The following is a 144,179-nucleotide window of genomic DNA, read 5'->3' as shown; positions in this document are numbered from 1 at the left end:
TTGGCTTCTGCTGCTCTAGAATTTGTTGAGAGTCATTTTTTGCAGGTCTTTTGTTGGCTGTTGGGGAAATGCTAGTGTATATGCATCTTTCTACACCACTATCTTGGCTCTACCCTCCTTGATAATTTCTTCAAAAATGATGTCTAGGATCTTTTTTTTGATCACGTCTTTCAAGTAGTCAAATACTTTTTAAATTATCTCTCCTAGATCTATTTTCTAGGTCAGTAGTTTTTCCAATGAGATATTTCACATTGTCTTCTATTTTTTCATTCTTTTGGTTCTGTTTTATAATTTCTTGAATTTTCCTGAAGTCATTAGCTTCCATTTGTTCCATTCTGGTTTTGAAGGAATTGTTTTCTCCAGTGAGCTTTTGGGCTTCCTCTGCCATTTGGCCAATTCTCCTTTTTAAGGCATTCTTTTTCTTATTAGCTTTTTATACTTCTTTTGCCATTTGGGTTAGTCTATTTTTTGAATTGTTATTTTCTTTAGTGTCTTTTTTTTTTTTTGATTCTCCTTTAGCAAGTTGTTGACTTGGTTTTCATGATTTTCTTGCATCACTCTCATTTTTCTTTCCAATTTTTCCTCTGCTTCTCTTATTTGATTTTCAAAATTCTTTTTGAGCTCTTCCACGGCCTTTTCATGTTACTCTTGGAGGCTTTTGATGTAGGAACTTTGACTCTGCTGTCCTCCTCTAGTTGTATGCCCTCATCTTCCTTGTCTCCAAAGTAAGATGCTGTAGTCTGAGCTCTTTTACAATATTTACTCATCTTTCCAGCCAAACACTTGACTTTCTAACTCTTTATCAAGGTAGGACTCTGCTTCCAGTTGGGGTGGGGGTGAGTATACTGTCCCAGTGTTCAGAGATTTTGTTTCAACCACTTTTTCCCCCATCATCTGTGAGCCCAGAACTCTGGAAGTAGCCTCTGACACTGCTGCCACCACCACTGGCTGATGCCACCACCACCACCTCCACCCTGGGGTTGTGGCTTGGGCTGGACCCTTGACAGACTCTATGCTCCTCTTTCACCCAGGTCCCATAGAGTTTCCCCACATTTTTGGTGTTTGTCAGTTGTGAAGTCCAGAAACTGCCACAGCTGCCAATGATTCAATCCCCTGGGGCCTGATCCAGCCAGTTTGTGCCAGTGTGGCCTGTGCTAGACTCTGCTCAGCTCCTTGCCTTGTGTGATAGACCTTTCCTGTTGATTTTTCAGGTTGTCTTAGGCTGGAAATTTCTTTCACTCTGTCATTTTGTGAGTTCTGTAGCTCTAGAATGTTTTTAGAGTAATTTTTTACAGGTATTTGGAGAACTTTAGAGGAGAGTTCAGTGAAGTCCCTGCTTTTATTCAGTCATCTTGGCTCCTGGGAGCCTCCCCTATCCATTGGATTCAATGTACAACAATGAGGAAAAGACAACCTAAGGTTTTCAGTTTCTTATGCAAGACTATATAATCTTAGACAATACTTTTTAGATTTTTTTCTGGAAGTATTATTTGGGTTTATGGGAATAGTCAGAAGGGGAGAATAATGACTCATTTGATGGATCTTGGGAAATTCTCTGTTATTTCTTGGATACATAACCTGGGAAGACAACAAACTGCTTTATCATTATTAGGTTGACACATGGCTGCCCCAGTAATCTTGAGTATGGAATCATCAACCACCACAACTCTTTCCTTTCTTCTCTGCCCCTTACTAACATGTAACAGCTTCTATTGCTGTATTAAACCATTTCGTAGAAAATAAAAAGCTTCATAATCCTCAAAGCATTCAATTCTCTTCTTTCTAGGATGACCCAGAAATCATTTCCTTAAATTTTCTTGGTATACAGTTATTATTTTCCTTCCTTTCCTTTCTGTAATAGTCTTCTGCTTTCCAACCTCCTAACAAGAGTCAATGCAGCTCATTAAAATTTTGTTCAATTCAATTATCTTATATGCCATTTAGATTTTATTTTGTCCAGTAGATGGCAGCAATATCATAGGAAAAAGTAATTCTGGCTCCCATTCAGTTTACTCAATGCTTTTTAAGCATCTCTGTGTTTTCACAGACCTTACATTCTAATAAGGAGATAAGACACAAACATAGATAAAAATAATACACTATAACATGTGGTTAGTTAACCAGAGAAACACAAAGTAAAATGTGGTGGAGGTGGTGAATAGAAAAGCAAGCAGTTAATTATAGAGCTGCAGGGAGGCTTCCAAGTGTTATTTCAAAATTTAGCATTTTATTGAAAACTTAATACTCAGTAGCAATGCAACTTCTTAAGCTTGTTTTGAGCCACTTAGACTTGAACTAATTAATTTCAATGAACAAAATATCATCACTTTTCCCCCATGTCTATTATTTATAATCATCCAAACTTCCCCCCTTCATCCCAAATGGAAAATGTCCTTTTTAACAAATATGTGTAGTCAGACAAAAATGAATAAATACACTGGCCATGTATAAGAAATCATCTCTTGTCAAGCATCCCTTGTTATCACTTCTCTTCAGGTAGAAGATATATTTCATTACCAGTTACTTGAAGCAATGATTGTTTGTACCTTTTATCAGGCCATTCATAGTTTTTTCCTTTCACATTATTGTTGTAATTGAGCAAACTATTCTCTTGATTCTGCTAACTTTACTCTGTATCAGTTCATACAAATCTCTCCATATTTTTATGAATCTATCATATTTTCATTATTTTTATTGCAACTCAGGTCCTCATATCCATTTGAACAGGATTCTTTTCATTGGTGGAGAATGATTACTCAATGTTTCAATAACAGTGTGAATGGAGGAGTTGGGGAGAGCTAGAGAGAAGAGAAACCCTGGTCTTCCAGCTTTGAGAGAGAAGACATGTGGTTCTAGATTCTTCTCAGGTCATTGAAAAGAGAAGAGGACTCTGGGAGGAAGTCTGCAGGTAGAAGAATCAGGACCTCAATCATGTTCCTAACCTAAGCTTGCTATACTAATCCTACGTAATAGTTAATATTTATGTAGTGCCTATGATGTTTAGACATTGTATTGATCACTATGCAATTATTATCTCCTTTTTACTTCACAATAACTTTGGAAAGGAGGCTTTATTACCATCCCCATATTAGAGTTGAGGAAATTGAGGGAGTCAGAAGTTAAATGGCTTGTCCATGGTCACACAGCTAATAACTATTGGAGGCTGAATTTGAGCTCCAGTCTTCCTTATTATAGACCCAGCATTCTATCCACTGTACCACCAGGTGAAGCCTGGCATTCTCTCTTGATTGGGCTGAGAAATCTTGTTCCCAATGGAAGACTAGACTAACAATATTTATGGGAGTAGATAGATGTAATCCTAGGCTGTAACCCCTCTCTTTGAGGAGAGCAGAATGGTCAGCCTCTGACTCCAACCTTCTGCTTTGGTTCTTGGCAGGAATCACACTTGGAGAAGTTGAGCAGAGGAAACTCTCCAGATATTTATTCATACCTCCCTGTGAGCCACATCTAGACAGACTTATATAGACATATATAATCTAAATGGACAACATGAATGAATGAATAAATGTGTACATACATGTATTTATGTATAAAAATACACGAAGTATATTAAGGGGGAAGTCACTAGAAATTTGTGAGAGAGAAGGAAACATGACAATGTCCATATAGGTTGTGGGGTACCTAAGCTGAGGCTTGAAAACACATAATGGAGACCCACCTGTGAAAACATGGAGACAGGACACAGAATATCATGTATGGTTAAAATCCAGTAGTCTAGTTTGGTCATATGTGAGGGAAGCTAAGGAGATCAACCAAATCAACCAAGGAGGATCACCAATTGTGGGGCAAGAGGAGGGTGGAGGAATTAAGATGTGAAAAGGCTATGAAAAAGTAGGAAGGGATTAAGTTATTTCTAGGAAATAAGATTAGAAATGACATGGAAGAGTAATAGTAGGAGTGCAATCCTTTATGAACTCTATATTTTAGGCAAAATGGCCTCCTAGGTCTTCTCCAAAGTTGATAGTTCACTTTCTCCTTCTATGCCTCTATATAAATTGTCCCTTAGCTTAGGTCTCCCCTTGCATCTGGGTCCATCTCTAGTTGTCCAGATCTATATGTTGCCACTGGACCCAGATGACTCCAGAGGAGAAAGTGAGACTGATGCCTTTACATAGCCCCCTCTCACTTAAATCCAATCCAAGTGCAATCACCCTCCTGATGTTATGGTCCTCTTTGAGAATGAAGGACAAATAATAGACTGTTCCTCCTCATCTTTAATTTTTATACTTCCTTGATTCCTTCAAGACGTGATTCATGCACTAGCTTCAGTGGAAAACCTTAAAATGGCCACAAGATACATTATCTTTAGACAGTTGTAGCTGAAAAGGGGGTACAATAGCTTCAGAAGAAGGCAACCTATATCAGAGACCAAATGGAGCTAAGACGGTTGCTATGGAAGCACATATAAATTTTGTTGTTTACAACATCCTGCTAAGTTGTTGATCAGAAGAGAAGTGGGAAACCTCAAAAAGATTTTAAAAAAGCACAAACAGCTGAAGACTTAGTTGGCAAGGAAACTGACAATGAGTGGAAATGCATTCTTTGTTCTTTTTCAGGTGATACTTCTTTTAAAACATTTGCAATATAGACCACAAAGGAATTGTTTTTTTAACATTAAGCTACTGAGACATAAATAATAACTATGTATGCTAACTTCATAAACCCTTGACCTAATTGTTTCCACACACTATGAATTAAAGGACCCTAACTTATTGTTGTTACACTAAAGTCCTATGCCTAATAGCTTAATTTTAGACAACCTCGGATGTTCCCCTACCAACAATCTATAATTTAATAGATCTGGTATTAAGCTTACAAACCTTTTGACTATAGGAAATTGCCACTAAGAGCAGGGACATTGGAGGGAAACAATATCTCCCCAACTTCATATCAGTTCCAGGCATGAGTGGATTGTCAACTTGCATTCAGTAAGGCTTAAAGTCTGTCAGGTGTCAGTGGGGAAATTGAGTCAGGAGAATCCTACCTCAGCTCAGGCTAAACAGCCAGTCTCCCACCCTTCCCATGAGATCACTTTTTTTGGTTCATACCAGCATCTCACAGGCTTACTGGCATCATGGATTGGAGGCTCAGACCACCTTTCTTGCTATTTATACCTGGAGTTAGTCTCAGAAGAACATTCAGTTAATAGTCATGTAGAATCTTAAAACAGCAAGTTCCAATAACCAGGTTTCAGATGTGACTATAATTTCATATTGGCTAAGGAACACTTTTGAGGCAAGTCAATTGGCTTACGTGCCTTTCTTTACATGTTCTAATTCCTGATTAAATAACAATCATAAAATCAAATTTACCATTAAAACCTTAACTTCTCCATCAATGCCAAATTTTACTTGAGGTTACTTGTCTCTAGGAAACTTAGACTAAAATTCTTTTCCCCAAACTAAAGATATCTGATTAAATCTCAGTAATTAATTCAGTCAATTGTTTTAATACTAATTGCTTTTACATCACTTTGTAACATGTCCAATTTTTCCCCATCTCTTCCTTCCCCTCAACCCCTAATACTTTGCATTCTGATTACCCCTTCCCTCAATGATCCCTCCCTTCTATCACACTCCACCCTTCTCTTATCCACATCTTCTCTCTTTTCTTGTAGGGCAAGATAAATTTCTATACTCTGTTACCTGTGTTTCTTATTTCCCATTCATATACAATAATAATTCTCAACACTCGTTTCTAATACTTTGAATTCCAACTTCTCTCCCTCTCTCCCTCCCTACCCATCCCCACTGAGATTGTAAGCAATTCGATACAGACTAAATAAGTGTTGCTTTGCAAAAGACTTCCATAATAATCATGTTGTGTAATACTAACCATATTGCCCTCTATCCTACTCTATCCCTCCTTACTTTTTATTCCCTCATTTGTCCTTGTCTCTTCCCAAAAGTGTTTATTTCTAGTTACTCCTTTCTCCCATTTGCCCTCCCTTCTATCATTCCCCTCACCATACTTGTCACCTCCTCCTCTACTTTCCTGCAGTGTAAGATAGATTTTCATACCAAATTTAGTGAGCATGTTATTCCCTCCTTCAGCCATATGTGGCCATAGTAGCTTCACTTTTCCCCTTTCCCCTTCTCCCTTTTCTCCTCCATTGAACAAGATTTTTATTTATCTCTTTTATGAGTTATAGCCTGCCCCATTCCATTTCTCCCTTTCTCCTCCCAATATTTTCCTCCCTCACCCCTTAATCTTTATTTTTATTTTTTTGTGGATGTCATCTCTTCTGATTCAACACAGCCTGTATTCTCCGTCAATGTGTGTGTGTGTGTGTGTGTGTGTGTGTGTGTGTGTGTGTATGTATAATCCCTCCACCTACCCAAATACTGAGAAAAGTCTCAAGAGTTATATATGTTTTCTTTCCATGTAGGAATGCAAACAGTTCAGCTTTAGAAAGTCTTTTATGATTTCTCTTTTCTGTTTACCTTTTCTTGCTTCTCTTGATTCTTGTGTGTGAAAGCCAAATTTTCTATTCAATTCTGGTGTTTTCATCATGAATGCTTGAAAGTCCTCTATATCATTGAATGACCATTTATTCCCTTGAAGTATTATGCTCAATTTTGCTGGGTAGGTGATTCTTGATTTTAGTTCCAATTGCTTTGACTTCTGGAATATCCTATTCCCAACCCTTCAATCCCTTAATGTAGAAGCTGCCAGATCCTGTGCTATCCTGATTGCATTTCCACAGTATTTGAATTGTTTCTTTCTAGCTGCTTGAAGTATTTTCTCCTTGACTTGGAAACTCTGAAATTTGGCCACTATATTCCTAGGAGTTTCTCTTTTCAGATCTCTTTCAGGAGGTGATTGGTGTATTCTTTCAAATTTATTTTGCCCTCTGGTTCTAGAATATCAGGGCAGTTTTTCTTGATAATTTCATGGAAGATAAGGTCTAGACTCTTTTTTTAATCATGGTTTTCAGGTAGTTCCATAATTTTTAAATTGTTTCTCCTGGATCTATTTTCCAGGTCAGTTGATTTTCCTATGAGATGTTTCACATTATCTTCTATTTTTTCAAACTTTTCGTTGTTTTTTTTTTAAGTGCTTCGTTTATCTCATAGTCATTCATTTCCTTGAACTCAGTTCTCTCTTTCAAGGAACTATTTTGTTCAGTGAGCTTTTGAACCTTCTCCTCCATTTGGCTAATTCTGCTTTTTAAAGCTTCCTTCTCCTCATTGACTTTTTGGACCCCTTTTTCCAATTGAGTTAGCCTATTTTTGAAGGTGTTATTTTCCTCAGCATTTTTTTGGTTCTTCTTTTGCCAGCTGCTAACATGCTTTTCAAGCTCTTCTATTGCCTGAGCTTGGTTTAAGTTCCCTTTGGAGGCCCTGGAGGCAGTGGCCTTCACTTCCTGTGACAATATGCCTTGTTCTTATTCATCTGAAAGGATTAGAGGAGTCTTCTGTTCACCTAGAAAGTAACCTTTTATGGTCTTATTTTTTTTTTTTGCCTTTTTTGAGCATTTTTCCAGTCAGTTACTTGATTTCTGAATCCTTTGTCAAGAGATTCAACTGGGCTGCCTGGTTTCCTTGTGCTTTGGGTGGGGTCAGGGCCACCACTCAGGGCTGAAGTTTAGATCAGCTGCTCCCCATAGCTAGAGACTTTCATCTGAGCTGCCTGGACAATGGACCCAGGTCGCTTCCTGGCCTTCATAGCTGCCTGCAGTCCACTGCCATGCCTTTGCAGTTGCCTGGGGCTATTGCTGGAGGAACCCCTTCCCATCTTGCCCAGCTGGGAAAGCCCTCCTACACTGATCTTTGGAGCTTTCTTTGTTGCTTGTGGGTTGAGAGATGTGGGACTCTCACTGCTGGAGATTCTGCCCTGGAGGCCTGTTCTGGTCCTGTTCCTCCCTGTGCCAAGTGGCCAGGGCTGGGCTCTGCTCCACTCAGCATCCTGTAGGGTAGACCTTTCCTGTCAGCCTTCCAGATTACCTGTGGCTTAAAACTTCTTTCACTCTGTTTTTCTATGGCTTCTGCTGCTCTAGAATTTGTTAAGAATCATTTTTTTGCAGGTATTTTGTTGGTTGTGAGGGAAGCACTAGAGTATATTCCTCTTTCTACTCTGCCATCTTCACTCCACCCCCTGGAAATTCATTCTTGAAAATAAGTGTGATTATGTGAGAGAGTGATCTTGCCACCACATAACTCTTTGTTCTTTCTTCATCTTCATTAGACAAGATACTTGCATCTTTCTAACTTCCCTGTTTATATGGAGAGCATCAATGTTCTTCAAGTCAACCCGGATGATAACCTTTAGAGTCCTAATTGATTCTTCCTTCTCCCTTACTACCCACATCCAGTCATTACCCAAGTTCTAGCTTTTGTCTCTATTCGCTACATATCATAGTCTCTCCCTTTTTTCCATTCATATCTTTATCACCCCCATTCAAAACAACAGCACTGCTAGCCTAGAATATTGCAGAAGACTTTAAAATGACTTCCCTACTTCTAGTTTTTCTCCTCACCCATGTGTCCCCACATAACTGCTATATTGATAATTCTAAAGCCCAGATGTGGCCCTGTCGTTCATATGCTCAAAATTCAACTAAATAGTTGTGCAGGTCCTCCAATAAGAGCTGACTTAGCTTTTTCAACTGGCATACCAACCTGTGGGAGAAAGCAGGCAGTGCAATATCTCCTCTCTCTAGTTTTTACAGTTCTCAAATACCACCAAATAAACCCTCTTTGGTGTTTCAAATTACTTTCCTCATGTAACAGGACAGCAAGTGTATTTTGGATTGTAACCACAAGTGCCTATTATCAACATCTATTCCACAGGCTGCTTCTAACCCATATCAGCACAACTAGGCCATATGTAGGGGCCAAAATTAGAATAAGCTAAACTTTTTCAGGCTGCAGATAGATTTTTAATGACTCACTTTTCAAGTGAAGGTATAATTAATGATTAAACTATTTTGTAAATAAGTCATATTTTTAAAAGGGGAAATTCTAATTGCAATAGATTAATTATACTTATTACTTTTTTATTTATCATACAACTGCTCCTCTCAGAGTAGAGACAGAAAATGATTGGTTGCTGTGGGTCATGTGATAAGCAGGAGAGAGATAAATAACCCACCTACCAGATGACATGATGGGTACGATAATGACTAGTGGAAGACTGGTAAAGTGGGGAATGGACAATGCACTCTTTACATTTTTACTTTCTTTTGTATCCTCTACATTTTTCATGGGCTGTCTGAAATTCTTTGGTGGGCCACAAGAAGCCAGTGGGCCATATGTCATGTAGGTCTGCTCTCACCTCTTTTCCACTGTTGCCAGGAGAGTTTGTGATCATTCATGGACTCACCGATCACTGAGAAATTTTCTCTGTATACTCTCTTCAAACTAGGATGAGAAACAAATAAAATCTAAGAGCTAGGAAGTGCTTCCCTGAGTCCTTGGTATTATTAAAATCTGAAGGCTGATCAGACTGGTTTGGGGTCACATAATACCCTCACTACTTTGTGCTTCTTTTGTTGGAAATATAAAAGAAGGAATGAAAATGGAGTTAGATGGAGGTTAAGTAATAACTTTTTAGATCTTTTTCAACTTCATTAAAAATTTTTATATCTGTTATGTAATTTAGTCTTCATTACAACTACATGAAGTAGGTGAGGCCAGTTACTGTTCTAATATTATGATGAGGCACTGACTGTTGTAAGATCACATAAACAAAGTGACAAAGCAACGACATGACTCTTGTGAAAGGCCATCTTAGAGCCTTTGACTAGTCCTTATATGTCATGGTTACTGTGCTCCTCTCCTACCTGGTTAGCTCCCTCTGGACATGCTCCAACTAATCACTATCCCACCTAAGATATAGCACTCAACACTGAAAGCAGTTCAATATAAATGATTTGACTGGGGCATAATACAGAGGAACTATTACCACCTCCTGCGTTCTAGGTTGTCACGGAGCACTCTAGACTTGTATTGGGTTTGCCCTCCATGAAAAACACATGCAGATATTTTCCACAAGAATTGTCTAATAATGATCACCCTATCTTGTAATTAAGATGGTGGTGAGGTTTTAATTTTATGCAAATTTATTTTCATTTCCATGGACAAACTCAGATATTTAGGTAAATGATAAATAACATTAGAAAAAGAAATAAGAAAAATGAACATGCAAAATTTAAAAAGTGTAGAAAATGTGGTATAAATGATTATTCTGGTTTCGGGAAAAGTTCTGTGAACCTCTACTGATTATTTTAATCTTGCTCCAGAAGATGAGGATATTGATTTGAATGTAGTAAGCAAACAATCAATAAATATTTGTCAAGTACCTTCTCTGTTCCAGAAAATATGTTAGGTGCTGGGGATATAAAGTTCCCACACTATCCTTTTTATCATGTTTTAATAAACAACAACCCCCCCAACTGTGTATATACATATACATGTACACATACATGTACATATACACACATACATACATATATACATATATATGCACACATACATATATGTCAAAGAGGAGGAGAACCATGACATCAAGATGATCAAATACACACACACACACGTACACACAAACACACACACACACACACACATACACTATGGATATAAATTTAGCAAGCAACCGCAGACTCATGATATTCCTTCCTCTCAAAGTTCTAGGTTCACCTCCAAAGGAGTATAATTTCTGTTCTGTTAGCAGCTTTAGTTGTTTACACCAATCCCCCATTGTTAGTCAGCAATAATTCACTAATACTCCAGTTCCATTTAAACACTTAACATCATTTAGCTTTTAGAAGTGGTGAGTAAATATATTTCATTTTTTCAAATATTTTATTTTTACCCTATTATATGTATTAAAAAAAATTTAAAAGTTTTTTGTTAAAATTTTGCATTCCAAATTTTCTCCCTCCCTTCTTCCCCTCATTCCCTCAATGAGAAGGCAAGCAATTTGATATAGCTTATCCATCATTCACACAAAACATTTTTCCAAATTACTCATGTTGTTAAAGAATATACAGACCAAAAAAAAACAAAACACAAATCCAAGAAAAATAAAGTAGAAATAAAGGGTATGCTTTGATCTGTGTTCTTTCTCCAATAGTTCTTTTTGTGGAGGTGGATTGCATTTTGCATCATAAATACTTCAGAAATGTATTAAATAACTGTATTGCTGAGAATAGCTAAGTCATTCACAGTTGAAAATAAAAGTTCAAAACAAAGTCAAGTGCAAGTCATGTCATCATTTCTCTGATGTCATTTCTCTGATGTGTCCTCTTTGAAAACGAGGGACAAACACAAACTGTGAGTAGACTGAGCTGCCTAAATGGGGACTCAGCTAGCTGGGTAACTCCTTCCCTTCCCCTCCCTTCCCTTCCCCTTCCCTTCCCTTCCCTTCCCTTCCCTTCCCTTCCCTTCCCTTCCCTTCCCTTCCCTTCCCTTCCCTTCCCTTCCCTTCCCTTCCCCTTCCCTTCCCTTCCCTCCCCTTACCTTCCCTTCCCTCCCCTCCCCTCCCCTCCCCTCCCTTCTCTTGCTGCTGGGCTTTGTTGGTAATAAGTAGAAATGCTGATGGTGTATGTGAATTTATTTTATAGCCTACAACTTTACCAAAAAATTAATTATTTCAAGTAGTTTTTTGGTTGATTCTCTAGAATTCTCTGAATACACTATCATGTCATCAACACAGAGTGATAATTTTGGTTGTGCATTACCTATTCTAATTCCTTCCATTTCCTTTTCTTCTTATTGCTAAAGCTAACATTTCTAGTACAATAATGAATAATGGTAATGATAATCAGCATCTTTGCTTGACCTCTAATTTTACTGGGAAGGCTTCTGTGCTCCCTATAATAGAGTTTGAATGCTTGGCAGTTTAGTTCAAGTAAGGTCCTCTTGCCAGGTCATCTTCAGGATCTTCCTAAGACAATTTGAATGCACTAAAAGTAATGATATGGTGAAAAGAAGCAAAAAGTACAATTCCATTATTTTTGCTTTTATATTCATTAGATATAATTGTCTATAGATAACTTTTTCTACTTCTAGTTTTCATGGATTAGGCAACCAGATCATATGATTCTCAAAGAAAACGTTTGGTGGGACAATATCTTTCCTTGTTCAGTAAATAATTTATTCAGAAATTTAATTATTTTTTTTGAAAGTTAAAATAATTCACTTTCATATTTATCTGACTATTTTTTCTTTGAGAGTTCATTTATGATGTATTCTGTTTCCCTTTCTAGGACTGGATTATTTAACTTCTCGATGTCTTTTTCTTTTAACTTGTATATCTTATATTTTTGTAAATATTCATCCATTTCATGTAAGTTGTCAATTTTATTGCCAAATAGTTGAGTAAGATAGTTTATAATGAAATTCTCTTTCTTCTTCATTAATTATGAATTTATTTGTTTCACTTTTTATACTGGCAATCAGGCTTTTCACTTAAAAAATCAACTTTGCTAATCATTTCTATATTTTATTCTTAAATGGCTCAAAGTTTTTTTTATTAATTAAAAGTTTTAAATGTCCATTCTTAACTAATTTCTCTGTTGAATTCCAACATTTTTATTTAGGTCTTTAATTTTAAATAGTTATCACTTTTTTAGTTTTTTTTTGGTCGTATCCCCAATTTGCCTATATGTTTTTTCTCTCTTTTCTTAGCCAAGGTGTTCTGAGTTATAAATTCTCTCCTAAGGTCTACTTTGCTTGCCTAATTTTATTTTTTTATTTTTTTATTTTTTATTTTTATTTTTTATTTTATTTTATTTTTTACAACAGTTTTCTTGTATTTTATTACCCTCTAAGTACTCTGTGATCCAGTGATACTGGCCTCTTTGCTGCTCCTCACACATAAGAGGCCATCTCCAGACTGCATTTTCACTAGACGTCCAACATGCCTCCTGGCTTCCTTCAGGTCCCAGCTCAGATCCCATCTTTTGGAAGAAACTATTCCCTGCCACTCCCCACTTCCCACCCCTTAATGCTAGTGCCTTTCCTCTTTTTATTATCTCCAACTTATTCTGTTTGTAGCTTGTTATAATGCAAACAATCTAGTTGCTTACATGTCATCTCCTCCATTAGAGTCCTTGAGAACAGGAACTATTTCTCTGTATCCTCAACACTTTGCATAGTACCTGGCATGTAATAGATGCTTAGTAAATTCCTGTTGACTTGATTTGAAATGCCTTGTCTGCAGTCAGATAGTAAGGAGATAGTAGATTTGGGATTCAGACCTAAGGTTTTTGTTTTGTTGTGTTTTTTTTTCCTTCTTTATTTATTTAACTTTTAACATTCATTTTCACAAAATTTTGGGTTCCAAATTTTCTCCCCTTTTGTCCCCTCCCCCCACCCCAAAACACTGAGCATTCTAATTGCCCCTATCTGCCAATCTGCCCTCTCTTCTATCATCCCTCTCTGCCCTTGTCTCCATCCTATATCCCTTTACCTGTATTTCTTATTTCCTAGTGGCAAGAACAGTACTCGACAGTTGTTCCTAAAACTTTGAGTTCCAACTTCTCTTCCTCTCTCCATCCCCACCCCTTCCCTTTGGAAGGCAAGCAATTCAATATAGGCCAAATCTGTGTAGTTTTGCAAATGACTTCCATAATAGTCGTGTTGTGTAAGAACTAATTATATTTCCCTCCATCCTATCCTATCCCCCATTACTTCTGTTCTCTCTTTTGATCCTGTCCCTCCTCATGAGTGTTGACCTCAAATTGCTGCCTCCTCCCCATGGCCTCCCTTCCATCATACCCCCCACCCTGCTTATCCCCTTATCCCCCACTTTCCTGTATTGTAAGATAGGTTTTCATACCAAAATGAATGTTCATTTTATTCCTTCCTTTAGTGGAATGTGATGAGAGTAAACTTCATGTTTTTCTCTCACCTCCCCTCTTTATCCCTCCACTAATAAGTCTTTTGCTTGCCTCTTTTATGAGAGATAATTTGCCCCATTCCATTTCTCCCTTTCTCCTCCCAATATATTTCTCTCTCACTGCTTGATTTCATTTTTTTAAGGTATGATCCCATCCTCTTCAATTCAGTCTATGCACTCTGTCTCTATGTGTGTGTGCATGTGCATGTGCATGTGTGTGTGTGTGTAATCCCACCCAGTACCCAGATACTGTATAGTTTCAAGAGTTACAAATATTGTCTTTCCATGTAGGAATGTAAACAGTTCAACTTTAGTAAAATCCCTTATGACTTCTCTTTGCTATTTACCTTTTCATGCTTCTCTTTCATTCTTGTGTTTGAAAGTCAGATTTTCTTTTCAGCTCTGGTCTTTTCATCAAGAATGCTTGAAAGTCCTCTATTTCATTGAAAGACCAATTTTTCCCCTGAAGTATTATACTCAGTTTTGCTGGGTAGGTGATTCTTGGTTTTAGTCCTTGTTCCTTTGACTTCTGGAATATCCTATTCCACGCCCTTTGATCCCTTAATGTAGAAGCTGCTAGATCTTGTGTTATCCCGATTGTATTTCCACAATACTTGAATTGTTTCTTTCTAGCTGCTTGCAATATTTTCTCCTTGACCTGGGAACTCTGGAATTTGGCCACAATGTTCCTAGAAGTTTCTCTTTTTGGATCTCTTTCAGGAGGGGATCGATGGATTCTTTCAATATTTATCTTGCCCTCTGGTTCTAGAATCTCAGGGCAGTTTTCCTTGATAATTTCATGAAAGATGATGTCTAGGCTCTTTTTTTGATCATGGCTTTCAGGTAGGCCCATAATTTTTAAATTGTCTCTCCTGGATCTATTCTCCAGGTCAGTTGTTTTTCCAATGAGATATTTCACATTATCTTCCATTTTTTCATTCTTTTGGTTTTGTTTTGTGATTTCTTGGTTTCTCATAATGTCATTAGCGTCCGTCTGTTTCATTCTAATTTTGAAAGAACTCTTTTCTTCAGTGAGCTTTTGAATCTCCTTTTCCATTTGGCTAATTCTGCTTTTGAAAGCATTCTTCTCATTGGCTTTTTGAACCTCTTTTGCCAATTAAGGTAGCCTATTTTTCAAGGTGTTATTTTCTTCAGTATTTTTTGGGGTCTCCTTTAGCAGGGTGTTTACTTGTTTTTCATGCATTGCTTGCATGTCACTCATTTCTCTTCCCAGTTTTTCCTTCACCTCTCTAACTTGATTTTCAAAATCCTTTTTGAGCTCTTCCATGGCCTGAGCCCATTGAGTGGGCTGGGATAGAGAAGCCTTGACTTCTGTGTGTTTCCCTGATTGTAAGCATTGTTCTTCCTCCTCTGAATGGAAGGGAGGAAATGCCTGTTCACCAAGAAAGTAACCTTCTATAGTCTTATTTCTTTTCCCTTTTCTGGGCATTTTCCCAGCCAGTGACTTGACTTCTGAATATTCTCTTCACACCCACTTCACCTCCAGATCCTCCCAGCCAGTGCTTGGGGTCTGAGATTCATATGCTGCTTCCCAGCCTCAGGGTTTTGGGCGGGGGCAGGGCTGCTATTCAGTGTGAGATTAAGTTCAGGTGCTCAGGTCGGGGCAGGGCCACCTCAAGGGCTCAGTTCCCTCAGGGAGTTTATGCAGAGACCTTCAACAATGGATCCAGGCTCCTGCCTGGTTGGGGAGCCCCTGTCTACTCCCGCCTCCACTGCTGCCTCCTGAAGGGGCCTGAGTTATGGGGGCACCCCAGACCCCTCTTGACCCACCAAAGGTACCCTCTCACCGACCCTTGTCACCTGTGGGTGGAGGGACCCGCGTGGCCACTGGAGATTCCGTCCCTGAAGCCTGCTCGGATCTGATCCTTTCGGCGCCATGCCACCAAGGCAGGGCTGGGCTCTGCTCCAGGTCCGGGGCATGAGGGATCTTTTGCAAGAGGTTTTCAGGCTCTCTGGAACAGAAATCTTGTCCACTCCATTGTTCTGTGGCTTCTGCTGCTCCAGAATTCGCTGGTGGTTCTTTTTTTACAGATATTTTATGGTCAGTGGGTTCAGAGGTAGCGTATGTGTGTCTTTCTACTCCGCCATCTTGGCTCTGCCCCCTATTTAATTTTGAAATTAAGTGATTGATCATTTCTATGATTTATTTGACCTGTCATTTCTTTAGAATTAGCTTATTTAATCTGTTTAACTTTTCTTTAATTACCCATTATTAAATATAAATTCCATTGTATTGTCTTCAGTGAATGAACTCTAATACTTTTTTTCTCCATTTGTTCATGAACTTTCTATGTTTTCATATATGTTCAGATTTTGTAAATCCATCCATACCTTCCATAGTTGATATACACCTATATTATATATGACATGCAATATATGGACAAATATGCCTACATGTTTATATAAATATATGTATATGCATATGTTTATATAAATATATGTATATGCATATATGTATGTGTGTATATTTATATACATACACACACACACATATATATACATATTATATGTATACACACAAAACTATATCTATCTATTTTTATCCTTTCTATTTCTCAATCAATAATCACCAGAGATTTACTATATTTAACTTTCCAAAAATTCTATTTATGTCTTTATCTTCTTTTGTATTCATTTTGGGGTTAGATTTTCTAGCTCTCAATACTATTACAGCTTTACTCTCTATTTTGCTCTGTAATTCATTTGACTTTTTCTTTACTATTAAGACACTATACCATTTAACGAATATATGTTAAATATTGAAATTAAATCATTGTGCTGTCTTTCAGCAAAATGTAGTTTTCTCTTTATCTCTTTTAATCAAGTCTAATTTTTCTCTTCCCTTTCCTGAGAGTTTCTGCTTTACATCAATTGAATTATAATAGATTTTTGCTCCAGTCTCTTAGCTGAACCCTTTGTGAATCTTCATGTTTAAAGTATATTTCTTATAAAAATAAACAAACATATGGTCAGATTCTGTTTTCTAATATGCTTTTATATCCTTTTCCATTTTATGGCTGAGTTTATCCTGTCCATGTCCATAGTTATGATGGTGAATTTTGTACTTTCTCTACCCCATTTTCTTAGACTTTTCCCTCTCTTTACTCCTCAACACTTTTTACAAAGAAGAGGGCTGTGGAACATGAGTGTGCTTATCATTAGTACTCTGTCCTTCTCTTCTCTTTTTTTCCATTTATTCAGATCTTAATCACAGGATCTTAGTCTTAGTCTTTCTTTCTTTCTTTAATGTTTATGGATAATGTTCTCCCTCTGACCTTAGGTTTAATTTTGATTATATCTAATTCCTCTCTTAATCTACCTTCAGCCTCATTTCTTCCTTCTCTTTCTTCCCATTCTCTCCTGTTTTTCTTTTGATTTCAGTGTATTTATGTGCCAAATATTTTGCCTCTTTATATATTCTGTGTGTGTGTGTGTGTGTGTGTGTGTGTGCTTTACTATCCTTTGACCAGTTCAGATTAAAATGTGGTTCAACTGATGCCTTCTCACCCACTCCTACCTTTTTTGTATTTACTTTAACTTGTACCCTCAGTTATGTGAGATAATAAATTTTTCATTCCAAATCCTATCCTTTTCTTCTCTAGTATATCCTTAATTTGCTTCCTTTCTTTTCTTCTCTTAAGATTAAAACATAACACAATCGCTCTCAGGCATTTGTTCTTATTTGACTCCCTCTATGATCAGGGGATGCTAGTGTCATTTATCCCCCATCAGAATGTAAACATTTGATCCTTAAATATTCCTTTTTGTTTATATTTACCTTTACATATTTCTCTTTCCTCCCCTATCTGTATCTCAAAATTTCTGTTGATCTCTGGTTTTCCATTGCAAATATTTGAAAGTCCTTTATTTCTTTAAATATCTATTCCTCTCCTTTAATATTTTACTCAGTTTTTCTAGGTAAATTACTAATAGTTGTATACCTATATAATTTTCATTTTGAAATATCATATCCCATGCTATCTGCTCCTTTATGGTAGTAACTGCTAAATATTCAATTGTCAATAAACATTTGGTAAATGCCAGCTGTGTGCTAGGCTAAGCAATGGAAATACTAAAAGAAAAAATAATTCCTCCCCTTAAGGAACTTACAGTGTAATGAGGAAAGACAACACACAAAAAAAGAAGCTGAAAAATAGGGAGGGCATGAAGTTGTCAGAAGACACTGGGTGTAATAGCAGGATATTTGTGGATTCAAAATCAATCAGAGCAGCTGATTGAAAATGGAATTAATTAGAAAGTTCTGGGTTCTCTATAAAGGAAGGCTCTGAGAGTTTATTGCTTTGCAATATATGACACCTAAGCTCCCTTTTGGTCATGGCTTTCAGGGAGCCCCCAAATTCTTAAATTATCTCTTCATGATCTATTTTCCAAGTCAGTTGTTTCTAATATGAAAGAACTTACATTTTATTCTGTTTTTCAATCTTTTGACTTTATTTTAATATTTCTTATTGTGTTGTGGAGTCAGTAACATCTGCTTGGTCCAATCCAATTTTAAGAGTCTGTTAACTTGGGTAAGGATCTTGTACCTCTTACGCTAAAGTGTTATTTTTCTTCTGTAGATTTTCTTGTAAAGCTACCAGGGTAATGCATTCTTATCATCCTTAGGAGAAATGGCACTTCAATGTCATAGGCACCACAAAAAACGGTTACATACAACCAGAAACTTGCCCCTTGCAATCTAGCTTCCATGCCCATTCCTCTGCTGAAACTGCTCTCAAAGATTACTGCTGATCTCTTAAGTGCTAAACCCAGTGGCCTGTTACCAGTTTTCATTCTCTCTGACTCCTCTGGAATTTTTGACTCTCTTGCACAGTTTCCTTGACTTCCTTTCTTTTTTGACTTCCATTATGTAGCTCTTTCTTAATTCATTTTAGCATATTTAGAATACTTTAAAAAATTCCTTGGTTCATCATCATTCTTTCATATCCATGTGTTGCAGACTCTGAAGGTTTTGTTCTGATATCACTTCTCTTCTCTGTCCTCTGCTGTTCTCATACACTCCTGTGGACTTAAACATAATATTCATGCAATTGTAAGTAAGGCAGCTTGGTTTCATGGGTATAAAGTGGATTTCTGTGTCAGGTCACCTAAATTGAAGTCCTTCCTCTGGATTCATACTATCTGTATCATCATGGACAAGTCACTTAACTTCTGAAGTAACTATTTTTTTTTATTTTTAGATTTAGACATTCATTTCCACAAAATTTTGAGTTCCAGTTTTTCTCTCCATCTCTCCCCTTCAACCTCCCCATAATACCTTACATTCTGATTACCCCTTCCCTCAATGTACCCTCCCTTCTATCACACCCCACCCTTCCCTTATCCCCATCTTCTCTCTTTTCTTGTGGGGCAAGATAAATTTGTATACCCCATTACCTGTGTTTCTTTTTTCCCTGTTATATGCAATAATAATTATCAACATTCATTTCTAAAACTTTGAATTCCAACTTCTCTCTCTCTCTCACTCTCTCTCTACCCATCCCCACTGAGAAGGCAAGTGATTTAATACTAGCTATATATGTGTTGTTTTGCAAAAGACTTCCATAATAATCATGTTGTGTAAGACTAACTATATTGCCCTCCATCCTACCCTGTCACCTCCCCCCTTTTATTTTATTCTCTCATTCGATCTTGTCCCTTTCCAAAAGTGATTACTTCTAGTTACTCCCTTCTTCCATTTGCCCTCCCTTCTATCATCCCCCTCACCACACTTGTCCCCTCCCCTACTTTCCTGTAATGTAAGATAGATTTTCATACCAAATTTAGTGAGCATGTTATTTCCTCCTTAAGCCATCTGTGAAGAGAGCAAGCTTCACTTTCCCCCCTCTCATCTTCTCCCTTTTCTCCCCATTGAACAGGATTTTTCTTACCTCTTTTATGAGTTATAGCCTGCCCCATTCCATTTCTCCCTTTTTCCTCCCAGTATTTTCCTCCCTCACCCCTTAATTTTTATTTTATTATTTTTTTATGGATATCATCTCTTCTGATTCAACTCAACTTGTACTTTCTGTCTACGTGTGTGTGTGTGTGTGTGTGTGTGTGTGTGTGTGTGTATAATCCCTCCACCTACCCAAATACTGAGAAAAGTCTCAAGAGTTACAAATATTATCTTTCCATGTAGGAATGTAAACAGTTCAGCTTTAGAAAATCTTTTATGATTTCGCTTTCCTGTTTACCTTTTCATGCTTCTCTTGACTTGTGTTTGAAAGTAAAATTTTCTCTTCAGTTCTGGTCTTTTCATCATGAATGCTTGAAAGTCCTCTATATCATCGAATTATCATTTTTTTCTCTTGTAATATACTCAGTTTTGCTGGGTAGGTGATTCTTGGTTTTAATCCCAGTTCCTTTGACTTCTGGAATATCCTATTCCAAGCCCTTCAGTCTCTTAATGTAGAAGCTGCCAGATCCTGTGCTATCCTGATTGTATTTCTACAATATTTGAACTATTTCTTTCTAGTTGCTTGCAGTACTTTCTCCTTTCAAATCTCTTTCAGGAGGTGACTGGTGTATTCTTTCAATATTTATTTTGCCCTCTGGTTCTAGAACATCAGGGCAGTTTTTCTTGATAATTTCATGGAAGACAAATTTCTAGGTTCTTTTTTTGATCATGGCTTTCAGGTAGTTCCATAATGTTTAAATTGTCTCTCCTGGATCTATTTTCTAGGTCGGTTGTTTTTCCTATGAGATGTTTCACATTATTTTCTATTTTTTTAGTCTTTTGGTTTTGTTTTGTAACTTCTTGGTTTCTCATATAGTCATTAGCTTCCCTGAACTCCACTCTCATTTCTAAAGAACTATTTTGTTTAATGAATTTGTGAACCTCCTTTTCCATTTGGCTAATTCTGCTTTTTAAAGCCTTCTTCTCCTCATTGATTTTTGGACCTCTTTTCCCAATTGAGTTAGCCTCTTTTTAAAGGTGTTACTTTCCTCAGCATTTTTTTGGTTCTCCTTTAGCAAGCTGCTGACTCGCTTTTCCAGCTCTTCTATGGCCTGAGCCCATTTCATATTCATTTTGGGGGTACTGAGGGCAGAGACCTTGACTCCCTCTGACAGTATGCCTTGTTCTTCCTCATCTGAAAGGATAAAAGGAGACACCTGTTCACCAAGAAAGTAACCCTCTATGGTTTTATATTTTTTCCCTTTTTTGAGCATTTTCCCAACCAATTACTGGATTTCTGAATCCTTTTTCAAGAGGAGGGTCCTAATGCTTCTCCTCTCCCCAGTACAAGGCTGAGGTTCAGATCAGCTGCTCAATTCTTCCAGAGGCTTTAAGCTGAGCTGCCTGGACAATGGACCCAGGTTGCTGCTGCTACCACCATAGCTGCCCACCTCGTACTGCTGCTGCCACTCCCTCTGCAGCTGCCTGGGTCCAGTGCTGTGGGAACCCCATTCCCCTCTCACCCAGCTGGGAAAGTCCTCTCACACTGACCTTTGGAGCTTTCTTTGTTGCTTGTGGGTTGAGGGATCTAGGACCCTCCCTGCTGGGAATTCTGCCCTGGAAGTCTTTTCTGGTCCTGTTCCTCCAAGTGCCATGTGGCCAGGGTTGGGCTCCACTCTGCTCAGCATCCTATGAGATAGATCTTTCCTGTCACCCTTCCAGGTTATCCTTGACTGGAAACCTCTTTCACTCTGTTGTTCTGTGGCTTCCTCTACTCTAGAATTTGTTGAGTCATTTTTTAACAGGTATTTTGTGGGCCATGGGAGAAGCACTAGAGTATGTGTCTTTCTACTCTGCCATCTTGGCCTGAAGTAACTTTCTAAGCCATAAAGACATGCTTCTGATCTGCATTGGTAAAAGGAATCCCATCTATTGGGAAATATCCCTACGTGAATGAAATTATATACATACATACTACATATTTTATAAACTTCTGTGATATTTTGAATTATGACTAAATGGATTGCCGTTCTATTCTATTAGACTTTTAATTTCATAAAAATAAGGTGCTAAACTTTTTATTCCCCATATCCCCAGGACAGTGCTGTGCACATAGTAAATGCTTTGCTTGTTGATTGATTTACATTAAGGGAGCCTAGGTGTAAGAGAAAAGAGGCTGCTTTTTGAATCCAGAAGACCTGGTTATAAATCCTGACTGTACTTATGTGACTTTGAGTACAACAGTTGCCAATCTTTTCCCAGTCCCAGTCCTGCGATTCTAAAGTTATTCTGTTTGTACTGAAGGGAGCTCATCTGACAAATCGAAATAGTCCTTGCCTCACTTCTCTCACAGAGCAACTGTAAGAATCAAATATGATCCTATATTTGAAAGTGCTAGAAAAAGTGTAAAGCTCTTCACAAATACAAGGAATTATTAATCTTCAGTTGTGAATCTTATATAACTAAGTTAGTAGTTAGAAATGTTTTGAAAAGAACCAGGATTTGTAATATTAGATCTTCCTCCAACAAGAGGTTTTCTTTGTTTTATGGGGTAAAAGGATCTTTTCTTTTTTCCACTTGGTCACCTGGTGCTGCCCTAAGATATATTAGGTTCCTTGAATAGGCCATATGGACATGCAGGACACTCTAAAGATCCACACATAGTCTAATGTCTCCATGTGTGTCCTTCCCTGAGCCTCTGGGACTAGCCCTGGTGGGGTCCAGGGAGGGTGAGGTTGGGGTGAAAAAATCTATGTCCCCCTTCTCTCTCTGTGGCTATGATTTTTTTATCTTTTAGTTCTTTTAGATTTTTTCAAAAATTTTTTCAATAAACAAAAATTGATATTCTGTCCCTCCAACTGTTCAACATTGGGAAAAAAAAGAAAAGAGAAACCTTTGTAACAAATTATGTACGGTCAATTAAAACACATGTTCACATTGGACATGACCAAAGATCCTATGTCTCATTCTGTAAGTACAAATTCATCAGGTCTTTCTCAGCAGGTGGGTAGCATGCTTCACTGTCCAGCTTCTAGCATTATGGTCAGTTATTAGAATGATCAGAGCTCTTAAATCTTTCAAGTTATTTGTTTTTCACAACATTGTTGTAAGTGTACAAATTGACCCTGGTTCTATTGACCTCATTCAGAATGATTTCATGTGTTCCTAGGTTTCTCTGTGAAACCATTCCTTTCATTGTTCCTTATAGCATAATAGTATTCCATTATATTCTCATACCATTTCTCAATTTATGGGCATCTCCCTAAGCTCTAACTTTTTGCTGCTATAAAAAGGTTGCTATAAATAATTTTGTAAATATGGGTTCTTTTCTTTTTCTTTGATCTCTTTAGGTTGAGTATTGCCTTAATAGTGGCATTGCAGAGCCAAAAGTTATATACAATATATGACTTTTTGGACATAGTTCCAAATTACTTTATAGAATGGCTGAAGCAATTCTCCTTTGGTTCCTTTTTAAAAGCCAAATCCAAGGACAACCTCAAGTGTGTAAACCCTATGATTAATGTGCTTATTGCTGCTGCTTCAAGTCAGTGGGTCAAAGGGAGTTTGTACCTTGGACTGAGAACTCATATTCTGTTCAGGAGACAGTAGATGAGTATATTTTGTTTTGGAGCTGGGCAACAATAGGGAAGTGAGTGTGGAGATGATATTCTATTCCTTTGTATCTCTAGACTCTAAATGGGGGTGCAAGATTGGAGAAGTATCTGGTGAACAGCACAAAAAGCATTATTAAACACTTAAGGGATAAACAGATGTCATTAGGAGGAAGAAAGGGACAAAAAAGGAGTTTGAAGTGCTCCAAAAATCAGCTTCACAATTTTTCCTGTTGCTGGCTATATTCTGAGACAGTGGAAAGAACAGTAGAGATCTAGATTCAAGCTTTATCTCTCTTCCTTCCTGGGTAGGTATGTGAAAATCATTAAATCCCTCAGTCCATTAATTTATCTGCAATAAATGAATAAAAATATGTTCCCTGCCTATCTCAGAGTTGTACTGAGATTGATGATTTGAAATCTTTTGTTCTGAAGTAAGGGTTTCAAAACCATTTCTGTCCCCATATCCTTTGACTTTCAGTAAACCTTGTGCAGTATGACAGGAGATAAATTCTAGGTTTGCTATGCATACATGCATAAGAAAAAGTAAAGAGATTAATTGTTTCTTTATAAAGAACACTTTATATGGTAATTTTTCAGTATCATAAAATTATTTAATGTTTATTGGAACACAAATAAATTAGTGAGATCCTTGATTCTGTCTTTTCAAACAACAGCTTTGTTCTTGGTTTTGTTTCTGAGTCATCCACTTACCATGTTCATTGTCCTTTTTTTTAAATCCTCGATTTGGATTTGTTTGAAAATATGACTGAGACTCTTTGTTCACAGAATTGAATAGCTATAAGTGACATTAAAACCTCTGGAAATATTCCAATTACTTAATACAATTATTTATCTATATTCCCAATATTTCCTTAACAAGCTGCTCCTGTCTCCGTGGGGATACGAGCATACAATATTGTGAATCCCCATGCTAGAGGAATATGAATTATTTCTATTCTGTTGCGACTATTTCAGTTTATTTTCCAGATATTATTATCTCAGTGAACTTTTGATCAGAGGAGTTCCTTGATTAGTTTAATATGCTTCCTGTAGTTATATGACTATTCATTAAAGTCAGAAGGAATTTGAAAGACTTTTTTAGTTAACTCCTTTTACTTTAGATATAAAGAAAATGAGTCCCAAAAAAGTTAAAGCACTTGATTAAGGTCATATCAGTAATAACTGTCAGAGCCAAAATGTAAGCCTTTACTTGGGACCATTGATTGTACATATTTCTTTGTATAGATGGTATTGATTTACCTACTGTTATTTTTTATGAGGAAAAAAAATTGAAGTGCTTGATTAAGCATCATTGATTGAGACTTTCCCGAAATGAATTAGTTTGGAGCCACCCCCTGGCCTCCTAAAGGATGGGTTTCAGTGACCAGGACTACCTTCAGGATGAATAGAATGGCTTAAACTCTTGGGAAGATGAGCTCTGTTGGAATTTATTTATTACCTCTGTGTAATCCTACAGAGGTAAGCTAACAGAAGCAGTCCCTTCTGAGGTCCTTTTTGCCTTTCCCCACTATCTTCTGAAGAAGAATAACCTATCTTCTGAAGAAGAAGGAGAAAGTAGGGAGGTATATTTTTGCTTTGTACTCCTCCCTCTCTACCCCAAGCAACCTTTAGGCTGACTTAGGGCAGAAGCAAATGGGAGCTGGATATGTTCATTCCCACAACCAGAGTAGAGAGTGCCTGTCTTTATTTTGCCTTTCTTTTTTCCTTTTGAAACAGCAGGCAGACCTGAGTGAACTTTCCTGGCCCAAGAGATTGATCACAACTTGAGCAGTGGTGTAGTATTGAAGCTCCATACACTCAGGCTGAGAGGGGATTTCATCGATCCTACCTCTTGAACTCTTGCTCCTAGTTATAATTGGGGGATTTTCTTTTAGGTAGCATGCTCCCAGATTTATCGTACTAGTTGGAGATTTCCTGGGCAGCCTCTTGAGCAACCCCACATTTGAGAGTTCAAACATCTGGCTTTCTCTCTAGGGAAAGGGAATTTTCTGAGCAGATGTGTTTCCTAAAGGGAGAAGATCATATACATTCCTACCTCCAACCTACTCTGTTGTTGGAGGAATAATAAGGACCAAAAATGATATGGAGACACAAAAGGCTTTGATTTTTTTCTCATTATTATAAAATGTTATCCTGACAGGACAAATCTGATGAGAAAGAAGTGACTACTACAAAGTATATTCCTTATGCTGGGGGAGTCCCTTTTACAGGGGGCACTAGAGTCCTATATGGTGTACTATATAGGGTCTTGAGCAAGAGAAAAAGTTTCCAGAATGACAGCATGTCCCCTCATTGGTAACCTAAAGTTCAGTGACTCTCTGAAATGAGTCCAAACCGCAAGGTGATGCTGGGTCTGGAAGACTCTGTGAGCTTGTGGGAAAATGAGATCCATTGGAGAGAGAGAATTGAGTTACTTGTTTGTAAGTTCTTTTATGTGCTTTGTACCTTTGTTATACACTCCAGAGACCTTTGTGTTTTGTGCATTTTCTGTGATTTGAGATCGAGGCTTTATTGTACTTAATGTCATTTGTCACCTTGAATTCAGCAGGCATGTACATGAACTTTGAATTCTGTTATCCATATGTCAAAGCCTAGACCAGGGGTTTTTAACCGGTTTGTGTCACAGACCTGGGTAGGTCAGGCAATATTTGTAGAACACTTTTTAGAGTGATTTAAAAAATAATTGAAAGTAATGTAATATTTTAATTAAAGCTTAGTGTAACCCAGATTATCCTCGGCCCCCACTGCATGAAGCGCAGATGTGTTACATGTCAACCCTCCTCCAGAGTTTTCTAGTACCCTTTAGGAAGCTTGGAGGCTTATAGGCCCATGGTGGGCTCCAGCCCTCACTATTGGGGTTCCCCCTAATTGGAGGAGTGGTCCTTTTATCCCTATTTCATTTAACTATTTAACAGTCAGGTTAGATTTGACAAAGGAATATTTGCTTTAAATGTGTAACGACAAATATACAAGCATACTCACCAATCCTTGGAGAATAATTCTCTCTTGCATTGCCTCATTAAGGGGGATTAGACTCACAACTTAGTTCCCATGTAGTACACAGTCCAAAGCTACCCTTGGACTCAAGTCTTAGGCACCCTGGATTTTCAGGGCTTTCCTACTGGACTGGCTAGCTGTAGCATTAGTCAGGAATCTTGACTCCAAGGTCACCATGGATTGATTGTGAGTCTAGTGGGGATTACTGTTTGTACCTAGACATGAGAAGGACAAATGGAAGAGGCCAAACAGAAACCTGAGACCAATTTCTCAGAGTCATGGAATCTAAAAGGAAGTCTTTCCCCCTCTCACCAATTCAAGTCATAGTGACCTTGCTGTGGGTGAATCTTTACTGTCTCTGAATGTGACACAGGAAAAGAACACACAGAGAAATGCAAAATGGATAGTTTTGATTACATTAAATTGAAGTCTTTGCACAAATAAAGCCAATGCAACAAAGAATAGGAGGGAAGCACAAAACTGGGAAATAATTTTTGCAACTGTTGTCTGTGATAAAGACCTCATTTATAAAATATATAAAGAACTGAGTCAAATTTACAAGAATGCAAGTTATCCCCCAATTGATAAATGATCAAAGGACATGAACAGGAAGTTTTCAGAAGAAGCAATTAAAGACATCTATAGTCATATGGAAAAAATGCTCTAAATCACTACTGATTAGAGAGATGCAAATCAAAACAACTCTGAGGTACCACATCATATCTATCAGACTGGCTAATATGACAAAACAGGAAAGTGACACATGTTGGAGAAGATATGGGAAAGTTGGAACACTAAGTCATTGTTGGTGGAGCTGGGAGCTGATCCAACCATTTTGGAGAGCAATTTGGAACTATGCCCAAAGGGCTATAAAAATGTGCATACCTTTTGACTTATCAATACCATTTCTAGGGCTGTATCTCAAAGAGATCAAGTTCAAAAAATATTTATAGAAGCTCTTTTTGTGGTGGCCAAGAACTGGAAATCAAGGGGAGGCCCATCAACTGGGGAATGGCTGAACCAGTTGTAGTATATGAATGTAGAGGAATACTATTGTGCTATAAGAAATGATGAGTTGGCGGACTTCAGAAAAACCTGCAAAGACTTATATGAACTGATGCTGAGTGAAATGAGCAGAACTAGGAGAACATTATACACAGAAACAGCCACAGCGTGCTAGGACTGTTTTTGATAGACTTAGCCCTTCACAGCAATGCAAGGAACTAAAACATTTCCTCAGGACTCTTCATGCAAAATGCCATCCACATCCAGAAAATGAACTATAGAGTCAGAATGCGGAATGAAGCAGACTATTTTCTCTTTTGTTGTTTTGGTTTAGTTTTTCTCATGGTTTCTCCCATTTGTTTTGATTCTTCTATGCAACCTGACTAACGCGAAAATGTGCTTAATTAGAATGTATATGTAGAACCCATATAAGACTGTATGCCATCTTGGGGAGTGGAGGGGGAGGGAGGGGAGAAAATTTAAAACTTATGGAAGTGATTGTTGAAAACTGAAAACAAATTAATTAAAAAATAAAAAAATAAAAATATAATAAAAAAGAAAAGAGCACGCAGAAAGGAAGGGACACTGTTCAGTCTGGCAGTTTAAAGATATAGCCTGTCCTGGCTAAACAAATAAACAAAGGTGGGTACTCCAACTCATGTGTTAAGGAAATGCAGGATTTCTTTTTCCAGAAGCAAGAAGCCTCCATGTTGGCTATCTGTGTATGCATAAAGCAAGCCCTTGTTACACTAGTGAAAAATAAAAATGGCATTTTTTAACCATCCAAGTTAATGAATCCACAGAAGAATCCTGGGCTTAGACATGAGTTATAACCAGAGATTTACCAGAGTAACAACAAAACAAAACAAAGATCAAATGAGTGGGAGAACCCTCAAGGTTGGACATATATATGAGCTTAGAATTTGGGGAGGCACTAGCCATGGGTTACATGGGTTCCTTGGGGAAAGTTTCCTTCACAATCTTCCCCAAACTATATTCAAGTTTACACTTATTTTTTTTTGACAGATCACATTTTTTTTTCTTTAAAAAGCTTAGATTCTCTGACAGAGATTCATGTCCATTCTACTGATGAGAAAATAATAGTGACAAGAAGTTAGGAGGTTTCTTCTAGGTCATCAAAACATATACTGTAGTTGAGCTTAAGGGTAGACCTCTCAAATAATTCTTTATTTATTTAAACATTGAGTCTGTCCCTCTAGACCTCATCACCTCTTATACTAAACTATGTGACTGACTGTGCTTGCCCTTGAGATAAAGAGAGAAGTCAAATTGCATTTAGGGTTAAAACGTACTTAACTTATTTTCACCATAATGGGTTTGTAATCTGAGTATTTTGGGGATGGAGCCAAGCAGATGGAGAGGTTGGGTTAATTACTGGGTTATTTTCCAAACACCAATGCTTCCTAATAGAAAGAATACTATTTGGAAGAGGATAAATTCACCTCTTGTTTTTGTTTGATTTTACTTTGACCTTTTTAGTCAGTCAGACAGTGCTTGTGAAGCTCTTCAAAGCAGGGAACCACTCTGAGGACAACTTTAATGCTTTCACCAAGCATCTGGGACAACATTTCTCCTGATATAATGTGGTTACTTTCCTTGGTCCTGTGTTTCTGCCTTGATTTACTATTTCAGGGTAAGTTTTTTCCCTCCTACATACCTTCAAAAATAACTCTGAGAGCTTTGTATATTATTCTGGCAGAAAACTATGCAAAGCCTGGAATTTCTGGTAGAGTTTAGAGCCAGAATCTGCCTTCTTTTGGCTTTCCATGGAAAAAGATTTAGGATTTTATAAAAGCAGCAGCATTTGGTACTGACACTGTACTTCCCCTTTCTTATTGATAGATGTCCCACTTTGAGCAGCCCCAAGTGCTTCTGGTTTAGCCTAGTGGCTGGTCCTTGGGAGAATGGATCACTGACAGAAGCAACAAAAAATTGGGAATAGTCTACTTAAAATAAAGACAATTGGATATTGATATCTGCAAATGTAAAATTGAAGACCATTACGACAAAATTTTAAAAAAAGGTGACATAGTGTTTTATCAACTAGGATACTCTAAATCATTGAATGTTAATGTTGGAAGGGACCACCATCAACATCATGTTTTCCCTATTGGCCTCTAATTCAGCAGAATCATCTACCACAAATTTATCCTTTCTCTGAGAAGGAAGTACGAATGACTAAGGGGCTGAGAAAGGAAAAGGTACACTGAATAATTGATATGATACCTTTTAGACAGTCCAACTATCTAAGAGTGAAATTATTAGATAGTTCTAGTAGTCTATTTTCTATCAGGTCTCATGGAGCAAATGAAAGAGATAGACACTGAGGAAAAGAAGTCAATAATGGCTCCTGGACTAGGCAGGAAATTTCAACTTCTGTAATTAGATGAATTGGACTGATGTGTCCTTATTAATTCCATGCTATTCCTAAGCCTTTACTTCTGTAAAAGGAACTAGATTAGACGATCACAAAGGTATCTTTCTTCTTGAAATCATGTGATCTGTAATTTTGATGGTATTATAACTCTATCAGAGCTAAGGGGAATAGGAGAAATATAGAGATATTCAAAGATAAGGAAAAGAATCCCTACATAGTATTTAAATATTTTATCTTCCCTCCCTCTCTCTTTCACTCTTTCCTCCCTCCCTCCCTTCTTTCATTTATTTTTCCCTCCCTTCCTTCTTTCATTTATTTTTCCCTCCCTTCCTTCTTTCCTTCCTTCCTTTCCTCTTCTCTCTCTCCCTCCATCACTTCCTTCCTTCCTAAGTCAGTGTATATATAACTTTGGATCTATGATTTTTTTCCTGCAAAATATTTACCATCATATTTCTCACCTAATTGACCAAAGAGCACAATTCCTGAAAATGTACTTTCCCAGAACAAGAGATGACAGTGGCTGGAACAATGATAGAATTCCTGTAGAAGTAATGACAATTACTCACACCACTTGAAAGGAGTTCATGTGCATTGTTCCTGAATCCCCCACCTGCTGAGGGGGAGTGATCTTTATCTAGCTAGCTATCATTCTGGGTTGAAGTTCTGGCTCTGACATGAACTTCTTGTGTCATTCATGACAAGTCTCTTAACATTTCAGTGTTTTACAAAACTCTCTAAAATTATGAGGTATTTCCCTGAATTGATAGAGGGAGTTTCCTCATCTGGGAATTCTCTATATCAATGAAAGTGCATATGTTTATGCGTGTGCGTGTATATATATATATATATACATGTATATATACACACACACACATACATATAAGTATATATATACATATGTGTGTGTATAGTGGGTGTATAATACATATATATATATATATATACATACATACATACACACGTAGAATACTTTGCCACCCTTAAAGCTTTACACAAATGCTATTTCTATTACTATTATTCCTCTTTCTCTTCCTCCTCTTACTTATTATCTCTGACATGTACCTAGAAGGAGTGCTTTAGAGGATATGGAATAGTCAATGAAGTGCTGAGTTTGGAGTTAAGGAGTTCTGGGTCCAAATACTGCTTCTAATATTTCCTAGATGTGTGACCTTGGCAAATCACTTAAGCTATATGTATTTCAGGCAACTCCTTAAGACTAAGGTGTCATCAGAGATAGGTTGTAGACTATACTAAAGAAATGATTATGGTTAGAGTTTAAGCTTCCTCCAGCAGTGACTGAGTCTTATTCTTCTCTCCTTCCCTTAGCTCCCAACCCAGCATACTTTGTATAACAATAAAATGTGTTGAATAAAGAACTCAGTGATTCTCAAGAAGGGAAATTTTATCAATATGTATTCCTATTAAACCTCATTCTTAAAGGCAGCTATGGCCTAATGGAAATGCTCAGAATTTGGAGTTAAAAAGTGCCTGCTAGCTACATGACCTTGGGCAGTATCTTAACCTCTAGGAATCTCAGTATTTCATCAGTAAGATGAGGAGCACATACATATTATATATATAGTATATTCTATGTATATACTAAATATATATATAGGTATGTATTATTTACCTTATAGTGTTATGAGAAAAACAATTTGTTGAATGTTAAAGTACTAAAACATTGTGAGCTTCTATTATGGCTCTGGTTTCTTTATAGAATTTTCACATCCATTCTCTCATCTGGTACTTATAACAGGTAGATAATATTGTCCCTAATTTACAGATGAGAAAACTGAGCCCCAGAGAAATTATTACTTCTCCAAAGTTGGCACATAGTGAAGTACAGAGAAGGAGAAAGATGCCCAGCTCACCCAACTAGTCCAATGCGGATTCTGCACCACCATATTGTTTCTTCAAGTGAAATCATTTTTCCCTCTCTCAATGTTGCATAGGGCAGCATGCCTCAACATCTGTAGTACACACTCAGTATGGAAAAGTCCAAGGCAAACCTGCAAGCCTAAAAGGATTTAATAAACCTGTTCAGGTTTTCCTGGGTATCCCTTTTGCCAAGCCTCCTCTTGGATCCCTGAGATTCACTCCACCCCAGCCTCCTGAGCCTTGGGACTACGTAAAAATCACCACTACATACCCACCCATGTAAGCCATCAGTCTTCAGCTTCCTCTTGGGATGGGAGGGATTAAGGTGGAGGAAATCATGGGGTATTATGTTATTATTCTTTGGTTTTTCACATCATTTCAAAATCCCTTGCATTGTCTCCAGTGAAACATTTCTGTTGCTTCCCCTTCCCAGCTAGCTGGAGATAGATAGATAGATAGATAGATAGATAGATAGATAGATAGATAGACAGACAGACAGACAGACAGACAGACAGACAGACAGACAGATAGATAGATAGATAGATAGATAGATAGATAGATAGATAGATAGATAGATAGATAGACAGATAGAACATTCATGGAGCAAGGTAAAGATAAAGCTCCCATATCATTACCAGTGATGGTTTGAAGGGTAGAGTCCAATGATACTGTAGGAAGGAGGCAGAGATGATGGGCCAGCAAAGTGGTTTGGAGCTGTTGGTTGCAAAGGGAGGTAGAGGCCTGATTCTAGGCAAGACAGGGGAGAAACTCACCCATCTAGGACAGAAATGGCTCTTTTAGATTAAGTACTGTCAGAGGTTGGAGGGTTTGCAGGAGGGGAACCTATCAAGGACTCCTAGTGGATTGTTTCCTGAGCTTCAAAGTGATTCACCTACCCTGGAAACCCTCAAGTTGAACTGGTATAGCCCTAATGCAGCATACATGATGCAGGTATTCCTGGTAACCACCTGGCTTTTTTACTTTATTACAGTCAAATCCCTGAGAACACAGTGCCCGCAAAGGCAGAAAATACACTTATCCTCCATTCTTCATTAATGTCAAGACCCCCTTGAATCATGAGCTTATGATTCCCTTGCCACTGATGAGTCTAGTGGTTTTTAAAATCATGGCATTGGTGAAAGAATGTTTGGATGAAAATCAGCTTCAGTTTAGACTCTGCCATTTAATGATTGTGTGACCATGGACCAGTCACTTAACCTCTGTTTCCTCATTTACACAATGGGGACAATGATGGTTCCTCTAGTTGCCTCATAGGCTTGTGTGAAATGAGACACTGATGTCTTGTCAAAATTCTACCGTCTGGTAGACACTAGAGGCACTACAATGTTTCAGTCTGATTTCTCCAGACCCACATTCTTTCTATAACTACCTTCCTCCTTCCCACTATGTTGTCCCTAGATTCACTAACTATTTATCCATAAAAATCACTTATTGGGAAGCCAGAGATGAAAGAGATCTTGGAAATCATTTAGTCCAAACTCCTCATTTTTCAGAGGAGAAGGTTAGGTCCTAGTACAAGGAAATGACACACATTGGGACACAAAGAAATTTAGTGTCTCAGTTCATAAACATAAAGAAAAAATAATTTCAAGTCTTTCATTAAGCCTTCACTGGGGAAGGTGAGAAAGAAGGAATAGCAGAGGGAAAAGTCTGAGGACTGGAGATAGTCTGCTGGCCCTATTATCCTCTATGTGGTATTAAGCAACCACATTTCCTTTCTATGCCTTGGTTTCCTCATATCTAAAATGAGGGTGTTTAACTAGATATTTAAGGACCCTTCACATTTGAAAGCCTAAGATCTAAGATCTATGGTCCTGTGGTCCCAAGTTATATTTCCCTAACAGCTATTGAAAAGAAATGATCTTATGTTTCATTGCATAGGTGCACCCAGGACCCAGCTGGGGGACAGTTATTCTCTGACCTTTTTACCAACCGGAATGAAAAAATTTTCTTGAGGATGTCTGAAGACTGTTTATACCTAAACATTTATAGTCCAGCTGATCTGACAAAGAAGATGAAGTTACCTGTAAGAATACTCAGGCTAGGGTTGATGAAAGTTCTGGATTCTGTGGGTTATGGTTATTTCTTGCATCTATGGCGGGGAAGAAACAGAGGGATCAGTATATTGGGATTGTTAGTTCTCCTTTGGTCAGTCTGTGTGACCTGATATTTTCCTCCACTATCTATTGGGGCTGGATAAGCAAACTGTGGTACATGATGGAAAACAATGATAATGCCTTAAATTTACAAAGAATTATTATACATATTCTTCCATTCAATCCTTGACACATTTGACAGAGAGATAAATGTTATTATTCTTATTTGAGAGAGGAGGATCAAGAAAGTCTAACTTTTAATAGACTTGCCTAAGGTCATGTAGCTGTTTAGTGGCAGAATTGCAATTATCACAGCATCATAGAATCTCAGAAGTAGAAGAGCCATCAGAGGCTGTGTAATCTAACCTGGACCTGAACAAGAATCCTCTTTCAACACCTTCAGTGATGGGGCACTCCCTCCCTCCTAAGGCAGCCCATTCCACTTTTTGAGAGTTCTTACCATTAGGGGACTTTTTCTGACATTGAACGTAAATACTGCTCTACAAGTTCTATCCAGATCATGCCATGTTCTACCTTTTAGGACAAAATTTTAAAAAAATCTAACTATTCTTCCATATGACAGACCTTCAAAGACTAGAAGATACCATTCATCCCCCCTTCGCAGTTTTTCTTTTCTTCGTGCTGAAGATCTCCATTTCCTTCATCTAGCCCTCAAACCCTGGTGTCTTGACTCTCAATTCAAGACTCTTCTACTAGACTAGGAAAAACAATGATATACACACATACATACATATATTTGTATTTGTTTATGTGTGTATATGTATATATACATATATGTATATTTCATGTAGTGAAAAGATCAAATCAGAATTGACACTCAATTATCTGCAGCAAATCAAAGGTGAATAGAAACATGAACGATCTGATTTGGTTTTTCAGATTGTCTTTGGCCTATTTTTTCTCTGTTTTTATTGAAGTCAGTTTACCTTTCTAATTTTGTTGTCCTCTGGAAGTACTGAAAATGACAGCATTCCCGGAGTACACTGGGAGAGGATTAGTTATAGAGTCACATGGGAAGCTCTTGACTACGACTAATTTCAACTGGGTTTCTCTGACCAATTCCTTTCTTCTTTAGGTGATGGTATGGATCCATGGAGGAGGTTTGTTGACAGGTGCTGCATCAAGTTATGATGGACTGGCTCTCTCAACTCTTGAAAATGTTGTGGTTGTGACTATTCAGTATCGCCTGGGAATTTTTGGATTCTATAGGTAAGATCTAGAGTCCAGGACAGTTGGGCACATCCAGTAGTGTGGACCTGCCTTTAGGCTTATAACATTGACTCATCCTCAAAGAATAAATGAATATGGTCAACTTTGATTAGCAGAATATATTTCTATTTTTTTCCCTTTCGTTCTCTTGGAAATTGGTCTATGCATGTATAGACCTTTTGGGTTTCTTCTATGATATCATCTTGAGATTAGGGACTGTGGCATATGGTAACATGTGTATCTTACTGTATTGTCAATGTCATTGCTACCCTATGATTAGTTACTTATATAAAGTTAGGGGTGTCATTTGATGTCAGCCCAGTTCAACAAATATGAATTGAAACACTGTTAATTCATTTGATTTTTTTATTGAATACCTTCTATATTCAAGCTACATGATTCTTAATTGAATAATTGAAATAGACATTTATTAAGTGTCTCCTGGGCTCTAGATGCTGGAAATTGAAAAATAGATGTGACAAAGATTTTTAAAAGGGTTTTTGGTCAAAGAGGATGGGGAGAATAACAAGTGCACCAATAACTATGCCACATGACAGTAAGGGAAATAGAAAAGAGAAATCCAGGTAAAGTGCTTTGTAAAATCTAAAGTAAGAGAAATCCCTCTAAGCTGGGTGAATAGAATGTCAGAGAAGTCACAATGGAGGATATGGCACCTGAACTGGACCTTGAAGGAAGGGCAGGATGTTAACAGATGTGTATGGGGGTGAGGAGATCATTCTAGGAATGGGAGATATCATGAGCAAAGGCATGGAGACATAAGAAGCCAGAATGATACATGGAGAAGAATAATATGAGATAAGGCCAAACGGGTAGGTTGAGGTCCTCTTGTAGACACCTTTGAATGCCAAGTTCAGGAGTTTTTGGTTAGAGGAACTGTATAATCTCAGTGAATCATTACACTTGTGTGTAACTGTATAGAGAGGTGATTGACTAGAAGGTAAGAGGACTTGGTATTTCCAGTATTTCTACAGCTAGATGACACAGTGAGTAGAATGCTAGACTTGGAGTCAGGAATACCTGAGTTCAAATCCAGGTTCAGGTACTTACTATTTATGTGACCCTGGGCACGTCATTTCCTATCCTGGCTGTTAGTGACCTAGACCAAAGCCCTTTTCACCTGATACTGATTATGGTTCTGGTCATGAGCAGGGCATACATAGGGCCAAAAAGAAGAAGGCATCAAAGATATTGAAATTTTTATTTGGTCTCTCTGAGGGGATCCAGTCATGAATATTGATAAAACACCTCAGGGGTCAGTTGAGGCATGGAATTGTCAAACAAAATTAGAAATATTATCCTTGCCCTCAGGAAGATTGCATCTAATAAGAAAACAAGACCCAGAAATAAGCACAAATATGACAAAGTGTGTGTGTGTGTGTGTGTGTGTGTGTGTGTGTGTGTGTGTGTGTGTGTGGAGGGGGTGTTCACTGGAAGTAGGAAGCCCAGCCTGATTCATTGTTTCCTAAATGACCTCTTATTTCCACCCTGACCTCACTGAACCTTTTTCTTGCTTTGAGGATGTTTGCCTGACCTCCCTTCCCTCTCCTTTCCAGCCCTCCTCTTATATCTGTCTTCTCTCTCGCAGCACTGGTGATGAGCATGCTAGGGGAAATTGGGGTTACTTAGACCAAGTGGCTGCACTCCACTGGATCCAGAAAAACATTGCTAGCTTTGGAGGAGATCCAGGGTTAGTGACCATCTTTGGCGAGTCAGCAGGAGGCAATTGCGTTTCAGCACTGGTGAGTTTTTAGGAGGGTTCAGCCGTACTTTGATTCAGGTGGGTTGAATCAATGACTGTTGATAAAGAGTGGTAGCCCCACCTAGAAGCAGATGTAGTTGGTATTGCCAGTTACTTTGGCTCTTCCAGCACTCCCTAAAAATCTGTTCATATTTCTTGGCATTGAATTTCTTTCATAGGAAGCAAACCTAGAAGCAGTGAGCAAAGTATCTAAGACTTGAAAGTGGACCTGGTCATGTCCCACTGAGAAAGCTAATGGTAACAATTTGTGTCAGGGTGGAATGCAGATATTTTGCAAAACACTGTTCCTCTTATAATGATGATCCTTTTTTTGTAATACTTCAAAAAGAACTTTTCTCATAGCAATTTCATGAGATAGGTAATGCAACTATTATTGTTCTCATTTCACAGATGGGGAAACAGGTTCATTAATAGGCTATGTCCTGCCTAAGTTCACACAGTTAAGGTATGACAGAGATAGGAATCAAACTCAGGTCTTGACTCCAAATCCAGTACTTTCCCATTAACTCCTGTTGTACACCTAAATTGGCTCAGACAGGTCAGATCATGAAAAATAACCCAACGTGTTTATGGTAGTCTAAATGGACTGTACAAAGTTAAAATGAGAACAGTTTAAGTTTTATTGAGAATATTAGGAGGTTTAGAGAGCGATATGATGGTAGTACAGCTTTTTAAGAGCTTTTCAAAGAACTCACTTACTTAGAGAAAGAAAACTAAGTACCTGACTACAGTAATCTAGTGTTTGATAAACACAAAGATCCAAGCTTTTGGAGAAAGAACTCACTATTTAAGAAAAACTGCTGGGAAATCTGGAAAGCAGTTTGGCAAAAATGAGGCATAGATTAACCATCTACCAAGAAAAAATCAAAATGGGTACATGATTTAGACATAAAAGGTGATATCATAAGCAAATTATGAGAGCATAGAAAAAATTGCTAGTCAGATCTATGGATAAGGGAAGAGTTTGTGATCAAATAAGAGATAAGGAAGATCATGGGAGTTAAAATGAATTCTTTTGATTTACGTGAAATTAAAAAGCATTTACACAAAACCAACATAATCAAAATTAAAAGGAAAGGGAAACTTAGAAAGCATTTTTATTGCAAGTTTTTTTGATGATTGCGTTATTTCTCAAATATATAGGGAACTAAGGCAAATTTATGAAAAAAGCGTTTTAAATCACTAATTAGAGAATTTCAAATTAAAACACCTGTGAGGTGCCATCTCATACCTATCAGATTGGCTACTATGACAGAAAAAGAAAATGGCAAATGTTGGGTGGGATGTAGAAAAACAGGTACACTAATGTACTGTTTATGGAACAATTTGGAACTATGCCTGAAGGGCTATAAAACTGTATATATCCTTTGATCCAGCAATACCATTACAATTTCTGCATCTCAAAGTGATCAAAGAAAAAGGAAAAGGATGCAGGCATACAAAATTTATAGCAGCTCTCTTCATGGCAGAATAAAATTGGAAATTGAGGGAATGCCCATCAATTGGGGAATGGTTGAACAAATTTTGGTATATGGTGATATACCATATCACTATAAAAATATGACAAAGAAGATTGTTTCCAAAAAGAAACACTGTGGAGACTTATATGAACTGATGCAAAGTGAAGTGAGCAGAAATAGGGGAATATTGTGCACAGTAATAGCAGTTGGTTGATTGTTGTGCTTCGTCTTCAAAGAGGACCAAAATGACATCACCATTGTAAAGTGAAATTTCATTGTGTCTGACTATGACTGATCAGACCAATACAAGCTCGGAATGCTTTACCACAGGTTGGACACAGATAGTCCATGTGAATATTTGGGGTGAATATTCCAAATTTGAGCATGCTACGTTTACTTTGTGCTGTCTCAATTTTGCTTTGCTCAAAGAGCACAGCACCTTTTCTTATGTGGGCAGGCCACGCTGAGTGGTCCTGTGCCAGTATCTCCCATGTTGTACAGTCAAATCCAAAGTTCTTGAGAAAGACTTTAAGAGTGTCCTTGTATCATTTCTTTTGGCCACCATGTGATCTCCTGCCCCATGTGAGTTCTCCATAAAATAGTCTTTTTGGCAAGTGTACATTTGACATTCAAACAACATGGCCAGCCCATCGGATTTGTGCTCTCTGAAGCATAGTTTGAACACTTGGCAGTTCAGCTTGAGCAAGGATTTCAGTGTCTGGTACCTTATCCTGCCAGGTGATCCTCAGAATCTTGCTAAGACAAATGGAAGCAATTCAGTTTCCTATTATGGTGCTGGTAGACTGTCCATGTTTCACAGGCATACAACAATGAGGTCAGCACAATGGCTCTGTAGACCTTCAGTTTCGTAGTCAGTCTAATACCTTTTCTCTCCCAAACTTTGGAATCTCTCAAACGCTGAGCTAGCTCTGGCAATGCAAGCATCAACCTCATTGTCAATGTGTACCTCCCTGGAAAGTACACTACCAAGGTAAGTGAACTTATCCACAGCATTCAAAACCTCTCAATTTGTCGTAATTGATGGTTTCATGTACGGATGGTGTGGTGGTGGCTGATAGAGCACCTGTGTTTTTTTGGTGTTATTAGGTCAAAGTTAGCACAGGCAGCAGAGAACTGATCCATACTTTGTTGCATCTCAGCTTCAGAGGCTGCATTGACTGCACAATCATTTGCAAACAGAAAGTCGTGGACCAGCACTCCCTCCACTTTGGTCTTGGCTTGTAGCCTTTTCAAATTGAAAAACTAACCATCAGTATGGTAGTTGACCTTGATGCTGTGTTCATCCTCATTGAAAGTATTTGTCAATATGGCTGAAAACATCATGCTAAAAAGCATGGGAGCAAGCATACAGCCCTGTTTCACTCCTTTGGTGACTGGGAAGGCATGAGAGCTTTGTCCATTATCCAGAACCTGGGCAAACATGCCATAATGAAATTGATGTACAACATTGATGAACTTCTCCAGGCAACCAAATTTTGACATAATTTTCCATAAACCCTCACGACTAACAGTGTCAAAGGCTTTGGTCAGATCTACAAGTGTTGTGTACAGACCTCTGTTCCACTCCTGTCATTTCCCCTGGAGTTGTCTGGCAGCAAACACCATATTGACTGTTCCTTGGCCCTTTCTGAAGTCACACTGACTCTCAGGTATATGACCATCTTCCAGGTGAAGGATCAGCCTATTAAGGAGGACTCTAGAAAGAATTTTCCCAGAAATGACTAAATGAGAGATCCCCCCATGGTTATCGCAGGACAACCTATTCCCTTTACTCTTGTAGAGATGGACAGTGAAGGCATCCTTGAACTCCTGGGGGATAATCTCCTCTTGCCATATAACCTGGAAAAATTTGGTCAACTTTTGTATGAGCAATAGTCCCCCTACCTTGTAAATCTCACCTAGAATAGAATCAGCACCAGGTGCTTTGCCACATGAAAGGAGCTTAATGGCCCTCAAAACCTCTTCTTCAGTTGGAAGTTCAGCTAAGGAGGTTTTGACTTCAACCTGAGGTAAATGGTCAATGGCCTCAGCATTGATTGATGATGGTCTGTTGAGAACTCTATGGAAGTGTTCAGCCTGTCTCTCTAGGATCATGTCCTTATCGCTAATCAATGTGACTCCATTAGCACTGAGTAGCTGTGATACACCATAGGTTTTGGGTCCATAAATAGCTTTCAGGAAATCATACAGTGCTTTGGATTGCTACTATCAGCATAAAACTGAATTTCATACTGAGCCAGGAAATCCTGCATCTCTCTGATTTTTGTTTGTACTTTGCTTTTGATGGAATTAAATGCTGTCTTCCCAGAAGTGGATGAACTATCCTGCTGGTAAATGTGGTGGAGTTCTTGTTTTTCATTTAGCAACTTCTGAATTTCCCTATCATTTTCATCAAACCATTCTTGGTGTTTGGGAGTGTTCTGACTCAGATGAGCAAATGCAGTGCTGTACACTAAATGTCTGAACGCTGCCCACTCCTTTTCTGCTCCACTATTGCCAACTGTGTATTGGCTCAACTTTCCCTCCAAGTCAGCAGGAAGCTGTTCATGCTCAGAGAAGCACTCTAATTTGTTGACATTAATTCTTCTGGTAGTCATTTTGTCTTGGGGTCAGCGCTTTTGATGAATGTGAATATTTAGCTTGGAAAGGATAAGTCTATGATCTGTCCAGCACTCTGCACCACACATTGCCTTTGTCACTCTGACATCTTGTCTGTCTCTTCTCCTTACAATCACATAATCTATTAGATGCCAGTGTTTGCTGTGAGGATGCATCCATGAATTTTTATTGTGTTTAGGTAAGCAGAAGACAGAACACCATTGCTGTTGCTGTTTCCAACTCCATTCTTCCCTAAGACTCCCTGCCAAGTCTGGTAGTCTGAGCCTACTCTAGCATTAAAGACACCCAGAATTATAAAGTTGTCCTCTTTTGGCACATTGATGATAAGTGTCTCTAGGTCTTCATAAAATTTTTCTTTGACTTCATCAGGGTTTGTCATGGTGGGAGCATAGTCACTTATGATGGTGGTATGATGTTTTCCTGCAAGTGGCAATCACATTGTCATGAGCCTATCATTCATTCCTTTTGGCAGGCATGCCAGCTTGCTGATTAGATTGGTTTTGATTGCAAAACCCATGCCAACTTCATGGCACTCCCCTTCACTGCGCCCACTCCAGAAAATGGTGTATACAGCTCCAACCTCATTAAGTTGGCCTTCATCTGCCAACCTTTTTTTCATTCATGCCTGCTATTTGGATGTGATACCTGTTGAGTTCTCTCGCAAAAAGAGCAGTTCTTCTTTCAGGTCTACTGGATTTTGTGTTGTCTATTAGTGTGTGCACGTTGCATGTGCCGATGGTGAGTGGAATCATCTTTGCAGATGTTTTCATACTTTTTTTGTGTTTTGACCACATAAATGGGATTCCCCACCTGTCACAGTAATCAGGCCAGGGTTGGGTAAACAGGCAATGTTTAGGGCACCTTTTCTAGCTCCCTTCCTCACACCAGGAGCTGAGCAGTGTGATCCTTAAAAGGCTGCTCAGACACCCAGGGTGCTGCTGAGTCCCACAGCTGCTTCCAGTAAGAAACAATCCTATGGCTTAGGCTGCCTGCGTGCAGGGTTGTGACTACAGCTCCCAGGTTATCCACACTTGTTGCTTCATCACGTGCCTATTGCCACAGGATTTTGAGGCATAATAGTGAAATGGTATGGGTGATGTCTTTTGATTCGTGAGTAAATTGGATTTAAGTGAGGCAGAGTTGCATGAAGTCATCAGCCTCATTCTCTCCTCCTGAATCATCATAGTCCAGTGGCAGGACAGAGTCCAGATGGCTGGCAATGGCTCAGGGTGCAATGAATGTCCTTGGTGTCTTTGGTGTCTAACCAAGCTCTAAGCACTCTACATAGCTTGCTTCATCTTCCTTCATGGCCATTGGAAGAAATTGTTCTCACCTGCCCATTCCACCAGATGAAGTCTTCACTTGCTTGGGGTAGACACCCCCCTAACTCACCAATGGGTTTGAGAACCCTTGGTCACTCTCAACCCGGTTTGGCCTGTCTGCCAAAATGATTTACCTGGGTGTGGCCGCTGCGCATGCTGCAGCTTCTTGGAGCCACAGGTGAGAGTTAGGTGGAATAGGTGGACACCAAAGATGTAAGAGCCCTGAAAAGGGCTCGGCAGCTTTCATACCAAACATACTGTTACTAGTACTGGTCCTCCCTGAACACACCCTACAACAGCAATAGTGTAACAGCAATATTGTAATGATAATCAAGTGTGAAAGACTTAGCTATTCAGATAAATACAATGATGTGTGACATTTTCAAAGTTCTCATGATGAAAAGTGCTATTCACTTCGAGAAAGAGAACTGATGGTCTCCAAGTGAAGAGTGAAGCACATTTTTTCACTTTCTTTATTTTCTTGCTCATATTACTATTTTTGCAACATGCCAGATATTGAGATAATTTTTTATAGCTTTAAAATGTATAATTAGTGTCATGTTGCTTGCCTTCTCAATGACTGGAGAAAGAGTTGGAGGGAATGAGAGAATTTGGAACAAAAAATTAAAAACTAAATGTTGGGAAATTAAAAATAAAATAAAAATAAATTAAATTTATTAAAAATCAGCATAAAGAAATTCTCTGAAGTACTGAGACTACCATGCATGAGGAACACAAAGAAATCTAGAGATACCTTTATGAACTAACCCAAAGTTAAAAAAAAACACAAGCGGAAGACTAGAGTGCATATCTACTATGCTCATTGGAGCATAATTTTTATAGAGGGTATGGATCCCATATGCAAATGTGCTCCTTCTCCTGTTAGTTTGGCTCCCTTACCTTAACTTGCAATCATTACGGAAGATTGGGGTAGGGAGGGGGAATTCCATAGGGGAAGCCAACCATGGCTGCCACACTGCTATAAATCACTTTCAGGATCCTAGGAGTACCTCCAATTTGGGAGAGAAATATACGTTACAATAAGGACCTTATTTGTGATTATCCACCAGCATATTTTCCACTTATAAAAATTAGTTAAAATAGCACCATTCACTCTTAAATAAAGCAATTTCTAACTAAGAAGCAAATGCTATAATAGTTAAACATATTCATTCATAATCTGAATCACTCACTCTCACCATTACCCACATTGTTTGTAGGGAGGAGAACATGGTTACAGAAACCTAGTGATGGGTAACATACAAAAGGCAACCAGGGGCACCTCAAAGCTCTAGATTGCAAGAATAGAAGTCTTTGCACTTTTTAGGGAAAGATCTGCATCACCCATCCGTTGTTCCTCTTCCGCACCTTTCTGTTCTGTTGGACAAAGCCTTTTCTCTGATATTCTCAGGTCTCTGAAGAAGTACAAAGTTCTTTTCAGAATGATAGCCTTATGCTTGAGATCTACATAACTGCTGGAGTGTGATCTCTTGATTAAGTGGTCAAGCAGTACGACAATCTTTTATGGATGGAATTTTCCAGAAAGGGAAAAGCAGTTCCCTTTATTCCAGGGAACTACAAAGCTATTCAGGTTTTGGTTTGGACTTTGAGGAGTTTTTTCCTCTAAAAACATAGGAGACAGTAAAGGGCAATATAGGCAAGACTGAGGAATTTCCCTCTTTCGAGCTCTATATAGCACTAGATATCTATATCTTTGCCCCAAGCAACTCTTCACACAATATAGAATCTTACTTTTTGCCACTCAACATTCAAAATGAGAACTTTTCTCCAAGCCCTTACATGAGGAAAAGTGAACGAGAATAAACAGACAAAGAATATTGATTGGGACTCAGACTGAGAAAAGTGTTATGAACCATTAGGTAATGAAATTAATTAAAATGTTATATTAAATCAAAAGGGTTTTGTACAAATAAAACCAATGTAGCCAAGAACAGAAGGAAAGCAGAAAATTTGGAAAATTTTTTTATAATCTGTCAATTAAAGATTTCATTTCTCAAATTTGTGCAGAACTTTTTAAAATTTACAAGAAAACAAATCATTCCCCAATTGATAGTCAGAGGATATAAATAGACAATTTTTCAGCGAAGAAATTAAAACTATGTACAGTCATGTGAAAAAATGCTCTAAATCATTATTGACTACAGAAATGAAATTAAAACAATTTTGAGATCATCTTACACCTATCAGACTGGTCAAAATGACAGATGCCCTTTAACTGGAGAATGGCTAAACAAGTTATGGTATATGGTGGTAATATGATACTACTGTGCTACAAGAAATTGCAAGCTGGTTGATTTTAGAAAAAACATGGAAAGACATACATGAAATAATGAAAAGTGAAATGAGCAGTACCAAGAGAATGTTGTACATAGTAACATAAATATTATCCTAAGAACAACTTCGAATAACTAATTCATATTGGGAATTATAAATACTCAAACCACCTATAAAGGACTTATGAAAAGGTGCTGTAGATTTTCAGAGAAAGAAATAATAAATTGAAGGATGTATAGGATGGTTTTACACACATATGCATATGTGTATGCATTTATGCATATATCTATATCTAGATATCTATTTGTATTTAATTGTACTCTTCTCTAGGGCAGAGTAGGGACAGAAACAAAAAGTACACAACAGAGAACAAAAGAAAATTTAGAAGGAACCACTGAAAAGTACGGTAGTTTTGAAAACAATGTGTAGCATTTGTTACATAGTTTTTCAAAAAAAATAAACAGTCTGAAATGGAAAATCATGTTGTTATATTGAATTTTGCCTTTATTTTTTGTTGTGTGCATGGAAATATTCTTTTTTGCTCATTTTGTAATTCAAAATCAATAAATAATTTTAAAAAAGACATCAATTAACATGTTAATTAAACAAATTCAGCTTTTTCTATTTGTCAACAAGGTTTTAAGAAAACATTCAGTATGAATAAAATGTCTTCGAGATACAGAACAAAGAATTCCTTGAGATCTGAAAGATAAGGTTGTTACTTATTAAGAGTATGAAGGGAGAGTTTATGGCATTTGGAAAATTAGAAAAAAATTAAAGCAGAAAATTACTTTTGCTTCTCTCCTTTTCTTTTCTCCCTCCTTTCGGCCTCCTATTTTTCTCTTTACTTCATCTTGTTTTTTCCTTGACTGTCTCCTCCTTTTCTAGTCTCTTGTCTTTTTCTTTCCCTTTCTGGCTTGGATCTACAATGTTTATAGGGAGAGATTGTTTAAGACTTTTATAATGGGACATGAATAAAGCCAAACTTTCCAGCTCCTTTTCACCAGCAGGTGGCCTACCGAGAATTATCTAAGTACTGCAGCAAAAGGGCGATAGCAACTTCTAAAGAAATGTCTTTGTTGATCTACTGAGTCCTGATCCTTGACTGACATGGCAAATTAGTCAGACTTTTCTTGACCTACTACAATTTTCAATTCCTTTTATCCTTTTGTAGCAATGAACACTGCCAGTTTGATAGTAGATGAGTATAGAAGCAAGCTTAGAGGCAGCCACAATTTCAGGGCCTCTTGGAAGGTTCCCTTGTCCAAAAGGCATGGATTGGCTTCTGATAGTCTAATTATGCAACGTCATTGCATTTAAGCTTTGTTCATAGTTAAGATCTAAGTCACTCTAGGAAGATCAGTCTATTTAATTTTAGTAGTCATCTACACTTCTGTGTGAGCAGCTTTCCTTAAGAGTGGATTTTTATAGAGATAAGAACAGGAAAAAAGGGAGAGAGTAATGAATGAGGATTGCAAAGGGACAATGAAAAGGAATTCTGATATTACCAGAAGAAAAATTCTACTCACTTCAGTTTTTCCTTGGATTAAAAAAAAAAAGCTAGCCCTGTCAGATATTCCTGGCTCATATTGCTCACACTTATGTTACTTGCTTAATTTTTCTGAAGTTATTTCTGAAAAACTAAATTCTTGGTTAGATGGTCAATCTTGGCAAGATCAGACCACAAAAGAGAAATGAATAAACAAACAAAAAGCCTTTTAAATTCCTTTATTCTTGTTCCAAAATAGTGGACTGGTGATCCATTAGCATTTATTAAGGCTAAATTGTCCTACCCTGATCCTCCCAAATAGTTGGCTAGGATGGTTTTAACTAACCATTTGGGCACCTGGAGCAAAAGTCATAAAGTGTGCCAGAGGCAGCTAATGTGAATTATTGCATGGATTATCTTTTGAAGACAAATTGAAGCGGAGGAAAAAGACTTTGGGAATGAAAGGCCCAGGCAGGGTTTGGAGAGATTCCAGGACTTCTATTTGTTTTATCAAATACACACTAGGTAAAAGGCAATATACAGAGAGATTAAATTTTAAAGGCAAAAAGAAAAAAAAATCATTGTTCTCTAGGAGCTTACATTCTCATGGGGGCAACAACATATACATGGATAAATGAGAGGTTTTTCTGGGCATGTTGCAGGTTGGGGAGGAGCTCACCTGGGGGAATCAGTGTAACAGTAATTAGCTTCCTATTTTAATTAATTGTTCTTGATAATTAGGTACCAGGCTCAGTTATTTTATGCTGTGAATAAAATAGCCATTGTCATGTTCTCTAAATTTTGATGCATTAGAGAAACATCAGAGTTACTTCAGCTTAGTCATGGCTCTCCTTTGAAATCATCATTTTAATTTCTCTCTGTTCTTCATTCAGATTGTATCTCCTTTGACCAAGAATCTTTTCCACCGGGCTATTTCCCAGAGTGGAGTTGTCCTTATGGAATCTCTGTTCACTTCTAACATCAAACCAATAACTGAGGTAGGCTTGTTAGATTTTTGTGATACCATGTACTGGGATCTATTAATAGAATCACGAGATTTAGAACTAAAAGAGACATTAGAAGTTTTCTAGGGCAGTTTTTTCATTTTACAGAAGATATAACTAAGTCTAAGAGACTGAACTTGTTCAAAGTCAGTCAGGTAATAAGGAGGCAGATCTGGAACTTGAACCAAGTTGTTGGACTTCATATTTGGTACTGCTGATGCTGCCCTGTGATTGTTGAAGTTTAGCAGTGCTGGGATCCTGAACAGTGACACATGGGTCCTACCCAAATGAATCTGACCCAAGTCTTCTTTCAGTCAAAGAGAAATAAGGTTTATTAAAGATTTGCCATATTGGGTAGACTCTTAAGGAATCTGAACATTTGTGATTCTAATTACAGACCAGATTGAATCTGAGCACTTTCATGGAAACAATATGAATCCTATACACAGAAAGACCATGGGAGGGTTCTAGGATTGGCCAAGTACTCTGGGGTGATTGGAGGAGGGGTCTAAGGAGGATCTTGATGGGAATGGCCAATAGTCTGGGGTGACTAGAGGTGGGAGCCAGGAACCAAGAGAATGGGGTTTTGATGGGATCAAGAGTGGGAAGTAGCCAGAGGCAATCTGGAGGTAACAGACAATGAAGGTCTAGGATAGGTTAAGGGTAATAGAGAGTTGGATATAGTGATAATGAAAGGTCAGTTGAGGGAATTATAATCTCATCTGAATATCAAATTAAGTAGGAAGATTCAAGGAGAGTTCAAGAGGGTTTCCAGAGCCTGAACCCCATCAAGATCATACTTTTAAGAAGATACTAGTTTCTTTTACTATCTCTTCTTTGATCACTTTGATCATTGATTTTTCTTCCTACATAGATGGAAGTTGCTCTTGGAATATAGAAATGATAACCAGAGGCACATAAATATCAATTGATAGGTAGAGATAATAGCAACAGATGGAGCTAAATGTTTTTGTTTGTTTGTTTTTGGCAGAAAATTACAACCCTGACTGGGTGTAAAATAACTACTTCAGCCAGCATGGTTCACTGTATTCGGCAGAAGACAGAGGAGGAGATCATGAACACAACTCTGAAGATGGTAGGTGACCTTAGAGTACTTATCCAATACCCGTTTAGCATGTTTCATTGTATATTATGACTTCAGATTCTCCAGTACATCCAGCCAGCATAGATGCCTTCCCACGTCTGAGAAGCTCTGACTTTCAGAATTACAGGTAACCAAGCTTTTAAGAATGAACCTAAACACCCCTACAATTTACTTTGATTGATGTAAAAATCACCCAAGTCATGATCCGGGAAATGACTGTAAGGTTTTCACATCTGCTGTCCTTATATCCATCTGTCTGAGGCCAAGGAGGATAGATCAGAAAAATATGAGAGATATCTTGACATTTAATTAATCAGTAGTCAAATATTTCTAGTATCTGTCATCCCAGGGAAAGCTAAGGTAAATGGCAGTAGGGTGTGTCTCTGGGAGATGGTGGAAAGTGAAAATATCAATCCCTTCCTTGTGATCAAGATTTATGTTCCACATAGAGGGGGGTGAATGGAAAGGAACAGATACTTTTATAGTGCCTGCTATGTTCCTGGAACTGTGCTAATGCATTACAAATATTATTTCATTTGTACTCACAAGTACCCTAGTAAATAGATACAATTATTATAGCATTTTTATCCCTATTTTACAGCTGAAGAAACTGAAGTAGACAATTTGCAGGGCCTTGAGTGACTTGGATAATTGTCAAAACTCTCTGCTTTTTGCAGAGAGTAGTGAGGAATCTTTGAAGGATCCAAAGATGTTGAAACATTCAAGATGTCTTAGATAATACACCTGTCCCTGGGTGGTTTATAAAGTAGACAATGAAGAATGAGGTGATTATTCCTGGATTAGGTCTAATGCCACTGACAAAGTTTTTGCCAAATGCAACCTTACTTTCAGGATTATATAAATGAAAAATGCATATGTATATCCCCATAGCTTTTTCCCTACAGTAGTGAATTGAGCAGGGGAAAAACAGAGAGGAGTACTGAAAAATTTGCCTTATACAAAAGGGTAAAAAAAATGAACTTCCTTCTAATTTATAGACCTGTATGTCTCAGATCTGTCTTCTCAAGAAACCTAGAATTAAGGATATCTAGGAGGAGTTGTCCAGGACCTAGCATGATGACTCCAAAGTTGAGTTCCAACAGGACTTGTTCTTAATGGAATTCACCACTCTGTTGTGAGGGGTAGGGACAAGAATCCTCTCTACTTCATCTCTGTACATAACCTTGAAAGCTCTAAGAGAAGAAACCTAATCTTCAAGTGAAATAGCAAGATCAGCTCTTTGTGAGAAATTTTTCACCTTTTTTTCCCCCACAGAAATTATTTACTGCAGATTTTCTTGGAGATCCCACAAAGGTAAATTATCCTTATTTTCTTAAGTAGACATTTTAAATCTTGACTCCTTTAAGTTCCAGTTAATCAAAAATAATGAAATTATTCACAATCAAAAAGGAAAGGACTTTACTCTCCCAATGGAATCATTCCAATCCCATGCCCTTCAGTATTGAGCTGCTCAGTCCAAGATACACAATTACCTAATGGCAGCTACAAAGCTGTATCACCCTTCTAGAGGTTGACCCTGTATATTTCAGATAAACACCTGGGGAAGCCCCTGAGCTGGGCTGCTGACTCCCCTTCAGTAACTTTCTGAGATGAGGTCAAGGCCTAAAATAACCTGACTTTTTAAAAAAAAATTCTCTTTGAGGTTAATATTTGCTACGGGATTACCTAGTTTGAGCTAATTATTAAATCAACACTAGAGTGACTTGGTATTTTGAAGATTTCAAACCTTCTCTTAGTTCAGCAATAAGGAACATTCTTCTTGGCTCTTCTTCTACTATCATCATCACTACAAAGTTAGTCATCCCATTAGCTGGTCTTGTAGTCATAGAAGACTTTAGAATTCCTTCTTTTATTCAAGTTGTTCCTGAAATCCCACTTGCTGAAAAAGTCCTCTTAGGCTATGTAGTTTAGTATTTAGCCCTCCAACCCCACTGTCTCTAAATATAAGCCTCTCCTGAATTTGTCCAGCTCATCACCTCTGGCTTTTTCAAGTCCCAGTTTGCATCTAATGAAAATATTTCCTCTCTTCTTCATTTAGTAGCCATAGTAAACTGAAGGGCTATCTCTGTGTTCTGGCTTGCATAAATGGCAATGTAGTAAAATACAAAGAAGCTTGGATTAAGAGTCAGGAGATCTAGAATTATTCCAGAAGTCATGGCTTTGCCGCTTTTCAATAAGGAGACCATGACAACTCACACCCCTCCTGAGCTTCAGTTTCCTCATCTGCAAAAGTAGAAAGCATAGAATTCCTTCTTTTACAGTTGAAAACAATGGGACTAGTTGGGTTTTAAATTTTGTATTCCCAGTGACTAGTGCATAATAAATATTTTTAAAAGACTCTAGATTTAAGAGCTAAAATTAACCTTAGATGACATCTAAATGCAACCCCCTCATTTTTATACTTGAGGAAACTGAGGCACAGAGAAGTTAAAACTATTTGCTTAGTGTCACATAAGTAGTATTTACTGAGATATGATATGAAACCAGTTCGTCCTGATTCCAAGTCCAGTGCCCCTAAACACTACATAACTCTGACTCTTAATAAATACTTGCTGAATTGAATGTTTTAAATAAGGAGGCCTGACTTACTGGTGCAGTGGGTAGAATACTGGCCTGGAGTTAGGAAGACCTGATCCAAATCTGGACTCAGGTACTTTCCAGTTGTGTAACCCTGGGCAAGACACTTAATTTCAGTTTGCCCCAGTTTCCTCACCTGAAAATGGGGATAATAATAACTACCTCAAAGGGTTGCTGTGAGAATCAAACAATGTTTGTAAAAAGCTTTTAATATAGTATCTGATACAAAGGAGGTGCTATATTAATGCTTATTCCCTTCCCTTTCCCATCTCTTCTTTGACTATGCACTAAGATCTCTTGCTACTCTACATCGTATGAGCCTCTAACTTCTTTGTGATTGCTTCCTCATCTATAAAATGGGGATCATTCTGATGCTGCCTAATTCATAGGGCTGTGAAGATCAAAGAGATACTGGATATGAAAGGGGTTTGCAACTGGAAAGAATGATTGGTATACATACATACACAGAATGATATGTGTGATATCACTTCTGATTCTGATAGAGTAGTCAAAAAAAAGATACTGTGATCTTGGGCTACTTTTAAGAAAGGAATAACTTTGTCTCAATGAAACTTAAAAAAACATACAGAAAAGAGCAGAAGAAAATTCAGGAGACATAGACAAGCAGGGTGTTATTGGTATCATAATGGTAAATTTAATTTGTACTTTAAAATGACTTGTAAATAATGGGAATTTGTAGTTTTATTTTAAACCCTCTTTTTCCTTTACGTTGGGAAGAGTACAAGCATTTATTAAGCACCTATTATGTGCAGGCACTGTGCTAAAGTCTTTACAAATATTATGTCATTTGATTCTTATTACAGTCTTGTGAAGTAGGTTCTGTTATTATCCCCATTTTACAGTCAAGGAAAGTGAGGTAAACAGGTTTAGTGACTTGCCCGAGGCCACTTAGCTTGGAAGTATCTGAGGCTGCTTTTGAACTCAGTTCTTGCTGACTCCAGACCCAATATTCTGAGCCCCCTTTCTTACCTTTCTATATGAACATGTTCATGTTTGTTTATATTTAAGTTCATAATTCTTAAAAGCAAAGAAAAATGGAAAGAATAATAGCCATGCATGAGAAGCAGGCAGTTCCTTAGTTCTCCACTTCTGCCCTGTTAAGAGAAAATCTGGAGTACTGCTTTCATTTCTGGGGGCCACCTTAAGAAGACAAGGATGAGGTTTTACATGTTACATGCCTCTGTTTTACATGCTTCAAGGATGAGGGAAGGGACTAGGGACATTTTGCTGTCAGAAGACTAGAAGGGCATCATGGCTATTCTTAGTTGCTCGAAGGTCTGTTATTCCAAAGAGAGATTAGACACATTCTGGACCCAGATGGGGGAAGTAGGAACCCACGGTATAAGTTTCAAAATGGTCAATTGAGGCTGGATATCTTAGGTAGAGTGAGTTCCATATCCCCTAAAAAAGCACCTGTTGATTATGATGAAGAGGGGATTTTTTTTCTCTTCTGGCATAGGTTAGATTAGATCTTCCTTGAGATGCCTTTCAACTCTGAAATTCTGTGATTCTTTTTCAAAAGACACAAAACAGAGACTTAAAATAGATTATCGACTAATGTAGACTTAAAAACAGAGTACAGACTTAAAAGAGATTATAAGTTAATGTGTGTATAAGCATCAATATACGTAAATATAAAGAGTGTAAGCGTAAATATGTGAACAAGAAGAATAATGGAATACCCATTTCTATAGGATTTTTCCTTCCTTCTGAGCCTAAGAGACAGTCAGTACAAGTATGACTGTTCACATCTTAGAGATGCGGAGGGTAAATAACTGGCTCACAACACATAACCAGGAAGTATTAGAGTCAGGACTCCAGCTTGGATCTTTTGAAATTCTAATTTCAGTGTAGAATGTCCCAAAGAATACTGGACGACTTTGGATGAGGGAGAGAGCCGTATATTCTAGACTGATCAAGGAAGGATTTCTGTGTGTGTGTGTGTGTGTGTGTGTGTGTGTGTGTGTGTGTGTGTGTGTGTGTGAAGGAATGATGCTTCAGTTTGGTTTTTGACCTTAGAAAAAATGGGGTGGCAATTTATAGTAAGGCTACAAGTTACTTAGTATTTTTTATGACCCACCAACTGAGCCTGGCTAACCTTTTCTAAGGGATCAGAATTTATATTCTGATTCTTTTCTTTATTTTGACCAGAAGGTAATGGTTGTAAGATGGACAAAAGTAATTGATTCATAATCCATTTATTAGAGAGATAAAGACACTGCCCTTAGATTGTCCTTTGGTTCAGAGACTCAATGCAAAGTTTCAGGTTCTTCTCCCTGCTGACCCTACCGTTGGATACTGGGAATATGATACCCCATGAGTCATAGCCATAAAAACAAACAAACAAACAAACCAACAAAACAACATGCAATTCAGTTCTTTGGGGAAGGGAGAGGAAGGTAGAGTGGATGTGTAATAATTTTTTTCTTACAGAAAATTGCTTTCATACCTGCAGTCCTGGATGGAGTATTTTTCCATAAAAACCCCAAAGACCTCCTAGCTGAAAAGCAGTTCAATCACATCCCCTACATTGTGGGCATCAACAACAATGAATTCAGCTGGCTTCTCCCAACTGTAAGATTCTTCTGGTTTTTTCTGGCACCTCATCCTCCCTTTTTTTTTTTTACTAATAAACTTTATTTTTGCCATTTGTTTTGGTGGAGGACACATTAGGATTATTATATCAGTCATTCATGTTAGTTGTAAGTTTATGTCTGAAGTAGAATGTTATAGCTTAAAATTAATCTTAAAAAATTTTAATAAAGAAAAAATGCTAGTAAATAAGTATCTGGTTCAATTTGCTGTAGAAGAAAATGATGTGGACTCAGAATATCTGGATTGAGTTCTACATCTGCCACTTAGTTGTATAATTTTGGGCAAGTTACCTGAGCTCTCTGGGTATCAAACTCCTAAACTATAAAAGAGGAATAATAGTTGCATCATATGTTTCACATTGTTCTTAAGCATCAAATCATTTTTAAGCATAAAAACCCACCTTGTTTTATATATTTTGTTTATTTACAATATTATTTTATTAATTTATTATATTATTTACCCAATGTATAATACCTTGGAAGAAAATAACAAGTGTTTCTGCATCTACCATCTTTTATACTCAACCATGTAAAATCAACTCACTGTCAATATGGAGTTGCTACATTCTGAGAATATATGGTGATTTCATCATTGTAGCCCATTTCTTGCATTTGGAACTCTTAATTCTATGTGACAAACTTCACCAGGCTATATAATTAATTAGCAGGAAACTTTTTTCAATTTTTTATTTAGGATTTTTCCTCAGTTACATGTAAAAATAATTTTAACATTCATTTTTAAAACTTTGAATTCCAAATTCTCTCCTTCTTCCCTCCCTGCCCCACACCATCATTGAACAGGTAAGTGATTTGATATAGGTTATACATGTATAGGCATGCATAACACTTGACTTCCATAATAGTCATGTTCTGAAAGATCAACTATATTTCCCTCCATCCTATACCACCCCCCATTTATTCTATTCTCTCTTGCCTTTTACCCTATCCCTCCTCAAAAGTGTTTTGCTTCTGACTACGCCCTTCCCCAATATGCCTTCCTTTCTATCACCACAATGTCTCTGATCCCCTTCCTCCCTTATATAATATAGGATAAGATAGATTTCTATATCCAATTCAATGTGTACATTATTCCCTCCTTGAGCCAATTCTGATGAGACTAAGGTTCATTCAATCCCCCTCACACCCTCCCTTTCCCCCGCCACTGTAAAAGCCTTTTCTTGCCTCTTTTAGGTGTGATAATTTACTCTATTTTACTTCTCCCTCTTTCTTTCTTCCAATGCATTACTCTCTCATCCCTTAATTTTATTTTTTGGATACCATCCCTTTGTATGCAACTCACACCTGTGCTGTCTGTCTATATATACCCCTTCTAGCTTCCCTAAAAATGAGAAAGGTCTAATGAATTACAAATATCATCTTTTCACATAGGAATGTAAACAGTTTAACTTTAATAATTCCCTTATGATTTCTCTTTCCTATTTACCTTTTCATGCTTCACTTGAGTCTATTTGAAAGTCAAATTTTCTATTTAGCTCTGATCTTTTCATCAAGAATGCATAAACTTCCTCTATCTCACTGAATATCCATTTTTCCCCTCATGTATTATACTCAGTTTTTCTGGGTAGGTGACTGCAGGTTGTAATCTTAGCCCCTTTGCCCTCCAGAATATCATATTCCAAGCCTTCTAACCCTTTAATGTAGAAGATGCTAAATCTTGTTTTATCATAACTGTGGTTCCATGATATTTGAATTGTTTATTTCTGACTACGTGTAATATTTTCTCTTTGACCTGGGAACTCTGGAATTTGGCTATAACATTCCTGGGAGTTTTCATTTTGGGATCTTTTTCATTAAGTGATTGGTGGATTCTTTCAATTTCTACTGTACCCTCTGTTTCTAGAATATCAGGTGATGTTCCCTTGATAATTACTTGAAGGATGATGTCCAGGATCTTTTTTTAAAATCATGGCTTTTTGGTAGTCCAATAATTTTTATATTTTCTCTCCTGCATCTATTTTCCAGGTCAGTTGTTTTTCCAATGACATACTTCACATTGTCTTCTATTTATTTCACTTTTTTGTTTTTGTTTTGTGATTTCTCCTAAAGTCTTTAGCTTCTATTTGCTCCATTCTCATTTTTTAATGAATTATTTTCTTCAGTGAGTTTTTGAACCTCCTTTTCCATTTGTCCATATCTGCTTTTTTAAGGCATTTTTCTCCTCATTAATGTTTTAGACCATTTTTTTTGCCATTTGAGTTAGTCTGTTTTTTAAGCATTTTTTGAATCTCCTTTACCAAGCTGTTGACTCATTTTTCATGCTTTTCTTGCATGACTCATTTCTCTTCCTAATTTTTCCTCTCTTACTTGATTTTCAAAATTCTTTTTGATCTTTTTCATGGCCTTAGACCAATTCATATTTTTCCTGGAAGCTTTGGGTGTAGGAGCTTTAACTTTGTTGTCTTCTGAGTGTGTTTTGATCTCCGTTGTCACCAAAGTAAGCTTATATAATCATTGGGTTTTTTTTTTGTTATTTGCTCATTTTCCCAGCCTATTTCTTGACTTTTAAATCTTTATTGAAGTATGGCTCTGCTTCCAGTGTAGAGGGTTTTCCCCAAGTTTCAGGAGATTTGTGCAACTATTTTGACAAATAATTCTAAGGACCTGTAAGTTTTAGTTACTTCAAGAAGCTATGATGTAAGGAGAGGCATTTACTCCTCTTAGGCCTCTGCTCTTGCATTCCATTTGTTTATCTGTTCTTGTTGCTTTATGTGAAATTTGGTTCTTTTGTGTAGCTCATGAAATATCCTCCATTTGAAGACAGAATGGATCAAGAGAAGGCAATGCTGTTGGTTTGGAGATCATATCCACTTCTTGTAAGAGATCTTTATCCAAAGACTATAACGGCTAGGAAGGAACTTAAATCATAGATTGTTAGAGACAGAAAGGATCCTAGAACATAGAATGATAGGGCTCAAAGCACCTTAAAGTCCATCTAGCTCAACATCTTTATTTTACAAACTGGGGAAACCAAGGCCCGGACCAGAGAAATTATTTCCCAAGGTCACAAACTATTCTGTGACTGAAATAAGACTTGAAACCAAGTTTTCTGACCCCCAGGCCAGTGTACTTTCCATTGCATCATTGTTTCTTTCTTTCAGATAAAAAAATACTCAAAAAATACTTTAACTTGTTTTCCCTTGTATTGGTAGAGGAATAAAACCATGGGCTCTCCCTATGTTAAAGTAAAAGCCCTGTGAGAAATTCATGTAATTCTTTAATTCACTCCTTCACTAGGTTGAAGTACTTTCTCCTACCCTTGAAGCAGTCCCATGTCATACTGTTCACATCTATGTTATTACACCTACTATGTTAAACTTTGGTTATACTTGTGTTTGTTACTATGTCATTCTCCCACTAAACTGTAAGCCTTGAGGAGTGGAGCCCTGTCTTATCTTTGTATCTTTGGAAATTCTTAATACAAGGGTCCAGCACATACTAAATGCTTGATAGGCATGCTTCCCTTAATGTCAATAGTTGGGTTCACAAAAACAGGATATTAAGAAGAATAGCATTGTGTGTGGGGGTATTTTAATAGGAATATGATATATGAGTGATTAGCTGAATGGGGTTATCATAGGGCTTTATTGTTTTATGGTAGGGTTAGTTATATGCATTAGCAATTTCATTGTAAAAAAGGTTAGTTGTGGCAATGTTGTGCAGAGTATATAGTTGATGAATAGAAAAAAAGATGAATGAATACATATCTAAATACTTTTCACTCCTTCCTCCATTGATCTTTTCAGAAAATCCCTCAAAATATTGTTCCTTTGATAACTGAGGAGTATCTAGGATTTACAAATGACACTGTGAAAAAGAAATATCTATTTATGGAAATGATGGGAGACTTGTTCATCGGAATCTCAGCTGTGATAGTGGCTCGATTTCATATGGGTGAGTTATGAGAAAAAGCAAAGAAGAGGGTAATGATAAAACCAACCTTAACTCTCCCAAGTTTTACCCAGGGATGCTCTTGAGATAGAACTACTTAGGATAGGCACTGCCTAGAGGCTGAGTAGATTTTTTTCTATGTAAGGAAAGGAGTGCTGGACTTGGATATGGAAGCTCTATGTTCAAATTCTGGCTGGGACATAGTACAATGAGGTAATTCTCCTCTCACATTTTAGTGCTTTTTCTCCCCTTTACTGGATAATAATTTCATGCCACACATACTAAATATGGGTCTACATCAAGTCCCTGTCTTGTGCCATCAGTTCTAATCTTGCTACAGTGTCAACAGGTGATCACATCAGATTCCATGAATTTAATTATCATCCTATGAAGATGACTTCCAGATTTCTGTTCAGCCTTATCTCTTGCATGAGTTCCAATAACTAATTGCCTATTGAACATTTCAGAATGTTTCAGAGATTACTCAAATTATACGTTTGAAACAAAACTCATTCTCCTCTTTTCCTCACCTTACCCTCATCCCTCCTAATTCCTTCCCAAACTTGTCTGTTTCTGTCAAGGGATCATTACTATTGCAGACACCCAGATTTATAACCTCAGTATCACCCTTGAATTTTACTTTTATTCACTCCCTACAGGTAATCATTCAACAAATCTTGTCTATTCTATCTCCATAACATCTCTGATACCCATCCTCTTCTCTCTATTCACACAGCTAATTAAGATCTTCATCAGTTCTTGTCTGACTATTGCAATGATCTTCTCATCAATCTCCCTACCCTAAGTCCTTCTCTCAGTTAATTTATACACCACAAGCTACCAAAATAATTTTCCTTAAATACACATTTGACCATATCATTTCCATATTCAGTGTGCTCAAGTGTTTCCCTGCTGCTTCCAGGAAGGAATATAAATTCCTCTCTTTGCTATTTGAAATATTCAAAACCCAGCCCCAATCTACCTTTCCAGGTTTATTATATCCATCATTACCCTCTTGCACTTTGCAGTCCAGCTAAACAGTCCTTGATCTTTCTCACACCCAGAGCTTCTTTCCCATATGTTTTCCTTTCCCCTAATGCTTGGAATTCCAAGCACTCCATGCTTGGAATGAACTCCTTTGTTTCCACCTTTCAGCACCCCTTTTTTCCTTCAAGGCTCAGCTTAAGCTCTACTGTCTATGTAGAGTCTTTTTTGGTCTTCCAGATTGTAGTGCCCTCCCTCCCAAAACTGCCTCATTGTTTTGTATATATTTTGCATATAGTTTTGAATAATATGTAAATGTTATATCCATCAATAGAATGTAAACTCCTTTAAGACAAATATTATTTATTTTTTTCTTTGTATCCCTGGTGTATGGCATAGAACTTTCCACAACCCAGTATAGCTTGATTAAAATGATTGCTGGAGGTGAGAGGGATGCATTGTTAGCATGAGGCATTGTTCTGCCTAGACTGGGAACAGCACTCAGCTGCATATATCATGATGACCTCTGGAGCCTGGAATCTAGGATAAGCCATTTTGTTCAAATAATCTTAATGGCTATCAGTTGGGGATGCCACAAAGAAGAGTACTACATTAGACTATGACCACTAAGTTTTATAGCTGTAAGATTCTTTGATCAGGGGTACAGAGAACATATTTCTTACTGAATTATTATGGGATTGGCATCAATACTAGATAAGATTGTCTTTATTCAGTGTGAGCCATCATCCTGCATGCCTCCATTGATATCTACAGGTCTATTGTGTTGCTAGGACCTACATTTACAGGGTCATAGCATTATAGATCAAGAGATAGAAGGAACCTCAGAGACAATTAAGCTCAACTCTTTCATTTCATTTGAGGTAACTAAGGTCCAAGAGGGTTAAGTGATTTGCTCATACAGGTACTAAGTATCAAAGGTGGGAGTTAATTTCACATAAAGTATCAGATCATAAGCTTTTCACAGATTTTCCTCTGACCCCTCTGAACTCTCCCCAGCCTTGTAAATACATCCAGGTTAGGGGTCATGAAATGTTGAATTTTCCATTATTTGCTTTCCTTTCAGCTTCAGGTGCACCCACCTACTTGTATGAATTTCAACATCGGTCAAGCTTTTGGGGAAATATGAAACCAGCAACTGTGAAGGCAGACCATGGGGATGACATTTTCCCTGTCTTGGGGGCTCCATTTTTAAAAGGTGATGGACTTATGTTGGCTAGAGAAGTCTCATGAAAAAATTGTCTAGGTAATAAGTAGATGCTGTTGTCTAACTTGATTCTTGCAATAGCCTAGTTATCTCACTATTTGAGAGAATCAAATGAGATGAAAGATATAAAGATCTTTTGGTAGCATAAAAGAGCTGAATAAATATGAGGACTACTTATTATTTAGCCTTTATTATTCATAGACTTATAGAAAGAAACCAGATCAGGGGAGTGGATACAGTTTGGCAGATATGGGGCCAGGGCAAAGGTCTTTTGTCTTGCATCCCCAGGTTAACTTGACTGGGCAGTCTGTCCTAAACCTTAAGTGTCACTACTAAACAAACATCTCTTCTCACGCAATTCAACCTTGAGGATACATTGACCAAAGATAAGTTTTAAGAAGGGAGATAGAAGATATTTAATTTCTTCTCTTCCCTACTCAACCACACCTGAAATATGTTCTTCAGTTTTAGGCACAACATTTTAGTAATGACATTAATGAGACAGAGAATTTGTAGAGTAAAGTGAACAGGATGATACAGGACTGTTAGAAGCAGGCTTAACATCAGCATCCTGTTATTTCAAGTTCAATTTTAGAGCAAAATATGGCCTTTGAACCATTACAAAAGGTGTTTCACTTGAAAAATACGCAGTGGCATTTAGCTTCTATATATATATGTAACCCTCTTGTCTCAATAGGAAAGATCATGGTGATTTTTAGGCTTTCAGATATCAATGGAGTCAGAAGGTCTGGATTCCATATGGGTGGACCTGTTTAATGTCTTCAGGTGATCAGGAAGCTGCATTATAGGAGCCAAGGGCCAATTAGATCTTAGCAAAATATTTGTTACATTTGAAGGAAAACTAATCCCTGTTGTAGGAAAATGGGGAGAACCCTAGTCCTGTCAGGGGGTCTCTTATGACCATACCACATGAAGAGTGGTTGAAAGAACTGGGGGTATTTAGCCTCTAGCAAAGGTATTGTTTGGACTTAATGACTATCTTCAAATATTTGAAAGACTATCATGTGGAAGATGTATTACACTTATTCTCTTTGGATAGAACTAGTAACAATGGATAGAAGTTGCAGTGAGATAGATTTCAACTCCAATGTGAGGAAATATTTCCTAACAATAAAGATTGTCCAAAAGTGTTTGTGTTTTGCCTCTGGAGGTAGCGTACTTCCCATCGCTCTTGGTCCTGTATCAGAGGTTGTATGATCATTTTATTTTTTTGTGTGTGTGGATGTTCTTGAGAGGATTCCTTTTTAGGATGAGTTGGATTAGCTGTCCTCAGAGATGTTCCGATTCTAAGTATGTATCCTATGGCCTATTTCCATGAGTGTTCAAATAAGCTTCGCTCCAAGGGCTTAATTTGTGCTGATCATCTGCTCTGTTTTGGAAGATATTTGGGAGAGAAGAGGACAAATGTTGACACCATACTTGGAAAAATCTCCACAATTCTAGGTGAAAATGCCCAATAACACTTGGGAGGTTTACAATGTTGCCATGTGACTGGACATCCTTTCATCTTAGAGCTTTAGCCTCTATAAGTTCCTCCAGTTTTTGATTCACATTTTCTCTAGGTGGCATCATTGAACTTCTGGCAATTAGGTATTGGCTGCCAAAAGAGAAAAGTCTGAGTCTAGGTTTCCTTTACCTTTGCTTTTGAAGGGCCAGTACTAGCAATGGTTTTGATGTTAACAGTGCAGATTCTCAGGTTTTAGATGCAAAACTGAAAATACTATTATTATAACAGTGGATTTGGAGTCATAGGCTGAGGGTTCAAATCCTAACTCCACTCCTTATTTGTAAGGCCTTGTACAAGTCATTTAACCTCTCTGGTACTTAGTTCCCTTATTTTACAAAATGAGGGAGCTGAACTAGATGAACTTCCTTCCAGTTTTAAAAACAAATGTTCCTAAGTAATATCTATCAGCTTTACTTTCATCAGCATTCTCCAAATCTCTCTCCTACCATTCTTGATGCTGGCTGAGAGTCTACATTTTAAATTAATTCCTTTATGTTATTGTCTTCTACAATGTATAAATGTCTTTAAGAAGGGTAGAATATTCAAAACATATTAACTCTTATTATCAGTTCTGAAATTTAATTCTTGGGAAGACTTAAAACACAATCCAGTTAGGTTTATAGACAACTTCAGAGCATTGCCTTGGTGTGGTACATCAGGATGGGTCACCATATAAAGTAGAAGAACAATGATAACCAGGATGGTAAGACAAAATATAAGTGCTTGAAAAAAGAGTGGGGTGTGAATTGAAGACAAATTTTCTTCCTTATTATACTGATCCCATACTAATATCTGTGGTATTCATCTTTAGAGGGTACTTCAGAAGAGGAGAAACAACTTAGCAGGACAATGATGAAATACTGGGCCAACTTTGCTCGGAATGGGTGAGATTTTTAACAATGAAAGGGGAGAACTTGTACACAAATCATATGCCTCAGCATTTTGGGTGGGTGTCCTCCTTTTTTCTTCTTCTTAAGATGATGGATTTAGAGCTGACAGGCATGATATAATCCACCTAGTTCAACCTCTTTGTTGTTCTTTTCCCTTTTTAATTTATTTGAATGAGCAAATATTCTTCTCCCTCCCACTGAAAATAAAACCCTTGTAAGAAATATGTATATATATATACATATATACACATGTACACACATATGTATATGTGCATAAATACATGTGTATATATACACATATGCATACATGTGCGTGTATACAGAGAGAGAGAGAGGTCATCTACATTTATACAGTTATGTATGTATTTGCATTCATATGTATATATACATTATTATTATTACATGTATGTACATCTACAGATATATCTTAAGACCTATCAGGTTTTCATCATAAATCCTCTGGAATAATATTTGGTCATTATGTTGATCAAAGTTCTTCAATCTTGCAAAGTTGTTTGTCTTTACATTATTGTTGTTATTATATAAATTGTTATTCTGGTTCTGCTCACTTCTTCTAATGGTTCATACAAATAATCCCAGCTTTCTTTAAAAATATTCCTTTTGTTTCTTGGAGCATGATATTATTCAATCACATTCCAATATCACAATTTGTCTACCAACCTTTCAGTTTCCAGTCCTTTGCCTCAGAAAAAGAACTACTACAAATACTTTTGTGCACATGTATTTTTTTCCCTCTTTCTTTGACCTTGTAGAATAAAAGGTTTGCACAGTTTAATAATTTCTTTGGTATAATTTGAAATTGCTCTTCAAAATGGCTAAACCAGTCTGTATTTCCACCAATCGTATATTAGTGTATTTTCTTTTCTTTCCAACATTCATCATTTTTTCTTTAGGCAATTTTGACATTTTTATGTGGCAAAACCTCAGATTTGTTTTAATTTGATTTCTCTAATTATTCATGATTTAGAACATTTTTCATCTGACAGTTGATAGTTAGGATTTCTACCTTTGAAAATTTCCTGTTCACATGCTTTCACCATTTATCAATTGGGAAATGGCTTTATTTCTTATGAGACCTGACCTAATCAATTCCCTGTATGTTTTTTAAATAACACCTTTACCAGAGAAAATTTCTTCAAAGATCCTTCTGTCCCAATTACTTACTGCTTTTCTATTTTAGCTGCATTGTGTGTTTGTGCATGTATGTATGCATGTATGCATGTATGTATGTATGTATGTATGTATATGCAAAAACCTTTAAAGTTTTTTGTAATCAAAATTGTCCACTTTGCCTCTTATGAACTTTTCTACTCTTTGTTTAGTCATGAGTTTTTCCTCTATCCATAGATTTTTCTTGTAATTTGTTTACAAATGTCACACTTGCTTTTAAGAAAAATACCAATTTGGAGCTTTCCTTGGTCTATAAAGAGATAATATTTTATATTTAGTTCCTCTCAGACTGTTTTCCAATTTCCTCCCCCCAATTTTTATTGAATAGTAAGTTCTTTCCATGTGGTACCGTGGGTAGAATGCCAGGTCTGGAGTCAGGAAGACTCAGCTTCCTGAGTTCAAATCTGGTCTTAGACACCTTCTAGCTGTGTGAGCCTGGGCAAGTCACTTAACTGTGTTTGAGTTAGTTCATCTTGTAAAATAAGTTAGAGAAAGAAATGGCAAACCACTCCAGTAACTTTGCCAAGAAAATCTCAAATGATACCACAAGGAATTAGATATGATTGAAAAAGACTGAACAACAACAGCAGCAAAATATTGTGTAATTAATCTGTTCCCCTGATCAGGCTCTCTTTCTTAATTAGTACTCAATTATTTTAATGATTATGGCTTTTAGTAGTGTTTAAGATCTCCTCGCTTCCCATATTTTCACTATTTTCCTTGAGATTCTATACTGTGTCTTCTTCAAGGTGCATTTTTATTTTTTCTAGTTCAAAAAAAAATCATTTAGTATCGTTAGTAATAATCATTGGTAGGACAATTTAGGTAGTATTTTCATTTTGTTGCCTTTACCTATCCCCCCAAATTATGATTTCTACAATTATTTCCATATGACTTTATTTGTATAAGGAGTGTTTTGTAGTTGTTTTTATTTAATTCCTGGATGTCTCTTGGCAGGTAGATTCCCAAGCATTTTATAAATTCCTGTAGTTATTTTAAAAGCAATTTCTCTTTCTATTCCCATTAAATTTTATTGCCAATATATAGAAAACTGCTAATGATTTCTTTGGATTTTTTTATTCTGTAAATTTGCTGCAATTATAAATTATTTTAATTTTAATTTTTTAAAATTTATATGTCAAATTTCTTGATCTTCTCTTTCCTTTACTGATTAAAATGTGTAGTGATACTGATTTCTCTCTAAGAATTACTTTGCATAACAAAATTTTTGTTTTCTTGTTATTTCCCTTATTGATTATTCAGATATTTTTGTTTTCCAACTCATTTTTTAAAATTAACTTTCTCTCCAATTATTTTTATTATGAATTGAATGTGAATTTTAATGAATTGTGGTTTGCAAAAGATATGTTTGATGTTTCTGCTTTTCATCACTTATTTGTGATATTTTATATCCAATACATGTTCCATTTGTGTAAATGTATCCCACATAGCTGGCAAATATTTATACCTTTCTATTCTCATTAAATCATCTCTACAGGTCTTTCATATTTAACTCTTTCTAAAATTCTGTTCTAGCCTTTAACTTATTTTTTGGGGTGAGGGATTAGTTTTATATAGATACAAAAAGGATACATTTTCTTTATTATTATTATTATTATTATTATTATTATTATTATTATTATACTCTATTTTTATCTGTAACTCATTTAACTTTTCCTGTAATCACATGTGCTGTGGCTTTTGGCCCAAGTTTACTACTGAGATAAATTCATTGTCTTTGGTAGCTTTCATCAAAATATAACTTACCTGTCTATCTCTTTTGATTTTTTTGTTACCTTTTCTATGATCACACTTCCTACTCCTGCCTTTTAAAAAAAATTTCAGCTAAAGCATAATAGATTTTCTTACATCCCATTATTTTGATTCCGAATGTTTATTCTTTCTTTTTCTGAAACTTCAAGTAATTAATTTATTTTTAGTTTTCAACATTCATTTCCACAAGATTTTGATTTCCAAATTTTCTCCCCATCTCTCCCCTCCCCACCCCAAGACACCATGCATTCTGTTTACCCCTTTCTCAAACCTGGCCTCCCTTCTATCACATTTCTCCCTTCCCTTATTCCCATCTTCTCTCTTTTCTTGTAAGGCAAGATAGATTTCTATACCCCATTATCTGTATTTCTTATTTACCAGGTGCATGCAAAAATAATTCTCAACATTCATTCCTAAAACTTTGAGCTCCAATTTCTCTCCCTTCCTCCCTCTTATTTCCATGGAGAAGACAAGCAATTGAATATAGGACATATATATATGTAGTCATGCAAAATACTTCCATAATAGTCATGTTGTGAAAGACTAGCTATATTTCCCTCCATCTCATCCTGTCCCTCATTTATTTTATTCTCTCTTTTAATTTTGTCCCTCCCCAAAAGTGTTTAGTTCTAATTATTCTTGCCTCCTATTTGCCCTCCCTTCTGTCATCCCCCCACACCTCACTTATCCACTTCTCCCCTACTTTCCTATCGTGTGAGATAGATTTTCATACCAAACTGAGTGTGCATGTTATTCCCTCCTTAAGCCAAATGTGATGAGAGTAAGTTTTACTTTTTCCCTCTCATCTTCTCCCTTTTCCCCGCCACTGAGAAAGCTTTTCCTTGCCTCTTCTATGAGAGATAATTTGCCCAATTCCATTTCTCTTTTCTCTTCCCAATATATTTCTCTCTCACCCCATAATTTTATTTTTTCAGATATCATCACTTCCTATTCAATTTACCCTGTGCCCTCTGTCTATATATATATGTATCTAATCCCTCCAACTACCCAAATACTGAGAAAAGTCTGAATAGTTACAAATATTATCTTTCCATGTAGGAATGTAAATAGTTCAACTTTAGTAAGTCCTTTATGATTTCTCTTTCCTATTTACCTTTTCATGCTTCTCTTGATTCTCATGTTTGAAAGTCAAATTTTCTATTCAGCTCTGATCTTTTCATCAAAAATGCTTGAAAGTCCTTTATTTCATTGAATAACCATTTTTTCCCTGACATATTACAATCAGCTTTGTTGGCTAGGTGATTCTTGGTTTTAATCCTATCTCCTTTGACTTCTGAAATATCATATTCCAAGCCCTTTGATTCCTTAATGTAGAAGCTGCTAGATCTTGTGTTATCCTGATTGTATTTCCACAATACTCAAATTGTTTCTTTATGGCTGTTTGCAATATTTTTTTTTGACCTGGGAACTCTGGAATTTGGCTACAATATTACTAGGAGATTTTCTTTTGGGATCTCTTTCAGCAAATGATTGGTGGATTCTTTCAATACTTATTTTACCCTCTGGTTCTAGAATATATGGGGAGTTTTCCTTGATAATTTCATGAAAGATGATGTCTAGGCTCTTTTGTTCCATCATGACTTTCAGGTAGTCCCATAATTTTTAAATTGTCTCTCATGGAACTATTTTCCAAGTCAGTTGTTTTTCCAATGAGATATTTCACATTGTCTTTTATTTTTTCATTCTTTTGGTTTTGCTTTGTAATTTCTTGGTTTTTCATAAAGTGTTTAGCTTCTATCTGCTCCATTCTAATTTTTAAAGTGAGCCTTTGAACCTCCTTTTCCATTTGGCTAATTCTGCTTTTTAAAGCATTCTTTTTTTAAAACTTTAAACAATTTTATTACACAAAGGTTAACACATAATTGGATATTTCTCTATTTTGTACACAATTTTAATTAATTTTTGTCTGCACAGAAAGGCTGCTTCTCAACTTTCCTTCTAGGGATGACAAATTCTAAAATTCTGATTTAACTGAATAGTAGTAAAAATGCCTCAGCTGGTTTAAGTTGAAAGCAGAACATTAGTACATGGATGTGCACCCAGTTTTAGGAATGTACAAATGTCTTTATTCAAAAAATACAAAATAAATTATCTTTATCATGGATAATGACAGCAGTAAATCATTACATATTTGTCAACTAAAACCAGTAACTGATGTTTATAGTGATTTTGTTGAACATCAGCTTTTACTTCAGTCCTCTCTCCAACTGACTTCTCCAAAGTTAGCAAAGAACACTGCCTTGAGTCTGACTTGCATCACAGATCATAATGATAGAGAATTATTCTAGGAAATCAGTACATGCCACCTCCCATGCCTCCCATAGCAGGTTCTTTCTCTTCTTTAGGCATTTCATTAACAACAACTTCTGCTGTAGTTAGCAGAGAGGCTACACTGGCAGAATCCAACAAAGCAGTTATTATAACCTTAGTTGGGTTAATTATCCCTTTTTCATCCATATTCACAATATCCCCAAGCATGGCATCACAACCTATCTCTGAGGAGCTTTGTAAAATTTTCTTAAATATCAATTAACCTTCGACACCTGCACTTTTAGCAATGGTGATTGCATTGATTTTCAATGACTTCTTAATTATTTCTATTCCAATTTTTTGATCTTCATTAGCCAGAGTCAATGTTTCTAAGGCAGGAATGCATCAAAGCAATGCACAGCCACCTCCAAGAACTATGCCTTCTTCAATAGCAGTGCATGTTAAGTGCATCAATAACCCATTCTTTCTTTTCATTCTCTTCTACATCACTTGTTCCACCAACCTTTATTACAGCAACTTCATCAGAAAGTTTGGCCAAACATTCATTTAATTTTTCTTTTTCATAGTCACTAGTTGTAATCTCCAATTGTTCAATGATTTCTTTTTTTTTTTTAAATTAATTTATTTATTTAACTTTTAACATTCATTTTCACAAAATTTTGGGTTCCAAATTTTCTCCCCTTTTGTCCCCCTCTTCCCAAACACCAAGCAATCTAATTGCCCTTATGACTAATCTGATCTCTCTTCTATCATCCCTCTCTACCCTTGTCTCCATCTTCTCTTTTGTCCTGTGGGGCCAGATAACTTTCTATACCCCTTTACCTGTATTTCTTATTTCCTAGTGGCAAGAACATTACTCGACAGTTGTTCCTAACACTTTGAGTTCCAACTTCTTTACCTCCCTCCCTCTGCACCCCTTCCCTTTGGAGGGCAAGCAATTCAATATAGGCCAAATCTGTGTAGTTTTGCAAATGACTTCCATAATAGTTGTGTTGTATAAGTCTAATTATATTTCCCTCCATCCTATCCTGTCCCCCATTACTTCTATTCTCTTTTGATCCTGTCCCTCCCCATGAGTGTCGACCTCAGATTGCTCCATCCTCCCCATGCCCTCCCTTCCATCATCCCCCCCACTCTGCTTATCCCCTTATCCCCCACTTTCCTGTATTGTAAGATAGGTTCTCATACCAAAATGAGTGTTCATTTTATTCCTTCCTTTAGTGGAATGTGATGAGAGTAAGCTTCATGTTTTTCTCTCACCTCCTCTCTTTATCCCTCCACTAATAAGTCTTTTGCTTGCCTCTTTTGTGAGAGATAATTTGCCCCATTCCATTTCTCCCTTTCTCCTCCCAATATATTTCTCTCTCACTGCTTGATTTCATTTTTTTAAGATATGATCCCATTCTCTTCAATTCACTCTGTGCACTCTGTCTCTATGTGTGTGTGTGTGTGTGTGTGCGCATCCATGTGTGTGTGTGTAATCCCACCCAGATACTAAAAAGTTTCAAGAGTTAAAAATATTGTCTTTCCATGTAGGAATGTAAACAGTTCAACTTTAGTAAGTCCCTTATGATTTCTATTTGCTGTTCACCTTTTCATGCTTCTCTTCATTCTTGTGTTTGAAAGTCAAATTTTCTTTTCAGCTCTGGTCTTTTCATCAAGAATGCTTGAAAGTCCTTGATTTCATTGAAAGACCAATTTTTCCCTTGAAGTATTATACTCAGCTCTGCTGGGTAGATGATTCTTGGTTTTAGTCCTAGTTCCTTTGACTTCTGGAATATCCTATTCCACACCCTTCGATCCCTTAATGTAGTAGCTGCTAGATCTTGTGTTATCCTGATTGTATTTCCACAATACTTGAATTGTTTCTTTGTAGCTGCTTGCAATATTTTCTTCTTGACCAGGGAACTCTGGAATTTGGCCACAATGTTCCTAGGAGTTTCTCTTTTTGGATCTCTTTCAGGAGGGGATCGATGGATTCTTTCAATATTTATCTTGCCCTCTGGTTCTAGAATCTCAGGGCAGTTTTCCTTGATAATTTCATGAAAGATGATGTCTTGGCTCTTTTTTTGATCATGGCTTTCAGGTAGTTCCATAATTTTTAAATTGTCTCTCCTGGATCTATTTTCCAGGTCAGTTGTTTTTCCAATGAGATATTTCACATTATCTTCCATTTTTTCATTCTTTTGGTTTTGTTTTGTGATTTCTTGGTTTCTCATAAAGTCATTAGCCTCCATCTGTTCCATTCTAATTTTGAAAGAACTCTTTTCTTCAGTAAGCTTTTGAATCTCCTTTTCCATTTGGCTAATTCTGCTTTTGAAAGCATTCTTCTCCTCATTGGCTTTTGGAACCTCTTTTGCCAGTTGAGTTAGGCTATTTTGCAACGTGTTATTTTCTTCAGCATTTTTTTGGGTCTCCTTTAGCAGGGTGCTGACCTGCTGTTCATGCTTTGACTGCATATCTCTCATTTCTCTTCCCAGCTTTTCCTCCACCTCTCTAACTTGATTTTCAAAATCCTTTTTGACCTCTTCCATGGTCTGAGCCCATTGAGTGGGCTGGAATATAGAAGCCTTGACTTCTGTGTCTTTGCCTGATGGTAAACATTGTTCTTCCTCATCAGAATGGAAGGGAGGAAATGCCTGTTCACCAAGAAAGTAACCTTCTAAAGTCTTATTTCTTTTCCCTTTTCTGGGCATTTTCCCAGCCAGTGACTTGACTTCTGAATATTCTCTTCACACCCACTTGGCCTCCAGATCCTCCCAGCCAGTGCTTGGGGTCTGAGATTCAAATGCTGCTTCCCAGCCTCAGGGTTTTGGGCGGGGGCAGGGCTGCTATTCAGTGTGAGATTAAGTTTAGGTGCTAAAGTGGGGGCAGGGCCGCCTCTGGGGCTCAGTTCCCTTAGTGGGTTTATGCAGAGACCTTCAATAATGGATCCAGGCTCCTGCCTGCTTGGGGAGCCCTGGTCCGCTCCCACCTCTGCTGCTGCCTCCCGAGGGGGCCTGAGTTATGGGGGCACCCCACTCCCCTCTCGACCCGCCAAAGAGACCCTCTCACCAACCCTCATCACCTGTGGGTGGAGGGACCCGCCCAGCAGCTGGAGATCCCATCCCTGAAGCCCGCTCGGATCTGCTCCTCTCAGTGGTGCGGATGCAGCAGGACTGTGCTTGGCTGCCAGTCCACGGCGCAAAGGACCTTTTGTGAGAGGTTTGCAGGTCCCTCTGGAACAGAAATCTCCTTCTCTCCAATGTTCTATGGCCTCTGGTGCTGAAGAATTCGCAGTGAGTTGCTATTTACAGATGTTCTATGGGTTGTGGGTTCGAAGCTATGTGTATGTGTGTCTTTCTACTCCGCCATCTTTCAATGATTTCTTGAACACATTTTTTCACCTTGGGATTTTTCACCTTTTTCTTTTCCAAAAGTATGGCATCATCTTTTGTCACAATAACTTCTCCAACTTTTCCAAAATCATGAACTACAATATCCTCAAGATTCAGAGCCTATCCCTCTTCTCCAAACCCTGTACCATCAGTAGCTACAGCCATATCCTTAAGCTGATTTTTCCTGTTGTCACCAAATCCTGGAGCATTTACTGCAACACCCTGCAGCCCAACTTTTAGCCTATTTAAAACCAGTGTACTTAGTGCTTCTCCATTGACATCTTCAGAAATTATGACTAAAGGCTTACAGTGGGCATTTGCAATTTTGAGTGCAGGTACAATAGAATGGACACTAGAAATCTTTTTTTCACTTAAGAGAATATAGGCATCCTGAAATTCACATTTCTGACCTTTAGCTGTATTAATAAAGTATGGAGAGATATAACCTTTGTCAAACTTCATGCCTTCAATAATTTTCAATTCACCATCCAGTGATTTTCCATCACACATCCAACCTTTTTCATTGCATCAGAGATTATGTTGCCAATTTCTCAGTCTCCATTTGCAGAAATTGTAGCGACCTGAGCAATTTCTTCTGGGATTGTGACTGGTTTAGACTGCTTCTTAACTTCAGTAATGACAGCATCAACAGTCAACATCACAGCTCTCCTGATCTCTACTGGATTTGTTCCTTTACTAATCTTCTCAAAGCCTTCCTTAGCAATGGATCATGCAAGGATAGTATCTGTGGTAGTGCCATCCCCAGTCTCTTCATTCATGTTATTGACAACATCCTGAACTAACCTGTTTTTATATCTGTCCTTCAAGTCAATTGCTTTTGCAACAGTCACACCATCTTTTGTTACCTTGGGACTTCCCCAACTTTGTTCAATGATCACAGCTCTTCCCTTTGGCCTCACAGTAACAGCGATTGCATCAGCTAAAAGATCTACATCTCGAAGCATTAAGCCTCAGGTATCTGCTCCAAATTTGACGTCTTTAGCATAAGCATGTGTCAGGTGGGGGGGTCAGTGCCATAGACACTGGACTTATCTGGCAAAGGACTGTAGGCAACTGGAGTATTTCTGCGAGGGCAGGCAAATAAACACATGGTGAAGACTGGCAGCAAGAGTGTTTTTAAAGCATTCTTCTCCTCATTGGCTTTTTGAATCTCTTTCGCAATTTGGGTTATTCTGTTTTTAAAGGTGTTATTTTCTTCAGCATTTTTTGGGCCTCCTTTGGCAAACTGTTTACTTGCTTTTCATGATTTTGTTGCATCACTCTCATTTCTCTTCCCAGTTTTCCCTCCACCTCTCTTATTTGATTTTCAAAATCCTTTTTGAGCTCTTCCATGGCCTGAGAGCATATTTGTTTTGGAGGTTTTAGATGCAGAAGCCTTTATTTTTATGTCTTCCTCTGATGGTATGCATTGGTCTTCCTCATCTGAAAGGATGGAAGAAAATACCTGTTTACCAAGAAAGTAACCTTTTATAATCTTATTTTCCCCACTTTTTGGGTGTTTTCCCAGCCATTTACTTGACTTTTGAGTCCTTTGTCCAGTGGAGAGTGTACTCTGGGGACCTGTAAGTTCTCAGTTTCTCCAAGTTCCTCCAAGGTGACACAATCAAGGGAGAGGAGCTTACTCCTTTCCTGGCCTATGCTCTGGTTTGGAAGCAACCATGAGCACTCTTCTGCCCAGTATCTGCAAGTAGGATTCCCTGTCCACAACCACCCCTAGCTCCAACAGTCAGTGTTCCTCCTTTCAACAGGATGACCACTCAGGGCTCAATTCTCCCAGGGTCTTTAGGCTGAGGGCTCCAAAATTAGAAGCTGCCACCGCTTGGGACCAGGACTAGGGCAGGACCCTGCTCCCTTCTCACCCAGGTGAAATATATTTCTCACTGACCTTTGAAGCTGTCTTTGACATTTGTGAGTTGAGAAATCTGGGAACAGCAGCTGCTGCCTGTGATTCCACATCCTGAAGCCTGCTCTTATCCTGTCTGAGCTGCACTGTGCCTGGTGTGATAGACCTTTCCTGTCAACCTTCCAGTCTGCCTTGGGCTGGAAATCTCTGTTACTCTGTTGTTTTGTGGCTTCTGCTGCTCTAGAATTTGTTTAAAGTCATTTTTTACAGGTATTTTATAGACCATGGGAGGAGAGGTAAAGCAGGTCCATCTTTCTACTCCAACATCGTGGCTCTGCCTCTGTATTCTTTCAAATATATTTTTGTAAGCAACATGTTGTTTGAATTTGCTTACTAGTCATTTTCCATTTTTATTAGAAAGAAAAGATTCTATCCATTCCTCTTTACTATCTTCTTCCATTTTATTTGTGGTTTTATTCAATTCAGATTTGTGGTTATCATCATTAATTTTGAATTTCTTGTTTATATATGCTTTTATTCTATTTCTTCTCTTTGTTTCCTACCCTATCTTTAAGAAGAGAGTGGCAAAGAGAAGTGTGGGCAGCATCAGTGCTCTAGGTGAGATGTAATCTCCTTCTGTTCACCTGCTCACTTCTCTTTCATTCTCCCAGAGGCTAATCACAGTTTCTTATCATTTCTTTCTTTTTAAATTGACTTAAAGATCTCCTTCTGATGATGGAGTTTATTTTGTTCAGGACTAATTCCTCCCTTAATCTACCTTCCCTTTTATTCCTTCCATTCTTTCCCCACCTTTCCCTCTTTCATGTTGAATATAATATATTTCTGGAACCAGCTGTGTGTCTTCTTCTCTCCTTTCACTTGTCTTGGTGAAAGCGAACTTTAAGTGTCATCCACTTTCACTGCCATTTCCTCTTTATTTATATAGTTTTCTACTTGGGCACCATAATTATTTTTTTTATTTTAATAGTTTTATTTTATTTGTTTTTAGTTTTTGACATTCATTTCCACAAAATTTTGAGTTTCAATTTCTCCCCATCTCTCCCCTCTGCCCATCCATAATACCTTGCATTCTGATTACCCCTTCCCTCAATGTACCCTCCCTTCTATCACACCCCACCCTTCCCTTATTCCCATCTTCTCTTTTTTCTTGTAGAGCAAGATAAATTGCTATACCCCATTACCTGTATTTCTTATTTCTCAGTTACATGCAATAATAATTCTCAACATTTGTTTATAACAATTTGAATTCCAACTTCTCTCCCTCCCTTCCTCCCCTCCCATCCCCACTGAGAAGGCAAGCAATTCAGTACAGGCTATATATGTGTCGTTTTACAAAAGACTTCCATAACAGCCATGTTGTGTAAGACTAACTATATTGCCCTTCATCCTACCCTGTCCCACCTTTCTTTTTATTTCATTTGACCTTATCCCCTTCCCAAAGTGTTTACTTTTAGTTACTCCCTTCTCCCATTTGCCCTCCCTTCTATCATCCCCCTCACCACACTTGTCCCTTCCCCTACTTTCCTGTAATGTAAGATAGATTTTCATACCAAATTTAGTGAGCATGTTATTCCCTCCTTAAGCCATATGTGAAGAGAGTAAGCTTCACTTTTGCCCTCTCGCCTGCTCCCTTTTCTCCTCCATTGAACAAGATTTTTCTTTTCTCTTTTATGAGTGATAGTCTGCCCCATTCTATTTCTCCCTTTCTCCTCCCAATATTTTCCTTTTTCACCCATTAATTTTATTTTTTTTAATGGATATCATCTCTTCTGATTCAACTCAACCTGTACCCTCTGTCTATGTGTGTGTGTGTGTGTGTGTGTGTGTGTGTGTGTGTGTGTGTGTGTGTGTGCGCGTAATCCCTCCATCTACCCAAATACTGAGAAAAGTCTCAAGACTTACAAATATTATCTTTCCATGTAGGAATGTAAACAGTTCAGCTTTAGAAACTCTTGTATGATTTGTCTTTCCTGTTTACCTTTTCATGTTTCTCTTGATTCTTGTTTTTGAAAGTCAAATTTTCTCTTCAGTTCTGGTCTTTTCATCATGAATGCTTGAAAGTCCTCTATATCATTGAATGACCATTTATTCCCTTGAAGTATAATACTCAGTTTTTCTGGGTAGATGATTCTTGGTTTTAATCCCAGTTCCTTTGAATTTTGGAATATCCTACTCCAAGCCCTTTGATCCCTTAATGTAGAAACTGCCAGATCCTGTATTATCCTGATTGTATTTCCACAATACTTGAATTATTTCTTTCTAGCTGCTTGCAGTACTTTCTCCTTGACCCGGGAACTCTGAAATTTGGCCACAATATTCCTGGGAGTTTCTCTTTTCAGGTCTCTTTAAGGAGGTGATCGGTGTATTCTTTCAATATTTATTTTGCCCTCTGGTTCTAGAATATCAGCGCTATTTTTCTTGATAACTTCATGGAAGATAAATTTCTAGGTTCTTTTTTTGATCATGGCTTTCAGATTGTTCCATTATTTTTAAATTGCCTCTCCTGGATCTATTTTCCAGGTCAGTTGTTTTTCCAATGATATATTTCACATTTTCTTCTATTTTTTTCAATCTTTTGGTTTTGTTTTGTAACTTCTTGGTGTGCCTCATAGTCATTAGCTTCCCTGAACTCCACTCTCTTTTTTAAAAAACGTTTTTGTTCAGTGAGCTTTTGAACCTCCTTTTCCATTTGGCTAATTCTGCTTTTTAAAGCCTCCTTCTCCTCATTGGCTTTTTGGATCTCTTTTTCCAGTTGAGTTAGCTTATTTGTAAAGGTGTTATTTTCCTCAGCATTTTTTGGTTCTACTTTAGCAAGCTGTTGACTCACTTTTCAAGCTTTTCTATGGCCTGAGCCCATTTAGTATTTATTTTGGAGGTACTGGAGGCTAAAGCCTTGACTTTCTCTGACAGTATGCCTTGTTCTTCCTCATCTGACAGGATGGAAGGAGACACCTGTTCACTAAGAAAGTAACCTTCTATGGCCTTATTTTTTTCTTTTGCCTTCTTTGGGCATTTTCTCAGTCAGTTACTTGACTTCTGAATCCTTTGTCAAGAGGAGGGTCCTAGTGCTCCTCCCCCTCCCCACCCCCAGTACCGTGGTCAGTGTTGAGATTCACATCAGTGGCTCAATTCTTCCAGGGGCTTTAGGCAGGGACAGAGCTGCCACTGAGGGCTGAGGTTCAGATCAGCTGCTCAATTCCCCTAGAGGCTTTAAGCTGAGCAGCTGGGACAATGGACCCAGCCTACTTCTGTGGTCACAGTAGATGTCTACCACCCATTGCTGGTGCTGCTGTTGCCTCTGCTGCCTCCTGGGGCCAGTGCTGGGGAGACCCCGCTTCTCTCCTGCCCAGCTGGGAAAGCCTTGCCACATTGACCTTTGAAGCTTTCTTTGTCACTTGTGGTTTGAGGGATCTGGAACCCTCCCTGTGGGGAATTCTTTCCCAGAAGTCTCTTCAGGTCATGTTCCTCCCTGTGCCATGTGGCTGGGACTGGACTCTGCTTTGCTCAGTGTCCTGTTGGATAGACCTTTCCTGTTGGCCTTCCAGGGCACCTTTGGCTGGAAATCTCTTTCACTCTGTCGTTCTGTGGCTTCTGCTGCTCTGGAATTTTTTAAGAGTCATTTTTTACAGGTATTTTGTGGGCTATCGGGGAAGCCCTAGAGTATATTCATCTTTCCACCCTTCCATTTTGGCTCTGCCCCCCTTGTGCACTATAATTATGTGCAATAATTTTCTCTCCCTTTCTTCCCCCTTCCCTTCCCAGTCTACACTTTTCCTTCTGCCTTTCCTTTTTTCTTGTAAGATAGTCAGCATTTTACAAAACACCCTAAGGACCTCTATCATCCCCATATGATGATAGGATTCTGAGGGGAATGCATCATCTTCCCATATTAGAATATAAACATTTATCCTTCTTTTATTCCTTGGGATTGCTCACTCCTTTTCATGTTTCTCCTGAGTCTTATATTTGCATTTCAGTTCTGATCTTTTCATCAAGAATATTTGGAAGGTCTCCACTTAATTAAAGCTTCTCTTTTTTATCCTATAAGTTTATATTCAGCTTTTCTAGTTAAGTTTTTCTTGATTGTAAGGCTATATATTTTGCAGCCTGGAATATTGTGTTTCAAGTTCTTTGCCTCTTGATAGTAGTGACTGTTATATCTTGTGTGGCCCTGCCTAGGTCTCCCTGGTCCTTCAATTCTTTCTCTTTGACTGTAATATTTCTCCTTTGATCTAGATTTTGGCCATAATGTTCCTGGGAGTTTTGGGGTTCCTAGGAGTTTGGAGTTTTCTTTGAAAATTTCTTGAAATGTGATGTTTAAGCTCTTTTTAATTTTTGTCATATCTTTTGGGTAGTTCAGATATTGTTAAGTTATCTATCCTGGTTCAATCTTTTTTCCAAGTCAGCTGTTTTTGCTATGAGAGGCTTTGTATTTTCTTATATTTTTGTAGACTTTTGACATTAAAAAGATTCTTGGTTCAGTTTCTAATTGATTTATTCTAGTTCAGATAATCTGTAATAAAGTTTTATACCTGTTGTGCAAGTTATAAATTTTCTTTCTAATTCTTTCATAGCTCGGATTTCTTTGCCCTTTTTCTCTACAACTCTCCTTTTATCTATAAAATTATTTTTAAAATATATGCTTTATTTTAACATTCAAAAATTTTGAGTTGCAAATTTTTTCCTCCTTTGTCCTCTCCCACACCTATTGAGATATATCAGTTATATGAGATATCAGTGAAGTCAGGCAAAATATATATCCTTATTAGTCTTGTTGCAAAAGAAAAGTATGCTTTAATTCACCATAAAAAAAACTCCTATAAATATTTTTGTTTCTTTAGTTCCTTTTCCTTCGACTTTTCTGGGATACAGACCTAGTAGTGGTATTGCTTGTTTAAAGGGAATGCACAGTTTTATAACCCTTGGGACACAGTTCCAAATTGTTTTCTTGAACATTTTAGCTTAAAAAAAACCCAACATATTTATTTTTGCTACGTTTTGAAGTCATTATCTCCTTCTGGCTTGTGTCTTGAAGGATTTTGTCACCGTATTAACTTTTTTTTGTATTTAAATTTATTTATTTAAGTTTTCAACACTCATTTCCACAAAATTTTGGGTTCTAAATTTTCTTCTCATTTCTCCCCTCCCCCCACCCCGAAATGTCAAGCATTATAATTGCCCCTATCATCAATCTGCCCTCCCTTCTAACATCCCTTCCTTCCCTTATCCCCATCTTCTCTTTTGTCCTGTAGGGCAAGATAACTTTCTATACCCCATTACCTGTATTTCTCATTTCCTAGTTGTATGCAAGAACAATACTCAACAGTTGTTCCTAAAACTTTGAGTTCCAACTTCTCCTCATCCCTCCCTCCCTACCCATCCCCTTTGGGAAGGCAAGCAATTCAATATAGTCCATATCTGTGTAGTTTTGCAAATGACTTCCATAATAGTAGTGTTGTGTAAGACTAACTATATTTCTCTCCATCCTATCCTGCCCCCCCATTTCTTCTGCTCTCTGTTTTGACTCTGTCCCTCCACAATTAGAAGTGCTGACTTCTAATTGCTGCCTCCTCCCATTGCCCTCCCTTCCATCATCCTCCCCATCCTGCTTATCCCCTTCTTCCCTACTTTCTTGTATTGTAAGATAGGTTTTCATACCAAAATGAGTGTGCATTTTATTCCTTCCTTTAGTCTAATGTGATGAGAGTAAACTTCATGTTTTTTCTCTCACCTCAGCTCTTTTTCCCTCCACTGAAAAGTCTTTTACTTGCCTCTTTTATGAGAGATAATTTGCCCCATTAAATTCCTCCCTTTCTTCTCCCAATATATGTTCTCCACTTCTGCTGCTCCAGAATTTTTTGAGAGTCCCTCTCTACAGATATTTTATGGGCTGTGTGGGGAGAGCCTGCATATGTGTGTTTCTGCTCTGCCATCTTGGCTCCGCCTACCCTATTAATTTTTTATAGTGGGATTCTTTGCTCATTCTTCTATCCTACTTCTTGACTTTGGATTTTGTGTTACGTCCAGGATTTGCACACTTCTAGAAGGAATGCTTAGGCAATGCTTGTGTCCTTTTTCTGCTTTCTCAGATTTTTGAGTGTTGTGACATTCCAGGATCTAAAGAACAACTCAGGTTGAGAAAAAATTTTGTAAAACATTTTAGTGCTCCCAAAATGATGTAAACCAAGGAAAAATCTGACCATCCTTCCTTTCCTGGTCTAACCTCTGTAAGTTCCTGACCTGGCTTTGAATTTTAGTCGCATACCTATGGATTTACCTCTGGTTGTAGTTTCAGTAGACTTCTTCTGTATTCATTCAATTTAAGTTAGCTGGAAAGCTCTACTCGTTCAGAGTGACAAAACTGCAGGCTGACATTTGACCTAGGGTTCTTTCCCCAGTTTTTCACCAGTAGATTTCAGACTAGGCTAGAGCCTGTTACTGATGCCTCATTTTGTCTTGGTGTGTGAGAATCACACAATTACTGTTTTCTTCCACACTTCATCTTTGCTCCACAGACAGACTAGGGCCAATGACCATTTCAAGATGTAGATACTTTTCTCAGCCTTTCCTAGATCATTGTAGAACTGACTAATAAGCAACAGAACATTTGTTCCTTCTTACTGCATCAAGTCAAGCCCCTCCAAGTTGGTAAGGGACTTCTTTTTGTCTTACTGCAGGCAGACCTTCATTCAGTCCTAACCTGACAGATTCCATGCAATGCATCCTGGTTACACACAGTTCTCAGAGGCCTTAGACCTCTCTGTTTGTCTCTGGAGGACTTGGGCTAAGGAAGTGACTCATAGTTTTTCTTGAATTTCCAAGGAAATATTTCATTTTGTGTCTTTTCTGGATCTTTGTGGAGGAGTTGTAAGGAAGAAATATTGTCATATTTCTACTACTCTATCATCTTGGTTGGTCTTCTTCCATCCAATTTTTAAATAAGATCCCTGAAGCTTAAAGTGATTAAGGAACTGTCCAAGATCAAATAGAAATTAAGTGGCCATGGCTTTGGACTACAAAGCCATTCCTGTTTCTATTGTGCCTTGTTGTATTCATCATCTCCCCCTACTGATCATTTTTCTCTCCTACTTCTTCTCTTGTGTATTTTTTTTTTACTTCTTTTCCTTCAGTTTGCTCTCCTTTTGATGTTGCTATTCCTTCTTCTGATCTTCTTTATTCTCTTTTGATATCTATTGCTGATATTTCTTATACTGCTGTTTCTTTTTCTATTGTTACTATTTCATTGGATTTTCTTCTTTTTTTTGTTTTCTTTGGATTTTATTCTTCATGTTCTACTTCTTCTTGTGCTTTAACACTGGCTTCTTCTACTTCTGTTCCTTTGTTCTCTCCTTGTTGCTTTTCCTTCTCTGTCTCTTCTTCCATTTTTATTCTTCCTCCTTTTTCTCTAACTTCTCTTTTTATTTCTTTCCCTTTTTGCTCTTATTCCTCCTCTATTTCTTCCTGTTTTCATGCATCCTCTCCCTCTTCTTCATTTTTATGTTCTTCTTCTCTTGAGTTGCTGCTGAGGAAAGAAAATAGCTTAGAAAAAATAAGTATATACTAATCTAATTTTTTGGCCAAGAGAAATGATAAAGGGAAAGATTTAAGCTTTGAATTTGGCTCTAATTTAATTCTTTTTAGAAGTAAATTTGATTTTTTTTACATTGCTTGTGTTTTTCTTATATACTTCCACATCTTCATCCCAGAGACATTTTCATACCACTATAATTATATAACTATGTGTGTATGTATTTGTATAATACATATGTGTATATATATATATATATATATATGAAATTAATAAAAGGAAGAGTAAAGAAGAATTGGCAGATCTTATCAACTTATCAATGAAAAAATCTAACAGCACATAATATTCTATATTCAGATACACTCCTCTGTGTAAAGGATCAAAGACTGGTATCTCTTCATAACTCTTCTTGGGGGTTAACTTTTTCTCTGTAATTTCACAACATTCATTTTTAAAAATTGTTTTTGCAGATGTTCTTTCCCTTTGTATTTTTGGAGTAGTTGTATGTTTTTCTTCCCTGGCTCTGATTACTTCACTTTGCAACAATTCATGTAAATGTTTCCATGCTTCTCTGTTTCTATCATGCTCATTCCTTATAGCATAGCAATATGTCATTATAATTAGGTAGTACAATTTGCTCAGCCATTTCCCAGTTGATAGGCATCTAATTAATTTCCAGTTTTTTGCTACCATTGCTAAAAATATGAAATTTAACTCTAATAATTTCATTTCCAGTGATCCTAATGGGGAAGATTTGTTGAAGTGGCCAGCTTATAATCAGAATAAACAACATTTAGAATTTGATATAAATCTTACTATTGGAGAGAAACTGAAAGACAAAGAGCTGGAGTTTTGGTCAAAGATCCAAAGTCAAAAGATAGTGTCTTCTGCTGTCCTTCGCGGCTCTTTCCAGTCCCTGGCTTCCATTTCTCTGTTGCTGATTTTGTTATTCTTCATAATTTCTTAGGAAAAATGCCTTTCTCTGAATTTTAAAATTCCCTTCCTTTCCCCATAATTGGTAAAATTCCTTTCAGTTGAAATATCCCCTTACATTCCCCCAACCCTAATATTGGTCCTGAACTTTATCCTCTAATTTGTTTCTTATTTTAAATGATTTTCTACAGGAGACTTTATTGCTCAGAGAAATGAAAATTATGTTTTATTGATGTTTTCCTCTTACCTCAAAATACATCTTTCCTGCCTTACCTATCTAGCAAGCAATTCCTGTAAGGAACATTTTTCAAGGGGAACTTCTTTTAACAATTCTTTATGGATTGACTAACATGACAAAGCCAGAAGATGATAAATGTTGGAGAAGGTGTGGGAGAGTTGGAACACTAATTCGTTGTTGGTGGAGCTGTGAGCTGATCCAAACAAGACTACAAAACTGTGTAGTTTTTTTTGACCCAGGAATATCACTTCTAGGGTTGTATTCCAAAGAGATCATCAAAATGGGAAAAGATCCCACATGTACAAAAAATATTTATAGAAGCTCTTTTTGTGGTAGCCCACAACGGGAAATCAAGAGAAAGCCTATCAACTGGGGAATGGCTGAACATGTTGTGGTATATGAATGTAATAGAATACTATTGTGCTATAAGAAATGATGAACAATTGGACTTCAGAAAAATCTGGAAAGATTTATATGAACTGATGCTGAGTGAAAAGAGCAGAACCAGGGGGACATTATACACAGTAACAGCCATAGTGTTTGACGACTATTTCTGATGGACTAAGGCTTTCACAGCAATGCAAAGACCTAATGCATTCCCAAAGGACTCTTCAGTCAAAATGTCATCCACATTCAGAGATATAACTATGGAATCTGAATGCAGCAGACTATTTTCTCTTCTGTTATGTCTCGTTTTGTTTTTGTTTTTATCATGGTTTCTCCCATTTGCTTTAATTCTTCTATGCAACATGACTAATGTGAAAATGTGTTTAATAAGAATGTATGTGTAGAACCCATACAAGATTGCAAGCCATCTCAGGGAGGGAAAGAAGAGGGAGAGGGAGAAAATTTAAAACTTATGGAAGTGTTTGTTGAAAAGTGAAAACAAATAAATTGATTAAATAAAAAAATAATTCTTTATGGATATAGCCATTTTTTTATTGTCTTTGAACATTTACTTCCCAAGCCAAACAATTAGGGTTTGTTTATATTTTTGGTGTGTGCGTGTGTGTGTGTGTGTGTGTGTATGTGTGTGTGTGTGTAATTTCTCAATTAAACTGGGGTGAAATTATTTATTATCTCATGCATGACTGCCTATATCTTGCAATATAATAATATGAAGCAAAACTGTGTTATATCTATTTGTCTCTCTATCTGTCTGTCTACCTTTCTATCTATCTGTCTGTCTATCTAAATTTAGTTCAAGTTTCATGTTATAGGCAATTTGTCCTATTCCATCAAGGACCTTTTGAGGATAGAACCTGACAAACAGGGGGCTCAATTTCCATTCCTGATGGACCTTCTACCTGAGTCTTCAATGGAAGAGGAGAAGGAGCTACTCCTAGGGTCAGCACTTTCTTAGCACCTAGAACCTTTATCAAAACAGCCAAAGTTTAATCCCCGTTTAGAGCAGGTTCTCATTTAGAACAATTTGACTACAATAAACAAAGAGCACATGTGACTTTAGCCAAACAGCTGGCCTGAATCCATGTTGACTGTTTTCTCTTCAAATTTAGGGAGCTTAAAATGTGTTATTAATAAAAATTAAAAATTATAACATAACTCAGGACTTTCAAAAAGTAATGAAATCTGATCAGTAGGACAAAGTTAAATCACCCTGACATTATTTTTAGTTTGGTCATTTTTAGTTCTATGCATTTGTAGCTATCAACTGACTTCCATAATTGCCTATTTCCTGATCAAACCCAGGTTTTATGTGAAGCAAAATTAAGATAAAAGAAATCGAACACTAAAAAAAAATCACTGAAAAGAAACTGTAAACAAATAATCAAGGGGAGGGTGAAATTGAAGAAAACAAAAACTTACCACATGTTTTCTGTTCCTTAAGAGATTATCAATTGATGAACTCATTCTGAATTTTTTGTCTTATATAGAAGAGACTTGGCCTTCCATATGTAATCCTTAGTTCTAAAATATATATCAGAAGTATTTTACAGGGTTCTCATGGCTGTCCCTGCTAATGTTCCCACTGTAGATGCTCCCCTCATATGCTTCTGGATGGGTTGCCATCACCACTGTTGCCTGTTAGTCTGTACTTCAATTCTCAGAGGCAACTCAACATTCATAATACTCGTCTTTCTAGGATGGAGATAAAGCAACACCATACCTGTTAGACACATCTTTCCTCTTAGGTCCTCAAACCATAAGCCTCAAGAGTCTGACTTAGCCTCTGGGCTTCCCCCTTGGCAGAAATCAATACCTGCCCATATCTGGGGCTCCATACGCATATAGAGAGGTGATGGCAAGGGATTGTCTTTGGAGGAACTATCAACTCACTTGACTGTGAAAGTTGTCACTCAGTGGTTGGCTATCCTCAATCCAAACAAACCTTCAGTTCCACCACACATCAAGAATGTGTCCAACTCCAGACACTATTTGGTCTTGAGCTACAATCTATTTATTCTCTGGAACAATGACATATCTCAGGATTTTTCTCCTAAGAATTTGAATCAGGTTAATCAGTTTAGGCATCTTACCAGGGTCAAGAAGTCAACATGATAAGCAGAGTCTGTGTTGTAGGAATCAAAGTTAGATTATGAAGCTTGGTTTAAGAACTCAGAGGTTATGATTCCAGGAGAAGAGAGGCAAAGGGTCAGGGTGAGCAGTCAGGGACCCAATCTGACTTGTAGACCATCAAGACATAGAAAAGTCTCCCTATTTGTTGTCTTCAAATTATCTTCAGTTTTACTCAAATCTCATGGCTCATGTTAGTGGATTTAATTTTTTTCTGGCCAACTGATAACTGCTTTCCTCCATGCCTTCACACAACCCTCTTACCATCTTGTTTCCTTGCCTCAAGAAAGACTCATGTTATCCAAAAGAACAGGGTGGATGAACACGGATCAGCCTAGTAATAAAGATAAGCTCCAGAAGCTGAACTTATGTCTAGGGTCAGAGAAAAGAAAATATATAAGTAAAATCCAGACTACAATCAGTGTAAAACAGATAGATGATGTGGGGTGGAAGTGTCAAACACTCATCCAGCAGACAGTAGTGTTCTCTGCATAGTAAGACCTAAGACAGATTAAAATTTAATTGTAAAATATGTAACAAAAATAAATGAAAATACAATAGAACACAGGCAATATTATATGCGGTTATCTAACTCAATATGTGGTCAACAGGAATCCTTATGTATTGTTTAGTGACCTGTGTCTATCCTAGTCTGACACTACTGGTTAGGAGAACCAATGTTGAATATATAGTCAGGAAGGCCTGAATTTGAGTCTTACCTTAATCATTTCAAAACAGTGTTACCCTAGACACCCACTTAACTTGTGTCCCTTGGTTTCCTTATCTGTAAAATGGGGATAATATTAGCACCTACTTCACAGGATTGTTGTGAGGATTAATGACATAACATATGTAGAGTGCTTTAACAACCTAAAAGTACTCTACAATTTTTAAGCGTTATTTATCATTTGTGGATACTCATCTTTTGTAAGGTTTGCATTGAAGTGTTTAGGAAAGTATGAAAGTAAACACCCATGATGGCTCTAGGTAGATTCTAAAGACTCTGGTCTGATGATGTCACACTCTTTCCCACTTTCTTTTCTGTTTGTTCTGTTTGACCATGAAAGTCATGGCCCTGTATAATATATTTCTCTTCCTAGGTATTTGATATGGGTTTGTGAGCAGGTCTTATGATGTTCTGAAGATTAAATTGAGAACAGAGATATACTGATAAATGTTTAACAAATTACTTCCTGGGGGGAAAATGGTACCCATAGCATACTGTTTAGTTTAATTGTCACTGTTAATATATTCTCCATCATGTTCTTAAGTCTAGGAAATCCACAAAACAACAAATCAAGCCATGTTTTTTAATGCTGATTTCCAAGAAGTAAATGTTTACGCTGAAAATCTAACAATGACTCTGTTGCCAGTTCAAAGCTATATTTAGGATACATCTGGACAGAGAACAATGACCTTCCTCTCAATATTCTTGTAGGGCAAAATAGATTTCTATACACCATTGCCTGTCCATCTTATTTCCCAGCTGCATGTAAAAATGATTTTTAACTTTCACTTTTACAACTTTGAGTTCCAAATTCTCTCCTCCCCACACATCCCCATTGAGAAGGCAAGCAGCCTGATATAGGTTATACATGTATAGTCATGCAAAACACTTCCATAAAAATCATGTTGTGAAAGAGTAGCTATTTCCCTCCATCCTATCCTGTCTCCCAATTATTCTATCCTCTCCTTTGACCCTGCCCTTCCTCAAAAGTGTTTACTTCTGATTACCCCTCCTTTCATTTCCCCTCCCTTCTATCATCCTCAACTCTTATCCCCTTCCCCCCACTTTCCTGTAGGGTAAGATATATTGTCATACCCAATTGAATGTGTATGCTATTCCCTCCTTAAGCCAAATCCAATGAGAATAAGGGTCACTCATTCCCTCTCACCCCCCTTCCCTTCCATTGTTAAAGCTTTTTCTTACCTCTTTTATGTGGGATAATTTCCCCCATTTTATTTTTCCCTTTCTCCTCCCAATATATTCATCACTTATCCCTTAGTTTTAATTTTTAGATATCATCCCTTCATATTCAACTCACCCTGTGCCTATCTCTCTCTGTCTCTGTCTCACTCTCTATGTATATGTATTATATGGATATAAATTATATGGATTATATATATATATATATATTCCCTCCAAATGCCCAAATACTGAGAAAACTCTCAGGAGTTATGAGTATTATCTTTCCATATAGGAATGTAAATCGTTCAACTTTAGGTTATTTCTCTTTCTTATTTACCTTTTCATACTTCTTTTGATTCCTATATTTGAAAGTCAAATTATCTATTCAGCTCTGATCTTTTCATCAAAAATTCTTAGAAGACCTCTATTTCATTGAATGTCCATAATATTCCCTGAAGTACTCAGTTTTGATGGGTAGGTGATTTTTGGTTTTAATACTAGCTCCTTTGACCTCTGGAATGTCATATTCCAAGCCCTCTGATCCCTTAATGTAGAAGCTGCTAGATCTTGTGTTATCCTGATTGTATTTCTATAATACTCAATTTGTTTCTTTCTGGGTGCTTGTAATATTTTCTCCTTGACCTGGGAACTCTGGATTTTGGCTATAATATTCCTAGGAGTTTTCCTTTTGCCATCTCTTTCACAAGGTGATCAGTGAAATTTTTCCCTTTCTATTTTGCCTTCTGGTTCTAGAGTATCAGGGCAGTTTTCCTTGATAATTTCTTGAAAGATGATGTCTAGGCCCTTTTTTTGATCATGGCTTTCAGGTAGTCCAATAATTTTAAAATTATCTCTCCCAGATCTATTTTCCATGTCAGTTGTTCTTCCAATGAGATATTTCATATTATCTTTTATTTTTGCATTCTTTTGTTATGTTTTATAAATTCTTGATTTCTCATAAAATCATTAGCTGCCATTTGTTCCATTCTAATTTTTAAGGAATTGCTTTCTTCAATGAGCATTTGGACTTCCTTTTCCATTCAGTCAATTCTGCTTTGTAAGGCCTTCTTCTCCTCATTGAGTTTTTGAACCTTTTTTTGCCATTTGGTGTAGTCTATTTTTTAAAGTGTTACTTTCTTCACTATTTTTTTGAGTCTCCTTTATCAAGAATTTGACTCATTTTTCATGATTTTCTTGCATCACTTTCATTTCTCTTCCCAATTTTTCCTCTACTTCTCTTATCTGATTTTCAAAATCCTTTTTGAGCTCTTCCATGGCCTAAGATCAATTCATACTTTTCTTGGAGTCTTTAGATGTAGGAGCTTTGTCTTTGTTGTCTTCTTCAGGTTGTATGTTTTGATCTTTTTTGTCACCAAAGTAAGATTCTATAGTCTGATTTTTTCCACTTTGTTTGCTCATTTACTCAATTAATTACTTGACTTTTGTGTCCTTTTTCAAGGTAGTTCTCTGCTTCCAGTGGGGGAATGTACTGTCCAAAGTTTCAGAGGTTTGTGAAGCTCTTTTCAAAAGTAATTCGAGGAACCTGTAATTTTTCAGCTTTTCCAAGGTTGTATGATCAAAGGAGAGGTGTTTGCTTCTCTCCTTGTCTGTGCTCTGGTCTGTGAGTGGCCTCAAGCACTCTTTTCTGCCTTGGAACTGTGAGGATTTCCTTTCCACTGCTGCCACAACCTCTACCATGTCAGCAATCCTCCTTGTCCCAGGAGTGTGACCCAGATCCAAGCAGGGAAAAGCAAGAGAATTCTGCCTCAACATGAGCAAAGAGATCGCTGCAATATCCCTCTTATCAGCAGCTTGCTTCCCCCCTCAATCCATGGGCCTAGCAGTCCAGAAACAGCTGAATCTGTTGCTGTTACTGTGGTCAGTGTGGGCTCCACCCTGCTCCCTCTGCCACTCTAGGACTGGGGCTGGACCATGCTCCTTTCTCATACAGGTCCAACAGGCTTTTTATACTGACCTTCCAAATTGTCCTTGACTTTTTGAGCTTGAAAAGTCTGGAAACCATCCCAGGTGCCAGTGATTCAGTCCCCTGAGGCCTGCTCAGACCCTGTCAGCGAAGGTGTGGGAAATGCTGGAGTATGCTTAGCTCCCAGCTAAGTATGATAGACCCTTCCAGTCAACCTTCCAGGCTGTCTCAGGCTGGAGATTTGTTTCACTCCATCAGTTCATGGATTCTGAAGCTCTAGAGGTATTTTTTTACAGCTATTTGGAGGGATTTGGTGAAGAGAGCAAGCAAGTTCCTGCTTTTACTTAGCTATCTTTTTACGCCTCACATAGTGGTATTTTTAAATATGACAGTCAGAACCATCTCTGCTACTCTATATGACCTGTGATCCCAATAACTGCGTCACTGTGGGCAAGTCACTTAATCTCTATGATCCTCAGCCTCCTCATCTATAAAATGGGCATAATAATATTGTAATACTTATTTCACACAGCTATCATTAGGCTCAAATAAAATATGCGTAAAATTCTTTGCAAACCCTAAGCCACTACATGAATATAAATTAGTAGTGTTGATGTTGTAATATGGGGAAAGGAAGTAAAATTAGAGAAGTCACTTAGTGATAGGTGAAGACAAATGTGAGTGAATTTCTGCAAATGTGTTTTGAAATGAGTTTTAAAGAAAGAAGGATGATAGAAGGGGGCAGGTAGCAAAATTTTTCTGTGCTTAAGTGCCTCAAAGCTCAAGGAAAAGATGATAGGCAAAATCAGGAATGTTAGACATTTTAGAAATTATCTTTTTTCCCTTGCTTTCCAGGAACAGCAAGAAAAAAACAATGTGTTAGTGGAAAGCACATTAGCCTGAAAGTTTGGAGGTTAGGACAGGATTCTAATTCTAACTTTATTCACTAAAATTGTTTGACTTTATAAGCCACCTCTCACTTTCCAAAAGCTCAGTTTCTCTATCTATAAAATGTTGGGGTTAGACTAGATGATATTTGGGGTCCCCTAAAATTGCTATTTTAGAAAGATTGTCCATAGCAGTGATATAGAGACTGCATCAGAAGCATTGGCTGTATGCCAGAGCTTTTATGGGCTCTTACAAATTGAAGCCTCATCCATCCACCTCCTTATATCCATAGAAATGAATGGGGTATAGATTTGGACATGTCTGACTAGTGTAGTTGATTTTTTCCTTGTAGCTTGTAGGCTATGGCCCAATTCACACCTAACCTGTCCTCAATTCAATATGGTATGGTGACTTACCTATTTCTGGTGGGTTCTGATAGTTAATGACTGTAAAACTCATTCAAAGACATGGTAGACAAGCGAGGGTCAGGGGTCTTTAAGTAGTTGTGCAGTCTATGATTCTTTTTCTTTATTTTTTAACTTATTGAGACTCTTCAGCATCTCCCATGAGACATGGTTTAAGACTCACAAACACATATGCCTTCAGAATAAGTTGATGACCTCTTTTTTCCCTGTTTTTTTCTAATTTTCCATTGGAGATTGATAGGGAGAAAGTCAGTCCTACAAAGTTCAAGTTTCTCTCTCACTTGAATTTACTTATCTAGCTATTGACTAATTCTTTCAAACTGCTGTGGGTGGAGATTGAGTTGAGAACATGGTCAATGTGGCCACCCACTAAGCATAGAGATTAATGGCAAGTAGAGATTATAGTGTAACATCCTGCAGGTAGGGCCAGGATTAGTGACATCCCTGGAGTAAGTGACAATGCAGTATATTAAGGTAGGGGAGACTATAAGTCCCATGATGCCCAGCTGTTATTCAATGATAAAGTACCTTCGCAGGTATTCAAAGCCTAGAATATTAGAATCACAGGGTGACTTAGGGACAACTTCCTGCCTCCACTTTTAAAAATACAGGTTATATTAGAGGCCTCCAAATGCCAAAGTCAAAACAAAACAAAACAGAAAGAAGTAAAGTAAAAGAATCCATCACAAAGCAATTCTTGTGGGAAAAAAATAAATGAAGACTAATAACCCAGTTGGTCACTTTGATTGCTTTTGCTGCCTTTTCCTTCCAGACTTCCTTATCTCTCTGAAAATCCAGTCTGCTCAGGGTGGCTTTGTGATATGCATGACTGATGCAAAGTTAGGCATGGACTTTCAGAGGTAACTCTTTAATGGTGTCCCAAGTGTGTGTCCAAGTGTGCATTAAAGCCTATGAATCTGATCAGCAGCAAGGCTAAAGAAGAAAGACAGGGAGAGCTGTAGAAGAGTGTAAAGTTCAGGGTGCAAAAATGTGGAGAAAGGGAGGAACAGAGGTATGAAACTTTTAAAATAAACCTCAAGAGGAAACAGACAACCAATAGGAAGACTGAGAAAAGGATAAAATATAAAGGTCTCTCAGAGAGCCTCTTTTCTGCAGTGTCCAAGGGGAAACCTCTCCTGAATATTTGAGAGGATATAGCAGTAAGGATGAAAATTGAGGGTCAAAGAACATTAGTTGGGAGAAAGAGAAAATAGATTTCTGTTAATATTTTTTTTAGAGAGGTCTATGTGTAGGAGTGTGTACTACAGATGTGAAAAGTTGCTTGTATTTTCAGATGGCATTACATAGTATTATTGGTTTTATTTACCTGTTTTACTTTGTTAATGGATTTCTGGGAGAGATGATGGTAAAAGAAGAAAGAAATCACCTGAACTCTCCCAAATTCACCAAAAACTATAAAACAGTGTCTCAAGATAAGTTCTAGAAAGGCAAGACCAACAAATAAATGAAATAAAACAATTTTCCAGCCCAAGATGATTTTGAAGGTTGGCAGGAAAGGATTGTCTCATGCTAGTAAAAGGGGAGTTAAGTACAGGGCAAGCCAGCATCAGGACTACCCTCCTCATCCCACCCCTAGAGAACCCTGGAACAGCCCCAAGCCCCTCCATGGGCTCCCCTAAAGGAGGGTCTCCTCTGGGACCACAAGGTCTCAGAATAGCAATAGATAAATGGCCAAGTGCCACTGTGGGCCTCAGTGCAGTACCAGGCCCACCAAGGACCCTGACACAGTAGAAACCCCCCTGCAGACCACAGTATACCACCATGATAGCAGGTCGGACCTGCAGTCCCCAGCACAAGAAGCTTGAGCCTGTACCATCTCTACCCCAGGAGCAGAGCTCAACTTCAAAAGTAACAAAACAGGCTGGAAAAATGAGCAAAAAACAAACAAATAGAAGAACCTGACCATAGAAAGTAGTTATGGTGACTAGGAAGATCAAAGCACAAAATCAGAAGAGAAGAACGTTGTTGAAACAGTTGCATTCAAAACCTCAAAGAAAAGTGAGAATTGGCCTCAGGTTTCAAAATAATTCCTTGAAAATGTCAAAAAGGGTTTTAAAAATGAAATAAGAGAAGTAAAAGAAAAATTGGGAAAATATATAAGAATGATGCAAGATAGTCATAAAAAAAGAGCCAAGAGCTTGATAATGGAAGCATATAAAATGGAAAAAGGAGCTACAAAAATAAAATGAAGAAAATAATTCCTTAAAATATTGAATTGGCCAAATAGAATTGGAGGAAGAAAATAATTCATTAAAAATTAGAATTGGATAAGTGAAAGATAATGAATCCATGAGATGTTGAGAAACAATAAAACAAATCCTAAAGAATGAAAAAAACATATAGAAGACAATGAGAAATATCTTATATTAAAAAATAACTGACCTGGAAAACATATCCAGAAGAGATAATTTAAAAATTTTTGTACTTCCTGAAAGCCATGGTCAGAAGAAGAGCCTAAACATAATTTTTCAAGAAATTATCAAGGAAAACCCCTCTGATATTTTTAAAGCAGATAGTAAAATAGAAATGGAAATAATGCACCAATCCCTCCTGAAAGAGATCCCAAAATAAAAACTCCCAGAAGTGTTACAGCCAAATTCCAGAGCTCCCAGATGAATGTGAAAATATTGCAAGTAGCCAAAAAAAAATAATTCAATTATCATGGAGCCACAGTTAGGATAACAAAAGATTTAGCAGCTTCTACATTAAAGCACTAGAGGGCTTGGAATATGATATCCTGCAGGGCAAAGAAGCTAGGATTACAATCAAGATTCACCTATTCATGGGGGCAGAGCCAAGAGGGCAGAGTAGAAGTATGGAACTGCTTGAGCTTTCCCCCTAAAGCCCTTAAAATATCTGTAAAAATGAGTCTAAACAAATTCTAGAGCAGCAGAAGTCACAAAAAGAGTGAAACAGATTTCCAGACCAAGACAACATGGAGGGCCTACAGGAAGAGTCTATTGCACCAGGTGCAGGGCAGAGCACAGACAAATGTGGTCCATGCTGGCACAGGTTGGACTGGAGTGGTCCTCAAGGCACTGCAGCTGCTATGGTTTCCAGATTTCTCAACCCACAAATGCCAAAGACAGCTTCAAAGGTCAGTGGCAAAGCTCTGTCTCCTGGGTGAGAAAGGAACGTGGTCCAGCCCCAGGCCAAGTACGAGGGCTAGGGCAGTCACTGGTGCAGCAGTGGGCTTCTGGAATTCTCAGTCTACAGACAGTGGGGGAATCAAGTGGCTGATCTGGTTATCAGTCCTGAATGGCAGTCCTGAGTTGAGGAGATGTTCTCATGTGCCAGCGCTGATGGTGGCTGTGGAGAGGGAATCTTACTTGCATGTTCAGGGCAGAAAAGAGTGCTTTTGGTTGCTCACAGATGACAACACAAACCAGGAGAGGAGCAAATACCTCTCCCTTGATTATACCACTTAGAAAGGACTAAGAATTTATAGTACCCTAGAGATATCTCAGAAAACATTCAAATAGAACCTTTGGAACCTGGTGTGATATACTCTTCACTTCAAAAAGGGCTCAAAAATAAAGAATTTGGCTGGGGAAGTGGCCCAAAAGGGTAAAAATAAGACTGTAGAAGGTGCTTTATTTGTGACAAGGTATTTTCTTCCATCCTTTTGGATGAGGAAGATCAAAGCATATAACCCAGAGGAAGATAAAACATATAATTGGAGGAAGATAACAATGCCAAGGTTCCCACACCCAAAGACTTCAAAAAAATGAATCTCAGGCCATGAGAGAGCTTAGAAGGGATTTTGAAAATGAAGTAAGAGAAGTAGAAGAAAAATTGGGAAGAGAAATGAGAGTGATGCAAGAAAATCATGAAAAATAAGTCAACAATGTGCTAAAGGAGACTGAAAAAATGCATTAAAAAATAGACTAACCCAAATGACAAAAGAGGTCCAAGAAACCAATGGGGAGAAGAATGCCTTAACAAGCAGAATTGTCCAAGGAGAAAAGGAGTCCAAAAGGTGATTGAAGAGAATAGTTCTTTGAAAATTAGAGGGGAGCTGATGGAAGCTAATGATTTTATGAGAAATCAAGAAATCATAAACAAAACAAAAAGAATAAAAAAATGAGGACAATGTGAAATATCCCACTGCCAAATAACTAACCTGGAAAATAGATCTAGGAGACATTATTTAAAAATTATTGGTCTACTTGAAAACCATGATAAAAAAAGAGCCTAGCCATCATTTTCTAAGTAATTATCAAGACAACTTTCCTGATATTCTAGAACCAGAGAGTAAAATAGAAATGAAAAGATTTCATTGATCACCTGATGAAAGAGACCCCAAAAGGAAAACTCCTAGGAATATTGCACCAAATTCCAGAGTTCCCAGGTCAAGGAGAAAATATTATAAGCAGGCAGAAAGAAACAATTCAAGTATTATGGAAATACAGTCAAGATAACGCAGGATCTAGCAGCTTCTACTCTAAGGGATCAAAGGGATTGAATATGATATTCCAGAGGTCAATAGGATTAAAACCAAGAATCACCTATCTAGCAAAACTGAGTACAATACTTCAGGAGAAAAAATGAAATTCCAATGAAGTTACCTTTCCTGGATCTATTTTCCAGATCAGTTGTCATTAAATGTCATTAAAAGTAAACAGGAAAGAGAAGCCATAAGGCACTCATTAAAGTTGAACTCTTTACATTCCTACATGGAAATATGATATTTGTAATTCATGAGGCCTTTCTCAGTATTAGGGTAGTTAGAGGGAATACATACAAATACACATACATACACACATATACATATACACACACACATATATATACACAAATGTAACTTTGTATGTGTTTGCATGTATATATTATGTATGTGTGTATATGTGCAGGTTTGTATATGTATATATGTATGTGTGCATGTGTGTCTGTCTATCTATGTATCTATCTATAGGCAAAGGGCACAGGGTGAGCTGAATATGAAGGGGGAATACTTAAAAAATTACTGTTGAGAGGAATGTACTAGGAGAAAGCTAAAGGGAGAGGGAGTACATAGAAAATCATCTCAAAAGAGACAAGAAAGAGCTTTTTACAATGGAAGGGAAGAGGGGGGAGATGAAAGGGAATAAGTCAGCCTTACTCTCATGGACTTTGGCTTAATGAGGGAATTACACACACTCAATTTGGTATGGAAATCTATTTTACCTTGGAGGAAGGCAGGGGGAAAGAGAATTGAAGAGAGAAGATAACATAAAGGGCAGCCAGTTGGGGAAAGGGATAATCAGAAGTAAACACTCTTGCAGAGGGACAGGTCAAGAGAGAGAATGGAATAAATGGAGGGTAGGACAGGACAGAGGGAAATATGGTTAATTTTTCACCACAAGACTGTTATGGAAATGTTTTGCATGGTTACATATGTATGACCTATATTGAATTGCTTGCTTTCTCAGTGAGGGTGAGTTGGGAGGGAGGAAGGGAGAGAATATGGAACTCAAAACTTTAAAAATGAATGTTTAAAAGTGTTTTTGTATGCAATGTACAGGCAATGGGGTATAGAAATCTACTTTGCCCTACAAGAAAATAGAGGGGAGGGTGATGGAAGACTGGGGCAAGGGGTGGATAGGGTGCATGATGTCTTGGGGTGGGAGGTGGGGAGAAATAGGGGAAACATTTGGAATTCAAATTCTTGTGGAAGTGAATGTTGAAAACTGAAAAATAAATAAATTACATATTAAAGAAAAGGTTCCTCTACCCTGCAAAAGTGAGTATAATCCTTCAGGGGAAAAATTGGATATCCAAGGCAACAAAGAAATTTCAAGCATTACTAATGGAAAGACAAGAACTGAGTAGCAAATTTACTTCCAAATACAAGACAAAAAAAGCATTAAAAAAGGTAAACAGGAAAGAGAAATCATAAGGGACTTAATAAGGTTAAGCTGTTTACATTCCTACATGGGAAGATGATACCTAAAACTTGTAAGAAATTTCTCTTTATTAGGACAGTTTGAAGGAGTATATTGTAACAGGAAGCACCTCAACATAAACAGAGGGGCCTGTTATCACAGGTTCTTAGATCTGCATTCATAAAAGGAAAGCAACTTTCAAGGGGTTAACAATCACTTTAATCAAGCACATGTGTCATTCCTTTAACAAAACGCATCTATCATTCACCTAGTACAAGGGAATCAGCACCCTGAACTTCAAAGCAAATACAGAGAAATCAAAGATCAGCAGAAATGGCTTCATCTGCCTGAATTCAACAGAAAGATCCAACTGTCTGAACACAGTTACCAGAGATGGAAGCACAGACATATGGTTTTTCAAAGCCAAGGGGCTCCTTTAGGGGCTTCCCAGAATCCTCATATGGCCAAACAAACACTTCCAGTCAGTAAGCCCTGAAGTAAAACCTCAACTCTGAGTATTTAAACCTTTTTTAGAGCCAGAGGGCATCACAATCCTTGAGAACCAGTGCCTCATTAACAAAAGGTGTGGGCCTTCCTAGAAATCTTCTCTAACTAAGCTCCCCTTAATGAGCAAGCCCATTAATGGATGGGGAAGATCTTTAATCACATTAAAATAATTAACAGTACAAATATATATACTGTTTCTAGTTAAATAAACTTTTGTTTCTGTACTTTACTCCTTGTAAAGATGCTTTATTGACAAAGGCAAGATTCAATCACAGGCACTTGATTATACTAAAACAAAAACAGCAAAAGATTCTATTTTGCTTACCATCATATATTATATATAGACAGAGGGCATAAGTGTGATTTGAATGTGATGGGATATCTCTGAAAATCAAATTAAAGGCTGAAAATGAGGAATTCACTGTGAGAAAGGGAAAGGGAGAGGTAGAATGTGGTAAATTATCTCACATAAAAGAGGCAAGAAAGAGCTTTCACAGTGTAGGGCTATAGCGGGGAGATGGCAGAGAACTGTTGAACCTTACTCTCATTGGAATTGGCTCCAAGATGGAATAATATACACACTTAATTGGGTATAGAAATCTATTTTACCCTATAGGAAAGTAGAAGGGGAAGGTGATATGAGAAGGTGGAATGTTCATAGAAGGGAGTAAATATTAGGGAAGGCAATGGTCAGAAGCAAAACCCTTTTGAGGAGGGATAGAGTGAAAGGAGAGAGAAAATGCAATAAACAAAGTGGGGAAGAGTATGGAGGGAAATATAGCTAACAATCATAACTGTGAAAAAATTTTTGAAGCAAGTTTATTTGATAAAGGTTTAACCTCTCAAATATATAGAGAACTGAGTGAAATCTTTAAAAATTGACAAATGATAAAAAAAAACAAAAAAACAAAAAAAACTATGAACAGACTTCCATCTTCCAGAGTATTTGGAATCTCTTTTTCTCTACCCCTACCCTGATTAGGTTTGCCCTGACTTTGGCTTGGAGGAAAGGGATGGTTTTGACTAACAAGCACATAACTTGCATTCTTTAAATTTGTGGAAAGGAAGAAAGAAGAAGCTTAGGGAAGTAGAATGGCAGAGGCCTCGCTACTATGCAGATATTGAAACTACTGTGAAGAGTAACCGAAGGAAAATTCCATTTTAATGAGTGCATACCTTGGTTTGATAGATGGCCAAAGAGTAATCTCAAGGAGGATAGCAAACTCAAAAATCCAAGTAAAGCACTGGAGGAAAAAAAATTTCCTGGCCATAAGGATGACAAGAGTACTTGGGGAATAAAATGAAACAAGATGTAACATTGGATATCTGGGGAATAAAGAATGGTAAGGAGAATTAATACCTTAGAATAGACTGTGGAAAATCTAACCCCTAAAATGAAAATGATGAAAATTAGGAAGAGATAGAAAATAATAACTCAATAAGACAATGATAAATATTAAACCAAAATTTAAAAATACATGTTTTTAAGAGAGAAGAAAATCTAAGAAATAAGTGGCCTGGAAAGCAGGTCCAGGAGAGATAATCTAAGAATTATGTATATGAATATAAATTCTGGCTACCATATTTTAAGAAATTATAAATGAAAACTGCCTGGAACTCATAGAACCATATGACAAAGTGCAAATAGAAAGAACTCACTGGTCACCTCCTGAAAAATAATTAAAATTGAACAGCCTAACGATGTCATAACTCAAATACAGAGTAATCAAGACAGAAACAATATTACAAGAAGACAAAAAGAAAGTTAAAGTACCAAATAGCCAAAATCAGTGTGTCCAAGGATTTGGAAGCTGCTATTTATAGGAGAAAAGTACTTGAAACATGATACTCCAAAAGGCAAAAGATAAAGGCTCACAATTAAAAATAACCTCAGTATAACTCTATAGATGAAAAATGCACCTTTAATGGAATAGAAACATGAGTTGCTATTTGGTAGAAACTTCTGGGAAAGCTAGGTAGCTCTCTGTCTGAAATTAGGTTTAGACCAATACCTTTAATCGTATGCTAAGGAAACATCTAAATGGGTACATGACCTAGATGTAACAGGCAACAAATTAGAGTAGAAACATAGAATTACTTTTAGATCTGTGGACAAGGGAAGAGCTCATGACTGAACAAGAGGTAGAAATAGTCACACAACATAAAAAGGATAATAGTAATTCTATAAAATTAAAAAAATATTTTGGACAAATAGTCTTAACATTGTGTTATGGGGATTTTTTATTTCCTTTACTCCTCTTGCAACTCTTGGCTAGTATTACATGACCAAAATCTGTTCTATGGAATGTGAAACTTTGCTGTTGTTTTTAAGTCCTTTAGGCATGTCCAACTCTATATGATCCTGTAGACTCTTGCCCCTGGGGTTTTCTTAGCAAAAATACTGGTTTCCCATTTCCTTTTACTTGGAGCTTTAAATATTTCTTAGATGAGAAGCAAGAGGAAGAATTTCAACTGTCTCTCACTCCTTGGTGATATGTAAATCCTCTTTCTAATTCAGTCTATTTGTGAACCCTCCAGCTGTAGCTTAATCTGTAACTTGATTTAATTTATCTATAAATTTTGTTTGATGAGGTTTACTTACTTTGGGGGTGTATGAGACTATGAATCTCAGTTTGTTTAGCTTTTACAACATTGAATAAAGAAGGGGATTTTGGATCTATCTTCTTTAACTTTTAAAGTTTAAGAGGAATGTATTTGGTTTCAATATGTAAAAGAATTATTTCTCTGTCACTCTGATGTAATTTTGCCTTTTAGAGGTCTTTTCAGAATCCTAAAGATTGTGAACCTATGCTTGAGCACAGGTTTTTACCTCAATAATTTTCTGCAATATGGTCAATATATGTTGACAGAAGTTACCTACCACATGAACTCAAAGAGAAAACATTTCTCCCCAAACAATGAGAAGATAATATTCAAATGGAAATAAAAAAATGTATTACCAATTTCTCTGATAAAGGTCTATCTAAAATGTGTGAGGAACTAAATAAAATTTTTAAGATTAAGAGCCCCTCTCCAGTAGACAGATATGTAAAGAATATGAGGGAGTAGTTTTCCAAGAAAACCAAGCTATTACCAACCTTTTGAAAAATGTAGGTGGCACAGTGAATCCAGTTCTGGGCCTGAAGTTAGGAAGACTCACCTTTGTGAGTTAAATCTGGCCTTGGACCTTTACTAGATATGTGACCCTGGGCAAATCACTCAACCTTGTTTACCTCATCTATAAAATGAGCTAGAAAAGGAAATGACAAACTACTCTGGTATCTTTGCCAAGAAAACCCAAGATGGGATCATGGAGAGTCAAAGACAACTGAAATGACTGGACAACAGCAGAAATATTTACTAAGCAACTATTCTATGTGAGGTGCTTGGATGAGGATTGGGAATACAAAGAAAACAATGAAACTTTTCTTGCCTTCATGGAGCTTATTGGAGCATAAAAGGCAGAGAATCAAATATATACCCAGATGAGTGCATGCAAAGTGCTAAGAGGAAGGACAAAATACCACTAATCAGAGGAGGTTTTATGGACAATGACATTTTACTATGAGTTTCTTTGAGGGGCAGATGAGAAAATGTTGTTCCAGGTGTAATCACCACATTGTTCTATTTGGAGACGTTTACATTTTTATGTGAAAAACTATCTCCTCTCTTAAGAATTTGGACATGGGAGCAGAGCCAAGACAGCAGAGTAAAATGAGGGAATTGCTAGAGCTCTCCCCCCAAACCCAGCCAAATACCTTTAAAAATGACTAAGCAAATTCTTGAGCTGCAGAACCCTCAGAATGACAGAGTGAAGCAAATCTCCAGCCCAAGACATGCTAGAAGGTCATATCATGCTAGTCTGAGAGCAAAGCACATTCCAGCCAGGGCCATGCCTAGCACAGATGGGAGCTGAGCAGGCCTCAGGGGGACTGAATCACTGGCACTTGTGGCCATTTCCAGACTTCACCTCCCCAGATGCCAAGAACAAATTGGAAGGTCAGTGGGAAAAAACCTGCCTATCCTGTGTGAGAGAGTAGAGTGGTAAGGCCCCAACCCCAGGGGAGTGGTAAGGCCCCAACCTCCATGAGGAGGGAGTGGAGGAGCCAACTGCAGCCACAACAGTAGTAGTATATTATTCCATTAGGTGAAGTTTGTATTTTTATGTGGAAAAACGACTTCTTCCCTTAAGAATTTGGATATGTTCATTTCTCAGCCCTAATCCCATTCCTCCCTTAGCCAGCTAGTTCTGGAATCTCCCTTAGTCAGCACCTCTACTGCAGGCCTCACCAAGGATAAAAACCAAAAGAAAAGAGACCTAGAAAGAATGAACTCTACCTGAGATAATCATCTTGGGTGGCTACCTGCCTATTATGTCTTCTAAGTTTTTGTACTCGTGACGGGTAATAGCCTAGATCAAATGGTGCCAAGTCAAGTGATAAATCTCTCTTGCTATTTCAGAGATTATAAAACTTATTAACAAAATCCACATCATAAAACTATCTCACAATTAAAGCTGATAAGCTCTGGGCTGTGCATAAAATCCTGGCTACTTTAGATATAATCTGGCATGACATAAGTCTCTTTTCTGGCTCTTTTCTCCTTCTCTTTGCAAATACAGACATACAGATATCACAGAGCAGTTGTGACTAGTCATGTTGAGTAGGGCTACTCAGGACCCCAAAATACTGACACTTCAGGTCCTACCTGAATGAATTTGATTCAAGCCTTCTTTTAGCCAAAGAAAAACAAAGTTTATTTAAGATGTGTCTAATTAGACTCTTAAGGAATCTGAGTATTTGTGATACTTGTATTGACAAGTAGGCCAGATAAAATCTGAACTAGATTGAATCTGAGTGCCTTCATGGAGGCAAGATAGATTTTATATACAGAAAGATTTTGGGAGCGCCAAGTAGCACTGACCAAGTAGTCTAGGGGTAATTAGAGGAGGGGGTTTAGGAAGGGTCTTGATGGGAGTGGCCAGTAGCTAAGGTGACTAGAAATCAGACAACAGGAACCAAGAAAATGGGATTTTGATGGGATCAAGGGTGAGAAGCAGCAGGAGGCAATCTAAGGTAACAACCAGTGGAGGTCTAGGCTAGTTTAAGTGTAACAGATTTGGGCATCAAAAGCCAAATCAAGTGGAAAGATCCCAGGAAAGTTCAAGGTGGGGCTTTCCAGGAACTATGGACAAATGGGACTGAAATTCTTTTAGGGTAAAGGGTGAAGGTCTTGTCTTGGGCCTGTACCCTGTCAGTCAGTTTAATTTGAAAAAAAATAGTAATGACAACTTTACTAGAGAAATGGCATAATTGTGTGGAAAATGCTTGCTCAAGTAATTAGATATTTGTAGGCTTTTTGCAGATCTCAAGGAGTGACAATCGTTTAGCGAGTTTCAGTCCGTCATCAACCAGACTTCTAGTCATACTTGTAAGAATGTTTTGTTATTCACTTTTTAAAATAACAGGAGCCAGACCAACAACACCTAAACTCCAGTGTCTGTACTCACGTGACGCAATCTCTACAGAGGCTTCTTTCTCCTAACTTGCATTGCCCTGTTGTTGCTATGTACTCTCGAAATATGCTCCCTAGTATCTCCTCCTCACTTCCTGTGTCCATACACAGACTCCAATATCTCCATTTCTCTGAGTCTAGGATGAAAATATGTTGTCTGTCCAGGACTACAATGCCCAGCAATTGATCAGTTTAAGTTTCAAATACTTTCCTTAAACACAGGGAAGTCTGAACATCCTATTACATAGGTACGAGGGCAAGCTTGCATGAATGCATGGTGATGGAAGAATAGCTAGCAATCCTATTTTACTTTAGCAGAAAGGAACACTATGATAAAAGGCCAGACAATTAGGTAAGAGCTGGATTACGGAGAACTTAGGTTTATATACTTTATCACAGAGACAATAGGATTCAACTGAAAGTTTTTAATCAATGGAGTAATGTTCAGATTTGGACTTTAGGAAGGTTATTGTGGCAGCTACATGGATAGAGGATGGTCATGAGAGGGTTCCCTGAAAGCAGAGAAATCTAATTATAAAAGTCAAGACTAAAAAGAATGAATGTCTGAGGTAGGGTTGTAAGCATGTGAATGGAGAAATGGTGATGATTAGGAAAGATGAGAAAGAATTTGCAACTAATTAGATATGGAGGGTGAAGGAAAGGGAAGAATCAAGGTTGTTTCCAAGGTCAGGAACCTAGTTTATGATTTCAATCACTGGGACAACTGGCACCCACCCTCAATAGAATAAGAAAGTCTGATGGAAGCGGAGGTGTGCATGGGAAGCTTGAGTTTCATTTTGGATGTATCATTTGAGATGACAGCAGGACATCTAGGTGTAGATATCTGATTGGCAACTGGACTGTCAGGGCTTATATTGAGAGAAAAGATTAGGGCTGGATAAATGAATTTTAGAGTCATAGATATAATGGCTGAATCCATGGGAGAAAAGGAAATCATCAAAATAAAGCATGTAAAGGAGGATATGAAGTAGACTCCGGATAGAACCTTAGGGGGTTACCCTTACATAGCATGGGAGGAGGAGGATGACCTAGGAAACAGGATTGAGAAGAAGTAATTGGACAATTAAGGATCACAGACGGAGAATATTAAAGTGAGGAAATTAAAATTATTCTGTGTCATTTAATAATTCATTTTCTTCTATAAATGACCCTATTCATATTACTGCCCCCATTTTGTCAAGCCACACTTCTCCATTCTTGAGTTAAGCTAAGGAATTTTTTCCCTCCAAGTTGGTTTAAAGGTGTGGTTGAAAGAAAAGGTTATCATTCATGCTGTTAACCTCCAGGCTCTCTGTTGGCTGGAAGCCCCAATTGGTTCAGTCTGGTGCCATACCATAAAACACATCTTCTATCCTTGCCTTGTGCAATTAGAATATATTTGTGCAATTGGGAAATATTGGATCTGCTCCAAGGGGACATTTGGGCAGATCCCTAACAAAGATTACAAGAGGCAGATGAATCCCATCAAATGAATGATATTCCTTAATTGTCAGAGAGGGGTGCAATGAGCATTACCTGAATGCTAACTCATTTTTCTCAGTATAACATTGCCCATTGTAATGTTCCCCAAATACCTCAACCTTCTATTTTTCTGCATTTTAGCAAAGAGAATTCCCCTGCTCCTCACTGGGGTCACTGGTCTTACTGAAGTAGCCAGTTTGACCTGTTTTGTTAACAGTTACATGTGTCACTGTTAATAAAACTGATTTTGCTCTTCAGTTTACCTTTATTGAATTTACTCATGAGAGTTTGGAGGTTCCACTGAGATCAGAGGAGGGAGCCTCATTCTCCAAAGTCTCTTGTTAGAACCCCTCACTTTTCTTCTGACTACTCTTGGAATTTTCCACTTGAAGGGAGGAATTTTTCTAGAAAACCCTCAAAAATATCCTCTGTCATGAATTATATGCCCTATTAAGGAAAACTTACAAGTCCCTTTACATTTGTCTTATGATGCTGTTATCTGCTTAGTGTGATAATTAGAAGATAATTAGCAATATAAAGCTGGGAGAATCTCCCTAAGGAAGTTGGAACCTTGATAGAAGATTTTTCAATGTTGGCTTTCAACTTTGATAGGGATTTAGGCCTTTGGAACTGTCACCAAGAGAGGGTTGTATCCCCTTTTTTAGAAGATCTTAAATATCAGAAAATTTACTTGTTCTGAGGAATTTTCTGGTTTGTTACCTTAGAAAACAGTGTTTCCTATAAATGAGGCCACCTTGGCCTTAGGTGGAGGGTTCTTAAACTTTGAAGGATTCATTCTTCAAGGTAACTGTCAATCTAAAAACTGAGAGAAGTATTTTCTATTAAAGGGTGAAGAAGCTCATTTCAAAATGGGGGCAACCAAAATGGAGCCTATTTTTTTCCCTCTATGTCTTTGTGTCTGTGTTTGTCTCTTCCCAAATTGATTTAAAGTCAAACTAGCTCTTTCCTGGGGCCTTTTCATCTCAAAGACCATGACAAAGAGTAAACTTTTTCTCAGAAAAGAATCTCCCTCTGTCTTTTAAGAATGGCCACATTAGAAAGCAGACAAGACACACTTAAGAGTAGCGGAATCTTTTCCCCAATTTGTGAGTTCCAGGGTAGCATTCTGTAAAAATTTCCCTTAAGAACAAGTTAAAATCAGGAGATGATAAACAGTTTCAAAAGTTCTGAATGTCTCTCTCCAAGTGGTTTCCTTCCCCAAAACAATTTAAGGAGACAAAAACAAAATGCCTGGGACTTTGAGTAACTTCCTCTTTTATTGATAAGGTACTTAGCAAATACCAATCAAGTACAGAAAATGGTAGTCTATGTAGGACTAGATCCATCAGAACTGTTTGCTGCCAAAACATTCTCAGATCTTGTTTTGTTAACCTGTCAGAGAGCAAATGGCGCTTGTATATATTATGCCCTAGTTGGCATAGGGGAACTGGAGACCATTACCTTATATGTATATGAGAGTTGGGGCCAAGAAAAATTCTTTCATTTTGGAAATAATTCCTATGTTTGGAGCCAAGATGGCGGAGTAGAAAGATACACCTATGCTAGCTTCCAACCCACAGCCCACAAAATACCTGTAAAGAAGAACTCCCAACAAAATCTGGAGCAGTGGAAGCCACAGAACAATGGAGCAGAGGAGATTTCTGTTCCAGAGAGACCTGAAAAATTTACATGAAAGGTATGTCATGCACTAGATCTGGAGCAGAGCCCAGCACAGCCTCGGCCACCCAGCACTAAGAGGAGCAGATCTGAGCAGGCTTTAGGGACAGAATCGCCAGCAGCTGCCCAGGTCCCTCCACCCAAAGGTGCCAAAGGTCAGTGAGAGAGTCTTTTCAGCTCTCTGAGAGTGGAGCAGGGTGTCCCCATAACTCAGGCCCCCTCAGGAGGCAGCAGCAGAGGCAGCAGTGGAGGCAGCAGTGGACAGGGGTTCCCAAAGCAGGCAGGAGCTTGGATCCATTGGTGAAGGTCTCCCCATAAACCACCTCAGGGAACTAAGCCACGTGTGGTGGCCCTGCCTCCACCTGAGCACCTGAACTTAATCTCACATTGAATAGCAGCCCCACCCCTGCCAAAAGCCTTGAGGCTGGGGAAAAGCATTTGAATCTCAGTCCCCAAGCATGAAATGTGGGTCAACACCTTGCTAAAGGAGACCCCAAAAAATGCTGAAGAAAATAACACTGTGAAAAATAGGCTAACTCAATTGGCAAAAGAGGTTCAAAAAGTCAATGAGGAGAAGAATGCTTTCAAAAGCAGATTTAGGCAAATGGAAAAGGAGGTTCAAAAACTCACTGAAGAAAATAGTTCTTGAGGGCAGAGCCAAGATGGTGGAGTGAAAGCAACGACTCACCTAAGCTCCTGGACAAACTCCTCTGGATACCTCTGAAAGGAGAATCTGGCCAAACTTTGGAGGTGTGGAATCCAGTGGGTGACAGACTTTGACGGATTCAGAGCCCAGGTTAGACTGGAAAGTCCACGGGAAGGACCTGTTCCGCGGGGGTAAGCCCCCAGCGCACAGTGCAGCACAGTCAGCGCAGTGGGGTGGAAGGGACCTGAGAAGCCTGAGAGCAATGGCAGAACCATTGAAGCAGGAGACAAGCCAAACCAAGCCAGTGAGAGCCACTGAGTGCCAGATATCAGCGCAGCAGCTCCTGAGACCTTCAGCCTGAAGATTAAACTTTGGTAAGTCACCTACTTGAACTTCTGGGAGCCAGGATGGTGGAGTGATCAGTAAATGCTCTCTCCTCCCCGCCCCGATGACGGTGAAAGAACCATAAAATATTTCCCCAGAAAAATCCTGGATCAGCGGGAACAGCAGAAGGGGGCAAATAGTTTCATAACACCAGAGGCTAGCAAAATAGCAAAGGGGGATTCTTCCTACTGTGGTGGAGGCGATCCGGAAGGACAGAGGACCCAGGGCAGAGAAAATTTGCACTGAGACCCAGGCAAGCCTCAGTGCTGGGAGAGGAGCCCCGGGAGGGGTGGGAACATGCATTAGCATCTAGGCATGCCTCAGCCCTCCAGGGGAGAAGGGAAGACAATAGGGAAGCTGGGATCACCATCCCCTGAGCTTGCCTTTGCCTCAGTTCAGCTGAGGAGATCTCCTGTGACCAGACCATTCCTCCCACACACTTAACAAGCTAACCCCAGGGTTGATCTGGGAAACAAAAAACAAAAACCTGCTTTTAGCTTTTTCACACATCAGCTCAACATAAAGTTCTGTACCTTCTGACTGAAAGAACCAGAAGCTACAACACTCAGTCAACATCATGAACATGAAAAGGCAGATGAAAGGTGAAAAAACCATAGAATTTTTCTATAGGGATAAGGACCAAAACACAAACACCAAAGAGGTCAGAGCTGAGACTGTACTTCCATCTGAAACTTCAGAAGGGACTATGAACTTCTCGCAAGCACAACCAACTCTCCTGGAACAGCTGAAGAAGGAAATAGAAGAAAAACTGGCCAATGATTTTAAAATTATAAAAAAAAAATATACTGATGAGAACATCATTTTGAAAAGGAAAATTGAACAAATGGAAAAGGAAGTTCAAAAATTAACTGGAGAAAATAATTCCCTAAAAGGAAGAATTAATCAAATGGAAAAAGAAACCCAAAACCTAATTGGGAAAATTGATCAAATGGAAAAGGAAACACAAAACCTAACTGGTAAAATTGGTCGAATGGAAAAGGAAGTAGAAAAATTAACTGGAGAAAATAGCTCCTTAAAGGGAAAAATTGGTGAGATGGAAAAGGAGATGCAAAAGTTAACTGAAGAAAACAATATGATAAAGATTAGAATTGGGCAAGTAGAAACTAATGACTCAATGAGGCAGCAAGAATCAGTCAAACAAAATCTAGAGAATGAAAAGATAGAAGAAAATGTAAAATATTTAATTGGAAAAACAACTGACCTGGAAAATAGCTCCAGGAGAGAATATTTAAGAATTATTGGCCTGCCAGAAACCCATGATGAAGAAAAGAGTCTGGACAATATCTTCCAAGAAATCATCAAGGAAAACTGCCCAGAAGTACTAGACTCAGAGGGCAAAATAGTCATCGAAAGAATCCACGGTTCCCCTCCCGAAAGGGATCCCAAACTCAAAACCCCAAGAAATATCGTTGCCAAATTCCAGAGCTATCAAGTGAAGGAGAAAATACTACAAGCAGCCAGAAAGAAACAATTCAAATATCAAGGACATACAGTCAGGATCACACAGGACCTTGCAGCTTCTATATTAAAAGATCAAAAGAATTGGAACCCAATATTCCGTAAGGCAAAGGAGTTGGGACTTCAACCAAGGATCAACTACCCAGCAAAGTTCAGCATAACATTTCAGGCAAGGAGAAAGTCATTCAACGAAATAAGGGATTTCCAGAGCTTCCTGACCAAAACGCCAGAACTCAATAGACAATTCGATCTTCAAATGCAAGTCTCAAGAGAATCATAAAAAGGTAAACAGGGGGGGAAAAACAAAAACAAAAACTTGTTACTGAATTAGGGCAAACTGTTTACCTCCCTATAAGGGAAGATAATACCTGTTAATCTTGAGAACTGTGCAGCTATTATGATAAAAGGGATATACATAGAGGGAACAGGTATAAAGTAAATGATATCATGTCAAAAATATGATTTAAGTATGAGAAGGGATTGTAATAGGAGGTGTGAAAAGGAGGAAGCAGAAAATGGCAAATTACATCACAGGAAGAAGTACAAAACTATAGTAGAGGGAAGGAGGGGAGGGAGATGAGCATTGTTTGAGAGGTACTCTCATCTGATTTGTTTAAAGGAGGGAACAATAACCTTAAGTAGATAATCCTAACTAGCTCTATAGGTAGTAGGAGGGGAAGGGGGAAGAAAGGGGAGGGAGGCTAAAAGGGAGGGAAGAAGCAACAAGAGTAAAGGGGAGTAAAAGGGAGGGGGGGTAAAAGAAGAAGGGGAAGGCTACAGGAGGAAGGGGTGAAAAGTGAATACTATTGAGGAGGGGAAGGGAGATGGGAGAGCTAAAAGCACAAATGGTGGGAAAGAGGATGGAGGGAAATACACAGATTGTAATCATAACTGTGAATGTGAATGGAATGAATTCTCCCATAAAACAGAGATGGATAGCAGAATGGATTAAAAGCCATAATCCAACAATATGCTGCTTACAAGAAACACATTTGAAGTGGGGGGATAAACATAAGATTAAGGTCAAAGGATGGAGCAGAATATATTGTGCTGTAAGAAAGGCAGGAGTAGCAATCCTAATCTCAGACAAAGCAAAAGCAGAAATAGATCTAATCAAAAGGGATAAGGATGGAAACTATATCCTGCTAAAAGGCACCATAGACAATGAAGCAATATCATTACTAAACATGTATGCTCCAAGTGGTATAGCATCCAGATACTTAGAGGAGAGGTTGGGGGAGTTGAAGGAAGAAATTGACAGCAAAACTATACTAGTGGGGGACCTCAACCTCCCCTTCTCTGAACTCCATAAATCTAACCTCAAAATAAACAAGAAAGAGGTTAAGGAGGTAAATAAAACTCTGGATAAGGTAGATATCATAGATCTTTGGAGAAAACTGAATGGGAATAGAAAGGAATATACCTTTTTCTCAGCGGTACATGGAACATTTACAAAAATTGACCATGTACTAGGACATAAAAATCTCACAATCCAGTGCAGAAAGGTAGAGACAATCAATGCACCCTTCTCAGATCATAATGCATTAAAAATTACATGTAATAAAAGGCCATGAAAAGAGAAACCAAAAATCAATTGGAAACTAAATAATCCAATCCTAAAGAAGGGTTGGGTTAAAGAAGAAATCATAGAAACAATCAACAATTTCATTCAAGAGAATGACAATAGTGAGACAACATACCAAATCTCATGGGATACTGCAAAAGCAGTTATTAGGGGAAGTTTTATATCTTTGAATGCTTACATAAATAAAATACAGAAAGAGGAGATCAATGACTTGGGCGTGCAGTTGAAAAAGCTAGAAAAAGAACAAATTGAAAATCCCCAAGTAAATACCAAATTAGAAATACTGAAAACCAAAGGAGAGATTAATAAAATTGAAATTAAGAAAACTATTGAATTAATAAATAAAACCAATAGTTGGTTTTATGAAAAAACTAATAAAATTGATAAACGTTTGGTCAATCTGATTAAAAAAAAGAAAGAAGAAAATCAAATTACTAATATTTAAAATGAAAGGGGTGAACTCACCTCCAATGAGGAGGAAATTAAAACAATAATTAGAAACTACTTTGCCCAACTTTATGCCCACAAATTCGATAATCTAAATGAGATGGATAAATATTTTAAAAAATACAAATTGCCCAGATTAACAAAAGAGGAAGTTGAATACTTAAACAACCCCATCTCAGAAAAAGAAATTGAACAAGCCATCAATGAACTCCCTAGGAAAAAATCTCCAGGGCCAGATGGATTTACAAGTGAATTCTATCAAACATTTAAAGAACAGTTGATTCCAATACTATATAGACTATTTTTGAAAATTAGGGAAGAAGGAGTCCTCCCAAATTCTTTCTATGATACAAATATGGTTTTGATACCCAAACCAGGAAAAGACAAAACAGAGAAAGAAAATTATAGACCAATTTTCCTAATGAATACAGATGCAAAAATTTTAAATAAGATTTTAGCAAAACGAATACAGCATCTTATCACGAGATTAATACATTATGATCAGGTAGGATTCATACCAGGATTGCAGGGCTGATTCAATATTAGGAAAACTATTAGCATTATCGATCACATCAACAACAAAGCTAACAAAAACCACATGATTATCTCAATAGATGCAGAAAAAGCTTCTGACAAAATACAACACCCATTCCTACTAAAAACACTGGAGAACATAGGAATAAAGGAAACTTTCCATAAAATAATAAGCAGTATCTATCTAAAACCTTCAGCAAGCATTATATGCAATGAGGATAAGCTAGATGCATTCCCAATAAGATCAGGGGTGAAACAAGGATGTCCATTATCACCACTATTATTCAATATGGTACTAGAAATGTTAGCTGTAGCAATTAGACAAGATAAAGATATTGAAGGAATAAGAATAGCCAAAGAAGAAACTAAGTTATCACTGTTTGCAGATGATATGATGATTTACTTAGAGAATCCCAGAGATTCAAGTAAAAAACTACTTGAAATAATAAACAACTTTGGCAAAGTTGCAGGTTACAAAATAAACCCACACAAATCTTCTGCATTCCTATATATTAGCAACAAAGTCCAACAGCAAGAGATAGAAAGAGAAATCCCATTTAAAGCTAGGGTAGACAGTATAAAATACTTAAGAGTTTACCTGCCAAAACAAACCCAGGGATTATATGAACACAATTACAAGACACTTTTTGCACAAATAAAGTCAGATTTAAGTAAGTAGAAAAACATTAGTTGCTCATGGGTAGGCCATGCTAACATAATAAAAATGACAATTCTACCTAAATTAATTTACTTATTTAGTGCCATACCAATTAAACTATCAGACAATAATTTTTCTAGAGCTGGATAAAATAATATCAAAATTCATTTGGAAGAACAAAAGGTCCAGAATATCAAAGGGACTAATGAAAGGAAATGCTTGGGAAGGTGGCCTAGCATGACCAGACCTCAAATTGTAGTATAAAGCAGCAATTATCAAAACCACTTGGTATTGGCTAAGAAACAGAGAGGTAGACAAGTGGAATAGACTTGGCACTCAAGATGCAGTAGGCAAGGAATATAGCAACCTCCTGTTTGATAAACCCAAGGACCCCAGCTTTTGGGATAAGAACTCACTGTTTGACAAAAATTGCTGGGAAAACTGGATAACACTGTGGCGGAAATTAGGCATAGACCCATACCTGACACCGTACACAAGAATAAAGTCCAAATGGGTACATGATTTAGGTATAAAGACTGATACCATGAATAAACTGGAGAAGCAAAGAATAGTGTATTTATCAGATTTATGGAGAAAGGAAGAACTTTTTACTAAAGTAGAGATAGAAAGCAGTATGAAATACAAAATGGATAATTTTGATTACATTAAACTGAGAAGATTTTGCACAACCAAACCCAATGCAACTAAAATCTGGAGGGATGTAGTAAATTGGGAAAGAATTTTAACAGTTAAGCTCGGGGATAAAGGCCTCATTTTTAGAATATATAGAGAAATGACTCAAATGTATAATCATACAAGTCATTCCCCAATTGATAAATGGTCAAAGGATATGAACAGGCAATTTTTGGAAGAAGAAATTAAAGATATCTATAGTCACATGAAAAAATGCTCTAAATCACTATTGATTAGAGAGATGCAAATCAAAACAACTCTGAGGTACCACATCACACCTATAAGATTGGCAAACATGACAGAACAAGAAAATTGTAAATGCTGGAGAGGATGTGGGAGAGTTAGAACACTAATTCATTGTTGGTGTAGCTGCGAGCACATCCAACCATTCTGGAGAGTAATTTGGAGCTATACCCAAAGGGCTACAAAAATGTGCATACCCTTTGACCCAGTAACATCGCTACTAGGACTGTATCCCCAAGAGATCATAAAAATGGGAAAGGGTCCCACATGTACAAAAATATTTTCAGCAACACTCTTTGTAGTTGCCCAAAACTGGTAGTCAAGGGGATGTCCATCAATTGGGGAATGGCTGAATAAATTATGGTATATGAATGTAATGGAGTACTATTGTGCCATAAGAAATGATGAACAAGAAGACTTCAGAGAGGCCTGGAAGGACTTATATGACCTGATGCTGAGTGAAAGGAGCAGAATCAGGAGAACTTTGTGCACAGCAATGACCACAGTGTGCGAGAGTTTTTTCTGGTAGACTTGGAATTTCATAATAACGCAAGAACTTCTTAAAAAATAAAAATCCCAATGGTGGTTTTCTAAGGCAAAATGCCTTCCACACTCAGAGAAAGAAATATGGAAGTCATTCGCAGAATGTAGCAGACCATGTTTGTGTGTGTGTATGTTTTTGTGTATCATGTTTTGATTTGTTATATGATTTCTTCCATTTATTTTAGTCTGACTACACAGCATGACTATAGTGAAAATGTACTCAACAGGAAAGTATATGTAGAACCTATACAGAATTGTGTGCAGTCGTGGGGAGGGAGGGGGGTAGTGGGGCGTAGGTGTGGGGGGGATAAAATCTCAATTGTATGGCAGTGATTGTTAAACATTAAAAAATAAAAATAAAAAAATAAAAAAAAAGAAAATAGTTCTTTCAGAATTAGAATGGAACAGATGGAGGCTAATGACTTTATGAGAAACCAAGAAATCACAAAACAAAACCAAAAGAATGAAAAAATGGAAGATAATGTGAAATATCTCATTGGAAAAACAACTGATCTGGAAAATTGATCCAGAAGAGACAACTTAAAAGTTATGGGACTACCTGAAAGCCATGATCAAAAAAAGGGCCTAGACATCATTTTTCATGAAATTATCAAGGAAAACTGCCCTGAGATTCTAGAGCCAGAGGGCAAAATAAGTATTCACGGAATCCACTGATCACCACCTGAAAGAGATCCAAAAAGAGAAACTCCTAGGAACATTATGGCCAAATTCCAGAGTTCTCTGGTCAAGAAGAAAATATTGCAGGCAGTTAGAAAGAAACAATTCAAGTATTGTGGAAATACAATCAGGATAACACAAGATCTAGCAGCTTCTACATTAAGGGATAGAAGGGTGTGGAATATCATATTCCAGAAGTCAAAGGAACTAGGACTAAAACCAAGAATCACCTACCCAGCAAAACCGAGTATAATACTTCAGGGGAAAAATGGTATTTCAATGAAATAGAGGACTTTCAAGCATTCTTGTTGAAAAGACCAGAGCTGAAAAGAAAATTTGACTTTCAAACACAAGAATGAAGAGAAGCATGAAAAGGTAAACAGTAAAGAGAAGTCATAAGGGACTTTCTAAAGTTGAACTGTTTACATTTCTACATGGAAAGACAATATTTGTAACTCTTGAAACTTTTCAGTATCTGGGTAGTTGGTGGAATTACACACACACACACACACACATACACACACATACAAACACACACAGAGACAGAGAACACAGAGTGAATTGAATAGGATGGGGTCATATCTTAAAAAATGAAATTAAGTGGTGAGAGAGAAATATATTGGGAGGAGAAAGGGAGAAATGGAATGGGGTAAATTATCTCTCTTAAAAGAGGCAAGCAAAAAACTTTTAGTGGAGGAAAAAAGAGGGGAGGTGAGAGAAAAATATGAATTTTACTCATTACATTCACGTAAAGGAAGGAATAAAATGCACACTCATTTTGGTATGAAAACCTGTCTTGCAATACAGGAAAGTGGGGGAGAAGGGGATAAGCAGGGTGGGGGGTATGATGGAAGGGAGGGCATGGGGAGGAGGGAGCAATTTGAGGTTGACACTCATGGGGAGGGACAGGATCAAAAGAGAGAATAGAAGACAGGATAGGATGGAGGGAAATATAGTTAGTCTTATACAACATGACTATTATGGAAGTCATTTGCAAAACTACACAGATATGGCCTATATTGAATTGCTTGCCTTCCGAAGGGAATGGGTGGAGAGAGAGGTATGAAGAGAAGTTGGAACTCAAAGTTTTAGGAACAACCTTCGAGTACTGTTCTTGCTATTAGGAAATAAGAAATACAGGTAATGGAGTATAGGAAGTTATCTGGTCCTACAGGACAAAAGAAAAGATGGGGACAAGAGAAGGGAAGGATGATAGAAGAGAGGACAGATTGGTGATAGGGGCAATTAGAATGCTCGATGTTTTGGGGTGGGGGAGGGGACAAATGGGGAGAAAATTTGGAACCCAAAATTTTGTGGAAATGAATGTTAAAAGTTAAATAAATAAATTAAAAAAAAAACAAAAAAAACATAAAAATAATTCCTATGTTTTATTCATTATGATCCCAAAACTATAGTAATAAAATTGTATCTTGTAATTCCCAGGTTCTAAAACAGGGAAAGGGAACTGGAAGCTGCCACAGATTAACTTTCTTTATCTCAAAAGGCTGGTAAGAAAGAGTGAAGATTATAATCATTCACACAAAGGACTTCATCAGGATCTTTGGGTGATTTAAAAAGTTAATAGTGAAAAGGTTATAGTGAGCTGGAAGTGCTACTATCTGTCTTAAAAAGTGAGCAAGTTGATAAAAATGTAAGTCAATTTTGAAATACTATCAGAAATTTTTGAGATTTTAAATGTTACCACTAGTGTTTGTGTTGAGGGTAAGAGTGCTAGGGACCTCAAAATGCCAACATGCTGGGTCCTGCCTGAATTAATTGGACTCAAGCCTTCTTGCAAGCAAAGAAAAACAGCTTATTTATTTATTTATTTTTTATTAATTTATTCCACACCCTTCTATCCCTTAATGTAGAAGCTGCTAGATCTTGTGTTATCCTGATTGTATTTCCACAATACTTGAATTGTTTCTTTCTAGCTGCCTGCAATATTTTCTCCTTGACCAGGGAACTCTGGAATTTGGCTGCAATGTTCCTAGAAGTTTCTCTTTTTGGATCTCTTTCCAGCGGTGATCTGTGGATTCCTTGAATACTTATTTTGCCCTCTGGCTCTAGAATCTCAGGGCAGTTTTCCTTGACAATTTCATGAAAGATGATGTCTAGGCTCTTTTTTTGATCATGGCTTTTAGGTAGTCCCATAATTTTTACATTGTCTCTCCTGGATCTATTTTCCAGGTCAGTTCCATTCTAATTTTGAAAGAACTATTTTCTTCAGTGAGCTTTTGAACCTCCTTTTCTATTTGGCTAATTCTCCTTTTGAAAGCATTCTTCTCCTCATTGACTTTTTGAACCTCTTTTGCCAATTGAGTTAGCCTATTTTTCAAGGTGTTACTTTCTTCAACATTTTTTTGGGTCTCCTTTAGCAAGGTGTTGACCTGCTTTTCATGCTTTTCTTTCATCTCTCTCATTTCTTTTCCCAGTTTTTCTTCCACCTCTCTAACTTGATTTTCAAAATCCTTTTTGAGCTCTTCCAAGGCCTGAGCCCATGATATATTTATTTTGGATGTGTGGGATACAGAAGCCTTGACTTCTATGTCTGTCCCTGATGGTAAGCATTGTTCTTCCTCATCAGAAAGGAAGGGAGGAAATATCTGTTCACCAAGAAAATAACCTTCTATAGTCTTATCTTTTTTCCCTTTTCTGGGCATTTTCCCAGCCAGTGACCTGACTTCTGAGTTTTCTTTCCACCCCCACCTTGCCTCCAGATCCGCCCAGCCAGCGCTTGGGGTCTGAAATTCAAATGCTGCTTTCCAGCCTCAGGGCTTTGGTCTGGGGCAGGGCTGCTATTCAGTGTGAGATTAAGTTCAGGTGCTCAGGTGGGGGCAGGGCCACCACATGTGGCTTAGTTCCCTCAGGGGGTTTATGTGGAGACCTTCAACAATGGAACAGGGCTCCTGCCTGCTTTGGGAGCCCCTGTCTGCTGCCGCCCCCGCTGCTGCCTCCCAAGGGGGTCCGAGCCATGGGGATACCCCACTCTCCTGTAGGCCATCCAAGAATACTCTTTCACTGACCCTTGTCACTTGTGGGTGGAGGGACCTGCGTGGCTGCTGGAGATTCTGTCCTTGAAGCCTGCTTGGATCTGCTTGGTGCCACACAGCCAAGGCAGGGCTGAGCTCCCCTCCAGGTCCGGTGCACTACAGACCTTTCGCGTAGGTCCTTCAGGGCTCTCTGGAACAGAAATCTCGTCTGCTTCATTGTTCTGTGGCTTCTGCTGCTCCAGAATTTGTTGGGAGTTCTTCTTTACAGATATTTTATGGGCTATGGGTTCGGAGCTAGCATATGTGTGTCTTTCTACTCTGCCATCTTGGCTCCTCCCCCCGAAAAACAGTTTATTTAAGATCCACCACATTAGATAAACTCTTAAGAAATCTGAACATTTGTGATGCTAGTATTGACAAGTAGTCCAGATAGAACCTGAGCCTTATGATGGACCAGACTGAATATAAGCGTTTTTATGGAGGAAAGATGGCTCTTACACTCAGAAAGACTGAGGGAGGGATCTAGGGGTGGTCTGATAGTCTGGGGTGACTAGAGGAGGTGTTTAGGGAGGGTCCTTAGAATGAGTATAAGGAGGATCATGATGGAACTGGTATGATTAGACGTCTGACTCCAGGAACCAAGAGAATGGAAATAAGGGTGGGAAATAGCTTAAGGCAATACAGAGGCAACAGAAAATAGAGGGCTAGGCTAGGTTAAGGGTAACAGAGATTTGAGCACAAAAATAAATGTATGGCTTACAGGCTCAAGAAAATGCCAGATCAAGTGAAAAGATTGTAGGAGAGTTCAAGGAGGCTCCCAGAGACTGTACTCCACCATTTAGACAATTCAGATTTGATTTGGTCAAAATATGTTCTGAAACTAAATCATAATGTCATCTAAGTGTACTCCTCAGTGAGGTTAATTGTGGTAGAATAGAATTTACTACAAACTGCAATTGTTATTTGACATCAAGAAATTTATTGGTTGTGTGACCTCTACTTTATCTCAATTTACTAATATGTAAAGTGGACAAAGATAGTGCCTAACATAAATTTGGTAACTTATGTATTAGAAATATTGTTAGAAAAGTAATTTATTTTTATTAATCTGAATTCTCTTGGGTTATTGATTCAATTGTTAAAAGGACAATGTCAATATGTTTGAAAATTATTTATTTAAAAATATTATAGATAATGATAATGATTTTCTGTAGATTTGACATGATAGAGGTCTCTTAAGATTTTCTAATGTGTGAAATTCAGTCCTAAAAGCTTACCAACCCTGCTAACAGTTTAGAGCAATTAAGAAATAGGGTAGGAGTCTTACTTCATACTGGCAACTGGGCAGAACTTCAGTACTTTAAGAGTTTAACATCTAGCCCCACACCCAGGCTCCAGGGTGTGGGAGAATAACAATGAAATTTAAGTTCTCCACACCCATAAAATCATAGGTCTATTTAGAAATTACCAAAAAGAGAGATTCAATTAACATCTCTTCCCATTACATTACACTTCTTTAAGAGTCATGAAACTTTAATTTCTTAGTATAGGTGGTATTTGTTCTAAGAATTAAAAAATGCAGGGTAAATCTTGCTAATTTGGGGGACAGAAAATAGAAATGATTAATTAGTAAGGTTAAAATCAGAAACATCTTCTGTTTTGTTTTAAAGGAAAAAAGATTTCAGTGAAATCAGCAATCTTATTTTTTAATTTAATTTTTAAAGGATATTTTATTTTTCCCAATTACATGTAAAGACAATTTTTAATATTTGCTAATATTTCCAATTTTCCTCCCTCCCTTACTTGACTTTTTTCTTCCTGAGATGGAAAACAGTTTGATATATGTTAGATATGTGTAATCATGAAAAACATATCTCCATATTAATCATACTGGATAAGAAGATACACACCAAAAAAATCCCCACAAAAACTAAAATATAAAAAGTAAAAAATAATGTGCTTCAATCTGCAGTCAGACACAATCAGTTTTGCCTCTAGATGAAGAAGTCATTTTTCATTATGAGTCTTTGGATGTTGTCTTATGTCATTCTATTGTTGAGAACAGTTAAGTCATTCATAGTGTACAATGTTGTTATTACCATGTACAATGTCCTCCTGGTTTTGCTTACTTCACTTTGTATCAGTTCCTGCAAGTTTTTCCAGGTTTTTCTGAAACTATGCCCCTTGTCATTTCTTATTGCATGATAGTATTCCTTGACAATCACAAACCATAACTTATTCAGCCATTCCCCAATTGATGGACATTCCCTCAATTTCAAATTTTTGCCACCACAAAAAAAGTTCTGTTATGAATATTTTTGTACAAATAGATTCTTCCCCAACTCCCTTTTAAAAAAAAATCTCTTTGGGATGTAGACCTAGTAGTGCTATTGTTGTATCAAAAGCTATGCAGTTTTATAGCCTTTTGATGATAGTCCCAAATTGCTCTGCAGAAGATTGGGTCATTTCACAACAACCAATAGTGCATTAGTGTCCCAATTTTCCCACTTCCCCTCCAATATTTTATTTTCCTTTTCCATTTTGTTATGTGAATTGATAAGTGTGAGACAGCACCTCAGAGTTGTTTTAATTTCTCTATACAATAGTAATTTTGAGTGGTTTTTTAATGACTATTGATTGCTTCATCTGGAAACTGCCTGGCTGTATCATTTCACCATTTATCAATTGAGGAATAAATTGTATTCTAATATATTTGAGTCAGTTCTCCATATATTTGAAAAATCAGTCCTTTATCAGAGACACTTCATGTAAAATATTTCTGTCCAGTTTCTCTTTTCCTTCTAATTTTGGCTGCATTAGTTTTGTCATAGCAAACCTTTTTAAAAATTTAATATAATCCAAATTTAATATAATCCAAATTATCCATTTTACATCTCATAATGTTCTCTATTTCCTACTTGGTCATAAATTTTTCTCTTCTCCATAGATCTGACAGGTAAACTATCCCTTATTCTCCTACTTTGCATATGGTGTCACCCTTTATGTATAAGCCATGTACTCCTTCTGACCTTATCTTTATACATGAAAATGTATACAAATTTATACATGAAATGTTGATCTATAACCACCTTTTACCATACAATTTTCCAGTTTTCTCAGCAGTTTTGGTCAAATAGTGAGTTCTTTTCTTAAAAGTTTGGGTCTTATTAAACACTGGTTTAGCTATAGTCATTTACTATTTTGTCTTGTGTACATAATCTCTTCTGGTGACCCACCATTCTGTTTCTTAGCCAGTACAAGATTGTTTTGATGATAACTACCTTATTATACAGCTTGAGGTCTCTTATGGTTAGGTCACCTTCCTTCACATTTTCCTCCATTAATTCCCTTGATATTCTTCACCTTTTATTCTTCCCCATTAACTTTGTTATTTTTCTAGTTCCATAAAATAATTTTTGGTAGTTTGATTGTTAGGGAACTAAATAACTAAATTAATTTAGATAGAATTGTCATTTTTATTACATTGACTCAGTCAGCCCATGAGTAATTAACATTTTTCCAATTTTTCAGATATGATTTTATTTGCATGAAAAATGTTTTATAATTGTGTTCATATATTCTCTGGGATTGTTTTGTCAGGTACACTCCCAGATATTTAATATTATCTGCCTTTATTTTTTTTTTATTTTTATTTTGTAATGTTTAACAGTCACTGCCATACTATTGTGATTTTATCCCCCCCACCTACCCCCCACTCCCCCCCTCCCTCCCCATGACTGCATACAATTCTGTATAGATTCTACATATACTTTCCTATTGAGTATATTTTCACTATAGTCATGCTATGTAGTCAGACTAAGATAAATGAAAGAAATAGTATAACAAATCAGAACATGATACACAAACACATACACATACACAAACATGATCTGCTACAATATGTGAGTGACTTCCATATTTCTCTCTCTGAGTGTGGCAGGCATTTTGCCTTGAGATCCTCCATTGGGATTTTTTTTTTTTTTTTTTTGGTAAGAAGTTCTTGTGTTATTACAAAAATCTAAGTCTACCAGAAAAAACTCTCACACACTGTGGTTGTTGCTGTGCATAAAGTTCTCCTGGTTCTGCTCCTTTCACTCAGCATCAGGTCATATAAGTCCTTCCAGGCCTCTCTGAAGTCTTCTTGTTCATCATTTCTTATGGCACAATAGTACTCCATTACATTCATATACCATAATTTATTCAGCCATTCCCCAATTGATGGACATCCCCTTGACTTCCAGTTTTTGGCGACTACATAGAGTGCTGCTATAAATATTTTTGTACATGTGGGACCCTTTCCCATTTTTATGATCTCTTGGGGATATAGTCCTAGTAGCGATATTGCTGGGTCAAAGGGTATGCACATTTTTGTAGCCCTTTGGGCATAGTTCCAGATTGCTCTCCAGAATGGTTGGATGCGCTCGCAGCTCCACCAACAATGAATTAGTGTTCCAACTTTCCCACATCCTCTCCAGCATTTATCATTTTTCTTGTTCTGTCATGTTTGCCAATCTTATAGGTGTGATGTGGTACCTCAGAATTGTTTTGATTTGCATCTCTCTAACCAATAGTGATTTAGAGCATTTTTTCATATGATTATAGATAGCTTTAATTTCTTCCTCTGAAAATTGCCTGTTCATATCCTTTGACCATTTATCAATTGGGGATATCTGCCTTTATTTTAAATGGAATTTCTCTTTCTATTTCTTGCTGCTGAGCCTTGGTGGTAATATATAGAAATGCTGATGTTTTATGAGAGTTTATTTTATATCCTGCAATGTTGATAAAGTTGTTAGTTATTTCACATAGTTTTTAGTTGATTTTCTAGGATATGCTAAGTATACAATCACATGAACTGCAAAGAATAAGTTTTGTTATCTCATTACATATTCTAATTCCTTCAATTTCTTCTTCTCTTAACTAACGTTTCTATTACAATATTGAGTAATAGTGGTGATAATGTATATCCTTGTTTCACCCTTCATCTTATTGGGAAGTCTTCTAGTTTATCTCCTTTACAATTCATGCTTCCTGATGGTTTAGATTGATATGATTTATCATTTTAAGGAAAGCTCTATCTATCTTGTGTTAACTAGTATTTTTAATATGAATGAGTGCTGTTTTCTCAGAAGCTTTTTCTGCATCTATTGAGTTAATCATATGATTGCTCTTCATTTTGCTATTGATATGGTCAATGTGCTGATAGTTTTCCTAATACTGAACCAGCCTTACTTACATTCTTAGTATAAATCCTACTCAGTCATAGCTTATCATCCTTGTGATATATTGCTGTACTCTCCTTGCTAGTATTTTCTTTAAAATTTTTGCATCAATATTCACTAGGGCAATTGGTTTATAGTTTTCTTTCTTTGGTTTTGTTCTTCCTGGTTTAGGTGTAGATAGTATGAGAATTAATTACTTTTTAAATGTTTGGCAGTACTCAGTTGTAAATCTGTCTAGTCCAGGTGATTTTTTCTTAATGAATTCATTGATGGATTGTTTAATTTCTTTTTCTAAGTTGGAGTTACTTAAGTGTTCTATTTCCTCTTCTATTAATCTGGAAAACTTACAGCTTTGTAAGTATTCACCCATTTTGCTTAGATTTTCAGATGATGTATATGATTGGGTAAAAAAGCTCTTAATTTTTGCCTTAATTTCCTTTTCCTTGATAGTGAATTCATCCTTTTCATTTTTGATACTGGTAATTTGATTTTCTTCTTTTTAAAAGAGAAATTAATTAATAGTTTACCTATTGTACTTTTAAAAAATATAACCAGCTCTTTATTTTATTTATTAGTGCTGTATTTTCCTTATGTTTTATCAATCCCTTTGCTGATTTTCAAGATTTCTAATTAGGTGCTTAATTGAGGATTTTTAATTTAGTCTTTTTCTTGTTTTTTTTAATTGCATGCCCAATTGATTTTTCTACTCTTTTTCTATTTTATTGATATAAACATTTAGAGATATAAATTTTCCCCTAAATACTGCTTTGTCTGCATCCCATAAATTTTAGTAAATTGTCTCATTGTTGCCATTCTCTTTAATGAAAGTATTGGCTGTTTACATGATTTGTTCTTTTACTCACTCATTGTTTAGGATTATATTATTTAAATTCCAATTAAGTTTTAGTCTGCTTTTCCATAGCTTTTTATTGAGTGTAATTTTTATTGCATCATGATCTGAAAATGATGAATTTATCATTTCTCTTTTCCGCATATGGTTGTGAGGATTTTATGCCCCAATACATTGTCAATGTTTAGTTCTAATGCCATGTACCAGAGAAAAAGGTATATTTCTTTTTCTTCTTATTCCATTTTCCCTGGAGGTCTAGCATATCTAGCTTTTTTGTGATTCTATTCTATTCTTTCCTTCCCTCTTTTGTTTCTTTCATTCTTTCCTTCTATTTTTTTCTACAAACTTCACTCCTCCATCACCACTTACCTATTAGATATTTGAAGAAGAATGTCCCAAAGACATTTCAAATTCAGTATGTCCAAAAGAGAACTGATTTTTCATTTTCAAAATGACACTGCCTCCAAACTTACCCATTTCTGTCAAATGCACTAGCATTCTTCCAGTCTCTCAGATTTGTAACTTCAACTTTATCCTTGACTCCTTAGTCACTCTAACCTTTACATATCTAAACATTTGCCAGATTTCATGTTCTATCTCAGGGCATCTTGACCATTAGACTCCTTATTTGTACTTACAGAACTACCACCTCAGCTCAAGCACTCATCACTTTTCACTTAGATTGTTTCAATAGCCTCCTGGTTAGACTATATTTCTCAGATCTTTCCTTCTTCATATTTATCCTCCATGGCTGCTGAAATGATTTTCCTTTGGGACAGATCTAACAAAGTCACTTCTGTCCTCAGTCAACTCCATTGGCTCCTTGTGGTTCCTTGAAATAAAATATAAACTCTTTTATTTTATTTGTAAAGACATTTAAAACCTTCCCTCACCAAACCTTTATAGCTTGAACGTATATTACTCTCCCTCTTGTCCTCTGTATTTCAAACAAAATGGCCTTTTCTCTGTTCCTTACACATAATATTACATCTCCTGTCTCTGTGTCTTTGCATTGGTTATTGCATAACCTGGAATGCACTCTCTCCTCATTTTCACCTCAGAGAATGCCTCTCTTCTTCAAAATTTAGCTCAAGTGCTACCTTCTACTTGAGGCCTTTCCTTATCTCTCTCATTCATCCCCATCTTTAACTGTAAGTTCCTTGAGAGTGAGGATTGTTTCAATCTTTGCATTTTTATCCCCAGTGTCTAGTACAGAGCCTGGCACATATAAGATGGTTAATAAATGCTTATTGATTGATTGTAGGCAATGTTAAAAAATAGAGATGAAGTGATAGGATGCAGGGCCTGTGACTTAAGGATATATAAGCCCTTCTAAACTTCTGTGATTGGTCATAAAATCTTATCACCTTCTCAACTACCTCAGGATAGGATGATCATCTAAAGTCTCATCACTATGAAACTTGATTCAATTTTTTACACTGAATGCATTCCCAATGACTTCTACCATCTGAATGGAAAGATGAAAAAGGGAGCAACAAACTCCTGAAAAGCCTTCCTTTGTAGAGAATGGATAACGGTCCATTTTCCATCAGCAGCTCTGCTTGGATTCTACTCCACAGAACTTCATGCCCCCATGGCAGGTATCCTACTTCCTTTCACCTTCCCCCCATACTTTATGGAGAGCTCACAACTTTCCAGGTAACTCTCCATTTTCCAAGTGATACTCTTTGGCATCTTCTTCATGGAACATCCTGCCACCTTGCTAAGTACCTTGCCTTGTTTTCCTCTCCCTCCCACACAGCTTCTATTTGTGTGTTCCCTTTTTCATTACATTGTAAAATTCTTCTTTTTTAAAATTGTGTATCCCAAAACTTAACACAGTACCTGACACAAAGCTGACCATGAATGTTTAATGGATTATCAGCTCTGTTTAGAGACGAATCTGCAAGAATGTATATGTGTGAAAAATGGGAACTCTGGGAATTCTAAATTAAGAAAGGTCAATTCTGTGGTAAATTATTTGACTACTAATTATTATGAAATTCCATCTCATAGTATGATGACGAGACTCTTGCGTGAGTTTTAGCAACATTGGCATAATTTACACCAAATGCAATCTTTATTTTAAGCTTATTAAGTAGATAATGCTGTCCTCTTTTCTTCACTTTCTCTCTTAGAATGGAGACCAAGTATTGTATGGGTCAGTGATTGGCAACAAACTTAGAAAAACGTATCACCACCACAAACTGTATTTTCTTCCAAAGGCTGATGATGTGTTAGGGGTAAGTAGGAGGGAGAAGCTCCTGAATAGTGATTCCAAGCATAATTTTTCAGAAGTCTTATTACACCTTGTGTCTCTCACAGCTTGACTTTGCCAGGATGTATGGGAGACCAGAAGCCCTGTGCATTTCTTCCAGGAGCACCTTCTTGAGAACACTCAAGAGAATGAACCTGATTGTCAAGGAAATTAGTAAGATCACCTGTTTCTGGGAAATTTTTCTCATCCACTCTTTTTTGTTTTTTTGTTTTGCTTTCACAGAATTTCTACCAGTTGTGTTTCACAGGAGATCCCCCAGAGGTAAGTTATTTTTGTTATTTTAATTTTTACTCTTGGTTCCTTTAAGTTGGTCAGTCATTCAATTAATTAACACTTGGTAAGCATCTACTATGTGAGAGGCATTATGATAAGTGGTAGAATTCTAGCTTTTAAGTTCTAGTTAAGTACAGAAAAGGCATTTGTCTCTGAATAATTCAATTCATATCCTTTAATAGGACCTTATCACACTCTTGGGACACAATTACCCATACCTGAAAACTCCTCTTCAGGAATCTGGGACTGATCTTTTCAGTTGCCGAGTAGCTTCTAGATCAAGGATTCTTGATGTAATGCGATATGTCATTTATATATGTATACACATGTATATGTGTGTGTGTGTGTGTGTGTGTGTGTGTGTGTGTGTGTGTGTGTGTGTGTGTGTGTGGTGTGATGGACTACTGCTGTTGTTAGAAAGGGTTTTAATGTATTAGAATTATAAAATAAAATACATGAAATTACAAGATAAATTATTTATGTTGAAAAAAATTATCAAAATATAAAAAAGCCCCAAAGTTTATAGATACATGGTTAAGAAACTTTAGTAAGACTTTACATAAGTTTTCTGCTATCATCCTAAAATCTATGTCAAAACAGTTCTGTAGATGATTATGTCAGAAGTAAAATTTTTTATTCATGTCAGATAATTTGAAGAAAAAAAACAGCATTCTAGCCTAAAGAAACTTTTTAGGTGGGTGAGCAATGCTCAAATTGTTCTCAGAGATGGTGACCAAGACTCTAGGCAACTAAGGTTATCCTTACCAATCTCTACCAATCCTTGTATAACCTATGACAATGATTGTAATTGCAATAGGAGGTTTTTGGTTTGGACTAATTATTGAGATGCAATAGATGTCTATGTGATTCATAAATGAGAAAATGCTATATTATACCATGGACTGTTTTATTCATAGATACATGAAATCATAGAATTTAAACATTGGAAGGACCCTTATTAGCATGTGTCTAGGTGAAATCATACCTGAAAGGACTCCACTCTACAATGTATGTCATGAGTGATCCTCTAAGCTCTTCTTGAGGACTTCCAGTCAGAGCAAAATCACTCCCACCCAAGGAAGTCCAGCCCAGTTTTTGCTGTTGCTGTTATTGATGTTCAGTTGTTTCAGCTGAGTTTGACTCTTCGTGTCTGGGTCTGGAGCTCAGTCTACTGTGCCACCTATTTGCACATATTCTAATTTTGGAAAACTCTAGTTAATAGATGTTTTTTCCTGACATGAACCCTAAATGATTTCTTTGCAACTTCTACTCATTTTTTCTGTTTTTGCCTTCTGGAATAAGTCCCAAACTTCTACCTGACGGTCATACACACTCTTGAACTTGGATGACAAAGTCAGCAAAAAACAGTCCTCGAACATTGTGGCTCCTATTGTGTATGTTCTGATTCTGCTCACTTTGTTCAAGCATCAGTTCATAGTAGACTTTCCAGGTTTTTCTGAAGTCTGCCTGTTCATTATTTCTTACAGCAAAATAGTATTCTATTACCTTATTTTCCACAACTTGTTCAGCCATTCCCCATTTGATGGGCTTCCCTCCAATTTCTAGTTCTTGGCCACCACAAAAAGAGCTTCTATAAATATTTTTGTACCTGTAGGTCCTTTCCCATTTTTTTGTTGTGTCTTTGGGATGCAGTCCTAGAACTGGTATTTCTGGGTCAAAGAGTATGCCCATTTTCTACAGCCCTTTGGACATAGTTCCAAATTGCTCTCCAGAATGATTGAATCAGCTCACAGCTTCACCATGAATTAGTATTTCAACTCTCCCATATCCTCTCCAACATGTATCATTTTCCTGTTTTGTTATGTTAACCAATCTGATAGGTGTGAGAATGGTTTTGATTTGCATCTTTCTAATTAACAATAATTTAGAACATTTTTTCATATTACTATAGATAGCTGTAATTTCTTCCTCTGTAAACTGGGAAAGAGAGAAATGATATGGAGCAAATTATCTCTTGTAAAAGAGACAAGAAAAAAACTTTTTCAGTGTAGGGGAAAATGGGGGAGGTGAGAGGGAAAATATGAAGCTTACTCTCATCACATTTGGCTTAAGCAGGGAATAACATGCACATTCAATTTCGTATGAAAATCTATTTTACACTATAGGAAAATAAGGGAGAAGGGGATGAGAGGGGTTGGGGATGATAGAAGGGAGGGTAAGTGGGAGGAGTTTGTAATTAGAAGTAAACACTCTTGCGGAGGAACAAAGTCAAAAGAGACAATCAAGTAAGTGGAGGGCAGGATAAGATGGAGGGAAACATACATAGTCTTATACAACATGACTATTATGGAAGTCTTTTGAAAAACTACACATATATAGCCTATGTTGAATTGTCTGCTGTCTCAGTGAGGATGTGTGTGGAGGGAGGAAGGAAGAGAAGTTGGAACTCAAATTTTCAGGAATGAATGCTGAGAATTGTTTTTGCATGCAACTGGGCAATAACAAATACAGGAAATGGGATATGTTAATCTATCTTTCCCTACAAGAAAAGAGAGGGAGGGAGGGGAGGAGCCAAGATGGCAGAGTAGAAAGATACACATACGCTTAACTCTTACCCCACAACCCATAAAATACCTGTACAGAAGAACTCTCAACAAATTCTAGAGCAGCACAAGCCACAGAACAGCAGAGTAGAGGAGATTTCTGTTCCAGAGAGACCTGAAAAACCAACGGGAAAGGTCTGTCACACACCTGACTCGGAGCAGACCCCAGCCCTACCTTGGCCACATAGCATTGAGAGGAGCAGATCCCAGCAGGCTTCAGAGATGAAATCTCCAGGAGCAGCACAGATCCCTCAACCCACAGGTGCCAAAGGTCAGTGAGAGGGTCTTTTCGGCTGGCCAAGAGGGGAGCAGGGTGTCCCCATAACTCAGGCCCCCTCAGGAGGCTGCAGCAGAGGCAGCAGCATCCATTGTTGAAGGTCTCCTCATAAGCCCCCTGAGGGAACTGTACCAGGTGTGATGGCCCTGCTTCCATCTGAGCAGCTGAGCTTAATCTCACACTGAATAGCAGCCCAGCCCCCGCTGAAAACCCCTAAGGCTTGGGAGCAGCTTATTTGAATCTCAGCCCCCAAGCGCTGGCTGGGTGAAACTGAAGGTGAGGTGAAACTACAATCATATTTGAAACCTGGTTATTGGAACTTGCCATTTTTAGATGCTATGGGACTATTAAGTGACTGTTCTTCTAAGTCTAACTCCAGGTATGGGTAGCAAGAAAGATGATCTGAGCCTCCAATCCATGATGCCAGTAAGCTGATGAGATACTGGTATGAGCTGCATAGGTGATCTCAAGGGAAGGGTGGGAGAGCGGCTGTTCAGCATGGGCTGAGGTGGGATTCTCCTGACTCAAATCCCCCACTGACACCTGGCAGACTTTAAGCCTGACTGAATACAAGTGGAGAATCTAATCCTGCCTGGAATTGACATGAAGTTGGGGTGATATTGTATCCCTGTAATGTCCTTACTATTGGTGGCAATTTCCTAAAGTCAAAAGGTTTGTAAGCTTAATACCAGATCTATTCAATTATTGATTATGGGTAGGGGAGCATCTGAGGTTGTCTAAAATTAAGCTATTAGGCATGGGGCTTTAGACCAATAACAATAAGTTAGGATCCTATAATTCTTAGTAATACTGTGGAGACAATTAGGTCAAGAGCCTGTGAAGTTAGCAACATAAATATTATTTGTGTCTCAGTTGGTTAAAGTTTAAAAAAAAAATTTCTTTTGTGGGTCATATTGTAAATGCTTTAAAAAGAAGCATCACCTGGCCAAAAGTTGGAATTGCTTTATCTGTTATAAACTGTGCTAAAAATAAGCAATAAAAAAAAAGAAAAGAGAAAAGATGGGGATAAGGGAAGGGAGGGATGTGATAGAAGGGAGGGCCGATTTGGGGAAGGGGTAATCAGAATGCATGGTGTTTTGGGATGGGGGAGGGGAGAGATGGAGCATAAACTTGAAATTCAAAATTTTGTGGAAATGAATGCTGAAAACTAAAAATAAATAAATAAACATAAAAAATAAATTTGTTTTAGATCCTTATGTATGAAATTTTCACCTGAAATATTTGAGAAAGTAAATATTATTTCCATAAATCTGTGATATACTTACTCATAAGTGCATATGACATTTATATGAAGAGTAAGCACAAATTTGGAGTGTAATGGTAGAAAATTAGGGAAATATATGGTCAAAGGTAATCATTACACTAGTATTGTCAGACCTCAATTTCCTTTTGGTCTCCTCATAAATCTCCCTCCCCCTCCCTCCCCCCCCCTCCCCGAGGCATTGCATCTCTGCTGGATGTATTGTGTTTTGGATTTGTTTTTGTCAGATTTTTTGTCAGTTTTTTATGTTTTCCATTCCATTTGTATATAGGAATATATGCCTATTCTATACCTAATTCCTATTGTACACTGAATATTTTCTCTTCCTCCCTTTTGGGGAAACCCTAAATATGAAGCATAATTGAGTTTACTAAGAACGGAATTATTGCTGGCATGTCAAGGTGAGTTTTAATAAGAATGTGAGTGTTGAGGTTTAGGGGTGCTGGAATCCTGAAATTCAAGGGCAAGTGACCTAGTTCCTGGATCGAATGAATTTGACCCAAGCATTCTTTCTGCCAAAGACATGCATAAGTACAGAATAGTGTATGTGCACAATACCCTAACCATTGTGGGACCAGGAACAGTGTCTCAATTTCATTAAGATTAGAGTTTTCCTCTGCTCTTCCTTTTCTTTCTTTTTTCTATTTTTTTTTTGTTCAGACCTATGATTTCATATATATAGGAACTTGCAGTGAAGAAACCCTTTCTACCAATGAATAGCTGCTCATCTTTTGTAACTTCATCTTAGATAATTGCCTAGGGAACTGAGAGGCTAGCAGCAAGTCTGAGGTACGACTTAAATTCAGGTCTTCTTGACTCTCAGACCTGCCTTCTTTTCACAACTTCTTCTCACCTCTCTATCTTTTTCTTTTTTTTTTTTTTATCTTTTTCTTAGAGGAAAAAAAATTAGAATAAACACTTAGAACTCCATAGCTGGCAATGCCCACCTTCCATGGCTTCTCCCAAGTATTTACATATCCACTTAGGGGCAATTAGGTAGTGCAGTGGATAGAGCACCAGTGAAGGAGTCAGGAGGACCTGAGTTCAAAGCTCACCTCAAACATTTGACACTCACTAGCTGTGTGACCTTGGAGAAGTTCACTTAACCCCAATTGCTTCATCCTGGGTCATCTCTAGTCATCCTGATGAATATCTGGTCACTGGATTCAGATGGCTCTGGAGGAGTATTGAGGCTGATGACCTGCACAGTCTTCCCTCACTCAAAACAAAGTCAAGTGCAAGTCATGTCATTATTTCTCTGATGGCATGGTCTTCTTTGGCAACAAAGGATGAACACACACATGCTGAAATGGGATCCCAGTGTAGACACTTCCTTACTGAATGACTCTTAATTGCCAGAGTTAGTTATCTCTTCAATTCCCAGATAGTTCTTTTATTTTCCTCTCAGAAATACTACCACAGGAGTGACTGTTGCTCTGGATCTGCTTACATATGGAGACTGCCTGCATTTGCTCTCTCAATTGGGCCTCAGTCTCTCTTCAAGAAACTCCACAGTTGCTGCACTGGTTTCTACTTCTGGGCAAGTAGCCTTCCTGTTAAATACCATGTCCAAAAGTGGAAGCAGGGATAAATCTCTTCCTGTCTCCTGGCAACACCTCTCAAGGTCTAGGTTCTTCCTTAAAGGACTGCACAGCTAGCCCCTTAACTTTAAAGAGTCCTAGCAATATTTGCCCAGTAAATGATGCTTCTTCAAATTCAATCAAAGATCCATGTTCACACTTCATAAAGGGATCACTCAATTTTTCCCATTTCATTAAGATATTAGCAAGTTGTCATCTGTGAGTCCATCTTCTTCTTGAGTTATCTGGAGTGGAAATGTAAGAAAGAGGCAACCCTTTCTCCCCACCGCCCCAACCCATGCCAAATGTTCTTACCCAAGTATTATATGTTCTTGAGTTTATGAGACACTGGATTACTGAGTTCATTTGCTTATCATTCTTTCTTATCTAGTCTGTTTTACTGATTTGTAATTCTATTTTTTAACCAATACAAAATAGTTTTCCATAAATACTGTTTATTATATTATGTGAAATCTTGAAGTGATATTGAAAGTGGGAAATTGAATAGTGCCCAAATATTAGAAAATGTCTATCTGCATATTTAATGGATTCCCTACTCTTTTCTCCCTTTTATCATGACTACCACCAGTAATTAAATGGGAATATTTTTTAAAAAAATCTTTGTTACATTTACAGAAATCCTAATGGTGAAAGGTTGCTAACATGGCCTCAGTATGATCAGAATGAAGAGTATCTCCAAATTAACATCACCTCTACAATAGCCAAGAAGCTGAAAGATAAGAAAGTGGCATTGTTCACTGAGCTCGTGTCAAAGGAACCAGATGAAGAGGAGATAGATCGTATTTAGACCTTGTCTGGATCGGTAAACTGCATGGCCTTCAAAACAAGCCTTGGTGGACATGGACAAGAAGAAATTTTTGCCTTAGCATCAGTGTCTAGCTTTGGTGGCAGGGAATTTCTAACTATAAAAATGGAGTGGCACCATAGTGTTAGGGGGAAATGCAAAAAGCCATACATCAACAGCATGGGTGTGAGGGTGAGGGGTCCCACAGCTTTAACACCCTGGTCCATGAGGAGTCTAGAGTCTATAATATTTTCTTCATCTCATGATTCTCCAAAGAATCAGCTTTCAATGTATATGTTTGGCTTGGGTTGTTTAAAATAAAATCTTTCTTTTGAAATTATTGCTACTTACACCAGAGTTTTAGGTTTTTTTATGGGGATAAATCAACCTTTGAAATAACCACTATTAGCTCTTGTATTTGAATTATATCAGTTTTTCTCTGTAATTTCCCCTAGAAGTTTAGAGTTAGAGTACAAAATGAGATATTTAGGTGTTACATCCAATAAGCTCTGTTTTCCTATGTGGTTTGCTTACCAAAAAGAGCAGGAAATCCCATTTGCTCACAATCTAACCAAAATCCCTAAAGGCCATGTAATAACTCTCATACCATCTTTGTACCACCAGTCTTTCCTACCCTTTGAAACCTCTTTCCTATAGAATCAGACTCACCATATCACAATCTATATCAATTCCTATAGTAGCTATGGTATGATATATACTCAAGATTCTTTCCTCTTTTCCTTCCCTTCCCTTCCCTTCCCTTCCCTTCCCTTCCCTTCCCTTCCCTTCCCTTCCCTTCCCTTCCCTTCCCTCCCCTCCCCTCCCCTCCCCTCCCCTCCCCTCCCCTCCCCTCCCCTCCCCTCCCCTTCCCTTCCCTTTCCTTCCCTTCCCTTCCCTTCCCTTTCCTTTCCTTTTTTCTTTCTTTCTTCTTCATATTTTCTTTATTAGTTTTCCTCTTCTTGCTTTCTTCTTCCTTTTCCTTTTAAAGTACTTCCTACTTCTTTACTTTCTCTTTTTTCATTTAATCAACATTTGTTAAGGACTGGATATTTGTAAGTACCTACTATGCTAGGTAATCTGCATACAAACTTAAGACAGAGACAACCCAGCCCACAAGAAGCATATATTGAGATAATACATACAATACTTTCAGGAAGTGGTGTTTTGATCAAGGGATTACAAGAAGGAACATAGGGCAGGTGACTGTCAAACCCCTTTTCAGTAGCAATAGTGGTATTGATTTAGTCCTATTCAAGTGCATGAGGGAGAGAGAGAAACTGAGAGGAGGGATCATGATTATCTACTAAATCACAGGTCCCTGGATCGACTCTCACGTCATGGTAGATAGCTGTTTGGAATGTGAAGCATGGTCTGAGGCCAGAAAAATATATTGAAGTGAAACAATAAATTTGTTTCTTACTCCTTTTCTTCTTCACCTACCTTTTTCTTCCTCTTTCTGGCCTTCTTTCACTCCTCTTCTTTTCTCTTCCCTTATGAAATCCTTTTATCTATGAAATCCTTTCTCCTTAAATCCTTTCTCCTTTAGGGCAACTAGGTGGTGCAGTGGATAGAGCACCAATGCAGGAGTCAGGAGGACCTGAGTTCAAATCTCACCTCAGACATTTGACACTCACTAACTGTGTGACCTTGGGCAAGTCTCTTAACCCCAGTTGCCTCATCCTGGGTCATCTTCAGTCATCCTGATGAATATCTGGTCACTGAATTCAGATGACTCTGGAGGAGAAGTGAGTCTGGTGACCTGCACAGTCCCTTCCCTCACTCAAAACAAAGTCAAGTGCAAGTCCTGTCATCATTTCTCTGATGACATGGTCTTCTATAGCAATGAAAGACGAACACACGCACTTTTCTTCTTTAACTCCTCTTTCTCAGTTCTACAAAAATGTGAAATATTGGGCTTACTTTTATTGGGATCTTTAAAAGATTCAATTAGTACTTCTATACAAATGAAGCATTTGAAAGTTTGAAATGAGTTTATCTTGATTCCTTGATACTGTCACTTCAAAAATCCTAAAACTAGGGGTATTTGTTTGAATTTTGGGCAAAGAACTTGAGCTAACACATTATGTCCTTGACTTTCTTCCTCTTCCTCGCTCCAATATTTATTTCTTTTCTGCTTACATTGTTTTCTTTCTTCCCTTCTTAGGAAGCCATTTTTGTTGAGACTACTCAAATTGACCTTTTGTTTTTTTTTTTTTTTTGTGAGAAAAAAAGAACAGAGAAAGCCATTCTGGCTGGGCTATAGTGTGGGAGAAAGAAAAAGATAATGAAGCTAGAAGGAAAGTTTGAGGCCAGGATGTATGGAAATGCTGGTGATAGAAAGCAACTGAAAATTTCTTTTAGGCAGGTAGGAGAGTTATGTTCAGATTGGTGCTCAAGAAAAATTACTTGACTGCAGTATATCCGATGGTCTGGAGTGATGAAAGACTTGAGGCAGGGAGGCTAATTAGGAGATTATTGTAACAGGTGACAACAGGACCTGAAGAAAGGTGATAGTTTTATTATTGGAGAGAAGCAGATGGCATGGGAGAGATGTGAAGGGAGAAAAAAAACACGATTTGACAAGTGATTGGATATGTTGGTTGACAGAGAATGACCACAGGATAATAGTTGAGATTATAAACCTAAAAATGTGCTGTTGAAAGAGGAACTAACCAAAGAACTTTTAGGAGTGGCTTATGCCACATGCTTTCCCAAAGCATGAGTTTCAAGGTTTCCAGTTCCCATAAAAGCAGTCATGGTAAGAAGTATATACTGAGTACCTCTCCCCCCATTTCAAACAACAAGTGCTGCTGATGAAAAGAAGTTATAGGAATCATTAAACAGATTTTAATGATATGTCATTAATGCACTTAGAGCAATCTATAAGAAGATAAAGAAAATGAACAAACCACTTAGATAGCCCATAAATTTTTCCATAGAAAGCAACTGCATTTTAGGGTTGCTAAAGGAACAATATCTTCTCCTACTGGCCTCTACAGTTTGAATCACTTATTATAATAGAGGCAAGGTACAGGTCTCTTGTTTTGCCAAGTCACAGGTCTCCTTTTCTGGTCTTCTATTTTCAGGATGCATTAAGTAGTTTTTATATGTCTAAGAGGAAATATCCGCACACATACATGCACACACATACACGTGTATATGCATATATGTAGACATATATGTATATGAGAATATGAAATATTTTACCTGCCAAATCTATGAATAAGGGAAGAATTTATGACCAAAAAAGAGAGAACATTACAAGAAGTAAAATGGATGATTTTGTTTATACCAAAATTTAAAAAGAGTTTTTGCAGAAACAAAATCAGTGTAGCTGAGATTAGAAGAAATGCAGAAATCTAGGAAATGTTTTTATTTTTTTACAGTGAATGTCTTTGATAAAAGCCTCTTTTCTCAAATATTTAGAGAATTGAATCAAACTTGTAAGCAATTCAGTCATCTGAGTTTTATAAATTGATAAATGGCCAAAGAATATGAACAGGCAGTTTTCAGAAGAAGAAATCAAAGCTATCTATTTCATGTAGTCCAATAATTCTTAAATTATCTCTCCTGAATCTATTTTCCAGTTGTTTTCCCATAAAATTTTATTTAAACATTATCTTCTGTCTTTTGATTCTTTTATTTTGTTTGACTGATTCTTTATATCTCATAGAGTCATTAGCTTCCACTTGCCCAATTCTAATTTTTAAGGAATTATTTTCTTTAATTAGCTTTTGTATTTTCTTTTTTGTTCAGCCAATTACATTTTTAAGAAGTTATTTTCTTCAGTTAATTTTTGTCCTTCCTTTTTCAAACTATTGAATCTCTCTTGCATACCTCTCATTTCTTTTCCAAATTTTTCTTCTACCTTCCTCATTTGACTTTTAAAATCCTTCTTTAGCTTTGCCAAGAAGGCTTTTTAGGCTTGAGATCATTTCACATTTCCTTTTGGAATTTCAGATGTAGGTACATTGAAAATGTTGTCCTCTTCTGAGTTTGTGTTTTGATCTTCTTTTTCACAATAAAAGCTCTCTATGGTCAAGGTTCTTTTTTGCCTTGTGCTCATCGTTTGCCTACATCCTGACTTCTAAAGTTGAACTCTCTTGTTGTAGCATAGGGGACAGCCAAGCTTCTTGTGTTGGGGGCCAGAAGCCTTGGTCTTTGCTGAAAGACCACGGGGAGATGTCTGCCACTGGGGAATGTCTGCCATTTTGGGACTGTACTCAAACACAAGGATGTCTGACTGTTGGAGGATACCTGCCAAGCTGAAGCAGCAGCAAAGCATGAGGTGGTTCACTGAGCTGGAATCTATGGGTTCCCCTGGTTGTGCTAAGGCATGTGAGGGGTCCTGGTGTTGGTATTTGCTTACTCCATTACTCTGGGGCTTATGATATCATACTGGTTTGTTGAAGTGCAGCCTGCCTCCAACTTGCTGGGACACCTCCTAACCTGGGCTATGCTCTCCTTATATCTCAGTGACACAGATCATTTTTGCCAGTCCTCCAAGTGTCCCAGACCAAAAGATTATTCCACAGTCTTTCCTCTGACTCTGATGTTGCAGAATCTGTTCTGGGGTACTATTTTATGGTTGCTTGGGAATGAGAATGGGAGAGTAATCTACTGCTTACTCTGCCATTTTGATTCCCAGAATTCCATCTACAATTCTAACATTTTAGTATAATGAGCCCTAGCAACCAATTGAATCATGACAATCTGCTTTAAAAATAAATTCTAAATTGTGGATTTGGTTCTAGAGAGACTATAGAGTTGATTTGCCCAAGGTGAGAGGTAAACATCTAGAATAATTGTCAGCTATTATAAATTCAGGATGATAAGTAGGTGAGTCTTGTCATTTGGGAAGGAGGGTGATATTGGATGTATTACCTTGTGAGAGTGAGAAAGGGGGACCACAAGCTGAGGCAAATCAAGGGAAGGAGAGATGAGTGAGTGTGCTCCCTAGCTAGGGAGATATGGGACTACATGCTAAATTTCAGAAGAGAACAGAGAAGTCCTTTTTGTGTTTTGTATTTTAAATGCCACATTAGAAGAAAGAAGATTAGTCTGGTCTGGGAGTCAGGAATCCAGGTTCACATCCTGATTGCCATTCACTAGCTATGTGATCTTGAAGTCAATATGTGACTTTATTTTTGGTTTGATTAGGAAGTCAGTTTTTTCTTTATTCTCTTATTGTTTGGTACTTCTTCTTGATTTCCACTGCCCAACCCCCAATTCTGATTCATCTAGAAGCATAAGATCATAGAATTTGGAATAGAAGCATCCAGAGATTTCATCTAAGCCAATCCTCTCAGTTTGCAGATGAGGAAAGGGAGGCATAGTGAGATGAAATATCCTAAGTACTAAACTAGCACAGTCAGGATTTGAGCACATTACCTGTGACTCCAAGTCCAGTGCTTTTTGCTTTCTACCTTGCTGTTCAATTTTGTTTAGAGTAGGACACCCTGCTTAGGGTACACTGGGCAAAATACCAAGATGACAGAACATTGAGTGATTTTCAGGTGATGAGTCATAGTTGCTATTTCCCCTGTGCATTGAGAAATAGTGAAAAGACAGATTTTAGAAAAATTTGGAAAGACTTGTACAAACTGATGCAACACTGTACACAGCATCAGCAACATGTGATGATCAACTATAAAGAAATCCAAGACAAGTACAATGTTCTCACAAAGGAAAATGCTATTCACATCCAGATAAAGAACTAATTAACTCTGAATGGAGGTCAACTAACTTTATTCCTTTTTGTACTTTTTTCCTTTTCGTTTGCTTTTTTTTTTTTTTACAAATATGACTAATATGGCAATATGTTTTATATGATAGCACATGTACAACCATATCAAATTCTCTTCCAGTAAAGTGATAAGGAAAAAGTGAGAGGAGTGTGGGAGGAGAAATTTGGAACTCAAAATCTTATAAAAAATGAGTGCTAAAGATTGTCATGACAAGTAATTTGGATAAAAATGAAATACTATTTCTAAAAAGGAGGGCCTTTATCTCCCTTTATTCTGTTTCCCAGTAATATGTCCTAAAATAGTAGTTCTAAAGCTAGTTTCTAGGTTTTCCTATCTACACGTAGAAGATAGATCCTGCTCCTCGTTCAAGGCACTCAATGCATATCAGGTAGAAGACACTTTTTATTTTTCTTCACAGAAAATTCAGATGGGAAGGACCCATAAAAGCCCATGAACAGGTATAGAAAGTACACAAAGTGCTCAAATAGCTCAATAATTTTTCCTCAGAAGGGAAACAAAATTGAGGCAATTACCAAACCTTTAACATTCTAGTGAGTCCATTTTCCCCAGATGGTTCAACAGCCTTCCCTCCTCCTATGATTCACAGTACTACTCTGTAACTGAGACTCCCCTAGGGAGATAAACATACTGTGTGGACTGTTGATCAAGTAATCACCTTCCTATCAGATTTGTTCTATAATTCACTGATTCTGCCCTCCAAGAAGAATGCTGTGCAAGAAATATGTAGCTGATATTCATCTTTCTCTAAGGAATATGTTCTATGAGGAAATCTTTCTCTAGAAGGTCTTGAAGTGATTTTTCACACAATTTGAACATACCTAATTGGCTTACCATCTCATCTATATCTCTCCATCTTCTCTACAGGAATTATATGAAGTATTTTATCAAATGTTTTCCTGAAATGAATGTATACTATTGTAATGCCAATCATGGCAACACACCTGAGAACTGCGGCTGTGAATAATTTTAAGGGTCGAATCGCATGGGATAATGAACTGTCTATTTATTCAGCAAAAAACTAAACATTGTTCCATAAAGTAAAGCTTAACATTCATAGCAACATCCTTAAGCAAAACACATCATCTAATACAAATACATCTAATAATAATAATAATATATGTGTCTCATAACACTCAGTATGTCATATGGCACATAGCATATATCATTATGTCCCCAAGGTCAAGGGAGTCCCAGGCTACAGTCTTCCCTAACATGATGCAACCTTAAGGGGTAGCAGAAAACACCACACCATCTACCCTTAAGTCACTGTAAGAAAAATCTCCCTAATCAATTCATAGGGTCCAAGTAAAGTCCTCTCTCATCTTGACTCTAGGCTGGCTTTCAAACCCCATAGTTCCTCCTCCATGGTCTGACTGCTCCCAGCTCTTGCCTGAGTTCACACTCAGGCAACTTCATGCTCCTGCTCCTTATCTCAGCTCACAGGGATTATTCCACCACAAGCTCTTCCTGCTTCTACCTGACAGCAGCCTCCAGGGACTCCCGCCTGCAGCTTCTGTTTCTAGGAAACCAAAGTTTAACACGGCTATAACACATTTATGCACATTAACAACACCATCATGTCAACTCACTCACAAAGACCAACAGATAGGACTTCTGTCTGAGGAATTGACACAGATCAACAGACAAAGGTTCTCTCTGAGGAATTAACACAAATGACTAGGACTCCCAACATCTCATCCTTTCTATTAGGCCCCCTCACAAGTAAGTTCCCCTAACCCTCTCACATTTGCTTTTCTCTCTCAGCTTTACTTCTCTCTCTACTCTCTCTCTAAGCTATACGTCCTGATGAATATCAGACCACTTGGCCCATATGGTTCAGGAGAAGAAAGTGAGGTTGCTGACCTTGCAAAGCCCTTTCTCACTCATCTTAATGTCATGATCCTCTTCTAGAATGAAGGACAAACACAACCTGTGAACAAGTAGCAGCTTCTCTCCCCTCCTCTCCTCTCCTCTCCTCTCCTCTCCTCTCCTCTCCTCTTCTCTGCTGTTGTACTGTTCTATTCAGGGAAAGGTACACTCTATATCCAAAATCTACATTTTTTCCTTTGGATTTACTGCATAGATTTCTTGCTCAAAGACCAAGTCTGAATCCCAATTCACTCTGGAGCTCACAGACTGGGCAAAAAGTCACCACCCACCTAGCACAGACAGAATATCATTACTAAATGGTAGCTGTTTCTCTTTTACCCAGGAACCCTGAAGGTCTTCCCCTCCCAGTTTGATTTTTTTTTTTATTTAAAGGGCCATCCATTAAGTAACTATTTAAAGAAGCCTATTCATTGAATGGGTATATCTCACTCAGAATGAGAAAATGATAAGACTTCAACCTGAAATGGCCAGGGTCTCACATTGCATCCTGGGGCATCTCCAGACATCCTGATGAATATCAGGCCCAGATAGCTGGACCCAGATAGCTCAGGAGAAGAAAGTGAGGTTGGTGACCTTGCATAACCCTCCCTCCCTTAAATCAAAGTAAAGTGCAAGTCATGTCATCATCTTGATGTCATGGTCCTCTTTGAGAATGAAGGACAAACACAACAGGAACACAATGTCTCCAAGCAATAATATATATCTATATGTCTATATCTATATCTGTGTGTATGTATGTTTGTATGTATGTATGCACACATACCCACACATATATATGTACATGTACACACATAGATAGGTAGGTAGATAGATGGATAGATATATGAATAGTTTCCAATCAAAGATTCTTGATTCAGTCAAAGGCATTTAAAACTCAATTCCCCGCCCCCCACACAAAATCCTGCAAATAATTGTACTTTGCTTGGTGTTACAACTGTATTTACAATATTGCTTCCATCAACTTGTTTTGTAATCTAGTCAGAGGAAAAGGTTAAGAATATCTTTTGGAGGGAAAGTGTGGTTGCTTATCTTTCGCTCATTGCCAAAGGAATGCCTCCTAATATTCTTATGGCATGATTTGTAGGGCTGGACTCTATGACATCTGATGTGGATATGATGGACCACCTGTGGTCCCTAGAAGACAGACACTAGGGTAGATCCTTCTGTAGAACTCTCTAGTGATAACCCACATTGCCCCTGACCCAGCTCTCCCATCCATGCCAGAGTGGAGAATTTTTCCCAGGATTGAGCTGGGAAGGTTGTAGGTAGACAAGCACTTAATTGAACTTGTCACTAAGAAGAAGCATGACAGAATCTCTCCCAGAGATACTTAATCCAGTATGGAACATTAAGATTTTTGGTACCACTCACCATCCTTTTCTGTTCCTCTTTGTCTATCGAAGGCTAAATGACACCTTGAAAAAGATGCTAAATATAGAGTTCAGAAAACCTAGGTTCAAATGCTGGCTTTTCCACTTATTACTTGTGGGTCCTTAGACAAATAACTTATCCCTTCTGGAGACTATTTTCCTCAACTTCAAAATAAGTGACTGAATTGGTAGCTGGAAAGAATTATGATTAAAAATATTATAAATGATGTCATACTTCAAAGACCTTTGTGCTGATAGACAGGGTCATTCTATATATTCATAATACTATTCTGGCTATTATGTTGTAGGAACTGTTCTAGCCACTGAGGATACAAGAAAGGCAAAAACAAAGCCCCTGACCAGGGAGCTCATATTCTAATGGGTGAGACAACCTGTTAACAACTGATCACACAAGATATATGCAGGATAAATGGATGGTGACATTTGAGGAAGGGGTTGGATGAGAAGGGGAACATTGGATTGGATTGGGAATGGCCTTCTCTGGAAGGTGGGCTTTGAGCTCAGTTTTGAAGGAAGATAGGAGGTGGCAGATAATGGGATAGAGCATTCTAGGAGTGAGGGCAAGTCAGTGCAAATTTGTGGAGTCTAGAGTTGGAGCATTATGTGTGACAATAGATATGCCTGTTTAGATGAAATGTAGGGTGTATGGAGGAGTGAGTGAAAGAAGAATGGAAAGGCAAGAAGGAGCCTTTTAAGAAGGAGTTTTAAACACTGAAGAAAGAACTATGTGTATATATATATATATGTATATATATATATGCATATATATATATACATATATATATACATATATACATGCACACACACACACATACATACACACACATCATTATATTTATATTTGATCCTAGTGGTAATGGGAAACTGTTGGAGTTTATTGAATTGGGGCTCAAAGTGTTCAGACCTATGCTTCAGGAAACTCACCATGCTTAAGGAAAATGGCTTTATTTGGATTTACTTGGAATCATAATTTATCAATAAATAATTATATACAAATATATATATACAAATTATATTACAAAATTATACATTAAATATTTGTGTAATAAGAAATGTAACAAATTCTTAATTTTGTTTGAATTAGGTAAAATCTAAGGAAATTACTTACAGATTGTCATTTTTTTGTATAAAAGAGCATCATTGAATAAATAGTTGGAAACCACTGCATTATGACAAGTCAAGAAGTTATTAGTTGTTTTCCTATTGGTAGAGAAAGCCCCTGTAACAGCAAGGACTCCAGCATACTCAGGAGGGCCTGCTGTACAGGTTCTTAGATCTACTTTTCTAAAAGGAAAACAACTTTTGAGGGACCAACAATCACTTTAATCAAGTAAATATATTTTTTACTTAGTTCAGAGTAAAAAAATCAGCACCCTGAGCTTCAAAGAAAATACAGAGAAACAAAGATCAACAGATAGGGCTTCTAACTCTCTGACCATAAGCAATGACATACATAACAGTTCAACAGACAGATCCAACTGTCTGACCATGCATGCATAGTTACCAGAGAGAGAAGCATCAACATCTGGGGTTTCAAAACTGGGGGGTTCCTTAGGGCTTCCCAGAGTCTGTCATCTGGCACATAAACCTTCATCCAAAAACTAAGCCCCAAAGTAAAACCTCACTTCAGACTATTTGTACCCTTTTCAAAGCCAGAGGACATCACAGCTCTTGAGAATCAGTGCTTCATTAGAAATTAACAAAAAGTGTGGGCCTTCCTACAAAAAAAAAAATCACCTCGATCAAACTTTCATTAATGGGCAAGCTCATTAATGGGTGGGGAAATCTTTAACTCTCATAATTACCATTATAGCCCTTAGTAGATTTATGGATAATTGAAATCTCCCTAAACTATTATGCCTCTGCTCCAGGCTTCTCCTCTCTTTCCTTAAACTCACTTATTTCCTCTTTTCTCTTGCAAGTGATCTTAAATATATTCCAATGAAAATATCACTTTTTCCTTTCATTGATCTTTATCCAAGTATTTTCCACTGTTCTTTCCCACTGTCATTCCTAGATTTTTTTTACAGAAATATTTACTTTTTATAAACGATTCGATCCTTACCTTACTTATTCAGTTTTTTTTTACTAAAAAGAATTACATTCATGCAGAGCTATAGTCTAGTCATCAGTTCCATCCTGTGATGTCTTTGTGATATTCGTGGGGTCAAACTGCCTCAGAGTGTTACTATCTTTACTCTCCCTTGCTTGTTGCCTAAACTTTGAACACCAGTGTGTGAACATTTGAGGTCATAATTTTTACTACCAGATTCCTTTGTAGATTCTGCTGGCTGAACTTCTTTGTGTGTGAACTATTATACTTCTGTTATTGTAGTTACTCAGCTTTACAGAAGTAGTCTTGTTTTTCATATAAAGCCCTTTATAAAATATATATATATATATATACACACATATATATATATATACATATATACATATATATATATACACATATATATATATATATACATATATACATATATATATATATATATACATGACACCCCATTCATATCCTTACCGATCTTTTGTTAAGTACAGGAAATACCTTGTCAGAAGTCTTACATTCTGATATTTTAATCCATGGTCCAGAAGTTCTAATTCCATTCTCAGACCCCCACATGGATAAGAATATTCAGCTGTTCACTTCTCAGATTAAGTTTTATCTTCTATATACCTTGGTTTCAGAGCACAACAATGAGGAAAACAGAATCTATGGTATTCAGTTTTTTATAGAAGAATATGTAATTTTGGACAACACTTTTTTAGAATTTAGTTCTGGAACTATTCCTTGGGTTTATGTGAATAACCTGAAGAGGAGAGTACTCACCCATTTGAAGGATCTTGGGAAATTCTCTGTTATTTCTTGGATACATACCTTGGGAAAACAAGAAACCTCTTTATTGTTATTAGGTTGATGCATGTCTGCTTTAGTACCCTTGATCAGGGAATAATTCACCGTCAGACTCTGTACTTCTTTCTCTGCTCCTTTCTCCCACCTGGTAGCTTCTATAGCTCTATTGTATCATTCCTTAGAAGATAGACAGCTTCATAATCCTCAAAGCATCCAGTTTTTTTCCTTTTTGAAAAAATCTAGATATACAGGTCTTCTTTTTCTTCCTTTCCTTCATGCAATATTCTTCTGCTTTTCATCCTCCTAAATCTAGTTGTTTTTTTTTTACCCATGTATGATTTCATTTTTTCCCATAGATGGCAGCAGTAACATGAGAAAAAATCATTGTCCTATTCCTTTTGCCCAATGTTTATTAAGCATCTCTGCTTTCATGGACCTTCATAATGTGCAAACACAGGTAAAGATAATATAATATAATAGGTAGCTAGTTCACTAAAGAAGCACAAAGATCAAAGCAAAGTATGGTGGAGGCAGTGAATGGAGAAGAAAGCAGTTAACTGAATTGAGGAGATTTAAGGGGGCTTCCAGGTTGTATTTCAAAATTAAGCATTTCATAGAAAACTTAATGTCAACATCAATACAACTTCTTAAACTTGTTTTGAAATACTTAGACTTTAATGAATTTCAATGAACAAGGTATGATAACATTCCATGTCTATCATTTCCAATCATCCAAACTTCCTCCCTCCATCCTAAATAGAAAATGTCCCTTTTAACAAATCTATATAATCAGACAAAATAAATGAATACACTGGCCATATATAAGAAATAATGTGTGGTTAGGCATCTCCTTTCTATCACTTCTCTGTCAAGAAGTAGAAGCCATGTTTCATGATCAGTTTTTGAAGTAATGATTGTTCCTTTGATCAGGTCACCCAGAATTGTTTCCTTTCACATTATTGTTATGGTAATTGGTCATCTATTTGTTTGATTCTGAGAACTTTACTCTGCATCACTTCATACAAATATCTTCATGTTTTTATGAATTTATCATATTTTTTTCATCTTTTATTGTAACTCATGGCCTTTGAATAAATTTTTTATTTTGGTGGAGTATCATTACTCCATACTCCAATAATAGTGTGAGGGGAGGAGTTGGGGAGAGCTAGAGAGAAGAGAAACACTGGTCTTCCAGCTTCTACCTTTGAGATAGAAAACATGAGGTTCCAAATTCTCTTCAAGTCACTGTGGGAAGAAGTCCATATGTAGGAGAACTAAGACCTTAATGTAATAGTAATAGATAATAGTTAATATTTGTATAGTAGTTATGATGTGTCAGACGTTGTGCTGATCACTATGCAGTTATCTCTTCGGAACTTCACAACAGCTCTGGAAGGAGGCATTATTATCCCCATCTTACAGTGGAGGATATTGAGGTTAAATAGCTTGTCCATGGTCACACAGCTAGTAACTATTGGAGGCAGATTTTGGACTCAAGTCTTTCTGACTGTAGGATCAGCATTCTATCCATTGTGCAACTCCTTGGGTATGATCTGGCATTCTCACTTGATTGGGTTGGGAAATCTTATTCCCAATGGGAGAGCTAACTCATTCTGTGTATGATTTAGTATATTATCAGATGTGTACTTCCTCTGATTTTTGCTTGTTATCAGCTTGGATAAATGCATTTTATTTGCCATTTTCTACAAGTGTTCTTTGTTGAACTGACATTTGATGGGAAGAGAATCAAGCTTTGAATACATAGCTGGGAGGTATTTTTCCCTGGTAAGTGATAGCAAGCAAGAGCTCAGCTTGGACCTAAAATTGTTTCCCCTAGACTAGCAATGTTTAGGGGAGCATATGAATATAATTCTAGTCTGTTACACCCTCTGTCTGGTTCCAACTTCTTGTTTTGCCCCTTGGCAGGAATCAGATTTGAAGAAGTTGGGCAGAAGAGACTCTCCAGATACTTAGTCATACCTCTCTGTGAGCTACATCTATACAGACTTGTATAGTCACATATAATCTATATGGGTAACACAACACACATTACTCACATTGCAAGTGCTTATGGAGAAATAAAATTCCATTATGTTCGTATGCTCTAAATTTGCTAGGCAATTCCCCAATTCATGAAGATCTATTTTGTTTAGTAGGTAGCATATGTGTTGGGATTTAAAGGATAAATAGGTAATCAATAGTCAAAAGTGTTGTGGGCATGGGGAGAATTATTAAAACACTGGTGAAAATTGGAAAGAGCACAGAAATATTCATTCATTTAGCATGCATTTTATTAAATGCTCGCTATGCTAGGGACTAGGGTTATGCTGTAAAGATGAAGAGATATATTCTGTGACTTCAAGGAACATGTGTTCTATTGAGAGAAACAACATGAAGACATGTGAGCAA

At 37.5% G+C, this 144,179-nt stretch overlaps 1 protein-coding gene and 1 pseudogene across 1 annotated transcript; one reads left to right on the top strand and one right to left on the bottom strand.

Annotated features, from left to right (window-relative positions):
* The first annotated feature begins 28,929 nt into the window (after positions 1 to 28,929).
* On the top strand, positions 28,930 to 130,207 carry LOC140519364 (liver carboxylesterase 1-like). Its single transcript, XM_072632278.1, has 14 exons — positions 28,930 to 29,077; positions 31,774 to 31,978; positions 33,602 to 33,746; positions 34,913 to 35,046; positions 36,653 to 36,806; positions 46,926 to 47,030; positions 48,028 to 48,132; positions 49,417 to 49,455; positions 53,194 to 53,334; positions 56,108 to 56,188; positions 57,119 to 57,266; positions 59,332 to 59,463; positions 61,812 to 61,884; positions 129,699 to 130,207. Exons 1-14 carry the CDS (start codon positions 28,984 to 28,986, stop codon positions 129,868 to 129,870), a joined length of 1,728 nt encoding a protein of 575 aa, XP_072488379.1. The 5' UTR covers positions 28,930 to 28,983; the 3' UTR covers positions 129,871 to 130,207.
* Positions 67,168 to 83,350, bottom strand: LOC140529662 (60 kDa heat shock protein, mitochondrial-like; annotated as a pseudogene).
* Positions 130,208 to 144,179: the final 13,972 nt, after the last annotated feature.

Source organism: Notamacropus eugenii, chromosome 1 (genome assembly GCF_028372415.1).
Source record: "Notamacropus eugenii isolate mMacEug1 chromosome 1, mMacEug1.pri_v2, whole genome shotgun sequence".
NCBI lineage: Eukaryota > Metazoa > Chordata > Mammalia > Diprotodontia > Macropodidae > Notamacropus > Notamacropus eugenii.
The sequence above is the reverse complement of the archived record's forward strand: the minus strand, read 5'-3'. Positions and strand labels throughout refer to the sequence as shown.

Bases quoted from the DNA above. Each gene is read 5' to 3' on its own strand.
- LOC140519364 (XM_072632278.1), top strand. From the start codon at position 28,984: ATGCTTTCACCAAGCATCTGGGACAACATTTCTCCTGATATAATGTGG. The intron at 53,335-56,107 runs GTAAGATTCTTC...TCTTTTGTGTAG, and splicing joins TCAGCTGGCTTCTCCCAACT to CTCATGAAATATCCTCCATT. The intron at 56,189-57,118 runs GTAAGAGATCTT...TGATCTTTTCAG, and splicing joins GGAGATCATATCCACTTCTT to AAAATCCCTCAAAATATTGT.